At 40.3% G+C, this 123,597-nt stretch overlaps 8 protein-coding genes across 15 annotated transcripts; 4 read left to right on the plus strand and 4 right to left on the minus strand.

The window, feature by feature from the left end:
- The first annotated feature begins 221 nt into the window (after positions 1-221).
- Positions 222-22,466, plus strand: LOC120548923 (arf-GAP with SH3 domain, ANK repeat and PH domain-containing protein 2-like). Its single transcript, XM_039785430.1, has 3 exons — positions 222-832; positions 21,930-22,002; positions 22,375-22,466. Exons 1-3 carry the CDS (start codon positions 707-709, stop codon positions 22,464-22,466), a joined length of 291 nt encoding a protein of 96 aa, XP_039641364.1. The 5' UTR covers positions 222-706.
- Positions 22,467-24,692: 2,226 nt separating this feature from the next.
- Positions 24,693-61,556, plus strand: LOC120548925 (arf-GAP with SH3 domain, ANK repeat and PH domain-containing protein 2-like). Its single transcript, XM_039785431.1, has 28 exons — positions 24,693-24,704; positions 28,799-28,897; positions 29,936-30,010; positions 36,243-36,292; positions 40,357-40,486; positions 40,869-40,954; positions 41,101-41,176; positions 41,294-41,380; positions 42,216-42,224; positions 43,105-43,208; positions 43,812-43,881; positions 44,317-44,404; positions 46,192-46,240; positions 46,603-46,769; positions 50,021-50,154; positions 50,808-50,902; positions 51,492-51,681; positions 51,883-51,968; positions 52,306-52,421; positions 53,376-53,443; positions 53,544-53,651; positions 54,012-54,246; positions 55,174-55,326; positions 56,064-56,166; positions 56,640-56,695; positions 56,856-56,935; positions 58,096-58,215; positions 59,701-61,556. Exons 1-28 carry the CDS (start codon positions 24,693-24,695, stop codon positions 59,773-59,775), a joined length of 2,721 nt encoding a protein of 906 aa, XP_039641365.1. The 3' UTR covers positions 59,776-61,556.
- A 307-nt stretch (positions 61,557-61,863) lies between these two features.
- On the minus strand, positions 61,864-65,947 carry itgb1bp1 (integrin beta 1 binding protein 1). 5 transcript variants are annotated; one of them, XM_039786754.1, is made up of 7 exons: positions 65,869-65,947; positions 64,414-64,529; positions 64,200-64,278; positions 63,991-64,121; positions 63,799-63,891; positions 63,156-63,305; positions 61,864-63,071 (listed from the first exon to the last, which is right to left on the minus strand). In XM_039786754.1, the coding sequence occupies exons 2-7, from the start codon at positions 64,483-64,485 to the stop codon at positions 63,000-63,002; spliced, it is 597 nt and encodes a 198-aa protein (XP_039642688.1). In that variant the 5' UTR covers positions 64,486-64,529; positions 65,869-65,947; the 3' UTR covers positions 61,864-62,999. The 5 variants fall into 5 exon arrangements, with proteins under 5 accessions (XP_039642688.1, XP_039642689.1, XP_039642686.1 ...); XM_039786755.1 differs by lacking the exon at positions 65,869-65,947 and adding an exon at positions 65,677-65,814 and having other exon boundaries at positions 61,864-63,065; XM_039786752.1 differs by lacking the exon at positions 65,869-65,947 and adding an exon at positions 65,620-65,809.
- Positions 65,948-66,003: 56 nt separating this feature from the next.
- Positions 66,004-73,415, plus strand: LOC120549676 (cleavage and polyadenylation specificity factor subunit 3). Its single transcript, XM_039786750.1, has 18 exons — positions 66,004-66,187; positions 66,291-66,354; positions 66,696-66,793; positions 66,987-67,115; positions 67,197-67,374; positions 67,474-67,563; positions 67,653-67,803; positions 68,002-68,177; positions 68,258-68,416; positions 68,571-68,717; positions 68,828-68,980; positions 69,180-69,288; positions 69,659-69,757; positions 69,870-69,964; positions 70,067-70,154; positions 70,361-70,427; positions 72,390-72,486; positions 72,581-73,415. The coding sequence occupies exons 1-18, from the start codon at positions 66,117-66,119 to the stop codon at positions 72,680-72,682; spliced, it is 2,073 nt and encodes a 690-aa protein (XP_039642684.1). The 5' UTR covers positions 66,004-66,116; the 3' UTR covers positions 72,683-73,415.
- A 4,593-nt stretch (positions 73,416-78,008) lies between these two features.
- On the minus strand, positions 78,009-79,037 carry LOC120548926 (dnaJ homolog subfamily C member 30, mitochondrial). The gene is made up of 2 exons (XM_039785432.1): positions 79,029-79,037; positions 78,009-78,584 (listed from the first exon to the last, which is right to left on the minus strand). The coding sequence occupies exons 1-2, from the start codon at positions 79,035-79,037 to the stop codon at positions 78,009-78,011; spliced, it is 585 nt and encodes a 194-aa protein (XP_039641366.1).
- On the plus strand, positions 79,036-82,947 carry iah1 (isoamyl acetate hydrolyzing esterase 1 (putative)). 2 transcript variants are annotated; one of them, XM_039785078.1, is made up of 6 exons: positions 79,036-79,155; positions 79,997-80,049; positions 80,261-80,409; positions 81,451-81,612; positions 81,725-81,846; positions 82,626-82,947. In XM_039785078.1, exons 1-6 carry the CDS (start codon positions 79,036-79,038, stop codon positions 82,791-82,793), a joined length of 774 nt encoding a protein of 257 aa, XP_039641012.1. In that variant the 3' UTR covers positions 82,794-82,947. The 2 variants fall into 2 exon arrangements, with proteins under 2 accessions (XP_039641012.1, XP_039641013.1); XM_039785079.1 differs by lacking the exon at positions 79,036-79,155 and adding an exon at positions 79,731-79,850.
- Positions 82,948-82,965: 18 nt separating this feature from the next.
- Positions 82,966-98,734, minus strand: adam17a (ADAM metallopeptidase domain 17a). Of its 2 annotated transcripts, XM_039785076.1 has the most exons (20): positions 98,507-98,734; positions 98,106-98,238; positions 96,809-96,942; positions 96,346-96,434; positions 94,998-95,184; positions 93,186-93,316; positions 92,831-92,917; positions 91,603-91,728; positions 91,074-91,218; positions 90,696-90,787; positions 90,072-90,224; positions 89,101-89,300; positions 88,856-88,959; positions 88,592-88,726; positions 87,828-87,958; positions 87,546-87,624; positions 87,230-87,318; positions 86,986-87,045; positions 85,785-85,821; positions 82,966-84,760 (listed from the first exon to the last, which is right to left on the minus strand). In XM_039785076.1, exons 1-20 carry the CDS (start codon positions 98,610-98,612, stop codon positions 84,372-84,374), a joined length of 2,607 nt encoding a protein of 868 aa, XP_039641010.1. In that variant the 5' UTR covers positions 98,613-98,734; the 3' UTR covers positions 82,966-84,371. The 2 variants fall into 2 exon arrangements, with proteins under 2 accessions (XP_039641010.1, XP_039641011.1); XM_039785077.1 differs by lacking the exon at positions 85,785-85,821 and having other exon boundaries at positions 98,507-98,733.
- Positions 98,735-102,062: 3,328 nt separating this feature from the next.
- On the minus strand, positions 102,063-111,451 carry LOC120548680 (14-3-3 protein beta/alpha-1-like). Of its 2 annotated transcripts, none has more exons than XM_039785080.1 (6): positions 111,315-111,451; positions 110,313-110,725; positions 105,842-105,965; positions 104,464-104,627; positions 104,279-104,374; positions 102,063-103,139 (listed from the first exon to the last, which is right to left on the minus strand). In XM_039785080.1, exons 2-6 carry the CDS (start codon positions 110,604-110,606, stop codon positions 103,065-103,067), a joined length of 753 nt encoding a protein of 250 aa, XP_039641014.1. In that variant the 5' UTR covers positions 110,607-110,725; positions 111,315-111,451; the 3' UTR covers positions 102,063-103,064. The 2 variants fall into 2 exon arrangements, with proteins under 2 accessions (XP_039641014.1, XP_039641015.1); XM_039785081.1 differs by lacking the exon at positions 111,315-111,451 and adding an exon at positions 110,831-111,122.
- Positions 111,452-123,597: the final 12,146 nt, after the last annotated feature.

A 123,597-nucleotide genomic window follows, 5' to 3' on the forward strand; every position in this document is an offset into this window, starting at 1 on the left:
TGGCCACAAGACCAATACTTTTTTGCATAGCCTGGGTAAACTTTTGATTGTTAAGGCAGTTGAGGGCTTAAATGCCACACATCGCTAAGAGTCCTTCGTTTACGAGGGGCACATAAAGGCAGCAGGAAGGAGTCCACGCCCCCCATGAATCCTGATTGGCTCCCAATTACCAGCTGGTGTCCCTCATTGGCTGTTGCGCGTCCATTGAATCCCCTCCTCTACCTTTGTCAATTTCTTGCGCTCCCGTTGAAACGCCTGGTTGTTGTTTCCCCGGGATAAGAGGAAGAAGTTGTTCAACCCGCGCTGTCGGAGGTTAGGGAACATCGAGAGAGGATAACATACGCTAAGCCGAAGAAGCTTCACTTTCTTCTGTGACCAGAGGACGATCTGTGAAACTGAGAGTATAGAGAGTAGTGGGCTGAAAGCCAGGGGGGGGATATAACCTACCCATCACCTTGTAGCACAGCGCGGTGTGCAACTCCTCGAGCCAGCAGCGTGCAACACCGCTCCTCTGGATTGTGTTGCAAACAAGGGAATGACATAAACATACACCGAGATGGTTTACTACCCGCGGGGACCTTCAGAGACCACAGAGACACTACTGCTGCTGCTATTGCTGTGAACTTGTATGTCCTAAAACCGTACAGACGAAAAGGGGGATTACAAAAAGTGCTTATTCTTCTTATTACCAGCAAAGGGATTAATTATGCCGGACCAAATAACAGTTTCAGAGTTTGTGGCAGAGACGAATGAAGATTATAAATCGCCGACTGCCTCTAACTTCACCACCAGGATGTCCCACTGCAGGAATACGGTGGCTGCTCTGGAGGAGGTGAGTGACTATGGTGGGACTGGGATTGTAGTCCCCATTAATAATAATAATCTGACCAAATAAAAAAATACTTTCTCTTGGGTTATCCGTCAATGATATTTACGTAGCCTAATGTTTGGTTAATAATAAGGATGTATGTCAGCTCAGAGTTGTAGGTCACCTCTATACAATTTGAAAAGGAAAATTGCCCTCCACTGCACCTCTACCCATCCCTCATGCTCCATATTCCTATTCTAACCAGCCCAGCCATTGTTCATCAAGATTTGTATTACTGTACTGGGTCTCTAGTGTGCCATTATAGGCTACAGTAGTTTTATAATTATTTCTGTCCCCTTTAACGAGTACCCAGAAAGAGCAGGTATAGTCAAATCAGTTGCATATAGCTCAAAATCATGAATCACACATTTGCCTCAAAGGGCTTTACAATCTGTCCAACATGTGACCCCCACCCCACTATCTGTAGACCCTCAATTAGGGTAAGGAAACACTCTCTAAAAAGACATTGTTTTAACGGGGAAAAGAGAAGAAACCTCAGGAAGAGCAACAGAGGAGGGATCCCTCTTCCAGGACAGACACACATGCAGTATGTGTCCTTTGCAAAGCGGAGACAAAAACATGAGTAACATTGAGAAACACAATGACATTATAAGATAATAGACCGCAAAACATATAGTGTAAAGTGAGAAAAGTATACAGCACTTTTTACTAGGGATAAATGCAAGTATTTTTGTTAAATATTCATTCCCACAGTGATAGAGGAAGAAATGTTACTCTGTTTCCCCACTTTACAGTCCCATCACACTGTATGTGCACAGAGAACACTTTGTTGCAGGTCATCAGGAAGAAGGACACTTCCGCTTTGTTCCCCGACAGCCCTCAACTGCCTCCCTCCCTCCCTTGTTATAGTTTCCCTACTTTGTGTGCTGTATGGTAGAGCCTCGCCCTGCCTGATGGTAAAAATAGAATTTCCCACATGAGCAGCTCAGTGTGTTCTGTGTGTTAGTGTGTCTCCGCTCTGTTACGTGAGGGCACGCTTGTAGATGTTAGGTATTGTATGAGGAAATGGACTGTTGCTGTGCAAAGTTTTACTTGTCATCTGAATGGAATTGTGACAATGTTGTGTTGCAACATTTTATTGTAAAAACATCCGCATGCATGATTTGTGCAGAGGCCAGATAAGTCGTGGTGTCTGTCAGCTTTACTCCTACTTTATTTTAACCTGTGTTTGTGGAGTGGTGAGCCAGGCAGCCAGACATACACACCTGCTCACGCTGGCAGGTGCTTCACTTGGGCGTCAGACACCTCGCTATCCACCGTTTCGTTCAAACCTCTGCTGCTGCTGCTGCTGTTTTAAAATAGCAATTACTCTGCTATTGGGAAGGATTTGCACTGCTTAGAGTGGAATGTGCTTTTCTGTAGAAGTAAGCAAATACGTGCGTGGATATTTCTTTTTTTAAATAGTAGCTCAGCAGTAATTGCTGGCTGGTGAGGTTGGTGTGAGAATCAAATTCAGCAATTTTGTTCTAGTGATGAGCTGCAGTTGAAGCTGCTGAATTGTTGTTGCAGAGATGAGGTGTAGCATGTTGGTGTTTTACATTGACCTCCGCACTCTAGGGCTGGGCGATATGGAGTAAATCCGATATCACGATATTCTTGACCAAATACCTCGATATCAATATTGTGGTGATATTCTAGGGTTGAAAATTGGTGCTTTAACAAAATATCTTCACACTTAGATTTTAGATAAATAATCATCAGTAATGTGACCATAATGTCTAAGTGGGGGAAATGCAAATAATAGAACAGCTAGAACAGTCTGGTAAGTTCAGAAAAGTACATCCCTTTACTGTAATGCAGCTTTTAAAACTAGTAAAAGACAACACTTATGTCATATCACGATATTACAATATCCAAAATCTAAGACGATATCTAGTGTCATATCACGATATCGATATAATATCGATATATTGCCCAGCCTTACCCCACTCTCGGATTCATGGAACACAAGGCCTTAGTAATGGGACAACAGGACCTCGCTCACGCTGGTCTGTTTGACCAATTAAACACTGCAGTGGATAGGGAACGCTTCCACTTATTGTCTGCCCGCCTTCCTGGCATCTCAAACATACGCACACAAATAAAAGCTCATTTACATATGTACACAGGCGTCCCCAAGTAGCTGGTATTTTTTTTGAAGATTAAAAAACCAACTTTTTTTAATATTCCTGTTAGTGTTTCTTGAAAATTTTGAAGAATCCTCAAGAGGATGACTCTTTCACCCTTGAGTGTAATGATGCAGCCATATACTGTGTATTCATGAAGACTAAATGAAACGCAAATATCAGATTTAGCTGTTTTCAGCATTGTGCTGAGTTTCAAACATTGTGCTGATTCCGACCTTCTCTAGAACAGCAGTTTGTTATACAAGCGCTGCCTTCTTAGCTTTTACCCTTGAACTGACAGTTGAGGACTGGCTGCATGGAGCAGCACAGTGTTCGGTGATGCTACAGGGGGCTGGTGTAAAATTTTAGAAAACGCCTTGTTTTTTTGTGAATTGGTGCCTATGAGTGTTGATGTATGTTTTGTTGCTGACTTCAATATTTTTGCCCACAATCTTCTGTTGCCCTATTGATGTATTTATAAACATTTTAATACTATGTGCATATATTTACTTTACAGTATGCATCTAGCAGCCTATTTTCAAAGTGCAAGCAAGTGAAGTGTATGATTATGCACTGTGTAAAAATAAAGTACTCCACCGAACTACACTCCTATAACTTTGGTAGACTCACAATGGACAGTTTAAATACAAAATGATCAAAAAGAAGCAGACCTATGGGTTGAATCTCAGTTCTCTTAAATTGCATCCACGGTTCCTTGCTTCCATTCCTCGCCTCTTAGTTCGTCCCAAAGAGGAAGCATGGGAGAGACGCGAGGAAATCATGCGAGGAGAGAGGAAACGAGGAAATGTGTTTTTAGAGGGATGAGGTGTCCTTTCCTTTTGAAGCATCGCATGAATTTGTCAGCTGTATGGGCAGAGTTAGCAATGTCTTTTAGCTGCACAGCTTCTGGGAAGGCTGCTCTTGTGTATCCTCACTCACAGCTCCTTGGAGATCCCTCCTAGATCCTTGCTCCTCAAGGCAGGAATAAGAGCTTTGAGAAGACCTTCACGAAGAAGGGCCAGAATAACTTCTGGTTCAAGCGAGGAGCCATCAAATAAGAGACATGAGATTCAGCCCTAGTAGTAAGCTCAGTACTTTCTAAGTCCACACCCCCAGATAGTTTAAATTTTCAAACTTGTAGTCTTCAGCCCAAACTGACAAATTAATCAGACTTTGTGCGGCTCCCTCTGGAGCCACAAAAGGCTTTATACAACCATTTTCACATATGCAATAGCACTGCCCAAGACCAATAAACAGAGTTGAGAGTCCATCAATTGCTCTGTATTTCCAAATCGGCTTGCATTTGTTTAAAATAGCTGATGCACTCACCTTCTTAAAAGACCTTTAAAACTGACCTCTGGTCTGGTTGTTTACAGGAAGCCTTTAAACACATTAACAGGAGAGGAGACTCAAACGCTCAGAGGTTTTACGTTAATGGATGAGTGCACAAATGTTGTGTAATTACTTCTTTCTAAGCTTTAATTGCATCTGACACAACCTTAATTCGGCTAGTAGTTTTCCTGTCTATTAAGAGGCCATTCAAAGAGCTTGTGTGTGTGTGTGTGTGTGTGTGCACACGCGTGTGTATGTTTGCAAGTGTGTGTTGGTAAAACCAAAAACGTCTTTAGCCAGTAAGAGGATGCCGGGCTTTGTGTCATGACCCCCCTCTGTGCTACTGTAAACATGGCTTTTCTTCCTCCACACTTGTGTTGACTATCCTATGGCAAGACCAGAGTCCAGACTTTTCAGAAATAAAAGCTCTAGGATCTTTTGCTTTCTTGGTTTATAAGTGTGACATTGAAATGCGCGACCTAACCAGTTCCATTTGAAGGAGGCATCGGCCCCGAGGGCTGAGCTGACCTCTGTGTTAAGTATTGATCTTGATGAAAATGCCCCTGTGCTTTTTGTCTCGTCTAAGAAAAACTCATGGGGATGTCTGCTGGATGTTTGTCTGAGGCCAGAAACTGGCACACATTGTAGTTGTCTTGTATCTATTTTTTATGCCCCAGTTACCAAATCCTTCCCGGCAGAGAGAGACTCCTAAAATTATGCAATCAATAGAGTTATCTCCTTGAACAAATGTCAAGTGCATTTGTGTGTTGCACTTATGGCTCACTGAGCAGTTGTGGCAGGCGTCAAAAGCTTTAATGGTGTATTAATTCTCTGGCAGAGGGGATCAGTTATTGGGACTGTGTATTACATCAAACTGAACACAATGAGTTGAGTATGAACGGATCTGACTCAAACAGTAGACTGCAGAAGATTGCTGAGTATTAGGGCTTGTGGCTACAAAACAACCATCACTTCTTGACATTCAAGACAAGCTTTTGTGTTGTCAGCAGTGTAGCCCTTTGATCAGTGTGTCAGCTGCATATAGTTGCTCAGACAGAGACATAATATGTTTCGTGACAGTACAGCTGCTTTTGTAATTTACAGTGGCTTGACAGGTAGAGTGCATGCTTGTAATGCGATCTTGGACATCCCTTGTTATTGACGCATGAATAGAAATATCCCCAAGTTGTTTCAGACCCTCCTGGCCCATAAGCAAAGTTCTGCGCTTGATATCCTCAGCATGCCTATCTCTCTAGCCCTGCTTGTATACATTTACGTAATGTGTATTTTTACAGGGACAAGTACATAGCATCAACTAATACCACATACCACAGCAGTCATGAACTAAGCTAGTTTGCAACACTTGTCCCTAGATGGGCCTTGTAAAAATACACACAGCTTAATAGAAAAACATACAAAACGGCACAAAACAAAACAGTAATACAATACAAAGTACACTTAAAATCTTTATGTAAGGCAACTGATTATCGGTGCCTTTTGAGATCCTTTCAAACTGAGAAAGACTGCTCTCTAAATGATGTTGGAGAAATTACTTAATTATTGTAGAAGCTGTGGGGATCCTGTTCCTTGCATGAACCCAAACAACCATCAACAATACTGCAATAATTGTAGGCCTTTATCCATAGAGAGAAAACAGAGCTGCTGCATGGTCTATATCCTCCCTTGTGTAGTGCCAGAAATCCACCATCCACTAGGCCTCTCCCTCCCGTTCCATATCCCTTTGTCAAGTTTATTAATTTTTCGCCCATATAACATTTATTTATAGCCCAGTCAGCTTTTCTTGGGTCATTAGTGGTGTTGAGGGGGGTTGAGAGTGACTCAGTCCTAAAGGCTAGCATCATTAGTCTTCCATCTGGCTATTATTTCATCCAGCAGAGGTTCATCACACTGGTATGCCAGCTATGCACTTGTATGGCATGCTGCCTTGTTGCTTGATTTTGTTGAGAGGTTATTAGGGTGTACCTCTGGGAATGGGGACGGTATTTGCAGCATCCGCAGGCAACTGTTGACACTGGCTGTGCAGGCCATACCAGCCTCCAGTCTGGTTCTCATGGACTGTTTCTGATGTTGGTGAACAACAAGGTAATTGGGCTTGTAAAATAGTAAGTAGATTCTCAATAAACTTGAGTGTTAAAGCAGGTGAGTGCCCGCTGTGAGCATCTTTAGTCTATTATCTCTTTATAGCACCACTAAGCTTAATCTCAGGCTACCGGTTGTTTTGGGTACTTTAACTTGACATGAACCTGTATCTTCTGCTAACACAAGATGATATCTCATTTAATTTCCAACTGCCTCTGTGGATACACTGCTCTGTTTTTGCATTAAAGGTTGTTGCAGAACTAAACACTTTGTCTCTACTACTGCATTGTACTGAAACGTCTCATTTAAAGTGTAACAATTTATGGCTGATGTGTTAACACCCGAAGGCAAGTGTGCTCTCGTAACTCTTCTCCATGTGACAGTCTGACCGCTTGTGTTGATGCTGGAGTAGTTCCCGGGCCAAGGGAAGCCCTAGCCTTTATCTGCCCTGATTCCTTCCCCCATTCCAGGAAAGGTTGGCGGGAAGGGCTGGCCTGGCTGGGGACAACAGCTGCCCCCCTGCAACAGGTGGCCTGGAGGAAAGTTTTAACAAGGCTCCAGACAGTAGGATTATCGATGCAGGGACAATCCACATTTAATAGCTTTAGAGACACACTGATGAATATATAAGCTCTAACGCACACATGGCCTAAATGTGCAGTCTGGCCCAAGTGAGCAGTCCAAACCCCCAGCCACTATGGCCATTTTTCAGGATACCACCTAAGACGCTTAATGCTTCCTATAATTAAAATGGGATTTCTGGCAGGATCACTACAGTTCTGTTTCCTCTCTTCACCCTCACTCTACATCGGCTGTCCCTACTGTCCCTTGACTTTGCCTTACTGTAGTTAGTACACCAGAGTAGGCCAAGTAGATTAAAGCAAAGCCAATGACACCTCCTGAACTGTCGGTTTTTAGGTAAGAATTGTTCACGAGTTTCCTTAATTAGCTGTTCCAGATGCATTTGTGCTCAAGAACGATAGGAAAGTCTTAGTGTCATTGTTTTGGTCTTGGATATAGGTGCACTCAATTTTTATAGTTGGGGTTCAGGCACTGTTAGCATATAATTGAATGCTGTGTTCACAGCAAGAGTTTAGTTTGGTAAATGATCCCAAACGGGTGATGTGGGAGCGCAATCTCTGGCACCTCATTTGTGTTGTTCATACTCATGATGCTAGCTGTATGAGCTGAGCTAACTTTGCTAGCTGGGTTTAGTTAACAGTCAACAACTTAATTTATTGTGCCACCTTTTACTTCTTGGTTGCACTTTTGAATTTATGTTGTGCATATGCCATAAGGTGAACAGTAATTACACTATATTCGATTAATAAGACATATTTTAGTTGTGTACTGAACTACCTATTTAGTGCCGAAAAGTTCAGGAGACAAAGCCCGTAGTCTGGGAATCTAACTTTCAGATTCAGTGGTGGTTCACCCTTACCTTAGTAGCAAAGACCCTTTTTATCCTTGATGGGGGATCTCAGTGATTCCTATTGGATCTTTGTTTGAAACGAGAGGTCTCTCTCCAGCCTTGCCGGGTACAGCAGGGTCTGTGTTATCACCCAGAGACAGGCTCAGACCCGGCCCTCATTATGATGCAGCAGCCCTCCCCACGGATCAACCAGGGGTGAAGGTCACAGTCCTGTCCCAATCAATTCAAAGCCATGATCTCCCTTATCCCCTGATTGGTAGGGGGGGTGGGTTTGACTGTTTTGATGTGATATGATTTTACTCACTCTTGTACACCGTCTATCCTTATTGAGTGTGGATTAGGGCTGAACGATTTTTGAAAATAATCTAATTGCGATTTTTTTTTTTCTCTCCAAATATTGCGATTGCGATTTAATATGCGATTTATTTTTTTAGCTTTTTGTCTTCTGTATTATTCAACCAAGACAAACAATAAATCATTGTATAGTATGAACAACACATGATTAGATAGATTAAACAAACTTATTTCCTGGAGGCCAGGCCTGTATGTGATGATGAAATTAGGTGATGCATGAATTTTATATGAATGACATCTTTTATTTAACTACTTCCATCACAGTAGTATATTGAGCACTGACCAAGCTTGGTGTTAACATTCATATGAAATTTTTATAAATTATTATTTACTATAGTAAACATGTGGATTGAAAGAGAAAAAAAAAAAAAAAAAATATATATATATATATATATATATATATATATATATATATATATATATATATATATATATATATTATATATATATATATATAACGGTGTATTTTTTTACAGCGCAACAGAGGAGCTGCCTCCAGCCCCTCCTCCTCGTGAAGTTGCGTGCCGCAAACGAGCTCCCCGAACGTCATTTATCAGAGTCTGGTTGTTACCCCTCTCAGTGGCAGCTCCTCCACTCCATATATTTATAACGGAGCTAATCGCTAATCGGAGCTAATCGTTGCCAACCGAGCCTTCAGTTCTGCGTGCCTGTATCCATTAACTGCATGTATGGACTCGAGCCTGAATGAAACTCTTCATTTTATTAAAATGGCTGTAACAGTTTTAAACTACAACTCCGAGTTGTTTGAATGACAGAAATCAGCTCAAGGTACGGCGTAGCGTTAAGTTGATGCTTTCTCTCCGGAGTGCAGACTGATTTGCTCTCGCGAGTCATGTGACCAAATTGTAGCCTTTGCGATTAGGAAATTGCTTTGTAACATATCGCGATATTATTGCAAATTCAATTAATCGTTCAGCCCCAGTGCGGATGGTGGGAGTGAATTTATTGTTTGGAGCCCATTGGCCATTGGCAGTCCGGTAGGTCTGCTTGGTTTGGAGGATGGTGAAACTCTCAGTCCAGCATGGTGTAGGGGATTGAGGTGAAAGGCGAGACTGGCTGCTCTCTGTCCTTCACAGAGGTTAGGGGGTTAGACACCAGGGTTACTGTGGGTAAATGGGAATTTAAAGCTCATCTCATCCATCAGAGTGTCCTGGCCCAGATTATCTGAGGCGGCTCCTGTTGATGTCTATTGTTCCCTGACAGGCCCTGCCTCTTCATTAATGAACTCCACCATTGATTTGTAGTCCTGGCCACTTGGCTCTGCTGGGGGCCAGGGTGGGGTGGGAGGGGTGAATCTTCACAGTTGTGTTGTCCTGCTGTCACTTTCACTCAGGGAACAGACCCACACTTTTTCCTCTCTGGTGGGGAAAGGTTTTGAATCTTGGAGGCTCTCAAGAGATCTGAAGTCCAATTGTTTATGACATAGCTGGGACCAAATTTGATGTCTGAAGACATTTTGCTCATTATCATTTTAAATTAGTCCGTGTTTTGCTGTATATGTAATTATTTATTTAAAGATCCAATGTGTAGGAATTTCTCCCATCTAGCGTTGAGATCATATATCGCAATCAACTCTCTCGCGCCACGCAGTTCAAAGTACGTATTACAGCTACGGTAGCCTTCACGCTTCAAAAAGCCGGTCTCTTGCTCTTTTCAATATCCTTTTTCTTTTTCTGGGCGAAGAAGAAGACTCCTGTTCCTGAAATTTGGATTTTGAATACATATGGTCCTCCATGTTTCCTTCTTCAAACTTGCCGGGGCCGGGAAGCTACGATACCCAATTGGCAGCATTAGCAGCACCTGTGAGTTTATCATGTGACAGCAAAAACGCGAAAGGCAGAGCAGTATGTCCTGTATGTCCCTTACCAGCTAACGTGGCGCATGAATATGGAGCGTCTACCCCAGTTCATGTGAATGCAAATGTAACATTTCAAGCCTAAAGGAATACTTGGAATTGATGGTGGTGGTAAATATTCATGAAAAAGGACAGGTTTGTGAACAGGCAACACAGATTTTGATAATGAACAACTAAACACGTTACACACTGGACCTTTAATATTCCAATGGTCCGAAAATCCTGAATTCCTTCTGTCTTTTGCACAGTAGGATACATCTTTATTGTTGCAAGAGTTGTAGAACCTTAAGTACATTTAAAATGAAACCTTTCTCACTGCAAGTTTTATCTGAAGAGACTTTTGGTAAAGTTCTCCTGGAGTCGACCCTTCAGATTGTCTCAGTTTCATTGAAAGGATAGGTTTCCGTCAAGGGAAACTCTCTTCATGTTGTATGTTCCCAGCGGAGTTCAGAAGGACTTATTTGAAACCATTTTTTTTTTTGTGCCACTGAAATGAGCTCTCAAACCTACAATCTTTCTCACTCACTCACTCACACACACACACACACACACACACACACACACACACACACACACACACACACACACACACACACATGCACGCTTTCTGTAGTGTTTTATTACAGCGTTTTCCAGGATAAAGCAGGTCATTAGGCCTGTAACATTTCCAAATTCTGCTGTACAATGAATAACAATAACATTGTCTCTTTTCAGTCAAATTTAAAAATATGTATTTATATATTACTTTTCCAAACTCAAGTTTTCAATGAATTCCAGGATACATCTTTTGGTTATATCACCATTATGTGACCCAGATAATGTAATAACATAGGTACACAGTCTATGAAGTAAACCACACCTCTTTATTATCATTAAACATTGTGTTTCTTTCTTAGATGAACATAAAATTGACAATAGTACAGCATTGTATAGTTTTCCAGACCTTAGCTAATGATAGCAATTAATTGCCATCAAACAAGAAACTGCAATTATGTAAAAAAAACAACAACAATTGCAATTAGACAATTTTCACACTACCTGTGGCCCTTTGCTGCATGTCATTCCCCTTTTCTCTCCCCTTTCATTTCTTCATCTGTCCTGTGAAAATAAAGGCCTAAAAAATAATCTTTAAAAAAAAGAAGTGTGCAGTAACTGTTGGCCACCTTGCCTCTGGCCTCACTGCTTTGACATCATGAGGTTGACAAGTAAGTTTTTGTGAAAAGAGCCAAAGAGAGACTCCAAGGTGAAGTTAGGGGAGTTTTTTTCCTACCTCAAAGCGCAGCACATTTGGTCCTTATTTCCCCGGCCCCTCCTTCCAACGTGGTTTTGATCAGTCTCCTGCTAGTTTACAAACTTCATTAAAGACTCCCCTCAAAGCCAGGGAGACCATTATAACAGGTTTTAAACTTGGCGCCAATAGGTCTCCACTGTGATTTTTTTTTTTTTAAATTTTTTTTTTTATCCATTGTATTTTAGGGCCTGACACATGTGTAACCCTCCTTTTAAAAAAATAAATAAATAAAGGATGTTTGAAGAAATGCAGGCAGTGACAAAATTCTAATCTTCAAATGAGAACAATTCTTGTTAGTAACCGGTTGGGGCTCTGACAAGTCAGATACAAAAAAAGAGACATTGCCACCGTAGTATTATCACCAGCCGTCTGGGAAAACCACGGAAACAAAAGTTCTGCCCTGGTCTCTCACCTTGTAAAAACGCCCTAAACAACGCCTCAGCAGTTAACATGAAAGATTGTTTTCTCAAACACTTTAAGCACTGCAGTTGATGTTGTCATCTCAGTGGGACTTCTGGCAGCGGACGGCCAAGGCTCTGTTCCAACAGTGGTCTTTGTAGTGCTCACTAAGGAGCTGTAAAGTGTCCTGGTGCTAAAATACCAAAAGGCTTGAAGGTAAATGACATGTTTGAATAGTTGCAGCCAGGCTGAAAAACCTGAACAGAAACTGAATCAAAAAAAAATCCTATCCTTCTAGTTTGTCAGTCTTGGAGTTTCAATATCCGTGCATGCGTTTGTGTGTGTTAATGAGCTCGTGTCAGACAGTCTTATGACATAGTAAAAAGCACCCTCCCCCTCCCTTTCTCTCTGATCCACACTTCCACTGAACTTGCATGCTGGAGTTTTCCATCCCCCCCCCTCCCAGGGGGCAGGCTGACTACACACATCTTAGCTGTCTGACAGAACAGAGAAACCCTGCAACCATGGCCTGTTAGCGGTATGCTCGAAGGAACCCACTTCTATCCCAATATTGACTCTACTCACTCAACTTAGAGAAAAGTTGTGAATGAAACACTTTAAAGGGTGTTTTCAGATTTTTTTTTCTTACCGTGGATTTGTAGTGCTGAGTCCATTGAATATACTCAGGCTGAAGTTAAGAGTCGGTCTTACAGTGGTGCTATCTCTAATATGTAACAGAAAAAGTTACAGTGAACAGCCTAGAGAGAGAGAGAGAGAGAGAGAGAGAGAGAGAGAGAGAGAGAGAGAGAGAGAGAGAGAGAGAGAGAGAGAGAGAGAGAGAGAGAGAGAGAGAGAGAGAGAGAGAGAGAGAGAGAGAGAGAGAGAGAGAGAGAGAGAGAGAGAGAGAGAGAGAGAGAGAGAGAGAGAGAGAGAGATCCTGTAATGTAGTGGTTCTCAAAATGGAGACCGGGGACCCCCAGGGGTCCTTGAAGGGATTCCAGGAGGTCCCCAACAAAAAGGGGAATCATTTATTTTCACTATAATTTCATCCATAATTAACATGATGACAGATTGTATGACTATTTTGCATACAGGTTTCATTCACTTTCTGTAATAAAACATCTACAAGCAAAAATCTATCAGGTGGAGGACCCTGGGACAAAGCCTTATCAGATGGGGGTCCGTGGTCTAATTTGTGTCAGTTTAGAGGTCCTTGATGTGAAAATGTTTGAGAACCACTAATGTAGTGGACAAGACTACTAATGATATGGTATTGTATTTCTTTTTCTACGGGGGAAATCTCCATAGATTGCATTCAGGTGACTTAGCATAACTGCTGGCAGCCATAAGGAAAACAGAATTGTGGTGTACTACATCAACATTATGTGTTCTCCCTGTTAACACCCATGGGGATGCTATGTGCCGCTGCTGTGTTGCAAGGAGGAGGAGGCAGGGGGAGGTGGGCAACCATCTTGACGGTAGGGGTGTGAATCACCAGAGGCCCCACAGTCCGATATTCTCACAATACTTGTGTCACGATACGATATTATTAGCGATTTTAAACATATTGCTATATTCTGCGATATATATCGCAATTTATTACCTTTTTTTCAACTTCAAAGTAGGTTCCCAAAGGAAAACTACAACATCTGTTTTAATCTAAAAATATACATTTCTCTGTTTATCTCACTTCAATTTTATTGCTGCAAAATGGGATTGTCAAGCAGTCATAAATGTTGTATGCACCTGACAAACTGAACCGTTTGTATTACAGTCTAGTCCACCTTAATTAAATGAAAACAGGTATGCACTGCAGTACAGTACAGGTATTTTAAACAATGCAACTTGTTCAAAGAAAATTGTATAGGCCCTTCAGCAACTGGGGAATCTGAAATTATATTACTGTTAAATGTAAATAAAATAAAACATGTAGTGAAATAACATACATCTACTTTTAAAGTAAACACAAAGGTTAAAATTAAATTGAATAAAAAGTTAAATTCTCATGTGCAACTCATGTAATGAAAAAAATGTATACTTGGTGTATGGATACAGTATTGCCACGGAAAATATCAAGATACTATGATCAATTTTTCCCCCACCTCTACTTGACAGTCCCACTAATGGACTGCTATATATGGTGGCTGGTAGTCTGACCTATACTTTTACTCAAATGTAATTTGGGTTTTTGTTAAAATATCACAGCTCATCTGTAATTGTGGCTTGATGCTTAATGTCTCGAGGATGAATATTGTGAATGTGCCACCGCCAGTGGCAGTTATTGATTTGAAAATTGTTCTAAGAGGAAAATGGATAAGAACCATATCGCTGAAAGATCCAGTTTCACTTTTTGCTGCTTGTCCAAACATTACCGCTGTGGTGGAATAAATATGATTAACGTAATGTCAAGTCTTGCCCATGATTTTCGCACCAAAACCAGGGCTTTTTATTTATGTTCGGTTATACAAGAGCTAGCCCTTTTAAAACTCTTAGATGTTTCAGTAGTTTTCTTTGAGGAGTGAAGTTTGTTTGGGTTTAAAGTTTTGATGGTTTAACATCTGGCACCTTCATAAAACATGGATTACAACCCAGCACAGCCGTCACAGATATTGTACCCACACGTGCATCAAATAAATTGGATAATTGCATCCCAGACTGCAGCCTTCTTATTGCCTGATTTCCACAGTATATGCGGCAGACTGATTCCTCGCATTACTGTCGGAGGGAGAGGGCTTAAAGGGTTAGGCAAGGTTAGTAGACAAGTTATAAAGAGACACCAGACTGTGGGTGTGTGGGTGTGTGTGTGTGTGCGTGTGGGCGTGATTCATATTTCTCTCTCTCTCTTTTATGTCCTGATTGGTGGAACCTTGACTATTTGTGTCAAATTTTGAGTACGTATCAGTTTTTGGTAGTAGTCAGTTTTCATAGTTGTGTTTCATAAAGGATGTCATATTCTTGCTGCAAAACAAATATACCTACGGGTACAAATAAAGCAACCTGAACCAAGCTTAAAAAATGTGTGTGGTGATGCCAATAGTAATACTACAGACTGGGAGGGTTGCTTGTATTGTGTTTTTGTCATAATTGAACATGTGTGTATGCTGTTTGGGGATGGGGGCCTCTGAGAAAAGCGGGACAGCGTCTTGCCAAGCAGACATGCTGTCATCAGCAGATAGTTAGTCGGCAGGAACAATGGGGCTCACTCTCTGCCGGGTCTGTCAGTCACTCCGGCATGCAATCATCCTGGAATGTCTTTCTTCTTCAGACAGCCGAGTAAAGAGGTGGAGAGCACTACGATAAAACAGGCCTCTTAGCTGGACATACTGTAGTCAGCGGTGTCATGCCCTCTTCCCCCGTGCCTCTGTTTTCACGTGAAGTCAGCTTTTTGTTCACAGGAGTTTACATTAGTGTTGGAATACTTAAAATAGCCTTTTGTCTTTGAGGATGACCGAATTATTTTATTTAAATGATGAAAAAAAATCAATTAAATATAATTCATGCTATAAAGATACTCACTCACTCACTCACTCACTCACTCACACTTCCCTTTATTTCTTCTCTTTATTTATTCCCTTTTTATATCTTTTTCAGTCACACTAGCTGCAATTATATTAGTATAATTATGTACATTGAATATCTTTCCTTTTAGAAGAGTTGTTCAGACAAAACAAGCATTTTGAAGACCACCTCAAATTCTGGGAACTTGTGATGTGCATTTTTCACTATTTTCAGATTTGTCAAAGACCAAACAATTAATTCATTAATAAACTATTTTTCAGCAGAATAATCAATACAATTAATTAAAAAAGAATTGTTAGCTGCAGTACACTTTTTGATGGAAACCAATCGATAATAAATTCCCCCACCTAGTTTGGTATCCAGAATTAGTTTTGCATTCTTCTTGGGTTGTAGCTGTATAAAGGGACTTATATTTCATGTGAACAACTCAGAAAGTGGACAATGGCTGCACTATGTGAAGACTTGGAGACCCTCTTTTTCTAATTTCCCCTTCTTGTTTTGGTTTTGAAGACCTTGACAAATGCTGGGCCAAGCACATTGCATCCATTCGCTCTAGTTTGGGTCCTCGTAGTTGAAGTATGTGCTTACCCAGCTGAGCTTTGCCTTGTGACAGCAGTCAAAAATGCTACTTTATACAGAAATCGGTCACCTATATTGGGGCTCTTGTCTGCTTATGCTGTTTTTTTTTCTTTTCTTCCAATGGTGGTTGTGGTAACTGCAGGGCCAACAGGATGTGGTTGTGAAGCCTGTGAGAGGGAAATCTCCTCAGGATTTGCTCTTTTTTTTTCACACTAGTGCAGTGCCCGTTGAAAATGTGCCTGTTTGGAACGGGCCGATTGCTTGGCCTGTGGTATTGCTGCTTGTAGAATTCTTCAAAATCAAATTGTACCCCAAAATTACTTACAGAAGGACCCCAAACCACTTAATATGCAACTCCACTGTATAGCCTACTACTGACTTACAGTGTAGGTTACTTCTACATCAGAGGAAGACATCGTACTACTATATTTACCTGATAGAGAATGCTGCAGATTCAGAATGTAATCACAGAAGATCACAATGAAAATGTGGAGTAATCAGACATGTCATGGCGTCATGGACTCATGGCAGTGCGCTACCCAACTGGCCCATTTATGAGAGCTAATCAGCACATATCTGTTCTAAAGCGTTCTGCATGTGGCGTCTGCGTGAGACGCCACATGCAGATGTGCAAGTTACCTTCCCCCCCAAACACGGACACACACATATATACAGATACGTCTGGCTTTATAAAATAGATTGCCTGCATCACGCTCTGTCAGCTTGTTGTCTGTAGCTGGTTGTGCTTTGCATATGTGGGATTCTGAAACGTCCTTAAATTCGGGAATTGTCCTTTGTTTATTCAAGGTCAAAGACAGTCCAAAGTAGTGCAACTTTGCACATTTTAGTGGGTCTGAGGTGTATGTCACATTTTAGCTGCCAAAGCTCCGCTGCTCTCGGTCTCTGGTCCACAGCGTGAGAGGGGGAGTGGCCAGCGGCTAGAGCGGCAAAAGCTCATTCAGAATGACCAAACATTACATATTTTCAGGATGGAAACAAACCGCTTACCTCTGAATGTAAATGTATACTGTAATCTATCTGAGCATCCTCAACATTAATTAATTAAGTTTACAGTATCTTCTTTCCCTCTCTCTGTCCATGCACACACATTAGATATTATCTATCTGTACTGTGCTCACAGAGATCTGTAACCTGACACACGTTACTCTACTATTCAGGAAATGCACCACCATAAGTGAATGGATCACCGTGGCGATGACATTCATGACCCATCAGTGTTGTGATAGTCTCTGTAGATTGGCTGGCAGCAGGTGGCGCCTGATTGTAATCACAATGATTATGATGGTGATGATGATGTCATCATGCATTAAATTAATTCAATTCAGTTTGGGGTTCCTCCTCCTTCTGATAGGGCCAAAGTCAGCGGCAGGAAGGGAGAAAAGAGCCACTCTGGTTAGTTACTCTGAGCTGCTATCAGAAGAGGAAAAATGCTGACATCGCAGTAACGTCATGTAAAGTGAGCTTGTGAAGCAGCTCCAGGCTCGGAGGCTCGGTCTATTGTGTGAGGATTCAGCTCTGATCCTGCGCTGTTGAAACGCTACACGGCAGTGGAATTCCCCTCTAGCTGCGAATAGTTCTTTTTTGGGTTAAAAGTTTCTAATTTTAGAGTGCTACAAACGAGGGCTCGCACATAGGGTGGCCCGGTGCTCGGAGAACAGTCACTTTGCCCAACCATGGAGAGCACATTGGAGTGGAAATGTGTGAAAGTGATTAAAGAGTCCTGTGTGTTTTGAGTGTGAACGATTTAGAGCAGTGTGTTGTGTTAAGCTGCGATTGGTTTATTACCCCGCCTGTCTGCCACCCTCTTGTCTCGCCCCTTTCCCCCCTCAGACCACTCTGTGCAGATTGAAAGGGTCTGCTGGAGCGTGATGCTGCCTGATTATGTGTGTGTGTTTGTGTGAGAGCGAGGGAGACCTTGGGTTTATGGGAGCTGTGATGTACATGTCAATGTAAAGCTTTGAGTGGTCAAACGGATTCACAGGCTGATTACTGACGTCATGTGGAGGTCAAACAGGGGCTTATCTACCAATGTGCCAGTAGACCGTCGTAGTTACTATAACAAAGTGTTGATAGCGTTTACTATTTTATACTGACAGGAAATGAGCCAGGTAGTATGTGTACCAGCTGATGTCAGTCGAACTGAAAAGCCCCTGCCAAGTAAACAAAAAGTAACGCTAAATCTATGCTACTGTTTTATTTTCCAAGATCTGCTGGGAGCAGATTCACCACCATCTGCTTTTGTATTTTTTGAAACCATAATAAGCTCCTCTAATTCCTTTGTGCATTGCTTGTGGGACACCCCAAAATCAAGCAGATTTAGTGCATACTGCCTTTTCTGAGTGTACTTAGAATTTTTGTCATTTTCACACTACACACTCCAAACTTGCTTTGAATTGTAGTATGGAATTGGGATACAGCAAAGGTTTTGCTCTTAAAGCTGCAAAAGTTTACAAAAGTCTTATCTGGTGTTGTAATTTGCATATGCAGATAACATTATGACATGCTCTGTTTTAGCACAAGCCTGCTTCATATTAACGGAGTTCAACACACTCTTACTCGGGAGCTTTCCCAGTATAACTTAATTCATCACGATTTTCAAAACGTGTTTGGGAAACATTTGAGGTCAGGAGGCTGCTCATGATTATGATATTATGAGGTCAAATTGAAGTTTCTAATACCAAAGCAATTAACACGACACTATAGCAGAACACATAGCTGCCATCTGACTGTGTTAATGCAGCATATGCACCAAAAGCTTTAGTCACAAAGTGAACAAATTGTTATAAATCTCTTGTCCATTTGGCTTGTCTTACTCTACAAAAACATCAACGCTACTGCCAGGGGGCCCAGCTGAGTTGGTCAGAGTGCTGCGTTTGTATTTGCCTCCTCTTTTGTCATATTTATTATTTTGTGTACATTGTGAAGTTATCTAACTCTGATGACATGCTTAACTACAAGAATATGTGACTTGCATTAATTTTAACCAATATTTAAGCACTGACAGCCATTAACAGAAAGGCACATAATAACATTACAGTTGATGTATTGAATCAAACATGTCTCAACACATTTTTGCATTTCTCTTATGAAATTATGAATGAAACACACACCGACAGTCTGGTGTCTTATTGGTTCTTTGCTCCACTCAGCTGGTAAACACCGTTCCATGCTTTAACTTCATTAGCTCACCCTTGTTTGACCTCACATCCTCCCCACCAAACACATTCACAGCATCAAATAATCAATAAATGACAGTTTTAAAGTCAGGTTTCATAGGCTAATTTTGAAATGCTTCCTGCAATACTGAACAGGAATGAGTGATGCAGTTCTGTGAAAGATATGTCAATTTAGAGATTTAAATATCCATACAGTATGGTCAAACTGAAATTCAAGACCTTCCATGTCTCATGTTAAACCCAGATCCACTGTCCAGCCTTTTACTGTCTAACAAAAGCTCAGCTATTAGCAGAGATGCTTTCAGTGCTCTCAAGGCATTCGCTCTGAGTACTGGAAGTAGATTTAACATAGAGAGCAGAGCCCAAGGTTGTATCAGCTATGCTAAGAAAACACTCCGTGGCTGTCTCCAGTTACCCTTAAAAAGTCGGTGTGGTTGGATTGGTTTGGTGGTGTAGACAGTACTCTGCAGCTGTATTTTCTCAATTTTCTTTCTCTGCGTTTGTTTTGAAAATAACTGTTTTAACAGTATACAGACACACATGGCTGTGTGGGGTCTGAGCTACAGTTGCAGTCAGTCTGTCCGAGCCAGACAGAGCTAATACAATAATGGCATATGTAACAGATGAGTGATTCAACAGTAGTTGAAGGAACTAAAACCACAGCACTGCAAGTCTTGCTTTTACTCAGAGGAACAAGTAGCTTCTGGTCCGCTTCTTTTAATTTACCCATCATACATCAGATTTTATTTTTAGTATGTATAACTTTTTCTAAAAGGAGTTTATTTGTGTAAACACACTTGTTGGGTAAAGGTTGTGATTATTCTTTTTAAATCTAACCTACACTGATTTGTATTTTTTTTATTACACTGATTATTTATTTTGTCATTTGGATTCTTATCATTTTGTTTTAAGGTGTTTGTCTCTTGAGATCTGGTGTGAGTGAGACTGTAACTTATGTAGCAACTCAACAACGCTGTTGAGATCCTTGCTAAAGCCGTGAAAGGTGAAGAAGTAATAAAGCCACATATAGCTGGAAAAATGTATTCAACAGTAAATTCAGGTCTGGTGTTGTCCACCTCTCTAAAAATGTTTCTGAATAATTTTGACACAGCTCGTGGAGCAACATAGATGAGGAAATTGGTTGCAATGACAGCCACTGTGGGCTCTGAAGCCTTTTCACAGCAGATAGTTTGACTTATTATAACAGGAAAAGCACAGGTGTTACTAATAACATTAACGATGACCGTGAGCCAGCATGCACAATACCAGGACCCTGAAACTGAAGCAGCTAAATGGAATTTCATTCAGTCGTTATCAATTACACCTTGTGCTTTTCCCTACTCCGACATGTCTTTGAAAATGGCCGATATGGTAAAATGTGTGTCCAGCTTGTGATTATCTAACTAACTTCAGCCTTGTGTCTGAATTGCAGTGCGGCCTTGAGTTTTTGTTTTTCACACATTAGCACCTGCTTGTGACTGATTAGGCTGTTTGGCTTTACTCTTCCCAACTTGTAAAAACTCAACTCAACTCAACTGCTGAGCCGAATCTGACAGAGTAAATGTTGTTACTAGATGGCTGTTTAACCATTCGCCTCAGCTATTAATGTGTGGCCTTTACTGTGTGATGTAGAGCCACTGCTCCTTTTCCCTGAAGCTTAGCAAGCCTTATTATTTAATAAAAGTGTAATAATAAAAAAGGACACCTCCAAAAATGCTATGGATACGCTTGCAGATGGTGATAAATCTGCCGTGTATCAGAGCTAATTGTCAATCTTCCTCTTTTCTTTAATCTCTGGGTTAATTTTTCATTCTGCCCGTCCCTCTGTGACTATATTTTTGTCATTATCCCTTCAGAGTCACGCTTGTCTTCTCTCGTGTGTGTGTGTGTGTGTGTCCCCACATGGAAAACTAAGTGCTGAGTGATTTTTCCATTTCGCAATAGTAAACAGCTAATACTGCACAGATTTATAGATTTAAAACATGTTGTCATCACATCTAGTGGTGTTGCTGTGCAGTGTGGGTGTGTATAGTATTTTTTGTGTGTTGCAGCTGAATGAGGGCCATTGTGTGTTTTTGTTGTCAAAGGGTCTAGGGGGATCTGATATGTGTCAGTCAGTTGGGGAGCAGGGTAGGGAAAAGTGGCGCCGGACATACTTAATAAAGTCCCTAAAAACTCATTTTCCAAAATCCCCCTCATCCCGAGAGACTCCCTCACTCATCACTGGTACAGTGCTGCATTGTCTCAGCTGGACTCCCAGTGTTTGTTCTGGTTAGTGTGTGCGTCTGGGCTCAATGCATGTGAAAGTGTGTGTGTCACTGTGGTTAGTCATAGGCTTGTGTGTGTGCCCGTGTATACACCTCTCAGGGAAATTGTCCTTCATGTAAGAGAGCTCAGATGCTCACTGCTCTTGCCCTACAAGCTATTATACTAATAACACACACACACACACACACACACACACACACACACACACACACACACACACACACAATAACCGATGATGGAGTTCAGGTCTATTCTTAGCTTTGCCTTGAATAATTCATTACTTGCAGTCAGAGTGGAGATGGCATAGACACACACACACACACAGAAACTGTACCCACCACTTAAAAATGGGATGTCATCCTCATACATGGCTTGCTACCTAGCAACGGTCATGAGAAATAGTGTCAGAAAAATGGCGACAAGCGTGATTTACATTGACTGACTGATTTCTTTTTTTTTTAAACATAATTTACAGAAATAACAACTCAAAAATTGCCGTACTCTAAAAATGACATATTTCTTTAATCAACTTGAAATCTAACTTGAGTGGTGATATCTCAAGGTCTGCTTCTTTGTGTGTCTGTCCAGGCTCTGGATGTGGACCGAAGTGTTCTGTACAAGATGAAGAAGTCTGTGAAGGCCATCTACACGTCTGGTCTGGGTGAGTCCTTCTATCTGACCTTTATGTCAGGATTTTCATTTTCTTATCTTAGCCCTTTCACTTTAGCCAGAAACCTTCAAAGATGTTTTCAAGCTCAATTCTATGACCAACAGCTAGCCCTTTTGGTGTTAAAATGATCAGTCAGTGGTTATTTATTACATATCTTATATCTTTTTCATAATGTATTGGACAGACTAAGCAAGCAATTTCAAGACCTCAAATTGAGCTGTGGCATCTTAAACGTTTGGTGTTTTATTCTTAGTATTTTTTTTTTTACACAGGATAATTAGTTTAATACAAAAATGTGCAATACATTTAAAATAAAAATAAATATTAATTACACCCTAATGCATTTGTTCCACTGCCTTTAAGGCGAAGGTAGGGAGGATAGTTATTTCCATGCTCATTGTGGCTGGTTGTGCCAGTGTTGGGTGTTTCCAGTGTCTTTTGTTTGGCCTGCCTGACAGAACCCCGCTGAGCCAAAGAGAAAGAGAGGGAGCGAAAGAGGGAGAGAGACCTCTGAACAATGTGCTGAGCATGTCTTTTTTTCAGAACAGTATGAGCTCTGTTCTGTTCACACCAGAGGGACAGCTGTCTGAACCAGACCCCCAAAGGAACAGCTGGGGAGGGACGCACAATGTGTTTGTGTGTGGGTACTGAGGCATGGACACACTCCTGTTCTCACCTCACTGTTAAAAATGCATTTACACATACAGACTCAGAACCTCTATTTTGTCATCCCATTACTGTTTGCATAAATTGAAGGACAGACGTAATACATTTAACTGAAATTAAATTTTTATATGATTTCATGTGACAAATAATAAATTGATTGACATGAAAGGCATGTGCGTGCGTTTGGCGTGTGTGCATGTGTTTTAAATATAGAGTCAGCTGTTTCAGCCCATTTACTACAGGTGTTCTATACTTAAAGCTGCACCAGTCAATATTTTTACATTATCAAACAATTGATCAAATAACTGTGTCATGTGAAAAAGAGGTATCTCTTACTGACAAACCCACAGAGAATTATTACCTGATTCTGCAGTTCTCAGCTCTACAGAGCAGTCTTTTGGCTTATTGTTTTGGTTTCATGGCCCGCAACTTCACTGTTTTAGTTTACTCTCAGTGCTGCAGCAGACAGCTGTTTTCAGCGAAAAAGTTTACCCATTGTAAACTATATGCTCAGCACTAAATGCCAGACGGACAGAGTTAGCGACTAGCAGGTGAACATAGCATTTAGCTGCTAAAGAGCCAGATATTTCCCTCAGGAGTTGGTAGAGACCAAAAAAAGAGCTAAAAGAAGAATAAATATTGGACTTAGATACAGGTGGCCAGGAACGCGATTCCAAATGACTGATAATGTTGCTCTGTAACTGCTGGATGTCTGAATCAGCAACTGTTTGCTAAACAGTTTCCCATCCAGGGTTTTTCCTGCATAGAGAATTACGAGGTGTCCGCCTCCATCAAATTTCATGCTGCCTCCAGGTCCCGACAGAACTCTCACAGGTGTCTTCACAGTTTTCTATCAGTGTTGATTTCTGTCATTTGTAACTGCGCTTTCGGCATTGCGCTGATGTGGGGACGCTGTATCGTAATTAGCACAGTGCACCAGGAAAGGCACTGCCAAATAGGAAGAAAAGATATACTTATATACTTTTGGCTGGACTGCAGAAAAGCGAGAGCACCACAGTGTTTCCGCTGGTAGCATCTTTGCCACCACAGCAAAAAAATATAAAACAAATCACAAAAGACAACAAACATTCAGCAATCAATCATATGAAACACGCAAAGCCGATTAGGTCATAATTAGTCTCCTCCCTGCTGTTCAATGTTTTAATATAGTTTTGTATCACTTTATTAATGATCTTCAGAGAGGATGCTGAGATAAAGGCTGAATAATGAGACTCATAACAGGGAGCCTCAACATGACTGCCTCAATACTCTCCTGAATACACTCCTGATATGACTGGCTTTCGAGGCCAAAACACTGGAAGCATATTTTTCGGCAGTGACATGAGGAATAGTAATGATGAGGAGGTGAGGATGGAGAGGGTATGGATGGTGAAAGCTACATATATAGAATAGCGAGAGCCCTGTGTTGCTGCAGGGGCCTGTCAGGTTGTCAGCTTGTGTGTTTTGATGAATAAACCAGCAGCAGCATCTCAAAACCCCTGAAGAACCTGAAGCTGATCGAGCAGAGCTTCTTGGACAGACCTGCCAAAGCTGCTGAACAGATAACGACACGAGGCAGACGAGTGAACATCGTGTTCCAGCTGCTGTAGTATGGGCTGGATGGAGTTGCTGAATAATGCAGCACTATGCCAATGTTGCATTAGGAAATTCGATGGCGTCTGGGCTGGCCATGTCTTTTAAGTCGCTGCTGCACACATACACATACTGTACATTTCTGTCATGGCTGCCATGCAAGCAATGACAATGAGACTTCCACAAGCTTTAATGTAATTAAACTGGATGGATGTCTGAGGAAAAATACCCAATGAGACACTGAAATAAAGGACAAAGTCTCCTTTGTCTTCTGTAAAGTTAGCCACACTCTCTTATCTCAGTGCCGGTGGCCGTAGTGGACATGGAGTCCAGTGTTGTTTTCATAGAGTCTGTAGAGAGATATGGAATTGATCTAAGGTCGGCTGTACATTGTGTTAGTGAGCGTCAGTCCACCAGGCCCGATGGAGCTGAGTGTGAGGGAATGAGTGTGGGAGAGACCGGGAGAGGAAGCAGAGGCCAGTCTGCAGTCTGGTGATTAAAGTTGTGTGTGTGTGTGTGTGTGTGTGTGTGTGTGTGTCTCTTAGGGATGTCAGATAATTCTCAGCAGACTCATGGAAACTAATATATTATGTATTTTTTTCTGTGTGTGTTTGAGAGGGAAGATACAGTAAAGGATGTTGTACACAACTGGGTATTAGCAGGCCGTGTGTGTGTGTGTGTGTGTGTGTGTGTGTGTGTGTGTGTGTGTGTGTGTGTGTGTGTGTGTGTGTGTGTGTGTGTGTGTGTGTGTGTGTGTGTGTGTGTGTGTGTTCAACCACGTCATGGCCTCTGTCCTCCAGTAAACACAAGATCATCGTTTCCTGAGGTCAAGCAACAGGGATCCTTTTTTTCTATCTCTCTCTGACACACACACACACACACACACACACACACACACACACACACACACACACACACACACACACACACACTACCTTTTTTCAAGCATTTCCTTGAAACAGTAATTTGTTTAGCCAAATTGTGTAAAACCAATGCAGTTGAACACCCAGCATTTTTCTTTTAAGTTTATCGTTAATACGAAAAGTCAGAAAGTACCAAAGCAAGGCACTCTGGAAAGACCAACCAAACCAAAAAATTTAAATTGATAAATAACATTTGTAATATAAATTGTCTGTTTTATGCTAATAGAGTTTTCTAGATGTAGTTCAGCAGGTTGTTATAAAAGTTTGTTTTTGTTGTTTGTTTTGTATGAGTAAGCACATTGTGAGCATTGTATAATCCAAAGCAAAATTCCTGGTATGTGTCCTCATACCTGGCAAATAAAGCTGATTCTGATTCTGAAATTCTGAAAACACATTTCTGCTACACAAAATGATGCTTATTCTTGTTTCCTCTAATCTTAACTCTTTTTATTGTACTGATGACCAGGGGTCCCAAGTAGAGGGGTCACAAGCTAAAAAGATCTGGACCCACTGATCTAGGTCATTTCAGCATCAAAATGCTACATTGAACGATGTTCAGTGTAAATAAAAGGACATGTAAAGCGTAACTCTCGCCAAAATGCAACCTAGGGTCTTTTTGTGAATGTACCCAAGTCAAACTTTTGTTTAAAAGCATATTTAGGACGGAAGCGCCGATTTCCCATATTGAATGGGAGTGATAGGGGCACTTATGCTAGCCTCAAAATAGCTATTTTTAAAACACTAAGAAGGCTCGAGACAACATGAAACTTTGCTCGAAGTATCACCAGGGGCTCTACACCTTAACGAAAGCATTGACAACATTGTGTACCCAGAGTTTACTAAAAAAAGGTTTTGACCAACTCACCGTAGCTCTTGTTGTTTCCAGCCGCAGCCATTTTATCAGTCAAAAACAGTTGATTTCCGAATGCAACGTAACAGGGAGGAGAGTAAAGACGGAAAACTCCTAAAGCTTAGTTCCATTCACGGATAATTTATTGTTTTGTCATTGACCTTTGGAATCAACAAGAAATACGGTGAGTTGTCTTTTTAGTAAACTCTGGGTACACAAACAATGTTGTCAATACTTTCGTTAAGGTGTAGAGCCCCTGGTCATACTTCGATTAAAGTTTCATGTTGTCTCGAGCCTTCTTAGTGTTTTAAAAACCGCTATTTTGAGGCTAGCATAAGTGCCCCTATCACTTCCATTCAAAAGACGGAAAAATGAAAATACGGTAAATCTTAAAAGTGGCGCTTCCATCCTAAATATCCTTTTTAAACGAAAGTTTGACTCTGGTACATTCACAAAAAGACCCTAGGTTGCAGTTTGGCGAGAGTTACGCTTTAACATTAACAAAATGTTAACAAAATGTTTCATAAGAGGGTCTACTTTTTAGAGTGACTCTCTTGAAACCATGCAAATCCCATGTTTCTTTAAGAAAGCCCCTGAACACCAGGTTTATGGATTGGAAATGTTTAGGCAACATGTAGAGCGGCACTCAATTAGCAGGTTTTGTATACAGTGTAAACTAAAGAAAAGGCTGCCTCTGCCCTCGTGTCTCACTCACTTCTTTTGTGTCCTTTCTCTGCCATGTTACTCATAAACTAGCTCAGTGTGTGATGTAGTCATTTGAGGTTCAAAGCTGCACTACACAGTAGACTGCATGTGTAATGTGTTAGGTCACGTTACAACCAATACACATGTACTCACTAAGCAGCCCAGGGGGGTTTGGGCGGTCTGGCCTGTTTGTCGGCGCTGAATAGCCGAGCTCTCGTGCCACTTCAAAAACAACAGCGGGCCACCGCCCTGTCAGCTCAGAGCCTGGCAGAGCCACAGCCAAACAGCTGGAGCTGATGTGTAAACAGTAGACTGCGGGTGTGTGGTAAGGCTCGGTGTCTGACACATGATTGAAGTTTATTATATCTCTGTTTCACTGCTTTGAACCAGAAGCTATTTTTAATCATCAATGAGCAAAATAGTTGCAGATTAAGTTGTTGATAATTGTTGAGCGTTTCAGCTCTAGTTTTTACTATACTGAATGAAAAGAGGGTATGTTTTGTGCTATTTCAATTTTGGGTCATAAATGCAAATAAATTAAATGGCTCCATCATTTGGAGAAAAGAAATAAGTCTCTACTGTCAAAACAAATATTGGGTCATAACATCTGTATGAATTGCATTAAATGCTCATGGTAACGTACATTTTTAGATTTGATCTACAAAAAGTTAGTTGGCAGCAAATTTTAATCATTGAATAATTATTTAAGTCATTGCAGTAAAACTTCAAATGTGAGGAGGATTTGTTGTTTCTCTCTGTTTTAGATTATTGTGAATTTTGTTTTTGACTGTTGGTTGGGCTGAATGAGCAATTTGCTGATGTCGCCTTGAGCTTTGTGGTTTTTTCATTTAATGATTAATCAGTTAGTTAAATGCACTTGGTTTGTTTAAAGGTTTACTTTGGGTTCGTTGTCTAGTTGTATTGAGAAAAAAACACTATCTTATGTACTTTGTACTAGCTGTTCAAAACTACCACTTGTGTCTCATGAGCTTTATCATGTAGCTCAGCAGTGGATTAAATTAGATTTGTCTGATGTGAGGAGATCAGCAGGTAGTGACTCAGAGGCTTTCAGCTTTCCCCTTTTTAATAACATGATGGATATCTCTGCAGCAGAGACATGAGCTTATCCAGCTTCATCTATAAACCTGCCTTGTGTGTGTGTGTGTACGTTCATGTGTGTGTTTGTGTGTGTGCGTGCGTGTCAGACGAAAAGCTGAGTCATGATGTGGCAGTATGTGTCTTTTAGTGTGCATCCTCATATTTTTACACACCCCTGTTCTCTTTTTTTTTTTTCCCTCGAGTCCCTCCCTCTCTCTCCTTCACGTCTCCTAGTGAGTGTTCTCATAGCAACAGTCCCCAGTGCTCCATCCCTCGCTCCACCGCTGTCCCAATGGCATTAGCTGTTCATCAGCTGACTAGTCTGTCGTGAAGTGAATTAAGTGGAATCATCTAGGCAGGGATGTGCTCAGATATTTGGAGGGGCTATTGCTTTAACCTGGAAACATGAGAAAACCGCTGTGTTTTATAGTTGAGGCCTTACCTCTGCAATATAATATGCAAACCTTCAGGGAAATCATCTCAAAGCAAAGGCCATGTATGTAATTAGGTGACTGTTTAAAGGTTCATCATAATAATTACATTGACAAGATGATCTGTCTGATTCAGCTCAGCAGGCGGTGCATTGATCGATCACATTGTGTTTTTGCTTTGCACTAATTCAGCAGAGCAGCATGTTGCAATGTAGTGGGAGAAAGTTGGGAAAAGTAGAGACAAATGGCCCAATCAGTGGTGGGCAGCTCATACCACCTGGGAAAACTTTGAACTGTAATGGGTGGATTGACCAACCGGAAAAGTGGATCTTCTTTCACAGATTTTTGATCAGAGAGTAAAAGCCCTTAGTTTTATTCCTACAACCTGTCAAAGCTGACGTGTGTGTGTGTGTGTGTGTGTGTGTGTGTGTGTGTGTGTGTGTGTGTGTGTGTGTGTGTGTGTGTGTGTGTGTGTGTGTGTGTGTGTGTGTGTGTGTGTGTGTCGTGTGTGTGTGTGAGAGTGTTGGAAAAATGATTATACAGATGATCCTGATCTGGGTTCAGCTTTCCTCAAATTCTCCGTCTTCACCAAGGAGCTCACTGCGCTTTTCAAAAATCTGGTGAGTCTACTGTGTGTGTGTGTGTGTGTGTGTGGACAAAGAAAGATTTCCATCCCCTAATTGTCTCTATCCCCTTGAGTCACTGTCTGTGTTCTCTAACACACACACACACACACACACACACACACACACACACACACACACACACACACACACACACACACACACACACACACACACACACACACACACACACATCAAGCACATACTGAAACCAGCTGGAACGTCAAGCCCTCAGGGAGGTAGCTCAAGTTTTTCCATTGAGATGGCCAAAGAGCCACTGCAACACCAAATATCTCCTGGATCTAATTCAACCTGATCTGTTAAAGCCAGCTTTGTATTAAGGCCAAAGCGTTATTAGAAAAATCTGACCCCATCATGTAAGGTATGTCGCTTCCGCCTGGACACTGAATCGACTCACACTGAGACCAGGAGGATTTTTATATTAGTGTTATCGCAACACAGTATATTAAAGAAATATGAGCTGCCGCCTGACCTGGACGTGAAGATGTAATCTCTCAAAGCTTTAGCAAGCTCTTGCTTTCTAGATTACATGTGCAGCATTACACACAGAGGCTCTCAGTAACTTACAGACAGGGGAGTAAATTGGCTCATAATGGATTGTTTTATATTTTTAATGGTGTGAAAATTCAATTTATTAGCGATTTGAAAAATGGTGCAAATGTTGCTGATGTGCCAACGTTGGGACATAAGAGAGACTTGGCAAAGTATAATTAACCCATTGTCCCCCATTGCTTTAGAAATGGGTATTTCCTAGTAATTTTGTGCCTCATTTAGCTCGTTCAGCCTCTTATAATGAGAAGAAAACTTGCATGCACTTTTGCCTGAGAGGCTCCATTTGTCGTTCTGTCCATTTGTCGTTCTGTCGCTCTTTTCGTGTAGCAAACACTCAAACAATACAGTAAAAGGATTATATCTCTGTGGTGTCAGGCGCCCCTGACTTTTAGTCTCCTGCAGGTTTAAATCCTCTGATGCAACCTTTCAACTCTTATCTGTCTTTTCCTCACCCTCCTCCAGTTCCAAAACATGAACAACATCATCACCTTTCCTCTGGACAGCCTGCTGAAAGGAGACCTGAAAGGAGTCAAAGGGGTAAGGCAACAAAACTGCATTGTCTTGTGTTACTCTGCTACCGCACAGGAAGTGTTATACGAGTAGATGAATAGAGCTTAGCCTTGTGCTGAATCATCAGTGACCACAAGAAGTTTTATAAGTTTAATCATGTGTAAAATTGAATCTGCTGGTTTAAAGTGGTTCAAAGCTACCTTGACAATCAGTGCCATCCTTGATGTCATGCTGTCTTGCTAATAAGGTTAATAACAAGCTTCTCTGATATGTCTCAGGCTTCTTTCTGTTTTCATAAAAATATAAAAGTTGAGAAGAGACTAGATACACAGTAGGGCTGCACGATATGAAGAAAATATGCAATATGCGATAATGTTGCTGAATATCGCGATAACGAGATTACTTGCGATAAATACACCGATATTACAGTGTACTCAAGTTGCTTGTTTAATTTAAAACAAACGGAAGGAAATCATTTCCAACATTACTTTTTATTAAACAATTTGAACATTGAATTGAACATAAAAGGCACCATTTAAAAAGAAAAGAATTACAGTTACATTTTAAAGTGCAGTTTTCTACTGATATTTTCTGTCAACTAACACAAAAAATCTGGGAGTGTCTTTCGCGATATGTCGCAGCCTTTGTAAAACTTCACAAACACAAATTGGCCCCTCGCCAGGTACAGAGGTATTCGAGAAACTAAATGAAAACAGATTGTTGAAGTGTTGAACTGATTGTTTGAAGTTGACTAACCAGTTACCCAGTACAAAACCCAAATCTGAATTATCTTAGAAAGACTTGCCCTTCTCATGACTTAGTTTTGTTTGAAATATTTGGATAGTTTTGGTACCAATGCCAAACAAAATATATATTTTTTTTTTTAACAAGAGTCCAGAGTTCTTAAATGTTGTCAGGTAGGTGTACAAAATCTTTGTCTCACAAATGGCCTAAAATTGTATTGTATTATTGGTATTTTATTCCTTCATTAGAGATCTGATTGTAGGAAGATCACAGGAAATGAGGGGAGAGAAAGATGGGGAATGACATGCAACAATTTTCTTACCCAGACTCAAACCGGGGCTTAGCAGTTCATGGTGCCTTTAAACCCATAGGCCACCAAGGTCCCCCTAAAACTGACAACATTTTGATTTAGGCCGTGTTCAGACAGCCTGTGTCAGCCGTCCGACGGTTTGGCAAAAACGCAGGTCTTTCCATTCATTTTGAATAGTGCGTTTAGGCTGCGGCGGGGGTTGCCGCAGGGGGGACACACTATAAGAACTGCAGCGGGCATGTATTGTATATAAAAATACACAAAATAAATTTGAGGTTCAATACGCAGCCCTATGTATACTGACACACAACCCCTTAGTCAGTCAGCCAGTCAGTCGTGTGCGTCCACCAACCGGACCCAACCCAGACAGACTCTCGTTAACAGTGTGCAGCTCTGTAATGCAATCATCACTTGTTACTGTCCGCGGCGGTCTGTGACCTTTCACTCTCCAGTCACATGATTTGCTGCGGTTTTCACCGAGGTATGATGCGATTAAGCCAGCTCTCTAATGAGTCTTGTTGCTGTAGAAACGGCACTTGTCCCCATGACCCTTGGCCGCTTGGCTTTGTCTCGACCTCTGCTGTTCTTTTTTTTCTCTTGCTCTTTTGTGCGTCTCTCAAGTGCAGTGTTTCCTTTTCAGCATCTATCTGCTTTTCTCTTCCATGATTTCCTTTCATCTCTCTCTCTTAACTCCACTCTCTCACTCTCTGTCTCCTTCACTCTGTCCCCGCCGCCCACCCTCTCCCTCAGGCTGTGGCAGCCAGTCACATCTGTAATACTTACCCACTTATTGCTCATTACCCCTATGATGATTCTCATTACCCCAATGACATTGGGGCTAATGAGCTGCTGGTTATTTTATACCTCAGGATACACACTCTTATATAAATGTCACCACTGTTGTAATGTCAGTAAACCTCAGAAAATAAGCCTCAAGTGTCAGAGGAAGGAAAGTAGATGAAATGATTGATTATTTCTCGTCTTTGTTCAAGGCTCCACCCCCCGCCCAACCTGTTGCTCACCTCCACAGCCCCAGGCTGTTCACTTGTCCCTCCCTTCCCCTTCGTCTTCCTCCTCCTCTGTCATTATTCTGCTTCTTTACTCCTGTCCTCTCCCAGGGAAAGTACCTGTTAGGAGAAGTGAAAGCAGGAAGAAGTCCAGACCTGCATGAAAGGCTGTTTAGACTGCAGGGAGAAAAGGAAGGAGAGTAGGATGAAGTAATGGGTTGGTTATGGATGTTATTAGAGATGATGAGGGATGTATTTAAAAGATCAGAGAAGTCTATGGAGAGAAATTTAGTGTTGTGTTTTTCATGATCCACAAATAAAAACAAGATTTGTTTATGACATATAGGACAAAATACGTCTGCATATATATTAACAACTTCAAGTTGATCTAATAACATCGTATAGGGGTAATGAAAGGGGCACAGCCTCTACATGCTTCATGTGACAAAAACAGTATAGTCAGTGAATTTGAAGTTGCCAAAATTGTATATTATATTATATTATATATTTTAGATTCTTCAAAGTAGCCACCTTTTGCTTTTTTATTAATAAGGGAAAAAAATTCACTAATTAACCCTGACAAAGCACACCTGTGAAGTGAAAACCATTTCAGGTGACTACCTCATGAAGCTCATTGAGAGAACACCAAGGGTTTGCAGTGTTATCAAAAAAGGCAAAGGGTGACTACTTTGAAGAATCTAAAATATAAGACATGTTTTCAGTTATTTCACACTTTTTTGTTCAGTACATAATTCCATATGTGTTCATTCATAGTTTTGATGCCTTCAGTGAGAATCTACAATGTAAATAGTCATGAAAATAAAGAAACACATTGAATGAGAAGGTGTGTCCAAACTTTTGGCCTGTACTGTACTTTTAAGGAACAAAACGGCCAGGGAAACAGGAGCATCTCTCTGAAGAAAGTGTATAAATAAAATATCCCTAAAAGATCAATCTGGTATCTTAAAATGCTCCACAATTACTGCAGCTGTGTGGCAGCTATAATAGCCACCAGTCCTTTCATTTGATTTAACTCCGGACTTAATGGCTTCTTGGTGGCCGTTGGTCCCTCGGAGCTTGTTAATATTCTGCCAGTGCTGTCTTGCTGTCTGGCAATGAGTGCGATGAACTAACCCCGAGGGAGACGGCCGCTAATGGCTCTGTGATTAGAGGGCTACCACCTAGCAACCTGTCACTGCTGCTCAAAGATTTTCCACCTCATCTACCTCCATGGCCATTTCACCACAGTGGGCAATTGGCATTTCATAAGCAGGATAACTGTAAAAAGCCTTTGTCAGAAATATTTAACTGAAGTAGTCTTTGTTCAGGATACAGCTCACTTAGTCCAGCACCAACATAAAAGGCTGGGGTGGGTCACCTGGAAGAACCAGTAGTGTTTTTACTGAAGATGAACACACCCCTAACACTCCAGGCAGTGGAAAACGAAAAGTGCTGAGTCCACAAGACCTTTCTGCTAAGAGCGGACTTTCAGAGTGGACGCTGGCATGATGTCATGCCTACAGCCGGCCCTCTCATTGGCCAGTCTGTGTTTCTAACCCACCATGAGTCATGTCATATCAGCTTATCACTATTCAGTTACAGTGTCTGGATAGTTGCTGTAGATCTATTGTGTGTTTATGTAAGTAAGGAGTGTGAGGGGCTCCTGCACCCTTCTCATTGTGGTTCAGTGGGTCGTGAACACCCCAAACACCCACGCATGCTTAGATTTTAGAAAAGAGCGAATACTAAACGAGGCGCATTTCTCATTAGTTTGCACACTCTATCAACTCAAACATCAGCAGCATCAGTAGTTTTTAAAGTTACTGAACAGAGGGTATACAAACAGCAGAAGTAGTGGATTAAAGGGTCAGTTAACAAAAGTACACTTCCCCACTAGCTTCTTTTGCTATATAGTCATGCAGATTTTGGTTTTTATTAGTTTTGAGATATCTGTCTTTAAGTTTTCTGCCTCCACTCCTTATATGGCGGAGGTAGTTTGTACCATGAAAAAGGACATTTACATTTTTTAATGATAACATGCAGAACTTTGCAGAAACAATATAGTGTCCTGGTTGCTTGCTACTTTCTACACAGAAGTACTCCCTGTGGTCTGTAGATTATCCAGAGCAATAGCTAGGAAATATTTAGCCAATTATTATTTTTTTGTTAATTGGCAGAGAGTTGATCTGCAACGATTTTAATAATTGTTAGTCATTTTTCAAACAGAAATGACATAGATTCTTTGGTTCCAGCTTGATTCTGTGGGTATTTGCCGATTTTAGTTTTCTGTGATATTAAATTGAACTTTTTTCTATTTAAACTTGAACTTGTTTGATTTGGACTGTTTGTCAGACAAATCAAGTAATTTAAACATGTCAAATCAAAAACCAAGTAAAACCTAAACTATTAGATACCACCAGAGTTAAGTGAGAGATTTGTTTTTATTATTTGGGTGAACTGACCCTTTTTAAGTGTACACATCCAAAACCACTACAGATCCAAAGTAAAGTCTACCTTCGTTGCTGCTGACCAGGTTGTACATTCATTACTGCAGTGGGAAATCGTGTGAGGAAGTTACTGCTATTCCTGGACATGTGTGGTTGGAGGTAGGAAGAGGTGATACATTTGGGAATAGTGGCCCATGACATTCCTCCTCCATCCTTTGGATTCTGCCAGACAGGGAATCAGGGCACTAAGAGCTCGCTGCTCTCTCAGGGAGTGATTTGCCCCGTGCCTTGGCCTATTCTGCTCAGCCATTCCCTGCCCAGCGATGCCTGATTCTGATATTTTTAGCCATTGTTACCATTTTCTCCTCTCTCTGGCTCTGACATTTCCTTCCGCTCACCCTCTCTTTTCTTTCTGGCTCTCTCTTGACCTATAGTACATTCTTTTGGATATTTCCTCTTTTGCTTTGGCTTTTTTTCTTCACTGGCTCATTCTTTCACTATGGTTTTCTGCTTTTGTATTTTTATAGTCTTTTATGCTCTCTTTCCCTTGGTGGTTTCTGCCCTTAAGCTGATTGACTGAATGGCTGAGTGCTACTTGGCTTGGCTCAGTGAAGCGGACTGTGATCCTGTGGGCTCACAGGTTGAGCCTGCCACTCCTCTGCTGTTGAAGTGGAGGTCAACAGTGGGATCATGCTCCTCTCTGGAGCTCTAACAATGCACTAAAGCCATAAGCTGTCTGTCCAGCCAAACAGAAATATTTGTGCTTTTCACATGTATGAACAGAAATGCACAGTAAGCAGATAAGAGTGCTGCTTCTTCCTGGTGTTCTGGCTCTGGGATCGGGCAACAATTCATTTGATAAATTGTATTTTTTAGGGAATGACCCGGCCGATCGCACCCAGTAATGTCGGCTTTTGTTTGTCATAATCACTGTTTAATAGGCACTGCAGTGTTAGGGATGTTTTAATCAAGAATGTTGCTCAAGCAGCTGTTGAAAGCACACCCATGACAATGACAAATCAGCGATGCCTGTTGTCGTTGTGACCAGAGGGATTGCGTTACGAATGCCAAAAATAATTTCACCATGCTCCTGCCTTCCCCAAAACCCATGCACATTAACAGAAACCTCGCCAAGCTCCCTGCTGAGACAGCTGTGGGCTGCTTTGCATCCGTGAGGAGGATGATTCAGCTTACTGACACACATCGTGATGAAACACACACCTGTGAACCCACTCACACATACAGTAGTTTTGCTCATTAATGGTTGAGAAAGGAAAGTATTTTTCTAAACATGTGACAGTGATCATGATTGCGACATCTTTGTGATTCCTGGTTGCTATAATGGTGTGTGTGTTTAAATTCCAGTGAACAGCCTTATGTTGGAGGTATTCCTATAACCGTTTGGTCTATAAAATGTCAACAAAAATGACAGATTCCTGTCAAAAATTCCCAGAAAACAAAGTGACACCTTAAAATATCCAGGTATTCACTTCACAATAATATAAAACAGAGAAAAGCAGCAAAACATCACATTTTTGAAGCTAGAACAAGCAAATGTTTTTTTTTTTCTTGAAGATTGGAATAGATTGAAAGTTGAAACAACATCACAACAAGGTACATTTAGGAGCCGTTCTAGAGCTTTCTGCCATATCAAAAATGTTCTGTTGATTAACCAATCAATGAACAAATCATTTCAGCACTATATTTCTGACTATTGTTTACAATTTAAACTTTCTGCTTGTTTTTCACAGGATCTCAAAAAGCCTTTTGACAAAGCTTGGAAAGACTACGAAACAAAAGTGTAAGAAACCTAATGTGTATCCTAAACATCTTTTAATTCATTTTCCATAATTTGTTAGTTTAGTGAGTTAGTTATAGTTTGTGAATCTGTTAAAATTTTGCAATCTTCTGACCCAGGGCTTACAATCCTGTGCTTGCGCAGCCATCATAAGTTTGAATTTATCAGCTCAGCAGTTCAAACAAGTCTTAACTTGGCAATTTAAAGCCACCCACGTGTCAGTTAGTATGTTAAAATGAAATGTGCAGTATGTGTCTTGTCTCTGTCTGACTTGTCTTGACTAACCACTCTCCCCCTCTAACCTCCATCCCTCACCATCACCCTTCCACCTCCACACTGAGGCACCATTTCCACTGACACACCATTGTGACTGTGCATGCAAAGAACACATGACTTTTTATAGCACTTTCATATATTTTACAAGCTGCAAAGGACATTCTTTACTGAAAGGGTAATACATCTACTCTCCAAACCATTTCAATCAGACAGTACGGGCTTTGTACTGACGTTGAGAGTTCAGCCCGATGCTATGTGACTGTTCCTGACCGTCCCAACTTATTCTTATGATTTGACTCTATTGATGGTGAACAGAGGCCATTAATAGAGTCCAGTTTTCTGCCTGAATAGAAAACCACACAAACACCTTAACATATCTTGCCGCTCTTCCTTTTCAATTAACCTTTGACCGCCTCTGATCTCTCTGCTGCCTGCTGTTTTTATATTTACAGACACAAAGAGATGCATTATTTGGTCGTAACACACTATTGATTTGTGATTCCCTTATTTGGTTTGCAAGCTCTTTGCATCCGACACCTGAGTTTGCCTTCTGTTTTCAGTCTCCAGGTCGGGAGTCACTTTGAATGCTGTTAATTCAGGAGTGTTTGTAATTACTAAAATTGGACAAATCATGTGTAAATGTGAATGCAGAACATATCTTCTAATACTCCAGTGTCTTCTGTCTTTATTTGCTAAATGGTGAATACTTCCTGAACTGACGGAACTGAAAGTGACTCGATTCTCAGCCCGATCATCAGTTGAACAACTGTTAGTTTGGCTGGCGGCCAAACAGCCTGGCTAACATGTGTCTCTCTATTAGTCGCAGCCCTGATGATGCTGTAATGCTGTCAGGGCTGAAGATTCATGTGCTGACAAAGGCCAGCAGTGTACTCTTAATGAAATTAAATTTGGCTCGTTCGCACTGGCAAAATGGCATGTTTTGCCAGTACAAAGACAAAGCCAGCGCAAAGATTACCTTGGTAAAAACAAAACCTGCTTTATTTTTTTGGAAATGGCATAAAGAGAAACAAAACTGCTAACTGTCTCCTCCCACCACGACTCACAGTTGATGTCATTAAACAAACACACCTCAAATCAAAGTTAGCATTGGTTCACAGCACCATATGACACAGCATTTGTGCACATTTCAAATGAAACTAGATGTTGTGCAACAGCAATATTAGAGTGGTGCAACATCATGAATCTTAATATAAAGAGAGCAGCTGATAAGGAAAGTTAAAGGAATAGTTTGACATTTTGGAAAATAGTCAAGTCAATTTATTTATAGAGCACATTTAAAACCAACCTAGGCTGAACAAAGTGCTGTACAAAGTTATATTATGTTATAAAAACAAAAGAAGACCATAAAAATATAGACACAATGAACATCACACAAACAACACACTTCTATACAAATGTCCCTAAACTAAATCATAGAAAGCCAAAGAATAAAAATGTGCTTTAAGATGAGACTTAAAGATCTCTGCAGTAGAGGAGGACCTAATATGAATTGGAAGTTTGTTCCAGAGTCTCGGGGCCACAACGTAGAAGGCACGATCACCCTTTGTTTTCATCCGAGACTGTGGAATAGCTAAAAGGCACTGATAGACGATCTTAGGTTCCTGGACGAGTGATTATAGGGTAAGGAGATCAGCAATGCATAAAGGGGCCAATCCTTCTAATGCCTTAAAACAAGTAACATTACCTTAAAATCAATCCTATATTTGACCGGTAACCAGTGAAGAGAAGCCAGTATCGGGGAGATATGATCCCACCTTCTGGTACCAGTCAACTATATAGCAGCCGCACTCTGGACAAGCTGCAGGCGTGATAAAGATGATTGGCAAATCCCAGAATACAAGGAATTGCAGCAGTCAATACAAGACAAACTAATTTGTTTGTCAAATTTTAATGCTGGGTCAAAGATGAAACCAAGATTTTTGGCAAAAGGGCGCACACTTGAGGCTAAAGTCCCCAGATTTTTCAAAAGTTCGTCAACTGAATTTGGGGGGCCAAACAACATGACTTCCGTCTTACTCTCATTAAGTTGGAGAAAGTGGTTAGCCAAAATAGTCTTTTTTCGCTTTCTGACTGAAAAGTTAGATAGAGGTAGGTAGGTAGATAGTTACCGCTCGCATTTGTTTGTTAAATATTTAGCTACAGCCAGGAGACGGTTAGCTAAGCTTAGCATAAAGACTGAATTAAGGGGGCAACAGTTAGCCTGGCTCTGTCAAAAGTTAACAAAATCCACCCACCAACAGATCTAAAGCTCACTTATTAACGTGTTATATCTTGTTTGTTTCCTCCATACAAAAAACTAATTTTAAAGACAACAAGTTGTTCTTCTCATCTAACTCTTGGCAAGAAAGCAAATATGTGTATTACCCAAAAACGTCAAAGTATTCCTTTAAGACTAGTTGGTAGGTTTATGTTATAACAATATGTTTTTAAAAGACGGCTCATGCAGCCCCACCACTTTGAGCTTCCCTCTTTAAAGTTGAGTTGTGGAATGGCCTTTTTGTATTTATTTCTTTTTTTCATATATTGTACTGAGCCTAGCTGCAGGTTGAACTGATAACACAGTTGAACACAAGGTAGTGAAGTGTCTGTCTTGATGCACATGAACCAGGCTGAACAGCTCTCAAATGGCTTGTGTATACACCAACACCCTTGTCCTGTCTCTCCGAGAGTGAGCCAAACTGCTGCATCCTTTTTGTAGGGAATATGCTGTCAGAAAAACAGCATATGGAAAAGAATGCCCTGTTGCATGTTCTGGTGCCGTGTGTGTGTGTGTGTGTGTGTGTGTGTGTGTGTGTGTGTGTGTGTGTGTGTGTGTGTGTGTGTGTGTGTGTGTGTGTGTGTGTGTGTGTGTGTGTGTGTGTGTGTGTGTGTGTGTGTGTGTGTGTGTGTGTGTGTGTGTGTGTGTGTGTGTGTGTGTGTGTGTGTACTGTATGCAGAATTTATGGTCTTTGTGAAAAATCAGCCCTGAATACTGACTGTCGGATAACCTGGTGTATGAAAGGTTTTACCAGAAGCAGGAATGCAACAGCGGTCAAACTCTTGAGCTAACAATCCCATTTGCTCATGCCCTCCCTTTTAAAAAAAAAAAAAAAAAAATAATAATAATAATTGGTTCCAATTGTCATCATCAGTGAGAAACAACAAGAAACAAGTGTTTTTTGACACCCTCCAAAAGCACTGATGAGCTTAGTGCAGTTTAACTCCCCTCGACAATTCTGATTTCAGAAGTTCAAACAATGCATATCTTTTTTTTTTTCCCAACTAGTTCAGTGCAATTAGCCAGATGTGAAAATTGTGTTCTCAGTGCGTTACATCTGGAAATGCAATATTATAAAATAGGTGATGACTGTTTGCTCTGGCTTTAGTTCTGTTGTCTGGTAGGGAAAGCAACGGAAAACATTGTGTTTAGCTCGACAGGACGTATTGCACACCTTCATTTTAAAGTTTGAAGACAGCTCACTACCTGGATGGCTTAGATGAACCTACACAGACACACTGACGTTACTGTTGCACCATAAACCCTCCAAATCCCAGTCATTTCTAACCTTATAGCTAAAACTAACCATCTCTAACCCATGATCATTTAATTAGTAGTAACCCATAGTCTTCTCAGGAAGCAAACTTCCCCAACAACGCCACCCTGTTATCTGCCGGACAGCAATAGGGCTGGTTTTATACAATACCACACTTTTTTTTTTTCCCCTACGTTTATGGGGTTGTCATCGATGTGCTGTATGCTCTTTGACCCCTGTGATGTCACTTCTTGCCAGCACCAAGATAGAGAAGGAGAAGAAGGAGCACGCGAGGCAGCACGGGATGATAAGGACTGAAATCAGTGGGGCAGAAATCGCTGAGGAGATGGAGAAGGAGAGGAGATTCTTCCAGTTGCAGATGTGTGAGGTTAGTCCGACTTGATGATTGGGTGTTTGCTATGTTTACTGAACAAGTAATTCATAATGACATGTGCACCATATATTATTAAAAATGACACGCCAGCTTTCAGAAATTGGCAGCACACACTTTAGTGCTTCTGACGCGTAGTTGAGGTTTGGAAAATTGACTTTTTTTTACTGGCTAGGTCTTAGATTACATTTAGTATGTTTGTTTGGTCTGTACCTCCTTTTGATGTTTTTTTTTAATGAAGCTTTACTTAAAAGATGAACACATTTACTTTAAAGTGTCTGGATATGAGATGAAAGGGATGTATATGTTTTAGATGGAGCCCTCTGACTGAACCTGGCCTCACCCTGTCTGACTAAATGTGTATTCAATATGTTTACAGTATCTCCTTAAAGTCAATGAGATCAAAATCAAGAAAGGGGTGGACCTGCTGCAGAACCTCATCAAGTACTTCCACGCACAGTGCAAGTAAGACAAACTAATCCTATATGGGAAATGTGTTCAGGTTGACCTGAACACCTCAGTTTATACATGTAAATGCAGACCCATTTTGTGGCTGTTCTGTGTTGCTAATGTGTCTGTGCTATGTTTGAATTCATGTGCTACCTGTTCAGTTTCTTTCAGGATGGTCTGAAAGCTGTGGACAACCTGAAACCATCCATAGAAAAACTGGCCACAGATCTGCACACGGTGAGAAAACCAGCTGCTTTCTTTCCTTCACTTGACTCTGGCATTTATATCATATATCATCACATGTTTCTTCTTTGTTCTTCCTCTCCTGTTTTCTCAAATTTACCGTTACGACAGATTAAGCAGGTGCAGGATGAGGAGAGGAAACAGCTGACTCAGTTACGAGAGGTCCTCAAGTCGGCGCTACAGGTGGAGCAGAAAGAGGTAACGCACACAGCGCTGAAGTCCTCTATGACTTTTCAATGTCAAAGAACATGTCAAATCAAATACCACATTTTAATCTTCTTAATTCCTATATATCTGCTGTAAAATCAAATGATGTTTGATATGGACAATCCTGAACCTCATAATAGCTTAACCCACACACACACACACACACACACACACACACACACACACACACACACACACTCACACATATACATATATATATATATATATATATATATATATATATATATATATATATATATATATATATATATAGTGTGTATGTATATATATATATGTGTGTGTGTATATATATATGTATGTGTGTGTGTATATATATGTATGTGTGTGTGTGTGTATATATATGTGTAAATTTTATATGTTGGTAATAATGTAGGACTCTGTCAGGGTTGGGGTCCAAACACTACCATGTATAAGCTGATATGAGATTTATTTATAGGGACAGTGCATTTTGATGAACATTTATGTAAATATGCAAGACTATAGTCAGTTGCTAACTTACATCTTTAGTCCATTTTGGCAGGTTGATGTTAAATGAACAAGTTCAAGATTCAAGAGCAAATTTCTAATTAAACTTTTTGTGGAAATTGAATCTGTCTTGGGCTTAGGTTTTGCCCATTTGATTCATACATATATTGTTATTATCTATGCTATTATTTTCTCCTCCACCTGAATGAGTGGACGTACTGTAATTCTTAACTAACTCCAGCCCTGTGCTTAGCGAACCATTAAATATGCTGCAGCTCCTGGTCTCACCTGAAGATTGTTTTCTTCTTTCCTCTGCTGCCTCCGTCTTTTGTGAAACAAGTCTAGGAGAGTAAGTGGATTTTATGAAGAAAAAAAACTAAATTCCTGTGGTTGTTTGCATCCTCTTTTCATTGTGGTGTTGCTTCAGTTGTAGTGTTAGATTAATAGTTTTTTTTATGCCCTTTTACAGCAGCATACAGTATGTTTTTGTTCAAATCTGTCATTGTCCTGTTTCAGTGCTTTGGTTCATTTTAGTTGTGCTTTTTATTTTAAATGACTTTTCAATGAGAAAAGCTTGAGCTGGAGCTTCATTCCTGTTGGCTGTGTGTGTCTGCGGATAACATCACACACCAATAAAGTCATTAAAGCCCCGTCAACGCCTGCCTTCAGGAGTCATCCTCTCTGTTTCCCGTGGTGTTTCCAGACTGGCAATGACATCACTCATACAAATCTCTGGCCTTTGTTTGGTTCTTTTTAACGGTTAGGTGTTAGATTGCAATCAAACCTGAATATCCAAAAGAAAAATCAACTTAAGTTTAGTCTTTATTAAGATTCAATCTGTTAAAACTGCATCCAGGCTTATAATCCAAATGTGATTTGTCTGAATGATCTTTTCAGAATGGCTTATGAGAGTAAAATGGCAGCGTTTTGCCACCTGTCATTGTAGATTCTGATTCATAAGAGGTGTAAAAGCTCCTCTTATTATGTTATCCCCATGTGTACAAAAGCATTCAGGCTCACGGCAGCAATCTTCTATTGTTGTTGATACTTCCAGATTCTCAGAGGAGCAGGAGACTCCGAAGCAGAGTGTAAATCTGAGCCATTTATCGCGTCAGTGATCAGTCACTTGACTGCAATTTGAATGTGCAAATCAAGCCTTTTATTTAGCCTTTTTTCTTATTTGTGTAAAAGCTCTGATTTCTTGTCTCTATTTGTTTGTGTTTTCCCAGGATTCACAGGTGCGGCAGAGCACCACCTACAGCCTGCACCAGCCGCAGGGTAACAAGGAGCACGGCACAGAGCGCAGCGGGTATCTTTACAAGAAAAGTGACGGGTGAGTTTATAAAAATAACTTTAAAAGATCAGTTGTGGTACTGTAGGTGAAGAAAATACTAGTGTGCTGTACATACTAGTTTTAGAAATGAAGATTTGAACCATGTACAATTATTTTCATTACAAACTTACCTGCTCATTACTTTTTCATTTAATCGATTCATTTAAGTCTATAAAATGTCACAAAATGGCTAAAAGTGCTAATCACAATTTTACAGAGCCCAAAATGATGGACTAAAATTTCTTGTTTTAACTGACCAACCATCCAAATCCCAAAGATGTTCAAGTTTACAATGATATAAAAGAGAGAAAAGCAGCAGATCCTCTCATTGGATATGATTGGTAATGATTTTGAAAAATTACTTAAACAATGAATCGACTACCAAAACTGTTGAAGATTCATTTTCTGTGGATCAACTCATCAATTAATCATCTAATTGTTTCAGCTGGAGAACACATGATGCAGCTTTTTGAATGTGCTGATCAGTCTGTGTGTCATAACTAATGCATGTTCTGTATTATAACTTGTGATCATAAATATTATATCATAAGTGTCTGCTCTTTAAGTTCAGAGTTCACAGTGTATGGGTCTTCTGTGTTCCAGGTTGAGAAAAGTGTGGCAGAAGAGAAAGTGCACAGCGAAGAACGGATACCTCACCATCTCACACGGCACAGTAAGTAGATTATGCAGCTTTTTTGACGCACGGACGTGATCTATGTGTTTGTTCTGGTTAAAACATGCGCACACATGTGAACAGACTTCCATAAATGCTTAATTTAGACACACACATTATCTTCACCCATTACCCATGAATATATTAACAGAAAGTAGCTGAGAGCCACAGTTCACAAGTTAACATTCTTCTCACATCGCTGCTTCTGCTGAGCCTCTTTTAACTCTATTTGTTCAATATAAAGATTTAGCTGTGGCCCGGTCAACTCCTCTCACTGATGCGGCTCATCTCACACGTAGCAGCTTATCAGATGTTTCATTTGGCAGCAGCAGTAGTCAGATATGGTTAAACACAACACTCTCACTCATTTATGTTGTTGTCATAACCCTCCCTCCCAACCTCCCTCTCTGTTCCTCGTCTCTCTCTCTCTGGTAGGCTAACCGGCCGCCGGCTAAACTCAACCTGCTCACCTGCCAGGTGAAACACAATCCTGAAGAGAAGAGAAGCTTCGACCTCATATCCCGTAAATTCAGCCCTCTCTCTTTGCCTTTTCATTTTATATGTGGCCTTCCTTACCTTTTTGTCTGTTCGCACCGTTTTCTCTTTTCTTAATCTTTAAACGTTTCATTACATTACATTACATGACATGTCATTTAGCTGACGCTTTTATCCAAAGCGACTTACAATTAAGTGCTTTCAACTGTGAAGGTTCAAACTCCAGACAACAAGTAGTAAGTGCAAGTACATTAGCTTTAAATAAGCAAAGCTACAAAGAGACATGAAAGTGCAGGTTCAAGAATTTTCTATTTAAATTTTTTTTTTTATCCGAGGTGTAGTCGGAAGAGATGTGTTTTTAGCCTTCGGCGGAAGATGTGTAGGCTTTCGGCCATCCTGATGTCGATGGGGAGCTCGTTCCACCATTTGGGAAGCAGGACAGTGAACAGTCGGAATTTTGTAGAGTGATTAGTTCTCCCTCGCTGTGAGGGGGCAGCAAGCAGTTTGGCTGATGCAGAGTGAAGTGAGCGGGTTGGGGTGTATGGTTTGACCATGTCCTGGATGTAAGCTGGGGCTGATCCGTTCGTGGCCCTGTATGTAAGTACTAGTGTCTTGAAGCGGATGTGGGCAGCAACTGGTAACCAGTGAAGAGAGCGGAGGAGCGGTGTGGTGTGAGAGAACTTGGGGAGGTTGAAGACAAGTCGAGCTGCTGCGTTCTGAATGAGCTGCAGGGGTCGGATGGCACATGCAGGCAGGCCAATCAGGAGGGAGCTGCAGTAGTCTAGACGTGGGATGACTAGAGCCTGAACCAGAACCTGAGCCGCCTTCTGCGTTAGAAGGGGACGTATCCTTCTGATGTTGTGCAGTATGTATCTACACGATCGTGTGGCTTCACTCAAATGCCTGATTTTAATTGACTCCATTCATCCAAACAGCAGCAGGCCAACATTTGTTGTACATCAGTGTGGTTTTTAAATTTTTTTTTTTTTCTATTTAGCAAGCTGCAGCAACGATAAGCTGATTTTTTTTTTTTTTCCAAATATACATTAACACATGCAGCACATCTCAATCTAGCATTTGGCCTTAATCTTAGAATGAAATAACGGCGAACAAAATTGACAAAAAATGAATCTGCAAACATTTTGGTTTTCAGTCTCTGAGAAATTATGATAGATATTTTTCCCTGTTGACATTAATCAAGAAAAATGTCTGCAAATTAATCAATCATGAAAATAATCTTTGACATTGTTTGTTTGTTTGTTATAGTCCAAAAATTAGTACATTTTTGTCAAATAAATTAAGTTAACAGCACTTGTGAAGCTGTACAGACTGCAGTTCATTACAGAATTTGTCTTTTCTGTGAGATGTAACCAATAATATTATTAAACAATTGGGCATTTCAGGCCTTTTTTATTACCAAGTTGACAGTAGAGAGATGACAGGAAATGAAGGGGACATAACCTGCAACAAACATTGCATTTCAGGGTCATTTAAGATGAGCCAGTTTTTCCATACAAAAGAGATCCTGGCATTGAGCTGGAGAGGTTAAGCTTCAGCCACTGGAGACACAACATGATTTAAGTTGCTTTGGATACAGTGGTGTAAAAATAGTACTCCCTTGTTATTAGGGAGTGATTCACATCTAAAGACTTGACACCCTCAGTCTGACCTGTCAGTAGGATACTTTAATGTCCTCTGTAGGGAGTCGCTCAGAGCTTTTCCCTCCATCTCCACTGCTCTTTGATTCATGTTCTCCTCTCTTTCCTCTACCATTTCTCTCTTCTGTTGTGTCATCCATTTCTTTTTTTGTTTCAGATGACAGAACGTATCACTTTCAGGCAGAGGATGACCAGGACTGTCAGATGTAAGTGCCTGTACCTTCCTGTTGGGGTGTGTGTGTGTTGTGTGTGTTGTGTGTGTTGAGTCTTGTTCCTAAGTGCATCCTGTTTACCACCTCAGCCACTTCCTACCTCACACCCAGTCAGACGCTTGGCCTTGTCTTTACCTCCTGACTAATAACTGCCTTTTACTCCTGTCTTCTCTCCCCTTTTAAACTCCCTCCTCCTTTTCTTCACATTTCTTTCTGCTTCGGCTGCTCCCATCCCCAACTCTCAACCTACTTTCTCCTCCTCCTCCCTCTATTTCTCCTTCTTCATTTGTCATTATTCTCATTTTCATCTGCCTGACTCACTTCTCCTATCTCCCCTCCTCTCCTCCCTCCTCCAGCTGGATTTCGGTGCTACAGAACAGTAAGGAGGAGGCATTGAATCAGGCCTTCAAAGGGGACCAGCATGTTGGCGAGAACAACATCGTGCAGGAGCTGACCAAGGCAATCCTGGGAGAGGTCAAGAGGATGACGGGAAATGACGTGTGCTGTGACTGCGGAGCACCCAGTGAGTGGCAAAGAGAGATAAATGATTGACAGCACAAAATCAAACCTTTTTAAATGACTGTAGATGATGACAAAAAGGATCAAACCAGTGGTTTTGTGTGTTTAAAGCTTATTAACTACAAGTCGCATATACTTATACATACATTATTACTGACCTTTTCCCAGAGAATGCCATACGTATTAGACTCATTTTCTTCCTTCCAGGCAACATTTAGTTATAATTTTAAACTTGCAACAACTTGCACAGACATGAATGTACCATTTCATTATTGTTTATATTTTATTGCTTTGTTCCTGTTACATGATCACTACATGATAATTCAGTAACGAGCAGAGACTGTTTGGGAAAACTCAAAGAACCCCACATATCCCATATTAACCTTTTTAATGCAACGAAATGGCCAAATGTATATTGTTTCTCATAACAACCATGTTTAACTGTCTATTTTAAAAACAAATTTGATTACTGACAACATAGTACTGTTTTTGGAGACCAATTAAATTGATTGTTATGAATTGAGATCCCTCGATTTCTCGGGATTTGAAATCTGCTCCCGGGAAAAATACCTGCAGGATTTTTAGCATGTGTGCATCTGTGTGTTCACATACTTAAAAGTATGTTCTTCTCCTAAACCTCATTAACACTATCATGGAACTGTTGTAGCTATATTCCAACCTTCAGATGCAGTAAGTATGATAACGCTACTGCCACAATTTGCGTCACTGTAATCTGCGGTTTTGCAGAGATGTCAGTAGTGATGATCTTTTTGTTGCCCACACTGGTTTGTGGTGAGGATTCTGTCCTTTGAGTTAACTGAATACCTGTAGCTATCACACAGCAGCTGGAAGGATATGTGCATTTCCAAATTGAGAGTGGTAACTTCATTGGTTATTTAAATCCCCCGACACCAGGACAGGATCAATGAGGATCTAACGGTAATTAACCACAGTTCTGTGGTTAAAATCAAGTTTCATTTATGGCGAAAAAAACTGGGAAAATAGTGAAATATTCTCTGGAAGTATTGACTTTAAAATAATTGGGAAATCCTTTAACTTTAGTCTTGGCTTCCCTACTTTGTAAGGACATAAAGCCAACAATATGTAGACTGCAATGGATTATTTGAAGCATGAATCTGAAATAAATAAACTAGGGCTGTCAAAATTAACGCGTTAATTTTTGCGTTAGTTTTTTAATATTTAACTCGTTAAAAAAAATTAACGAAATTAACGCAGCTGTGTTTGTTACTTCATGTGGCGGCTGAGAAACGTAATATGTCTCCATAAGAGCAGGCGGCGCTACTCTAGGAGGGATTTACCTGATGGAAGTAGTCCTACGGGCCAGTCAAGAGTTGAAACATGGACCAGTAAGATCCCAAAAGAGAAAAAAGATGATGTGTTAGAATCCAGAAATGAATGAGCACGGGCTATAAACGGGACCGAGTACTAGTTCCGACATGTTGTCTCGTCAGGAGAGATGCTCCACCGGTAAGCTGCTGTTTCTCTACATTGAGCTGCGGTTTAAGTTTGATTTGTCTCGACTGCTGTGCTGCCGATATGTACGTGCGCGATTTGTTTGCTTGATAACTGTTACGTTGGTCACGCTGATAAAACCTTATTTGCAGTCTGATGTTTAACGCTGTCGACTCGATAGTATCCGTGACTATATTCCAGTAAATGTTTGAAATTGGTGCGTCTCACTGTCACACAAGCTACTTCCTGGTTGCGGTGCTGGAAGGGAAATGTAGTCAATCGCTTTACATTGGTAATGGATTGCTGTGCACAGCGTCGCTATCTAAAACTACACTCACTGTTTTCACTTTAGGCCAACATACACCTTTGTGGTTTTGGGTTACTGGTTTAATGTGTAACATTGATATTGATATTGATATTGATGTGCATTTCTGTGTTTAGATATATGTGCTTTGCTTAGTCATTCAGATTAAACACTATGTATATTATAATATTTATGATATTAAGTACTGCCTAGATTGTAATTTATATTCTTCTCTCTCTCTCTCTCTCTCTCTCTCTCTCTCTCTCTCTCTCTATATATATATATAATATATATATATATATATATATATATATATATATATATATATACACACATTTGTATATTATTCAGAATATGGTATATTAGGTATGTGGCTAATATTGGGGGTGGTGACAAATATCTGCTCTCAAGTCGGACAGTTTCTAGCCATTTCAGCCGGCTTCCGCGGACTAAATAAGCCAAATTGTTGCTGCTGTTGTTCTGAAAGATATTAAACATTCTGAACTTAGCAGAACCTTTCCTTGTTTGTTTTCTCTTCATATTTGCAAAGTTAAGTGATTTAGCATTATTTAAATATCCATTACTACAAGCTTCAGTCTCAATTTAAAAACGCGATTAATCGCGATTAACTACAGCAAATTGTGCGATTAATTAGTTAATTTTTTTTAATCGATTGACAGCCCTAAAATAAACAGAAACTACTTGCTGCCTGGAAGGTAGGAAATCAGACTGAAAATGCATGGTATGCTTTGGGAAAGCAGTGATATATATGCATTGTTATGAGCTAATGGACTGGTATTATCTTGGTATGATAAGTCCTTGGCTCAGAAAATGCTGAAAGTCCTGCAGACTGGATATGGAGATGAAGAATAATGGAGAGATGTCAGAGTGAGGGGGCTGCTCCTTGGAGGAGTGCCCCGAGCAATTGGGGGTTTGGTGCCTTGCTCAAGAGCACCTTGGCAGTCCACACTCCGTACCTCCGGTTCCTAACCCAACTCCGCACGGACTGAGCTACTGCCACCCCCTTACTGGAGATATTCTGTCACAGCTTCAAAACGAAATCTCTTTTTCCTCAAATACACAAAGTTCACCTAATCATCCAATCCCATGAAATTTCCTCCTCCAGACATGTATATACTTTCACATACTGTGTATGGTATACACATACATAAGATCCACACATACCCTGAGTATCTAGGCCAGACTTGGTTACAGTACAGCTAGGTCATTTTCTTCTGAAATTGTGTGCTGTGAGATAGTAAAAAGCCCTTCAGGCAGCTATTACATTTCCAGAGCCCACAGCTTTCCACAAGGACACATCAAAGTTGGCTCACATGCTGCAGAAATTACTTTAACTTTAGTGGTTTTTGCCCAAGGACAGCGTGTCACCCATATTCTTTTCTCCCTCTTTTGCCTCATGTGTCGTTTACCTACTCTTCTCTCCATTCTCTTGACAATTTTCCTTTTTTCTTTCTCAGACCCGACGTGGCTGTCCACCAACCTGGGCATCCTCACCTGTATTGAATGTTCTGGGATCCACAGGGAGCTTGGAGTCCACTACTCCAGGATCCAGTCCCTCACTCTGGACGTGCTCAGCACCTCAGAGCTCTTGGTAAATAACTGTTGCCGTCCACCTTCTTGCTGAATCACTTGACATCCCCTGTTTTTGTCGCAATTTGAGTCACTCCATTGTATTGATTTTTCCGTGCGAATCTCTGTGGGGATTTTTAGGCGGGATAAAACTGGAGGAGAGGATGGGTGGGAGTAGATAGAGCGAGGAAGAAGTCGAGACAGGAAGGAAGGAGAGTAGCATCACCCCAGGCTTCATTCTCCTGTCCTCTCTCCTTCCAAGACCTCTGGAAGTCTCCACACTCAGAATAACTGAGATTTTTTATGGCTTTCCTAATCACGGTTTGGTGTAGAGATTTACCGCCTGTGGGACGGTCAGGATTAAATCCTTCCAGTCATGATTGCTTTCCTCAGTGTTAAGACGCCAGTTGTGTTAGCCACAATTGGGCGTTGTGCAGTTTATAGGGCTCCACGCACACAGTACTGCCTCCTGAGGTGTGAGTTGAACAGGCAAAGATGACAGCTTTTAAATTGATGCATGGTGGTGCAGATAATATCTAGAATAACTAGTTTTAATGTGTGTGTGTGTGTGTGTGTGTGTGTGTGTGTGTGTGTGTGTGTGTGTGTGTGTGTGTGTGTGTGTGTGTGTGTGTGTGTGTGTGTGTGTGTGTGTGTGTGTGTGTGTGTGCTCCACAGCTGGCCAAGAATGTGGGGAATGCAGGCTTTAATGAAATCATGGAGGCTTGTTTAAGTGCTGAAAATGTGGTGAAACCCAACCCAGCCAGTGACATGTAAGTCACCCCTCCAACATCTTTCCTCCACACTCTCCCCATCCCCTCCTCTCCCTGTACTCTAGCTCTCTCTCTTCTCACTTGTATCACATTACACTCTGCCACAGCCGATCAACAACTGTTGACACCATCACTGTGACATATTGACACATCTTAACCAGCATTGTACTGTCACCAGGTTTCCTGAATGTGATTAACTAGTGCTTAAAATTATAAATTTTCTCCTGCCTTTAGTAATGATTTATGTTTTAAAATGCATGCCTTTGTTCTCATGACTACAGGGAAATGGCATTTTTTCCTCAAACAAAAGAGTGCATTTAATAGGGAGGTTTAAAGTTGAGTAGTAGCATATGTACAATTGATATTGTCACCAAATTGGTAATATTTTCTCACAATTTGAAACAAAAATCCTGCTTTTCCTTGCACTTTAAACCTAATTATGAAACTTGATCAAGCACTGAAATGTTTTATGAACTAGTTATGACTAGTGGCTTTTGAGTGATTTTAATGCACAATTGCACCCATTCACATAAAGACCATAAATGATACAGCCGTAACTGAGCAGCTGCCGCTTCACATTTTTAACCAGGCAGGCGAGGAAAGACTTCATCACAGCCAAATACACAGAGAAACGTTTCGCTAGGAAGAAGTGTCCTGATGCGACGTCGCGGCTCCACACGTTGTGTGATGCAGTAAAGGCCCGGGACATCTTCTCGCTCATCCAGGTCTATGCCGAGGGAGTTGACCTCATGGAGCCTATACCTCTGGCCAACGGACACGTCAGTACACAAAATATTCAATCTGCGTGTGATGTCTGAAACTTTGAAACTTTACCCCAGTTGTTTTTCCACCATGAGTTTGACTTCTTACTCAACACAATCTGATGCATCCTTCTTGCTTTTTACCTCCATCCTCTACAAACACCTCACATTCCCAGGGGAATATGAAAACATGATGCACGTTTTATCTTTTTATTTCAGGAACAAGGGGAGACAGCCCTTCATCTCGCAGTCAGATTGGTGGATAGAACGTCTCTTCACATCGTCGACTTCCTCACGCAGAACAGGTAAACAAAGACAGAAAACCACAGAGGACAAAACATTTTTTCAATTAATTTCGGTTTGTTACTATATTTGAATGCAATATGCTGGATGGAGTTTTAACTTTCAATCATTACTGTGTAGCAAACATTGAATGCACCATTAAAAGACACCACTTGGCGGATTTATGTCTCTTAACACACCAAATTACAAAAAAACACAACACTCTAGACAGTCTAGTGAATATAGAAAACTATTTTTTGGGGGGGCTGGAAAGGAGAAACCAAGGATTTTATTAAAAAAATGTTATACTCCTGTGTTGGGATTTAAAGTGTTCCTCCCTCTGTCTGTGTCCCTCGTCAGTTTGAATTTGGATAAGCAGACGGCCAAAGGCAGCACAGCGCTGCACTACTGCTGCCTGACCGACAACAGCGAGTGTCTGAAACTGTTGCTGCGGGGGAAGGCCTCCATAGAGATCGGTAAGGAACCACAACAGCGAACAGCACAGCCGCGATGCATTCACTGACTGAGTAAAGAGATTCCTATAAACCATATACATATGAAAAAGGGCATAATGCGTATGTTCAATACTTTAAGTACATTTGGCTTTTAATACTTATGCACTTTTACTTAAGATTTAAAGTGCAGGGCTTTCGGCTCAGTGGTAGGGCGACTGTGGCTCAGTGATAGAGCGGTCGCCTGTCAATTGGTTGCCCCCGATGCTGCGCCATCGGAGTGTAAATGTGTGTGAATGTTTATCTGATGAGCAGGTGGCACCTTGTACGGCAGCCTCGGCCACAGTGTATGAATGTGTGTGAATGGATCCTGTACTATGTAAAAGCGCTTTGAGTAGTTGTTAAGACTAGAAAAGCGCTATATAAAAACAGTCCATTTACATTTTACTTGAAACCAAGCATTTTTACATGGCTGTAGTATTGCTTTTTACTTAGTAAGTACAAAGTTTAAACGATCTGCATACTTCTTTTACCACTGTCTCACACAAATGTTTTCTCTTGCTGCATCATCCTCTCTCTCTCTCTCACACACACACATACATACACACACACACACACACACACACACACACACACACACACACACACACACACACACTGACACACACACCCCTTGGTCCAAGTTTTTCAGGTTTACAGTAGTTCCCAGAGGTGCGGGCTCTGCCAACAGACCATGGCAACTCTTTCTCACAATACTAATCTTTCCACTCCACTGTGACATCAACAAAACAGCCAGATAATAGATACAGAGAGAAGGAGGACAGAGAGAAACCAGATAGTTGTTCAGTGTGGGAAACAGTCTAATTACACATTTCTCATGTCACAGTAAAATGGGAGGAAAGAAAATGGGCTGTGTTTGTGCTCATGCGGCATGTGGATACACTAGTGATTATATGTTGTTGTTGTTTTCCCTGCTAGCTAATGAGGCCGGGGAGACACCGCTGGATATCGCCCGGAGGCTCAAACACCTACAGTGCGAAGAGCTGGTGAGCTTACTATGTTTAGGCCTGGCTTATGCCTGCAAACACATTGCTTCCTAAAACCATGAGCTGTCAGTCATTTGTGTTTGCATGTGTGTGTGTATAGTTGAACCAAGCGCTGGCAGGGAAATTCAACGCCCACGTCCATGTTGAATATGAATGGTGCCTGCAGCATGAAGACTTGGATGAAAGTGACGAAGATCTGGATGAGAAGGTGAGAAACACGTTTGTAAGCAGGAGAAGAGTTAAAGTGCTCCACCTAAGCATAAATATTTTGTCTTCCAAAAATAGATAGTTACTGTAGTGACTGGTAAACAATTTGTTGATTCTTCATTTTAAAAGACCAAATATCACATTTGAAAGTGGGCAAAATTCAAAAACAATATATGAAAACAAGCCTAAGAAGAAAAGACAGAAAATGTCAAAAGTCTGTGTGACTGACATGTCCACTGTACAAAGTAAAAGCATACAGTGAAATGATAGAAATCTTATAAACCACTTCTGACCCATTACATTCTCACATAATGTAACTTTTGGCCCACACTGACCCTCTGACCTCTTGCTGCGCCTCCAGCCCAGCCCTCACCGCAGAGACGAGCGTCCGGTCAGCTGTTACACCCCGAGCAGTAACTCCCACATCCAGGCCAGTCTGGGCTCCGCGGGCCGCGACGCCATCGGCCTCGCCAAGGACAAGCAGCGTGCCTACATGCCCAACCTGGTCAACAACGAGACCTATGGCACCATCCTCAACACCAACTCGTCTCAGTCTGCCACCACCTCTGCTCCGCCCCTGCCCCCGAGAAACCTGGGTAAGCTCAGACACGGCAGCATCAGAACTTTAAGAATGGAAGGCAAATGTAGATGGAAGCATTTGTAGGCAAAATGCAGTATCCTCATTTTATGAATATGTTAAAGTTTACATCAATTTATAGAGGAAAAAGATCCAGCTAAACCTGATAACCTTTCTGACCTGAGTCTGACCTATTTGTCCGCCTCAGGGAAGCGATCTTTATAAAATATACCCTGGAGGAACAACCTGGTTTAGATCTACAGTAAGTGATGGCCTAGTCTCATTCGGCCCTGGTTTCCAAAGCCTTTGTTTTAATTACTATGCAGGTCTTAGTGACTTTTTGACCTGTTTCAACACCACAGATGTGTCTGGGTACTGAAGCAGGGAAAGGTCACGTTGGAGACGGATGGATGGGCAACTTTTGCAGAAAGTTGTTGACCTCTTTGCTATATGAAATTGGCCTTGTGCATTCAAATTATCTTAAATCTAAAGGGCAGGGCTACTGTTTATGTTGGAAATAAGCGTTTTGGGATACCAAATTCAATGTAATAAAAGATAACTTGATGGAAAGAAAATCTAAAACCTTTACTGATGAGAGTCTTTTATGTGTTGCTAAAGAAAAACCTCATCATAGCTTTACAGGCTAACCAACTTGTGACACGTACACCACAGTCGGTCTTTAATAACATTAGTGGCCGTCTGGAGCGCTGCCAACGGAGCGGAGGAGAAACAACCAGCTGTGTTGCCCACCTCGCCCCACCACAGCCCCGAGCCTCGGCATTCTGCACATTCCCTCTCCCCATTAACTGCCGCTTTCAATTACACTCAAATAGGCACAGCTTGACTTTTAAAGTGGACGCTCGTTCTGGCAAAGTGCAGTGCACTCTCTCTGTGTCTCTTTTTTTCATCTTAATAACCCTTCTCTCTCTCCGTCTCTCTGTCTCAGTCCAGTTATCCGGTCTTGCGGGGATTGGTCAGTCTTCAGCGTCCAGCAGCTGGAAGCCTGGTTCTTTAGACCTGGGTGGCCGACAGAGGTCGTCCTCAGACCCCCCCAACATGCACCCTCCTGTTCCCCCCATAAGACTCACTTCAACCGGAGGTATGGACCCCAGCAGATCCGTTCCTCCTTCTTAAACTAGACCATTGCTACAGTGAAGTCATATTAGTTTAAATAGTGTTTTAGATTCAAAGTAGTCTGTTTATGTCTGTGGAGCATAGTTCAGTGTTTACTGAAAACGTTACTGTGAGGAGGCATCCAAATGTTTCATTTTCATATTGGGCTGGGAGAGAAAAAAGCCCATAAGGGCTTATTGATTACATCTGCCTAAATAATATAAAAAAAAACAATATAATAAGTTTGTGTGTTTGTGATGCAAGTACCTGGACAATCTATCCATTTAATCAAAGTATTTGAATAGATTACTTACATTTTTCAGTTGAATAAAAAAAAAAGTAATATCATTTTTAAATCAATATATATGTTTTCGGATATAATCCAGATGATATGATTAAGGTGAAGAAAACAAAACTGAGGGGACTAGCAGCTTCAAAACCAGAGCTGTAACTAATGATTGCTGTCATTATTGATAATTCTATTTGAACTAATTAAAGAGGTGAATTAGTTGTGAATAAGTGATTAATCACAACTTAATTAATCATTGCAACTAGGACTACAGTTGAAAATTAGCCGACTGGCTAACACTGGCGTATTTACAGAAATGTTGATTAATGTGCATTGTCCTAATCAAAAAAAAAAAATAATATATATATATATATATATATAAACACACAGTGTCACTAAAACCTAGTGTGATAATTTCTTTTTTGGATGCCCAGGTCTTGGTCCTCCTGTGGCAAAGATGGAGGCCATGAGCATACAGTCCAAGTCGAGCCAGGGACCACCAGGGTCCAGAGCAGTGCCACCTAAATCCCCTGCAGGGTAAGGAGAAAAGGGAAGTGGTGAGGGGAGGGGGATGGCTAACACAATTTTTCAAGGTGTCTACAACTATAAATATAATGTTAACATGTTTAGCGTGTTTAATTTTGCAGTCAGTGCTCAGTGGTGCTTTTGCAGCTTAGCTACACAGGAAAACAATAGATGCATATCATTTACAACACATACACGGGAACATCGTGCTTTACCCCAGGGTTGTGCATCTTGCTGTTGAATGCTTGTAATGTGGTGTTTTTTTCCTAAGAGGAATGGCCCGACATGGCTGCTGTTTAGCCGCTTCATTAGCTTCCAGGCAATTCGCCCTTTTGTCTTTTTTGTCTTCCACAGGGCTGATCGTGCGGTTATAAATCTGTGACAGAGCTGTTGAGTCTTCGAGAGCTGGACACTTTTTTTTTAATTTGTGTCTTTATATGATTATTTCTTTGTTGATGTGAGTACATTTTTATTTTGTTTTACAGCAACGATAAAAGCTTCAACAGACCTCTAAATCGAACTACATCTATTGAAAGACCCGGTGAGTACACAGATAAGAGAGATAAAATATCAGTTTTGTTAGATCGGTTTCTGTCCAGTGTTCCAGAAAGTCACATTCACCGACCATTATGTCAGGTTCTGTTTCTTTTTGGAAACGTGGAATGTTTTGTTGTCGGTATAATTTCCTCTTCCTGTTCCAGCTAAGGAAGTGCCAGGATGCCCCCAGAACTCCATGGGTCAGTCTCTGCCTCCAGCCCCCACGCCAAGGAAGGCCTACCCAGTGAGTCCCCTATTCTTCCTGCTCATTATTATCCAGATATTGTTTATTTGTAAAGTGCTTAATCATTCATACCGTTGTACAGATCCTCTGGCTGCTGTTTTTCCAAGTCATGGTTTATTCCATTATTAGTGTTGTACAATCCCCTTCAGTGCCCTGCAGGTTGGAACTATTGTCTCAGTGTTTCCAGTCCAATGGAAAGAGCTTCTTCTCAGTTTTTGTAGAGAAGCTTTTTAGGTCCTTTTAGGGTTTTTAAGATGGAAGAATATTTACAGCTTTCTAGCCTGCAATTACAAATAACAATGACTTTTATGTTAGTTTGTCAGTCAATGGAGAATCCTAGGTTAAAGCAACTTTTTCTTTTCATTTTGTGCCTTTGTCTCAGAGCTTGTGCTGCACCAATAACATGTTATCACTGGATGAATCGGTGGTTTTCAAGGTCCTCTGTCCGCTACTTCCAGCTCAACCATTAGTCCATTGTACAATTTCAATCAAATTGAACTTTATTGTGCAAAGAGATTAATTCCTTCTGTCAGAGGTGCAAAAACTACACAGAAGCAGTACAAAATACAAAAAGTAAAACAGTAGAGACGAATCCTTAAGTCCATTTTATTTGTATAGCCCAAACCTACATGTAGCGTTACCTCCACACTCCACAAAAATTGCGGTGTTATTCTCATTATGTTGACTAATGACAGAGGAGGAGCGCACTCAGTGACAAGAAGTCACCTTATTTACAGAAGACCTTTATTAACCCCAAATCACAAATTTGCCTCTAAGGGCTTTACAATCCTTTGTCCTTAGACCCTCAATTCGTAAAAGGAAAAACTCCCCCAAACCTTTTAATGGGTTGGTTAAAAAAGAGGAACAAAACCAGAAGACTCTGTACACTGTCGTCCCAGGGAGCTTTGCCTTGTAATGTAATTGGACACAGTACAGTTCACTGACTTCATCTTCTCTGTGTAACTTGGCCTTAGTTCCCAATAATAATAATAATAATAATAATAATAATAATAATAATAATAAAACATCCCAATAGTTAACACAAACACAAAACATAGGAAAAAAGGACATAATGCACCCACCAAATCTTCTCTACCATTTCTCTCTCCTGTGCACAAACTTGAGCAAACTTGTTTGCGTGCTTTTGTTCTGCCTCTCAGAAGCAGAGGCCGAAGCGAGTGAAAGCCATCTACAACTGTGTAGCCGACAATCCAGACGAGCTGACCTTCTCTGAGGGCGAGGTCATCGTGGTGGATGGAGAGGAGGACCAGGAGTGGTGGGTCAGTATCTCTCATGCTGCAGGCTTGCGTGTTTTTTCTCTTTTTTTTTTTTTTGCATTTTGAATACTTCTCAGATTAAAGCACAAAGCGCTCCCAGTCTAACTCTTGTCCCACTCTGGTCCCAGTTTTACCATATGGATGGCCGTGCACTTAGTAACCATGGTGGCTGAAGCAAAAAGCCATGACCTCATTTAGGCTGATATCCCCCCTCCTCCTTTTTTTCCGCCTGCTGCTGCTTCCTCTGTGGAGCCCCTTGTGTGAGCAGCGACCAGCTGCAACTTGTTTTCCTCTAAGCCACCTCTGCAGATATGACCGTATTTAGTCACTCTCTCTCTCTCTCTTTCTTTCTCTCTCTCTCTCTCTCTCTCTCTCTCTCTCTCTCTCTCTCTCTATCTCTCTCTGTCCCTGCATGGACCCTTAAGTCCCCCGAGGTCCCCACCATGCACCCTCTCTGTCCTGTGTTCAGCAGCGTTATCACTCTGTGTGTCTGAAATATCGAAATGAAAGCACAGTAACGATGGCAGCACAAAGAGGAGATGAAGTCAGCTGTAGTGAGTGTCACTGTGGTGCTTGGTTGGTCTCTTAGCTGGAAAACATTACTGTATTATATGACTCAAGCTACCAAGTTTCATTTTTCATTTCGGAGTATACATTTATGTCATAAGAGAAGTAAAAATAAATGACAGAAGGATGTTTTGTTGTTTGTGACACGTTTTCAGTTCAGACTGTATCAACAAAATTGCTTATTATTCTGTATTTATTTCCTCAATGGAATGTTTCACTTTCAGCCTTGTTTTGTTGGAGCAGAAACATGTCCTAGCTTTTTATTTTCAGGTATAGAAGACGTTTAAAATGACTTAAATGGACATAATAAGTACTGTCTTCTTTATCGGCCAAGGTAATAAATGGTAATGTTGGAATGTCATTTTAAATATTATTTAGATGTTAATTGTGTTTTAGCCTCTCATAGTCCACTATGTGTGCTCCATTAGATGGTGGTTAGTAACGATAGATATTGGCACTGATCTCCTAATGCACTTCAACTTTAAGTTCTCAGATTTATTTTTAAACTATAGATTACAAATTAGATTCAAATATTTATTATTTTTCCCCCACACATACAGCTTTCATATACGTTAATTTCGGACTAACTCAACGGAACCTTTTTCTGTATGTTGTGATAACTTGATTTCCACTACGTAGACATTTTACACAACTGCACCCTTTATTACAAGTAACGAGTCTACACATAATCTTTAGTGCACATATTCACTGAGAAAAGGCAGATCTGTCTTGGGATTTTAACGATCGATATTGAATCTTTCAATGGCGATTTATTGGAAAAACCCAGCCCTAGTGTATAGTGGTGTTTTAGTCTCGTGTATGTGCTCTAGATAATTTGTTTTGTTGACTTAAACCCAACATGGCTACAACTAGCTGCCTTTTATCATCCTCTGACGACGCCTCTGTCTTCCCTCTTCACAGCTGGGCCACATTGAAGGCGAACCGATGAGAAGAGGAGCCTTCCCGGTGACATTTGTACACTTCATTGCTGACTGAAACATTCCTCTCTGGGTCTCAGGAAGTGTCGCGGGATGCAGCGCCCCTCCTTCACCCATCTGTCCAGCCAGCTGGCAAAAACATCCACCATCGTTCCCAGTGTTTGTTGTCGACATCTTCATCATCTGTGAGCTTCTTAAGAGTGTCACTGCTGGATAACCCCCCCCCGGCTGCAACTTAGTATGGCTGTCGTCAGGGCAACCATAGCAGAAAGTCTGGGTGTCACTCCTTTGCGAGGCGTCGTGGGACTGTATGTGGTTTTAATGCTTGCTGTTAATGTTTCTGACAAAGACTCTTTAAGATTTAAAAACAATGATTGTAGTGAATGACCTCTCGCAATAAATGCACTTTGCTTGTCTTTATCCATGTTACAACATAAGACGACATGCAACGTAATGAAGGTTAACATGTACAGTATTCATTTCATCCATTTTCTGTTCAGCTGCATTGTACATATAGTACTGAGAAGACTACAGCAATGTATTTTAACTTACTAATAACTGTAAATGTGAAAATAGTCAACATGCTTACATTCCACCTCTGTGCATGAGCGGTTGTAAATGCCTACCTGCTTATAGGTGCAACCATTCAACTCTGTAGTAAGCCTCCAGTATGGAGGTTTTCTCATGGTGCTAAATTAACCTGGAATATGCTAGAAGCTGCACCTGAGGGATCGCTTCCCTGTCCCCATTTTAAAGACGGACTGGCGTTGAAAGGGTCAAAAATAATTTAAAAATAGCCTCTTACTCATCACACCTGCGAGAAACCACTTTCTCCCAGGTGTGTGGAGTGATGGAGCAGCTTTTCCACACACACTGCCTGCACTGTTTCATCATAGAGGATAATATTCAACAGCAACACTCCAGTTCCTCCTCCTGTACTTTTTTAGGTTGAATGCTGACACTGATGACATGGAGCTGCAGCAGCCAGTAATTACCTTTTATCCCGAGGCTGACACCTCGGGCTGTCTTTGCCTGTCATCTGCCTTATTAGAGGAACAGGAAGGGTTTGTGTGTTTGCGTGTCTCGTCTGCACAGAATAAGCTGAGAATGAAAGAATATTGAAGAGGACATAAAAAAGAGAACATGGGAATGTGATGAAAAGCAGGAGTTGGCTCTCTGACTTTTGTTGCTTCCTCTTGCCTTTGAGAGCACTCAGACTCTGCTGATTTTTAAATAATTTTGTGAGCTGAATTTAGTTTCCATCTTTGACACCATACAGAGAAAGAAATTGCTTAAGCCTCCTATATCTGTACATCTCTGGGGTCCCATAATTTAGAAAGATGAGTTTATCAATAGTGTTATGAAATATAAATAAATGTAGTAATTAACTTCATTTTGGTTGCAGAGCAACTTTCTCTCTGTTCAAATGTTGATATTTAGGCATTTAACCTGAAACCAGAGCCTTCCGTGGATTTGTTAATGATGAGAAGAGAAGTGCATCGTAGCTGATACTCTTTTCTTGTTTAATGAACTCACTAAATACAGGAAGATTTAATAATCTATTCATGTAAATAGATTTGATTTCGTTGATATTTATATGTAAAGAAAAGTTAACCCTGGGCTGTAAATGTCTGTGTGCTGTGGTAATGAGCAGTTACAGATACAACCTCGGCTGGACCTGTGTGTGTGTGCTGAATACACAAATAGACACACACAACTAGGAAAATAAACTCAATTCATTCTCATTAACTGTCTGTGGATCACTGCATCGACTCTTAACTCTATTGTGCAAGTAAATGGGAAAATGAAACTGGAATAATAAAATATGAACAAACACAAGGCTTTGCTCTGTTTCTTAAAGATCCATTTTTGTAAACGATGCCCACTTTTACTAAATTATTGCTGACACCAAATCCTGTTTATTTGGGGATTTTTTTTTAAAGGTTAAAGGTAATGACCTGCATTTAAAAAATATGACACCATTTGACTGGTGTGATTCTTATCAAACTAAGTCAGATGATGTATCAAGAGCTCCCTCTGATGGGGAATATGTCAGCATGTTGCATCCAAGCACATGTAAAAACATACAAAGACACACTCAAAAGTAAAGATGACACTAAAAGAAAAAGGATAAATTACACTTCAAAAACAAAACCAAAGCCTTTATTGTACCATATCAAATTCTTTAATTTCCTTAATGTCGCACATTTTCAACCCAATCTTAACAGGACAGTGCTGAAAAGGAGGACAGAATAAGGAGGAATGGGCTATTATTATGTACACTGTGAAGTCAAGTAAGTACCACGACTGTAAACACGTTTTTTTCTCCAAAATCTTTCATATGCTTCTAACGGCCTAACAGGATTTATGTGGTTTCAGTACGTCTAATGTATTTAATGCATTTTTATCCACTGCATAAAAACAAAGAATTAAAAAAATCTGAAACACATCAAAGCTTTTGGTACCAAGAAACTTGCAGTAGAAAGACCTTTAAAAGAAGATACAATAAAAGTCAAAACTGTCATTAAAAATGAGTCTATCCCACAAGTAAAAAAAAAAAAAAAAAAAGAGTAAGACTTCACTCACACAGATTTTAGCTTTGTGTAATGTACCTTCGAGTCAAAAAAGTGACTGCTATGCCAATACTGTTTGTTTCAGCATACACAACAAAACACACAGAAGGAGATCTAAACTTAAGAGATCTGAGTGGTTTCCACATGAAGAGAAACAAACTGCATGTTGTAAAATGTTTGTACCGGGTATTTTCTCCTCTGAAGAATGTCCCATAATGACACAGCTGGGTGGAGATATTATGTACCATCACTTACATTAAATATCAATCATTTACATTGTTCACTTATTCCAATGCTTTAAAAAAAATGCAACAGTTTGCTTTTTTTCTAAACGTTCCTTTTTTTTTCTCTTGACTTTATGTGAACGGTCAAACACATGAGGTAAAGGAAACAAATTCAAAGGAAATGATTCAGACAAATTCAGAGTCTTGTCTCAACTGGAGATGATAGTCGGGTGATAGTACGTACCACAAACTGAGCTTGACGTGACTTTGCCGTCAATACAAATGCTTAATTTATGTTTTCCTGCAAACTAACGTGGAAAACACACAGGATGTGTCCTCCAGGTGTACCTCTCTTAAAGAAAACAAAGCAAAGTTGGACAAAAGGGAAATTATTAAAAAATTTTGGGAATCTTCTGATTTACTGTTGCTGGTTTTGTCATTTGTTTCATTTCTCATCTAGACAGATCTCAGCTCCCGTCCTGCTCTCAGGACTTGTCTGATGTCAGAGCGCAGTCAAAGGAAGCCGACAGCACCTTGCAGATGGACTGAGCCTGCTCCTGTTCAGAGAGATGATAGATAACACGCGGGGAAATACCTCAAATCCAGAAAACATTTCATTTTATACTTTTTGTCACACTCACCGAGTTGCTGCACTGGTACACCCAGATGCTGCACTCCTCTTGCTTTGCATCGGTGGTTTTGAGAGCCAGGAGGTTCTTCCCTGCACCCAGGCCGTCATCGTAACACAGCATACGCACTATCAGGTACAGAGGGTGCCGGTGCAGCACATCCTGGACCAAAAGGTACAATTAAAAGCACTTTAGCATACATTTCTTCATTTGTATTACCTGGTTAAGAAAGATAACCATCATCAATCAATGTGGCTTCAGAGGTAAGTCTCCATTCATAATGTAAACAAATATTTGAGTCAGCAGCTTTGTGCAGAACCATGTCCAAAATATAAATTGATTCTAAATTCATAACCATGCTGTTTGATGACCTAGCAATACTGCACAGTCTAATCAATAAGCATTCAATCTGAAGTACAGTGTATAAACTTTTTCTTTTCTTTTTTAATTTCATTTATTTTTTTAGCCTTTTGAATAGGACATCAACAGGATCGTAGGAGAGTGAGGGGACGACACGCAGCAAAGGACAACGGGTCGGAATCAAACCCAGGCCGTGGCGGCAAGGACTGAGCCCCAGTACATAGTGCGCCCACCCAACCAGGTGAGCCACCAGGGCGCCCCAGAATATGAACTTTTCTATTGCTTTTCTACTCACACACTGGTCCAGCGACGCCACTTTGACTCCGTACTTTGACACTCCCAGAATCATCTCTTCGTCTCCCGGCACGAAGGGCAGCTTTCCATCTTGCTGTGAAAAGGAGCAGAATATTTATAGCAACTTCATGAATGAATGGTGTGATATTAACTGCTGTAAGCCTACTTGAGGGGTGTCCCTAAAGCATCTTACCTGAGTGGCATCAATGTAGTTGATGAGGTCCAGAGGCTCCTGGAGGGTCTTGCACATGTCAAACTGTAACTTCTCAATGGCTCCCACATACTTTACACGGAACTCAGCACATGTTTCAGATGTGCTGTTACCTATGGAGGGCATCAAAAAATCAATCAGAACAGAAAAAAGTAGTGAAAACTTTTAACTTCCATGACTAGTTGACTGACCTGAGCTCTTGGTTGAATCTGTATCGAGGCTGGCGACGGTACTGGATCTGGAGAGTCCTCCCAAACTGGAGTCGACAGACTACATGGAGTCAGTAACATGAGAGGGTATTGGCTCAACAAGGAGAAAGTGGCTCTGTTAACATTTTGTGTGTGTGTGTGTGTGTGTGTATGTGTATGTGTGTGTGTGTGTGTGTGTGTGTGTGTGTTGCTGTACTTTGCTTTTGGTGCTGATCTCACTGCTTTGCGAGCTGCTGCTGCTGTGGCGCTTTTTGACTTTCCGGAACATCCTTCACCATGACGACTGCATCCAGTCATCCAGCCTCACCGAACCTGAATCATCAACGACTGCATTGTTAACACACTCCACAAGAGGCCTTATCAAGTCTCAATAGAGATGATGAATAATTGAATGTAGTCTAAATTCTGAATAATGGATAAATGAGAGTGTGTACCTTCGGCTACATAATAATAGCTAGCTAGTATTAGTAGCTACCCTTTGCATGGTTCAATTGTTACTGTCACAGCTGCACAGCTATTCACATTGTAGGGGTGTTAAGCTTTAAGTTAGTTAGTTCAGCTTTATTAATTCAGAAAGACTCATTATGATCAAGAGAAAGAGAAACCTGAGAACAAGACAAAATAGTCAACACACACACACACACACACACACACACACACACACAGAAATCCTAATTAAATTAAACACAAAGATGCTTTAATATATCAGCAACGTAGTTGGAAAGGCCCTCAAAAGAAAAATGTGAATCCAATAGCTTTTGTAAGAAGACCATGTATGTACCTCTCCATTCAACAGGAAGGCTGTGTTAAAAGAACATTAGCTGTTAAATACGGTTGCACATCATAACAATAATATGCTAATAAAACACTGTAATACATACTACCTTTGTGGTTAGCTTCTCATGAAGGGACACCAGTTAAATTGCAAACCACTTTATCTGTTACACCTGCTACTGTAACAATATCTCCTTCCTCCATCAGAGCAAAATGTTACTCTAGGGTTTTGTGATGGAGTCGGAGGGTGTATCACTTACTCTATATAGTCTATCTATGGTGCATCCGTACCGGGGTGAGGTGGGGGGGGGGCAGAAAACATTTAGAACAGAGCCCCCCCAAGACTCAAATTATACACCAGACACCAAAATCAACAGGTTACCTCTGTGAGGAACGCATCATTTATCTTGCTAACTAACCTAACGCTACATGCTCAGTAGAAGACATGGCATTGCTCATCATTTGCTATATTATATTGTACATGCGAAAAGAAAATGTCTGGATAAAACTCATACTACTCCACCTTAAATGTCCCCCACCGCATTTATTTTCACACTGAAGATGAAAAGCCTTCACATGGAGTTTTGCTAAACGCCCTAGAAAAAAATCTAGTCAGCCACAAAAGTACCTGTTTCAACAGTCTAAATGTGCCGTTGGGAGTTAAATTTCTTCAAAGAATTGTTACCTTCAGTTTCACTCTTTAGCTTCCCTTCGACTTTCACACAGCCTACACCCAACACCACTTAAAGGGGACGCGACGAACTAGCTACTCCAAAAAAGTATCTCTAAAGTTGAGTATTGAGCCGAGAGGCCTGTGGATAATATATATTGTTAAGCTATAGCCTACAGAAAAGTGTTTTTGTATATGTATGATTACCGTGCTCCTTGTAACATTTTAGTCATTTTTATAATGTAAATCCGTACGGCAAAAACCGGCCCACGGCTGTCTCGGAACTTTGTGTGTCGACGCTTTTGATTTCGCGTCGGCTGTATTTTGGCACACAACCGGAAGTGTGACGTCACAAGAAGGCCGTCGCCCCCTCTTTCATTCAACAAACAGTGCATTTACAGTATGACCAGCTTTATTTGTCCTATTTTTATATTTACCTTCAAAATTTGACACATATGGCGACAAAACGCAAAGTAGAGGTGATTGTCCCCGCAGAGGAGAGTGACCAGCTCCTAATTCGTCCACTGTAAGTTAATTTGTAAATTTTTTTATATATTTATATATATATATTTTGAGTGACTGTAACCAAAATGTAATCTTAAACGCTATTTTTTTTAATGTAACTATAGGGGTGCTGGTCAGGAGGTTGGGAGATCATGTATCATCCTGGAGTTCAAAGGAAGGAAAATTATGGTACACATCTTTATTTTAACTTAAGTATTATTCTGACTGCATGCTGCTGTGTGGCTTAAGACAGACATTTATATGTACATCACTCTAGATTAAAATGTCTCACAATATTCCTTAACCCAATAACACATCTATATTATAGAACAGCAATAACTATGAAGCCTGTAATGCTGAGTTCTTAGTTTGTGCATGCTCTCAGCCTGTTGTTATTATTTTATATGTTTTAATCATTCTATTGTGAGTCATGTGTTCATTTGGTGTATCCAGGACTCCCTGGAAAACAGTATTGCTACCAAGTTCATTATCCGGGGTGAAATAAATACAGTAATATTTGTGTTTTGCAGCTGGACTGTGGTATCCACCCTGGCTTGGAGGGAATGGATGCTCTCCCCTACATAGACTTGATTGACCCAGCCGAGATAGACCTGCTGCTCATCAGCCAGTGAGTTCTCCTTCCTCTCTTTTATGCGTTGAAAGAACTGTCTATTTTTTTTAATAGTAGTAAAGATGCTCAACCATATCTGTATTGGTAATTTCCTAAGTAAGGCATGTTCTGTTTGAATTCTATTTTGATTATATTCTTAAGCATAACTAAGGATATGTCATTTGATGTTAATGTATTATCCTCTCACCAGTTTCCACTTGGATCACTGTGGAGCTCTGCCCTGGTTCCTCCAGAAGACCAGCTTTAAAGGCAGGACTTTCATGACCCATGCCACGAAGGCCATCTACCGCTGGCTACTGTCAGATTACGTCAAAGTCAGGTAGGAGCAGGAGCAGTCGTCATTATGGCATTCTTGCAAGTTAATAATACCTACAATAATTTTGTTGTTGATTTATCGCAGCAACATTTCTGCAGATGACATGCTGTACACAGAGACTGACCTGGAGGAGAGCATGGATAAGATTGAGACCATCAACTTCCACGAGGTCAAGGAGGTGGCTGGAATCAAGTTCTGGTGCTACCACGCTGGGCATGTGCTGGGAGCTGCCATGTTCATGATCGAGATAGCTGGAGTCAAGGTAACTACTCCTGTTTTTTGTTTCAGAGAGTCCTGTTGATGCACAGAAGCCAAGTTCACTTAACAAGACCATTCTCTGTCTGTTTTTTCCCCTCCGAAGCTGCTGTACACAGGAGACTTCTCCCGACAGGAAGACAGGCATCTGATGGCAGCAGAGATCCCCAGTGTCAAACCTGACATCTTAATCATAGTATGCCGCATATTAATTAACATCAAACACTACTTTTAATGAATCTTTAGGTGATCACAACGTGATGAATCATGGTTTACTTTCTGCAGGAGTCCACCTACGGCACCCACATCCATGAGAAGAGGGAGGAGCGTGAGGCTCGGTTCTGTAACACAGTCCATGACATAGTCAACAGAGAAGGCCGCTGCTTAATCCCTGTGTTCGCCTTGGGGAGGGCCCAGGAACTGCTGCTCATCCTGGGTGAGAAGTCAAGTGTGACTGCCTGGTTTGGATTATGCTTCTAAATAGGCAAATGTACAACATTGGTAGCCTCTACGTTATCATTTATGACCCTTTATCATGAGGTGCTCAATATCTGCATTGTATTGTATTTTTTTTAAAGTTAGTTTTGTCTGTTGCATCTGAGTCTGTAAGATTGTGTTTCATGTTATCCTGTAGATGAGTACTGGCAGAACCACCCGGAGCTCCATGACATCCCCATCTACTATGCATCGTCCCTGGCCAAGAAGTGCATGGCTGTGTACCAGACCTACGTCAACGCAATGAACGACAAGATCCGCAAGGCCATCAATATCAACAACCCTTTTGTCTTCAAGCATATCAGCAACCTCAAGGTAGAGAGTTCCACAGATACAGACTGTTACATCTTTTGGCTGCTGCTGCTGAATATCTATAACTGTGGTGTTTTTTTCAGAGCATGGATCATTTTGATGACATCGGTCCCAGTGTGGTGATGGCGTCTCCAGGTATGATGCAGAGCGGGCTCTCCAGAGAGCTCTTTGAGAGCTGGTGCACTGATAAGAGGAACGGGGTCATCATCGCTGGATACTGTGTAGAGGGCACACTGGCTAAGGTAAGACAGGATGGTAGACGTTTTTTCTTGAATAATAGACCGCTTCTTGATGAAAAAGCGCCATCATTTCCATAATTTTTTTGGCCAACTTAACTCAAGTGAGATTTGAATGCTTACAGCAATTAACTGTTGATATGTTGTGTGCTCTCTGCAGCACATCATGTCTGAGCCGGAGGAGATCACCACCATGTCAGGGCAGAAGCTGCAGCTGAAAATGTCAGTGGACTACATCTCTTTTTCTGCCCACACTGACTACCAGCAGACCAGCGAGTTCATCAGGGCCCTCAAACCACCACATGTGGTAGGAGGGGGGGTGGGGGGAACATTGATTGATTTGTTTTGTCTGTACCCTTCAGTTATATCAGTTGTAAAGAAAAACCCTTGACTCTCCTGTCTGCTTGTTATCATCAGATCCTGGTCCACGGGGAGCAGAATGAGATGGCCCGTCTGAAGGCTGCGCTGATCAGGGAGTACGAGGATAATGACCAGGTTCACATCGAAGTCCACAACCCTCGCAACACAGAAGCTGTCACCCTCAACTTCAGGGGAGAGAAACTGGCCAAGGTCAGTAAACTGCCTGTCTGTCTCTGTCCTTTCTTCTCTCTGAGACCTTTTTATTAGATTGTTATGGTCACAAAGGTTCCTTCTGGCTTAAAAATGAAATGCAAAGTCATGATTGTCGCATGTATTACTTGACACTGTGCTGATGTTGTTATAAATGTTAAATTAGAATGAGGTAACTGAACATTGCTCGTCCTCTCAGGTGATGGGCTCTCTGGCTGATAAGAAGAGTGTTCAGGGCCAGAGGGTGTCAGGCATACTGGTGAAAAAGAACTTCAACTACCACATCCTCAATCCATCTGACCTTTCTAGTAAGTCTCTGTTTAGTTCTCCAAAATGATCGTACCTGCAGGCTCCAGGATAGGACCACATGTGCGTTGGTAGTTACAGCCCAAGTAGATTCAGTTCATTGGCTACAATAAATTTGAGAATCTGAGTCGGTTTTCAGTCAGTGACTTTGGGAATCGAGACAAAAAAACTGTAATCATCATCATGTTGGTTCCAGTTTTTTTTAATAAGCTAGGCATGGATTAAAATAATCAAATGAAATAATGAGGAAATGTACAGATCTAAAAGGACATACTGCCTTTTTGTTTTTGCCTCCAGTTGTGCATACTGCTGCCCCATTTAATATTTGACAAGGCATCATGAAGTGACGTAATGTGTGTGATGTGTTTGTAGCATACACAGAGCTGGCCATGAGCACAGTGAAACAGACCCAGGCCATCCCCTTCACTGGACCTTACTCACTGCTCGTCTGCCATCTGAGGAACCTCACCGGTTAGACCGCTGTTTTTGCTAATATTCTTGCTTTTGGTCCATTCTTGCACTTTCACTTATTACGAGTTTGCACCATAATGACTGTGGCAGTCTTTTTTTCCTCCTGTGTCAGGTGACGTGGAAGAGCTGGATGGAACCGAGAAGAACACTTTGAAGATTTTTAAAAATATCACTCTGATCTATGAGGCCGGCATGGTGCTGCTGGAGGTGAGCAGTCAGGCCAGTTCAACTAGGTGTAGTCCTGCTTGGTCTGATGCGGGATAGCAAGACTATCCTCTCTTCTCATTTACCCAATTTCTCCTGTTTCAGTGGCTAGCCAACCCTCTCAATGATATGTATGCCGACGCTGTCACCACTGTAGTGCTGGAAGTCCAGTCAAACCCAAAGGCTCAGAAAGGTCAGTCTGGCAATCAGCTGTGTATGTTGTTTATCTGGATCTTTAGTTTTAAATGCTTTGTGGACTGTAGGAAGCATACAGTATATTGCTCATGTTTTATTTGTCACCTATTTTCCCAACTACAAAAAAAAGCTCGACACCTTTTGTCTTATTGTCAGGAACTTTGTTTTTATGAATTCTTTTTTAATGTGATTCATGATTAACAGCCATGGAGACCCAGAGTGCTGTTATGGACATGGACATCTTCCAAACCCGACTAGGAGTCATGTTGCAGTAAGTGACACACAATCCTCATACTTGTTTATAACTTTGAAATCACTGTGTTTGAAAGGTGTGGTAGAAATTTACCATGGAAGAAACCCCTTGTTCTCTTACGAATCGCAGAGTCACCAGTGTAATGAATCAAATCTTTATCACATGGTGCACGGGGAGAAGACAGAAGTGTTCTTCCCCTCTTCTCCCAAGCATCTCCCTTATATACAAAGTAGGAACTCACAGAAGAGACAAATGGTCCCGGTGTCAGACAGGAGACCCTTCGAGCCATGCATATTACAATTGAGGTATTTCTAGAATCACAAGTCTTAATGTACTTCACACATCCCTTTGTTGTGTAGAGTGCCGTGGCTAGTGCCGTCCTGGTGAGAAAACAAACCCTTTGTTCTTCTGTCTCCACTAAAATCCCTCAGACTAATTTAATCATCTTTAATCTAAAATATTTATTTCTCACATTCCCCCCTTTTGACACAACGTGTCAACACAATAGTTTAGAAAATCACTTAACATTATTTTATAAATAAATAAATAAATTATCATTATTGATTAGCCAACAATAAAATAACATAAAACCAAAACAAAATTAACTACACCACCTTTTCATCTGTTGCTATCCTTACTTGGCTCAAATGGTATTTAAAAAATACAGTAGTGTTGATTTTCCTTAAACTATCCATCTATACACACACAAAATAAGACAAAAATGGTCATACAAGTGAAAAGTAGGTACACATATATGAAATTATACTAAAAGAAAAATAAACAAAACAAAATAAAAATCCATGAATGATCATAGCACATCAAGGACCACTAACTGAGTGATTATCCAACTACTATTATTATTATTAAAACACCTCATCCACATTAGAAACCCAAATGTGTTTATTTATTTATTTTATTGTCTCTTGCTGACCACATGCTGTGTTGTGGTTGTCATGGTGTCATCTTCTTCGGGGGTCTTCTGACCGTGCGTAGGTGACATGCCAATGCCACATCTGCCCTCTGTTTCTTCTTACGCCCTCGACGATTAACAGTTCTTTACCCTTCTTGGTAATTTGAATTTGTGTCAGTGTAAATTACATCAAGTTGTTTCAAGCTTCTGCTTGATGGTCAGGATTTGAATTCAAGAATTCCAACCTGATGGTGAAAAGTTTTGCAGCAGAGTATTCCATTTCCGTTTCCACAGGTCATGTTAGGTTAGGTTATTGCTGAAGGATGCATCACTGGGAAAAACTTTGCACTGGGATGCATGGCTCCATATATTCCTCTCAGCTATCCCGACAGCAGTAGGAGTTGTTAAGTCAGGAAGGGCTGCTTTCACCCTTAGGGAAGATAATCTTCAGAGCATAGTTAAAGGTGCTGTTGGTATGATTTACAGGATTTAGCCAAAGAAAACTTCTCAAATCCCTCCCCCCCCTTTCTGCTGAAGCCCAAACGATCTCTCCCCTAAACCACTCCCCACAAGGGAGAATAAATGCGTGTGCATGAGCAGTGATTGACACGCAGTTACACACCTGGCCCTGATTGGAGTATCTGAACAGGGAGCGTTGGATTTTTGGAAATCGCACTACAGGCTGTAGGTGGTGCCAGAGGAGCTGGATTTTTTTTAAATTACCTGCCTAATGTAGTTCTACTCAAACATAGGGTCAGTTTCAGCAAATATGACAGAAAGTTAGTTTTATAAGTCTTACTTAGTATATGGGGAGAGTCCAGTCGTCTTATGTGGGCGGCCTCTCATGTACATTAATGCAAGAGGTAAAACTTCAAACCAAGACAGTTTTGTTTCAGCCATTAGTTTTGTTAGTTGTTTTTTTCAGTGTTTGGTTAGACCTTTTCACTGCACCTCCGCTAGCTGGGTGATAAGCACAGTGTGTTTTTAGGTTTATCTGAAGACTCTGAAAAGTTGAATGTACTTTACTTTCATTATTATAATATACATTTCTTCTCTCTCTCTGTCTATAGGGACATGTTTGGTGAGGAATGTGTGGATTTCAGTGACAGTAAAAACATCTCTGTGACAATCGATGGGAAGACTGTTCACATCTGCTTGGAAACGAGGGTGAGAAGTTTCGCACCAAGGAACAGGACAATGATGTGGTGTAGGATTGTTGTTGTTTTATATCTCTCTCACTGACTTCCTCTCCCCCGATCAGTCGGTGTGCTACGAGGATGAATGCACCGAGGACGACTCCCTGAGAGAGATGGTGGAGCTGGCAGTGCAGCGCCTCTATGACGCCCTCAACCCGGTCATCTGAGAGCGGAGATGGGACTGCAGATGTGTTCCCAACCAGTTAGACTTAACCTGTAAACTGACAGGGTTTCTTAAGCTAAGTCATCACAGATATATAAAACAAAAATCTACAAGTTCTGTGCTAAAAAGTTAACAAGCGGCTTGTATTTGTGTGGTTAAAAGCTGGGTAGCTTGTTCCCAAGAATCAGAGTACCATGTCTGATGTCAATATTTCTACACTACCAGGATCTATAGTTTTTTAGCTTGTTTTATTCCAACTACATATCACAAAAAACAGCACAATGCTATGATTGATCCATGATTGATCTATCTATAGATCCAAATCATTACGCAGTTGCCCCGTCTGGTGTGGTGTAATTGGAACACCTCAAAAACCAATCCCAGTCCCACCTTGTGTATACAATTTGGAAAGACCAGATTGGCCTTTTACTAATTAACTGGAGATTGTATGACCTGTGAGCTACTATGTAAGAAAAGGGAAATAAACTGTGTAGATAGTATTTTTTTTTTGTAGATTTTAGTGTTGTTTTTTAATTATGCAAGCACTTTCAATGATATTTAATAACTTTACTGTATTTTTGTAGATGCACTGTAGGTTTTGTTTGACCAGAGTTTGTTACTAATGTGCACTGATATGATGGACTTGTTGACTTTTAACTGTGACGTGAACTGTGAATTTCTAAATGCACTAAATGTTTGTGTTCATTATGTCATGTTTAAAACAAACTTTTAAGAAACTTTGTGTTTTGTATAATTGGTTTACTTTGGTTATTTCATCAGTTTGTGTCAGGAATGTTTTTTAAACTAGAAAATACATTCCCTGCAGAAAATGCTTGTGAATGCTGAAAAGCTAAATTGCTAAAGCTAAAGTGGATTGCTGGCATAATGGCGTAAGAAGAAGGTGAAGTAGTGAGAATAGTTGGAAAAGTGGGAATGGTTTTAATTAGCATGAATTACATTGATATACAGAGTAAAGTATGTTGAAAAAAGTGAGAAAAAAAGTCATAGTATAGTATGTCAGAAAAAGTGATAAAAGCGTCATGTAATGTATAGCATGTCGAAAAAGTCCTAGTAGAGTATATCAAAAAAAGTAATTGTATAGTATGTCGAGAAAAACAACAAAAGTCATAGTATAATATGTTGAAAAAAAGTCATAATGTAGTATTTTGAAAAAAGTGATAAAAAGTCATAGTATAGTATGTCAAAAAAGGTACCAAAAAAGTCATAGTATAGTATGTCAAAAAAGTACCAAAAAAGTCATAGTATAGTATGTTGAAAAAAGTGATGAAAAGTCATAATATAGCATGTCGAAAAAAGTAATTGTATTATATGTCGAAAAAAGTGATAAAAAAGTCATAGTATAGTATGTCAAAAAAAGTACTAAAAAAGTCATAGTATATAGTATGTTGAAAAAAGTGATTAAAAGTCATAATATAGCATGTCGAAAAAAGTAATTGTATTATATGTCGAAAAAAGTGATCAAAAGGTCATAGTATAGTATGTTCAATAAAGTGATAAAAAAAGCCATAAAAAAAGTCATCAGCAATCAGAAATCTGAAAATATTTGTATTACCACAATAAGTACACTTATGTGGAATTTGCCTTGGTGAAAGGTGCATACATCAACAAACAAACATTAAAATAGAATAGATCTTTATTGTCCTTGTTTTCAACAACGAAACGCCATTTAGCAGCTCTCAATATGACAGTTAAATCACAGACAAACACAAATATTAAATTTAAATAGTAAAATAGAAAATAACAAAATAGAAAATTTTAATAGTAAAATATAACAATCAAGATAAATAAACACGATGAGGTGGCACATATATACATAATGTTATTGCAGTTTCAATTTTTGGGGTTTGTTGCAGAAGGAGGTGGAGAGGAGAGTTTGTGATTTTGACTGCCTGGGGGAAAAAGCTGTTTGTTGGTTCTGGATCTGATTGTCCTATATCTTTTTCTAGAGGGCAGGGGGGAGAACAGGGGGGTAGGCTAGTGTTGTCCCGATGACACGCTCTGCTGCCTCCATGGTATTGTATTTCGTGACAAAAAAGTCATAGTAAAGTATATCGAAAAACTTAATAGTATGTCGAAAAAAGTGATAAAAAGACATAGTATAATGTCAAAAAAAGTCCTAGTATAGTATGTCGAAAAAAATGATAAAAATATCATAGTATAGTATGTCAAAAAAAGTGATAAAAAGATCATAGTTTAGTATGTCAAAAGAAGTCAAAACAGTATGTCATAAAAAGTCATAGTATGTTGAATAAAGTGATAAAAAGTCATAGTAAAGTATATGGGAAAAAAATGCATTGTAGCCTATATGTCGAAGTCATAGTATAGTATGTCATACTGGGAATCGACCAATGGTGGGAGTCTGCAGTGCCTACTTGCTGGTGCTAGCTGCTGTGCTATCCACTGAGCTACCGTGCCACCAAATAAAGCATGTTGAAAACAGTCGAGGCGACGTCATGCAATACACACATTATAAACGAAGAAAAAGCCTGAAAGAAGCACTAAACTTAAACTTATAAAAATACTAACTTGATGGCAGAATGTGTGGTCCTCCAAGCAAATATCTGTCTTTAATAATGTGCATATCATCAAATGTCAAAGTCTAGAAATACAGCCGTTATGCACTCGCACAATCGTTACACTTAATGTCCTCGTTATCGGTCCGAACTTTAATACTGTTTGTGAGAAAACATGCATGAAGAAAAGTGTGTTTGCCTGTTAGACTTTCGTCTTCCAATTGTATATCGGGTTGGGGAATACCACTAGTTAATGTTGTGATTTTGGCAAGGTGTTAACAATCACATATTGTTGTAAACATATAAATACTGCGGTGACCCCCGTGCGTAATGCTGCAAGGTGGCAAATGCTGGCACTGCGGGAGGAATAAGCCCCAATGGAAGAATCAGGAGAGAAACAGGATTCAGGGACCATGACGATGACTGGCTAATATGCCGATTTAAATTCCCTAAAGCTGTGCTCTTGGATCTATTTACTGAACTGTGTCCGGTAGAGAGGGCAACGCGCCGGAACCGTGCCATCGCGGTCCAAATACAGGTCCTCCACTCTGGGGGCAACCGGCTGTTTCCAGCGGTAAATTTATATAAATATTATATATAATCTTCAACTTTATCAATGAGGCTTGTTTGGATATAATATATAGTTCTCATATCCTGAGATATTATTCTCTAATCATATAGGTCTGGTATATCGAAGCTGTCCCCGAGTGCCGTATGCCTGCCGTTTTGGACGGTATTATTAATAATAGACAGGTAGTTTATAGATCAGGTTTCCCTACACTGTGTGAGAACAGGCCGAAATTAGAATTCAATTTGCAGCAATTCCCGAGCGTCTGAGAAATGTTTTGCTTTTTCTCCGCCGGTCGTCATGATTCGGCGTAACGAAAGAACTGCCAGGGTCATTAACATACTGATCAGCATTCATGAGCTGCTTTGCATTGACTATTTATGGTTAAAAATGGACGTGTAAAGGGCGGGATAAGAGGCTGATTCACGTACGCACACTTGTGGGTAATCTGTGATTTAGGGAACATTGCTTACAGATGTACGTACGCACGGTATTATAAATCAGAATGTTTTTTGGCGTACCTTTTGGGCATATGTACACTTTTAGTAAAGATCATACGCAGAGTTTTTTTTAAATGAGACCCATTTTGATATTTGAATGTTTTTTGTAGCTGAAAGTATGCAGTAGTAGGTGACCAAAAATCGTATGGAAGAAACAGATAACAATTCTGTAAATGCTGCTGAATCAGCATTCACACAATAAGGTTTACAAGTAATCAGTGTTGGTGTTTTTGACTAACAAAAGACTCAAACATTTGTTTCACTGTGCTCTGACAGGCACTGCTCAAGATGTATTTATTAGTTAAATATCTGAACAATGGAACCATCCAAGGCACCTTTTTAATGAGCATAAACCTACAGTTCCTATAATAGCCCCGTTTCATGGGCTCTCAAGATATGTCTGATACACACACACACACATCCCATAATTCCTTTCATTGCCACAAATATTTCATAAATAGCTATACGTGAAATATAATTTAAACTAGCTTAACCATTAAAAATAAAGATATCTGCAAGACAGATGACTTTATAAAAGCCAAAGTTGAACGGTCGTAGGTTGTAAATCAACCAGTGACTTGTGGATTTCAATTCAATTCAATTTTATTTATAGTATCAAATCATAAGAGTTATCTCGAGACACTTTACAGATAGAGTAGGTCTAGACCACACTCTATAAATTCCAAAACCCAAACAATTACAGTAATTCCCTCAAGAGCAAGCATTAGCAGTGGTTTCTTCCCTGTTAGGAAGAAACCTCGGCAGACCCAGACTCTTGGTAGGCGGTGTCTGACGGGCCGGTTGGGGGTGTGATGAACAGTGGCAATAATAGTCACATTAAAGATAATGGAACAGTGACTTCGAAGGTCATCGTGGAAGTTCATGTCATGTCGGATGCGGCGGACGCGGCAGGATGCAGCCGGGAATTGCAGAGAATCACAGAGCATAGCTCTGCGAAGAAGAAACTCCCCAGAGCTAGGTTAGTAACAAGCATTTCTGGGACAGGATGCATACAAAAGGAAACAAGTAGAGATGAGAGAGCAGCTCAGTGTGTCACAGGAAGGAAGGAACTTCCCCGGCAGTCTAGAATTATAATAGCATAACTAAGAGAGGCAGGTTAAAGAGAGATGCCTGGTCGGGCTAGAACTCTCCCCAACCGGATCGGGCTGTACTGGCCTGCCTCCCTCTATTTCATTTGAAGACAGCATTCACGTACTCAAATGTTTCTGTATCATAACGGAAAAGTACATAATGTTGTGATTGCCAGGTAAGATTCATAATCATGTTACTTATTCTTTAATCAGATAATTACTGATTTTGAGGTTATGGCAGACTCAAAACTGTCAGTACTAGTATTCCCTACCGCTGGGAGTCGCATTGACTGTGTGCGTGTGACTGACAAACCGAGTGACAAAAGCTACACTGGGCAAAAACCAGTGAATGCTGTGTTCAGACAGTATGAAAGTATACAGCACTGTGCTGGGATTGCAAACTGAGGAACTGAAACATGCACATTTCGGTTTAGTCTTTGTTTTGCAGCTTTTCAGAGGACAGTGTCATCCTATTTTAATTGCATTTTTTATTTGTTCATGTCGCCCTGCATGGAGAGTTCAGGTGACAGGGTCAAAATAGAGGGCGACATCAGTAAGTTGAACAGTATTTGTGAGTGTGTGTGTGTGTGCGCACACACACAGGTGTTTCTCCATGTCTCCATGTGAATGTCCTTCATCACCGCTTTAAATTGGCCAGTATTCCCACGGCCATAGCTATCAGCACCGCAACTCCCATCTCCATCATCCTTCCCATCTTCTTCTCCTCAATCGTCTCCTGCTTCTTCCTAAGCATCTCCTCTTTTCGGACTCGGATATCTCTTTCCCTCTGCAGCTGCTCGTTGTAGTGGGCCTTGATAAACTTGTCGAAATCAAAGACGTCTCCCCGGCTGTCTGCGCCCACCACAGACCGTCGACTTTCGGTTGTCTGTTTCGCGGAGCTCCCTGTGTCCTTGGCGGAGTGTCTGGTTGTTGACATAAGGTCCGACTGACTCAACATACCCCGGTCGTATTTCTTCCGCAGTGCCTTATTGCCCAGCACGGTGTAGGCCTCGCTGATCTCAGAAAAGCGGACAGTGGCGTGCTCACTGTTGGCGTTTCTATCCGGGTGGTAGACGAAGGACTGCTTGTAGTAGGCTGTTTTTATCTGGACTTGAGTGGCGGTAGGGGACACCTCCAGGATTTCATAGTAGCCTGTTTTGGTTTTGTAAAGGGGCTCAGATCGGGTTCCGTTGCCGCTGTAAGCTCTGATGAACTGTCCATGTCCCCAAAACAAACCGAAAGTCTGCTGTCGAGGAGCGGACCCGGAGGTGCAGAAAGTCCTCCGAAAATTAGTGTTAATCCGGTACCAGAGTAGATTTGTCTCTATATTTTGAACCTTGGACTTATTAGAAAGTGAATACTCTTTGTCGAGTCCAAGAAAATCATAATATTCAGCGACATTTGCGTTTTCCCAAACCTCGTAAACCGTACCATACAGTGGTGTCACGCTTGTGTAATTGTCCTTTGAAACTCCACCGGTCACTTTGTCTGCTGCATTTTCGGCTCCATGCAGTTCTCCATTTTGGATATCACCCAACAGTAAACCAGCCGATAGAGACGAAGCCTGTATTGCACCTTTATCTTGACTTTCAAGGAGTTGTCGGTTGTATATTTTGTGTGCAAAGTTGTACGCTCCTCTTCCAATACATAGCCTGACCTCCGCCATGTTTGAAGGGAGCAAAAGACGAAAGTTGATTTCCGAACTGCTGACGGTGGCTCCTTCTAACTGCAGCGCCCCCCGGTGGGCGAGTTCTCTTTTTTCTTCTTCTTCCAGGATGTTGAAGGCATGTCCCGCCCTACTGAAACTTTGAAACTTATTGAATTTGCTAAATATTTTACCATCTAACAAACAACATATTGGAGACTCTTAGTTACAAGTTCATAAGGTACCCCTATCTAAAACTAATACAGTGTAATACAACAGTTCTGCAATAAATCCTATCTCTAATAAGGTTATAATAATGTTCAGTTTTTGTTGAAAGTGTTTTAGAAACGTCTTGATTCAACTTAATGATCTTTTTGGAGGATATAGTTTGTGGTGCTGTTGAACTGTATTGCATTAAACAGATTGTTATTGATATTAATCCAAATTTTTACTTTAATGAGGCAAACTTATGCGATTGTTGGCCTGATTTTGACTTTCTGAGTCAAAACGATGAGATATTCAGTCCAAATTATAATCGTAACTAAGTCAGTAAATCAACATTTTGATCATAAGTATTTTTTGTACTTTTGTTATTCTTATGATGAAATTGTATTTTATACACGTTTTTGTTTGTATAATTATGTACAAAATGCATTATTTAGCTAAATATCTGTGTTAAAAAGTCATGATGAAGACTTTTATTTTGAAATTGGACCATACGTCACAACAACCCCCTAACCGGAAATTTCGATTTGTGCAGACACTTTCATTATGTCGAACTTCAAAACAGTAATTTGGCCTAAAGTCATTTTATTTGGGGACTCAATCACACAGGTTAGCTAATGCAAAAATAATTTTCAAATACTGTAATATTATGCAAGCCAGCAGTTAATGCTAACCAAGTCACTAACGCAGTAGTTAGCATTAGCTGCTAGCTTTCTAGATACTACTTAATGAAACAGTGCTGTTAATTCTTTCAGTTTTCATTTCAAGCCAATGGCTGGGGTGCAGAAATTGCCAACAAACTAGCAAGGTCAGTAGTTTCCATGTATTGGTTCTTGATTTTTTGTAACCGTAATGGAAGTGCTTATTTAATTTCTCATACATGTTAGTTTCTTGGGAGTTATGAACAGAAATGGCAATGATGTGATTTTTTCTTTTTTAAATACAAGTCATACCTTAGTAACCAGACTAACGTGCCTTCGACTAATATATGAATCTGACGTTATATATTTTCCCATCAGAAAGTGTGATGTTGTAAACAGAGGACTGTCTGGCTACAACTCCAGATGGGCTAAGATAGTTCTTCCTCGCCTCATCAACAGCCCAAACTCAGCAGACAACATAGCTGCTGTCACTGTCTTCTTTGGAGCCAACGACTGTGCACTGGAAGGTACCATTTTACTGACACGACCAATAATGACAATTGAGGAAGTTTAGTAATGATACATATTTGGCTACAAACCTTCTGTATCCGATTTCAGAAGAACATATCTTTATAATTGTTTTCTTGCTTAAAAGTTTACTCACAAGACTTTGCACATGGACACTTTTTTATGAAATACTATGACTTTTTTTATAGCATACTATACTATGATTTTTTTATGACATGCTTAGAAAAACGTACATATTTATCAGGCAGGGAGGTCTAACAAGACACGATGCTGCAGCAAACTGTAGGATCCTGTGTGTTTGGAGCTTGACACATACTTGAGACAACAAGTCAGGATATGTCATCTTCTGCTACTTAAATTATTTATGGGAATGCAATACTTACTTACCGGAGTACCCTTATAAATGTTTTCAGATGTCATTCTCTGCACTTCACTGCTTAGGCTTTTTGTGATTATGACTACTTGAAAACAATGTGTATAGAAACATTGTCACTAATAATTAATTACAGAGATGGCAAAAGTACTCACTTCCCATACTTAAGTAGAAGTACAGATACTTGTGTTAAAAAATACTAGAAGTACTGATTTAACTTCTTTACTCAAGTAAAAGTAACAAAGAACAGGCTTGGAAATTTACTTAAAGCATAAAAGTAAAAGTAGCCTTGCAAATAACAACCATTTTTTTATGCAAAGCTACCTGGACCACACAAGTGCAACGTATATTCCCATCCAATTAGACTGAATTTGGTATTGATGACGGGAAAAATAACGGTAACTCCACTGAAATTATTTGAAACTAAAGTAACGAGCCAATTTTGTAAAATGTAAGGAGTAGAAAGTACCGATCTTTGTGTTAAAAATGTAAGGAGTAAAAGTAAAAAGTCGGCACAAAAATAAATAGTAAAGTAAAAATATCTGGAAAATTTACTTGAGTACAGTAACAAAGTACTTGTACTTTGTTACTTCCCATCTCTGATGAATTATCCTTTCCTAATGTCTCTGTATGAGTTTACCTCCTTTCGTCTGTTGCCGTCATGCAGATAAAAACCCCCAACAGCACGTCCCTCTGCAGGAGTATTCAGAGAACCTAAAGGAGATCACCAGGCTTCTGGCTTCAGCTGGAGTGTCAGCAGACAGAGTTATCTTCATCACCCCTCCACCTGTTCATGAGCCGGCCTGGGAGAAGGAGTGCATTCTGAAAGGTAACCCTCATTCACAATCTCCTCTCTCTTGTTCTTGTATGGTAACATAGGCTATTTTTACGCTCCAGGCCTACAAAGATCCTCAGTCAGCTTCTTCATGTCTTTTTTTCAGGATGTCCACTCAATCGCCACAACTCTGCAGTGGGGCAGTATGCCCAGGCATGTGTCCAGACTGCCAGTCAGTGTGGTACAGACGTCCTGGACCTCTGGACGCTCATGCAGAAAGATGGACAGGTGGGTACTTGTTACTGTAGATGCTGCGTTTCGTTAGAGGCCACTGTAACATGAAATCCTCACACATCGCAGAGGGTAACACTTTGGTTTTACAAGTTTGCTACTTCCAAATAATATCCAAGAATTTTAATGGAAAGAACTATGTATGGGACTTAATATAGGGAAAGTAGTGATAACTTCCAGTACATTAATCCCAATTGTTAATGCTAACCGCTAGTGTAAGAGATTCTTTAAGTCAGTGCACGACAGGTCAGCGGAACATGAAAAAACATGAACATGTCTACAGACAAGCATACAAGTCAACATATACAGATAATACAATTTCCAATAAGAGTAATGCATGAATATTTACTTAATTTAAATTGAGCTTGTCCCCCCCCCCCATAATTAGTACCAGATTACATGTTTATTTGAAGGAATGTTCCAAATCAATTATTAGATAATCATGGAACCATAATATAAAGCATTGCTGAAACAGGCAGTACAGAAACTGTCCATTAGATTCTTCGTTCATCTAAATTCCAGTTTGTTTAATTATCCAATAAATTGAATGGGCAGGAAAAATGTAAGCTTCTTTTGTTTGTTGGACATTTACAATTTTAGATACATGTAGTATATATTGTCCTTAAATGTTTAAAATCTTGCAAATGTCTCATTATGAACTGAAAGCACTAACAATGTGACCAGGCCTAGTGTTGAGATATTTCATTATACCCAATTATCTTCCTTTAAATTAATCATTTAATGAAAGCCTTCCTGTTTTGTCCTCTGCTTCATAGGACTACACAGTCTATCTGTCTGACGGGCTGCATCTCTCACAGAAGGGAAACCAGTTTGTGTCACAGCACCTGTGGGAGCTGCTGGAGAGTCGGGTGGCTGATCTGCCCTTCATCCTGCCTTACTGGGGAGACGTGGACCCCAAGAGTCCCGAGAGCAGCCTCCTCTAACCAGTGAAGGAGAGGACGTTGGCTTTGAAAAATATTTTCAAGATCCTACAGTGCTGCATATTCGGTGAAACACAAAACACTGACCAGCACTCCTTTGTTGCACTTGTTGGAAATGCCCAGGTGAATGAATAAAGCAGCTGTGATTTGCCACTATGTGAAATGTGAGACCACATTTAAAATGCACAAAGATTTTTATTTTGAGGTGTGTGTAGGTAATGCAAGCAAGGAACTTAAAGAGAGAAACATTAAGAATAAACATAATCAGAATATGACACAGGACATCTGCTCATTGTGTAACCGTTCACATCTACCCAGTAGTCACTGTTAGCTACACGGTTTTTTTTCTTGACCTACAGTTAAATACATATTTTACAATTTTAACATGTGACACAGCAGGCAACAGTGGTGAGACAGCATGTAATAACAGTGAGGTGCACAAGTCACATTGGCACAAGGACAGAAAACAAAGCGTATAAATAACATTTGAGCACCTTTGGAATTTTTTTTTTTTATTAATTTCCAGATTGTCCAGATTCATGTTCAACTACTGGAAGTTTTGCACAGAAATCAAAGTTGACTCATAACAGTTAGGCACTAAATCAGAAAAGGCACCATGTTTCATACACACGATATAACCTCTTAAAGTTTCAACAGCTGGACAGACAAATGAAATACTGAGTAGACTACCACTTGTCCCTGCACAGTATTAAAATGTTGCATCATAAGTACAAAGGTGTCAAAAGATTATACAAACCTACAATAAAAAAAGAAACCATTAATGACACAGCACATTAAGAACATGTAAAAAAACAAAAAACAAAACGCATTTCAATGCTCCAGTGACGTGAAAAAATACTTCCAAGTGTAGTTATGACACAGAGATTTAGGACAAAACTCAGTTTAAGTCAACGTTTGTTGCTTAATAGATCACACCAAAATGTTTTCTTTTTATGGTAAAATAACTACACAATTAATAATATATTACATAATTTGACTGTTAAACTGTTGTGCTATGAAGACAGTACTTTGAACGAGCATTTAGGAGAGAAAAGGCCAGGCTGAAGCTGTTAACATTTCTTTTTTCAAGTTATAATCCACAATCATAGTTTAAATTTTTTTTTTTTTTTTTTTTAACAAGACACACTGGCCAAATTGGATAGAGCTTTGGGATCTATGTGTGTCAGTTTTATGTTTTTGTGTGTATGTTTTCATAATGCATATTCAGAAACCATTTATCCACAAAAACATGAATTCACCAGTAACTACTTACTTCTTATAGTGACTTCTCATGTATAATCTGTGTGGTGGTTCAATCCAAGTTGAAGCTGACTGAATAATATCCACATCTCATGTTGTCCTTTGTTCTGTTTAACACCAAATCTGACCTGTAAAACACGTATGCTATTACCTTTGAACAATTGCCGTCTGATTTGGGATTTTACATTTTTTTTTAATGACACTGCATGTTATTTGCATGTTCCCTTAAACACACATCAGGTATGTGTTGCAAGTGTTGTTGCTTTTAAACAAAAAGCACTGGTCATTTCATCTCAGCACTCAGTCTCTTTTGTGTCCGCCTCAAAGCAGTCCTGCCTCTTGAGGCGCCGCCGGTCCCTGGCTGCGGGGTTCTGCTCTGTCAGATCCTCGTAGGAGGATTTCGTAGCCGACGAGCAGGCTCCTGCGGTTGTGAAATCGTCCGACAGGCACTCCTCTCCCAGGTGAGAGTCGCTGCTGGTGTCCTCCTGGATGGTGTCCATCCGCGGCCCCCCTGCGCTGTCCTGGGTGGCGCCGTAGCTCGGGTCGGGGGCCTGGGTACTGGTGCTGGACGCGAGAGAGGCAGCGACCTGGCTCTGCTGCTGAGGGGGCAGGGAGAAGGGCGCGGTCCGGCCGACGGAGGATGAGAGAGGCTGAGGAGGCTTGACGATGCGCACCGCCGCCGACTCGAGGTTGCTCAGCATTTCTTGACTCTGAAGAGCGAGAACTACATGTGAGACTGAAGCACATCAAAGCTGACCATCTCTGACTGAGGAGGGATCCATTCCCTTTTTACTCCATTCTGCTCAAATCTTCACGGTTTAACATCATGAAATAAGTTAATCAAAACCCTGAAGCCGTTTCCATTATGCTATCAGAAATTTAATAATAGCTATCTGCTATCTCCCTCCCATTGCCATCCCCAATACCCCCTTTAAAAATGGGAATGAGTAAACAAAGGTTTCTCACAGTGGACATTTTGTGTTGTCAAACAGAGGTGTAGCTAATAATAATGGCTGCAGTCCATTTAGGAGCATGTGGGCCCTGACATTGTGCATGCTGGCTCACTTGCAGGACTTACTTTCAAACCTAAATGGAATTAAGCCATCACTAATGTTATTAGATGCTCCTCTGCTTTTCCTGCTATCATAAGTCAAAATGTCTGCCATGACAAAGGCCTATAGAGGAATGTACCCTCAGTCTCCATGTGTGTCCAATTAAACCTAAAAACAAAACAAAAAAAACAGTGCGGACAGCCATTACAAAAAGGAAAAAGGTAAATAAAAATAACAACCACCTAAAGGACATTACCCTACTCATGTTGTGGCTTTGAACAACAGCAGATGCAAAATTAAAAACGCTGACAAACACGCATCCGATTTCACAAAAGACAACAAGGTGCAACCCGTTCAGTCCTCTCTCTGTTTGAATACTCCTTAAATGCAATCTTGCTTTCTTGCGGTAATTTCTGATCAGATATGACTGTGTAGACAACTTGTGTGCAGAGGAGCACACTTAGTTATAAAGTCACATTAATCAGCTTTAGTTTAAGCCTCACTCATTTTATCTCTCCAGATGAAAGACGCAGGTGAGTGTGAGGGCTGGAAATGTGCAACTAGATCAGTGATTACATCAAGGAGTAAGTGACCGCAGGAGTATCCCAAACGTGGGCTACTGACCATGCATCTTCATGGACTCAATGGCAACGCAACACCAAGCCATGGCACACGCACTCACCTATGGCGGGAGCTCTACTACAAACTTCCACCATCTGCTGCAGTTCCAATGAGAATGGAAAGGGCCAAGGCAAAGAGTGATGGACAGGTCATTTGGAGCTCGACGCTGGCAGTGACAGTGAAACCCTTACTGGCAGATTCTGAATCCATTTGTGTCCTGCGTTCACCCTTTTTTTTCAAAACTGCAAGCCAATTTAGCACCAGATTTCTCAGGACTGTCTTGGGGATGCTGTTACACATTTTTATTAGGTTTAAGAGTATACATGTTTTTTAGTAGCGCATACTGAATGTCAAAAGGGACAATAAACACTTTGTCAAATTACAAAGTAAGGCATAAAGCTCTTGTGATGCCACAAACAGCATTTCTTTAACAGATAACTTGGTTTCAAATCTTGCATATATCTCAATAACATTAAATATGTATGACTAAACTAAGCAACAATCAAAGTTACAGTTTTGAAATGGACACTATCAAGTGTTTCAAACTCAAACGCTCAGCTGAGGTTTGATCACATTTAATTGCCCGCAGCACAAGCACACAACTGTTGTCAGATTTTAATTCAAATATTGCCAAAACCCGATTGGTGCACAAAAAGTGCGTTTTTCCAGTTAAGCTTAGGCACTTTAAAGCAGTGAAAAGAGAACAGACACAAACCCAAATACAGAGATTTCTCATGGGAACTGTTTTAACTTCAGCACACTATGTTGGGTTCATGTAATACTGCTCCTCTCAGAGTAAAACGCTGATTGAGACAGAATATGTTTTAAGGCCTTTCTAAATAAATAAAAAAATACATAAACAATTTTTTTAGATTTTTAGCAAATATTCTTACATTTCTAAGCCTTTTTTTTTTTAAACCACTGTCAAACAGCAGAGATACATTTGGTGGTAAATATGCAAAAAGGAAATTATTATTGTATTGTTGGTAATTTAAGCGTATTTTCCTCTCAGCAGGACTTTTGCTGAGCGTGTGTTGTAGCACCCAGTGTAATGGTGACAGATCATGCAGGGATCCAGACACAGACTCAGAAAAAAGGCAAATATCTTAACATGAACAATCAACCTTCATTCTCTCCTCTCCATCTCTTGTTAAAGAGGTCAGTGTGTTTAAAAAACAATGTGGGATTGTATTAGTTTGGTCAGTGTGGCAGCAAGGCTAGTGCACAATCATATATGGGCATTTGAGAGATGAAAAACTTACGCTTGGAGGGTAATAGAAGGACTTTGTGTTCTCCTCATACTGCTGGTCAAGTCGTTTGTCCTGCAGAAGTATGCACAAAAAAGGTCAGGACTGTCAGCATTTGACAAAGTAAAATAAGTAAAGTCATTACTGTAAAGAAAAGATCTGCCTTCAACCAAAGTGCTACAGAATCCAAAAAGGAGCAGTTATTGGCAGACTAAAGACACTGGGAACTAGTGTAAAATGGTGTGCAACAGATTCTTACCACACAGTGAACCAGGATACTGAGAGGAATCCAGAAGACAAGTGAAAACACCACGACAGAGCCCACTATGTTATCAGCCAGAAACTTCCCTGATGGAGAGGGGACGTTGGTCATAGATGGTGGTAGAGACAACAGAACAGACAGACAAGGTAAGGTAAGGAGAGTAGCAAGACCTTGACTCAGCCCTTACAGTCAACAATATACTGTAAAACAAAAGACAGACTTCTCAAATACTAATTTGTCTGCTTCGGGAACCTTTTTACACATGAACATAGGGTGGATTATATTTCAGAGTGGCCTGTTGTAACCAACTTACCAAATGTGTTAATATCCAGCTTGTCGATAAAATCCCACAACCTCTCGATCACGTCCTGCACCTGTTTCATGCACTTGCCCTGTTTTAACAAGAGAAAGTTGACACTCTCCAAATAGCCAAATAAAGCTAAATCAATAAACTCATTGTAACATTCATACAATTTTGTAAGAGCTTTCAGAGCTGGACTGTTATAGGAACTAAAAACTAAACATGATGGAAACATGGTAGGATCGGCTGGAAGCCTGTCTGTACATCGGAAAGATAAAAGATTTAGTGACTCACGTTCCCGTCACAGAAGCCCACAGTGCAGGGTTTTCCTTTGCGAAGGAAAAGAAAACTGCCATTGGTCTGGATGAAGGGAGAGCAGGCGCCACCTTTTCCCCTGCAGCACACTTTACAGGAGTTCTCCGTCTCTGCAAACAGAAGAGGGGATCAACGGTTTTATACGTTAGCGAAATTGTAACAACTATACCCTCCATGAACACTTTCAGTGCACACATTCACTTTATTTTGCAGAGCAGAAATTAAAAGATTCCTTCAGACCTTTGAACCATCTCTTAAAATCGATTTTAATAAGCCACTGCCATCTGAAAACATCCTGTTGTGTTTGTGACAATTTTGAGTTTGTTATATACAATATTTAAATGTTTGAGTTTGTTTAACCGTTTTAAATGGTTTCATAAGCCTGGGGCTTGTAGACTTTTCACATCAACTCAATAATCCTTTAAATGACCTTGAATGAAGTTCAAATATAAAAACATATCTAGTGTCTTCCTGAGAGTTTATCTTAGTGTAACAACTGTAAACTATTCCTGAATACATCAATGAAAGGTTACTTTTTTAATTATCTCAACGAAACATTTTTCCAGGTGTGATTTCAATTTCTATCATTCAAATGTCTTGATTTTGCCTTTTCCCCCCCCTTTTTCCCCCTCTCTTTTTTCCCTGTTTTTTTTTTTTTTTTTCCAGACTGGCAGGATACACAATATTAGACAACAATCCACTTAAAACTGTTGTGATCTTGTGACAAATTAACTGTTCTTTACCATTGCAAGCACAGGACTTAAGTTTCTGCATGGCCTCGCAGAAAGGGTTGCATTCTCCATTGAGACACCGGCCGTTGTCCACACACACTGTGTCGTCAGCAGCGTTTTCAGGGGGTGGACACTGACTGCTGTTGCCTATCATGAAGGAAAGGTAGATACAAATTTTTAGTTTATCAATTCAAAAAAAAAGGTACCGAACACCACAGCAAACAGCATTCCAGTGATCGCTGCAGTTCTCGTGTTCGACCAGCAGGAGGCCCTCACCTGTGCAGGAGGATATGCCTTTACAGGTAGCATTAATGGGTTCCTGGCACCTCGTTCTTGCGAGCTCAAACTTGCAATTCCTACAACAAGGGCTGTTTCGGTCGCTGTGGAGAGAACAGAGACGTGAATGTGTGTGCTCCACAACAATATTCTGCCATTTTAGGTCCAATTTATCCAATGTTTGAGTGCGTTTCAGACCTGACAATAGCGTTTTGTTCAATTAATCCGTCTTTTGGATCTCATACCTGCACTGTGCACCGCCTTTGAATTTGCAGTCGGCTGAGCAGCAGGGGTCTTCGTTGAGGTGGAGTAGCCCGGGGTCGCACTCCTCCCCATCCTCCACTCTGGAGTTCCCACACACCTTACTGTTCCTCTCCTTGAAACACACGGGAGCCTTGAAACGTAACGTCTTTCCTACGGAGATCTTGCTGCAGTTGGAGAAGCGCTTTAGGGGGGAAGGCAAGGTAGACAAGGTTAGATATTAACTACGAGTGGATGCTTTATGCTCAACTGTGAAAGGAGGTGTGACAAAAGACTGCTATGAAGCTAAATATTAGAATAATAACCAATGTAAATGTATTTTTAATGCAAAAAGAAATATCAACAGCTATTTACTCAAATAAATGGTTGCATAGATTAAATGTATACAAAGTCAGTGAAACGATGGTGATTCTTTTTGACAAAACTAAGCATGAATTTATATTCTGATGCAATTCAAGATTTCTCCAAGAGGGTCTGGCTTCAAGTTTAGAACAAGTCACAACAGATAAACAGTAGCACTTTGTACATTAAAGTCATATGCATATTAGCTGTTAAGGCCAATGGCGGAGGAGGTACAGTACTTTTACTCCCTGTCATTATATTTCACTGGAACAACTGTGACTCACATTTATCCAACACTCTGTAGATTAAGAAACTAATTCACACTGCATATCACACTTTGCGGCATGACCGCAGCGTATCCCAATACGTGTCAAGTTATATTCCTAGCAGTTTCTTGATGGTCTTGATTTTAAGTATAATGGTTCCTCTGTTGTTTACTGATTGTGTTTGATTTGGTTGTAGCATCATTCCCACCAATATTGATAGACTTTTTTTCCTGTCTTGTTTTGTAAATTTAGCTTGTGCTAAATAAGAAAATAAATGATTCTGCTGTACCTACTGTATGTCGGAGTTCGAATACCACTTTTTACTTGTTCACTATTTCAGAAGGTACCTTGTTGTTGATATGGTCTCCGCTCACAGCTATAGGGTACATGACAAACTTCCCGCCCTGGTCGTCACTGGGAGCACAGTAAGCGATGTTGTCAGGATCGTGCTCTGCTCCAAAGTTATGGCCCAGCTCGTGAGTGGTTACCAAATCTGCCTCCTGATGGGACACAAACACACCAGAGTGATTCATTTAAAACATATAGTTTACTACTTTATCAATCAAGAACAAATCACACAAAAACTAAAAATTCTACCAAGCAACAAATGCAGTACTGACACTATGTGCATCTCCTACTCCTAACACTGATTTCACGGACAAAAAAAACATGCATAATATCATAGAGGCTACAGATGCAAACCCCAAACTTCATCTCAGCTCACATTAATGCTTTGAGACTTAACTGTACACTGTGCTGAGGAGCAGCAATATACTGATTACCAAGGTGTCAAAATGCAACTGTGTTAACATCATCACTCATAACACCCACACAAAAAAAGGTGTGTCTGCTCTACTTAAGAGCCTACACTTGGCAGGATGACATGTTGCATAATTTCCTGGCTAAAACCAGAGTACACCTAGTAATTAGATTTGTCAAAGAAGAGGATTGATAGACGAGGTAAAACAGACCTTTGTTAGGATGGTTTTGCCATAGTTCTTGGTGCTGGTCAGGCCTGTGTTGAGGTAACTGGGCTTCTTTACAGAGTGAGATGGGTAGTATGCTACAAAAGGACAAAATCAACATGTCAGTATCCGTTTTGCTTTACAAAAGCCCAGGGCTCGACTAAACCGTTAATCCACACTTCTGTGTCCTTTTTTGGCATTTCTCTGATCTGTATTCATGACAGTCTGTCCAACTTCTATTAGCAGATTCACACATTTTCATTAATACTGCAATATCTATCTATCTATCTATCTATCTATCTATCTATCTATCTATCTATCTATCTATCTATCCATATATATATACACATATATATACACACACACACACATACACACATTTACGTTTTGGGCAGAGGCCACCCAGTGCCTGAGGTTTGGAGGGGGCCACGTACGCTAGCCCTAGCGTGCCCTCGTCGAAATCCTGGTAGGTGAACAGGTGGGCCAGACATACAGTGGAGGCGTTATCAGCTATGTCTGAGCTGAATTGCTGAGGGATAAAAGGAGAACCATTATCTGCCAACATTTGTATATGACAAAGTCAGTTTTACTTCCTGTTTCTACTAAACTCTTGACACCACGAGGATAAACCGCAGCGTTAGCAAAATATTTTTTATTACTTTTTTTAAACCAAGATTTGTACTGAGCGGGACATTTCACATAAACTTTGTCAACCTATTTTCCAAATGATATTCTTTGATATTCTTACACTGGCATTTCATGTTACTTATCGGCCAACATACCCGATATATCTGTGATAAGCTTCTATAGGTCCAGCTTGATAGTACACTTTAACGAACGAAAAATGACCCACTGTATTTCACAAACCTCCCCTCTCTTCATATACATCTTTCTCTCCGTCTTTTTTTCCTACCTCCAGAAGTCTCTTTACGTCCCAGACCGCCTTTCCACTCACAGGGCTGTTTTCCATGTTATAGTGGACCCAGCCGGTGCCAGCTTGGCCAGGGGGAGGCTTTGTAGGCTCCTTGTTTATGATAATCTGAGAAAGGTAACCAAAGACTCAATTTATGAACAATTCATCAAATTGTATTCAAAGCATTCAAAAAATCTTAGTGTACTGGTTCATTATTAATGTTATGTGAAACAATTCATAGTTCAGATTTTAAGACTGACATTCAATTTATTTTGCCCCTCAAATCACAGATGAATTAGAAATGATTTTACATTGAACTGCAACATAGCGTGTCAGGAGTGCCCCTGAACCTGTAATAGCAAAGCTGTAATGCATAGGGGGAGGGGACCATGTGACTCTTAAGCTTGATTTATGGTTGTGCGGAGGCTCCACGCAGAGCTTTCGCTGTAGCCTACGTAAGTGGCCTGAAGTTTATACTTGTGCGTTGGTGTGTGCGTTGATATCAACAGCAGGGCCGGCATGTTCGTGTGGGGTAGAGCGTGGCGGCGATTAGCTTCGGAGCGAGTAGCAACTCTAAAACAAAGTGTTTCAGATCGGTCGGAAATCTGTAGCAGGAAAAGTTAACCCTCTCAATGATTTAATGTTGTTTATGGAGAAGGAGAACCAGGAAATGAGTCGGGGGAAATGCAACGCTACCAAGCCACGGCCGAGAGGTGCACGTCAGGCTACGGCGTAGGTCTGTGTCTCCACGTACCTACGTGCGTAGCCACGGCGTAGATTTTATGCAGACACATAAATCTCGCTTTATAATCAGTCAGTATCATGTTTTGGGGTTTAAAGCCATAAACATTTTCTTAAAAAAGAAATAAAATAAATAAAAAGGCGCATTACAAGTTTTTTTGGACATGTATGGTAAAGAAAATTGGAACATAACTCTGGGCAGCTAAATAAGTGCATATCTTTTCAGTGAGAAAACCCGTGACTCACAAAATGACAAACAGTGTATCCATTCATTCCCAAAGCCTGTGGAACAAATTAAATTACCCCACAGGGCACACACAAAAAGCTTTCAGTTCCTCCTTAGAATGCTGTCCTCAAACACACTGAGGGACAGTGATATTCTCAGCTTCACTTCCGGGAGTGACACAATGTAAAACAAAGCTATCATGCTGCAAGTCAGACTGAACCATATTACAATGAAGTTCAACACACAGCCAGCCACACACACCTGATGGATCTGGACCCCATAGCCTTTGAATTCATCATCCCAGGTTGTGTTCCTATAAATGTCATCAACTCGATCAATCAGCTCAATCTGGAGAGAGAGAAGGAGGCAAGAATTATCAACATACAGAAATATATAACAATATTAAAACAACAAAAAATATGGTTATATTAGACATATTGATAGATTATAGATTTGTCAATTTAATGACGTAAAACTAAAATGTGGAAATCAAAAAAAACGAAAATAAAGCTATACATTCTCCTCTAGTTCTGTTCAACTTAATGCCCTATGTTTAACACTTTAGATGGTGAAATCTCTCTGCACTACTTTTGAACATAGCGTCGTAAAGACAGACCAGGTAGTTGAGAGTGACGCTCTCTTGTCCGCGGCCCATGTGTTTGAAGAAGCGGTAATCTGCAACTAGCAACAAGGGGCAGGTATTCTTCTTGTGATCGTGAGCCTGTCTCTTCTCTCTGTGGTGGGACCCTACAAGGGAGAAGTAGCAGGAGCAGTAAGAGAGACAGGAAGGGGTAGAGAAAGAACAATGGTCACAGGCAGACAAAAGAAATAATAATGATCAGTTTTTTTAAGCACTGCCATATTCAAAAAGTCGACTAATCTTGCATAAAGATAGATACATCAACAAGTTAAACGAGGCCATGCTCCAGTATTGCATTGTTAATTGCCCTCATTTTCACATTTAGCAGCATGTCTTTTTTTTGTTTGCCAGTGAACTGATTCTGCTTCTGTTCTTCAAGCCAGAATAAAATAGCATTTTATATTTATAGTAGAGTGCATTAAAGGAAGTATTAAGGGGTCTACTGTACACACGTACACACACACACCACACCACAATACACACACACACACACACACACACACACACACACACACACACACACACACACACACACACACACACACACACACACACACACACACACACACACACACACACACACACAATTACCCAGCTAGAGCAGAGGTATTTGGGGTACACTCAAGTTTTTTTTTTCACTTCTATACAGACAATTGTGTTGAATCTGTTACCACATAACTTGACTTTTCCAAATAAATTAAGTGATGCTTATTAAGTATCTGCAATACAAAGTTTAACTTTGTAAAGGTAATGCTTAGGGCTGCAACCAACAAGAATTCTCATAGGCAATAAATTGTTGCCTATATTAATAGTTTTTTCTTCTTCAAAAAATCCAATAATCATTTAGTCTATAACAGTGGTTCTCAAAACTATTAATAAAATGAGCCAAGTTCAATTTCACTGACATAATATAATGTGAAATGTTTATCCACGCATGTTTCTCAAGAGTTATATTTGTTTGAACATTGTAAGTTTAACTTTGACACAAATTATACCAATATATTAAATTTCAAATCCTCACATTTTAGAAGCTGGAAGTAAAGATCAGTTTTATCTCACAGTCACAGAAAATCTCAAAAATCTGAAGAGACGCCTCATAACTTCATACGACCTAAACTCTTCAAACAATGAGTAGTTGAAGAATAACAGAAAAGGACAACAGGAAGACGTCCCATTTGAGCATTACATCATACACTTGGCTGTACACTGTTCAGAAGTGTGAGTGTGCACTGCCCTGGCTTCCACAACAAGAAGTGGGAGACCAGTGACGACTCCGAGTCATCTCATTGGGCAGCAGAGCATCCATGAATTTTAATGCCTCCTCCATAAGAACCTTCACCTTAACTCATATCCCCAATGAGTGCTTTCAACCAGCAGCCAGTGAGAGGTGTGTTAGATATCTCTGGCACATTATCACTGTTACATGCTTTACATTTCCAAAGCTGCACAAAAGAATCAAAAAGCATTTGGTTGTTACATAATAGCCACTTGTCAGCAGTGTATATGTGAATAACTTAGGCTAGGTTTTATAGATAAAAAGGCTTTTATTAAAAGTGACTGTTACAGAATCTAACACCCACATCCTTTGTCTAACTACTACAGCCTCCTCCTTCCTTCCCCGTTGTTATCCTCCTACTCTTATCTACTCTTTACAATGCACAAACAAGAGCACAGAGACTAGGCTTCACCAGATTTGTGATCTTCAACCCTCCTACACATTTCCACTACAAATATGACCACATACACACACATTTGCAAGACTTTCCACCCCTAGTGAGCTCAGCTCACCCTTTTCTTGGTCCACCTCCTCCTGCCCATCCAAATCCCTGGCAGTCTCTGGCAGCAGCTCTTCAGCCTCTGCGTGGATGTAACCACACACTTTTGGAGAGACGATGCGGCTCAGATTCCTGATGTCATCTGAGCGATAAACCAGCAACCTGCCATCAGCTGGGGAATCTGTAAACCTCCACAGGGGCTGGATGGCCAGAGAAAGACAGGTGGAGTTAGAGAACAAAACAGAGGAGTCAGAGAGGTCACAAGGAGATGACAGGGTTGGGAGAAAAAAAAACATTTAATCAAAAGCAGAAAAAAAAATATATAGGCAAGGAATGACAACAAGAAAAAGGACAGATACTGTATTAATGAAGTGGCGTATGGCCCCCTTACAAAAAACGTGTAGTAGAACAATAATAGAGCTACAACTCATACACTGTTTAACCATTTTTGGATGTAAAAAATAATAAAATCTGAATTGAGCTCAGGAATTTACCCTCACTGTAATTGTTTCACTTTAAAACCAATTTTCTGGAGAGCATTAACCTAGAAATCTAGGCGCACCCTAGCGGCAGCAAATTTATTTTGCAGCCAGGGGGGTCTAGTGAAGCTGGAAAAACCAAACACTGGTCAGGCCAATCACATTGTGTATAGAGTCGGTGGGCGGGCTTATGGCTGCTGCTGCTGGGAACAGCGGTCTTCTGGAAGACTTGGAGTTAAGCTTTTCTTTGAGAAAAGAACAAAGAACGGCACAGAAATCATTCTTAAAAAAGGAATACGTGTTCGGAGTTTTGCCAACCGGATATGGCCAAAGTTTAATCAACTACCTTCGCTACCTTATTCGTTGCTCTGCCTGGTTGTAGAGTTATCCTATTACGTGCAGAGAGAATTTGAAAGACAACCGTTTATCCCGCCCTAAGGATTGAGCCCTGTCAATGGTGAGTTCCCAGACCCAACATCTCGATGTGGGTCTGGCTTGTCAGGCTAGGAGAGCATATATGTCACTTTCAAATCTTTACAACATGCTGCATACTGTTCTTTGACATACCTACACTATAGATGTGGTACATTAGAACAGTTAAATTCTCATGAGATAAACTGGGCTACAAGACATAAAACTGCCTACCTCTCCTACTCTACAATCTTTTACATCAGCTACTACTATATCAAATTAATATTGTTGGGAGCATTCAGTGTACAATTGGCTTTTTCTTGATTTCTTTGTGGCTTTAGTAATGCTGATAATACCATCACAGTATAACTGTCAAAGTCAAATTCCTTGGATGAAATGGCTTAAGTGTCTTACACTTACCCTCTCTATTTAGATTCTACAGACATGATGATTTTCCACCTAGCTTCTTACCTCTACGTTGTACTCTGCTGCATCAGTTAGAATGTGAGCAGAAAACTCATCTCCTTCTATGTGTGCCTGCACACGTGAATTCTCCTCTCCTGCAAACACAACACAAATCAGGTTAGTTTTATTAAAATATTGACATATGCAGACTAAATCCAGTAATCTATCAAGTAAAAGTTGCAATGGTAAAGTAACATACTATTGTATCAGTCAGTATCATCTTAATATAGCAGTATCTGCATAAGCCCAACATTTCAGTTATCACTCATATTTGGCAAATAGTGGCAATTATTTGATCAGAATTTCTCAGATTAAGGTCTTAAAAACAATAATTTTGTCTGTTAAGCTTTACTTGTTTTGCACATGCAAACAAAGACTCCTGGGAAATGTGGGATCAGGGAAAAAAAATAAATCTCATTTCCAAAAAAACATATTGGTGAATCCCTAAACCTAGAAGTTACTCACTCACCTACAACATGTCCAGTGAAATAGTTCTGAAGATGAACATCGTAGTTTTCCTCGCTTCCATGTTTATCAACAAACACCGCTTTAAAGTTGTCAGTGAAAAGGTCTGTGTTGGTGGTCAAGTAAAGCTTGAAATTTCTGAAAAAGAAAAAACAAAGCACAATATCTACATTAACCTAAACATGTTGGCATGCCGTCAATACTGTGAGGAGTCACATTGAATTTAGTGTTTTACTGCCATTAAAAAGAAAAAAGGAAAAAATACTTTGGGGATAATGTCTCTTTATTTGATGCAATAATCAATAAGACATCGACATTGGTCGCTGTAAATGTAATTCTACGTCCTGTCCATAATGGCTGTGAAGCGATCCTTTCTCAGCCTGACTTCAATATAGGTGATGGGGAGGGGTATAAAAATCCACATTCCTTGTTCTGTGCAAAAAGGCAAATATCCGCTGAGGCCTATATGACTCTTTAGCAATTTATCAAGAGGGTATCTTCCAAAGTCATTTAAGTAAAAAAAGAAATTCCATCTTTTTGTTTCTGTTGACAGTGTTTTCTTTCTGAGTTGCAATGGACAGAGAGGGAATTTCCTACTCAAAAGACTAATTTTGGAAAATACCTACTTCAGACAGTGAGCTGGACCTTACATTGGAGATCCGCTAACTCGTGATCTGCAGTATGGACAACAGGAATGATTACAGCAACCCAGTGTTTTATTACTCGAGATCGGTCTTAAGACCGGTTTCAAGACCACTTTTTTAAGGTCTCGGTCTTGGCCACATTTTAACTCGGTCTTGTCTCGGTCCCGGATAAAAAGGTCTCTGGATTTTATTTCAAGACCACAACTGCAGGGATATCACTAAGCTGCCTCTGCATTGTCTAATTGTATGTGTTAACATACATTACTGTGATTGGATGTAAAACTGTCTGCTTCAAATGCAACCAATAACTTCACTCATTTCTAATTTGAAATGTGTAACTGTTAAACCCCTCTCCTCGTCCCCTTAACACGCACTCCCAATAAAGTGAATGCAGGAGACAGGACAAGCTCCGGCTGTCTGGCACTGGTCTGGTCTTGGTCTCAACCGCTCAAAGTCTTGGTCTTGACTTTGTCTCGATACACTCTGGTCTTGGTGATGACTTGGTCTCGGTTTAGGTGGTCTCTCGACTACAACACTGCAGCAACCAATAACTTTTTCGATATGTGCATGGGCGTGTGAGTTTTATTTTAATGGTCTTGGAAAGATGTCCATTACTCGAAAGATCAAAACAACTGTACTTCGAGGGAGGCTCTGTACCTGTGCAGGGCCCTGAAGCTCACCAGGCGCTCCAGGTGAGACTGGGTGTGGACGTCCCTTTTCCTTACAGAGTGCAGCTGGAGGCCTGACAATGGGAGCACCTCAAAATCTGACAGGATGGAGTTCAGAGCATCTGGAACACATGGTGAGACGATAATGGTCACACACGACACGACCAAGCAAAAACTGCGTTTGTTCATTTGACGTTAAATCACCACATTAACACTGTCAAATACTTTAATCCGCTTTCTAGCCTGAATTATGTGGTTTTATTTGGCAATGTTTTATAAAACATACGGGGACCAATGTCAGTGTTGATAATTACAGGAAATAAACATAGCACAAATAGCATTAAATTAGCAGTAACATTAAAGCTAACGTTAGCTTGCTAAGTTGCTTACCGAACTCGGGGTTTTCTTCGTGATCCTCTTCCGTATTAACTCTTGATTTAATTGCACTGTTGACCCAACAAGGAACCAGCAAGGCAATTAAAACTATGCTCCTCATTTTCAGCCAGCTCAGTCAACTATGCTAGTGCTGTCATTGTCACAAGGTAATTCAGTTTGTCGTCTGGACAGCTAGCTAGTTAGCTTAGATACCCGGAAGTAAGGGCAGCGAGTGGAAAACATCCGCTTTTAGCATACTTGGGAATACGTGACGCTGTACACACAAGTAGTTAATTTATGACATTAGAGGTTTGGTAATCAAAGTGTCAACGATCGATCCATATAGTGATTTATTCCTTAGAGGAGTTGACATTACAAAGAATAAATGCTCAAATAAATACATCAATTATAAACAACAAGCTGTAACTCTGCCTCAGGAAGATTATTTTGGGCCTCGCTTCAATGAGAAATTAAATGGCAGGACATTTGGGTAACTTAGTTGGAGACTAGCTGTTAAGACTATTGTCTTAATAACACAGATAAAATGTTTCCCTCGAAAAATTGGAAATGACATATAACCAGCAAAAATATTAGAGATTTATACTTGGTATTGAATATTCTTGCACTTTCTGTGAACTAGAAGAAGAAACAATCTTTAATTTATTTTATCACTGCATGTAATAACTTACCAGAATATTTTGGGTTGATGTTCAACATTTTGTAAGAAGTAAAACTGGCAAAAAATTTAATTTCAGGATAAAAACATTCTTATATGTTTTAAAGGTAATAAGATGGAGAAAAAAAATGTGTTTTTTTGTACAGTATTTTATTATTGGGAAACTTCCACTTTTTTAAGAAGAAATGGGCAGACGCCAAACTTTGGACATTTCTATCAAGAACTGCATCAATATGGCTACACTATAAGAGAACTTCAAAATAAGAAGGCAATTAAGACTTTTGTTTTTGATAAATTTATCATAGACTGATTATACACTAATTTAAATTGGTATCACGTTTTTTATTTATATATTATACTGTATATATACATATATTTGCATATGCCTCTAGTATGGACAGTATACAAACTGTTAATGTACTTGTAATAAAAAATAAATAAAAAATAACTCCATACTGCATTCCAGTAGGGTACTGGAATTTATTTTTTATTTTTAAGTTGTAATTGGTGGTTGTTACCAAGTGTATCAATACCTTATATACTGTTGGGCAGTTTAATCTGTAATAATGCATCACATTTTACAATCTGATGATGTTATTTTTATGTAAAATCTTCAACCGTGAAGTGACCAGTATCTGTAGGTGTTAAATAGACAAAAACAATTACATTATTTTCCTCTAAAATGTAGTAGAGTAATAGAAGTATTAAGTAGCATAAACTAGAAATACTAAAGTAAAGACACTTAAAACTGTACAGTAATTAAATAAATGTACAGTACAGGCCAAAAGTTTGGACACACCTTCTCATTCAATGCGTTTCCTTTATTTTCATGACTATTTACATTGTAGATTATCACTGAAGGCATCAAAACTATGAATGAACACGTGGAATTATGTAACAAAAAAGTGTGAAATAACTGAAAACATGTCTTATATTCTAGTTTCTTCAAAGTAGCCACCCTTGGCTCTGATTACTGCTTTGCACACTCTTGGCATTCTCTTGAGCTTCAAGAGGTAGTCACCTGAAATGGTTTTCCAACAGTCTTGAAGGAGTTCCCAGAGATGCTTAGCACTTGTTGGCCCTTCTGCCTTCACTCTGCGGTCCAGCTCACTCCAAACCATCTCGATTGGGTTCAGGTCCGGTGACTGTGGAGGCCAGGTCATCTGGCGCAGCACTCCATCACTCTCCTTCTTGGTCAAATAGCCCTTACACAGCCTGGAGGTGTGTTTGGGATCATTGTCCTGTTGAAAAATAAATGATGGTCCAACTAAACGCAAACCGGATGGGATGGCATGTCGCTGCAGGATGCTGTGGTAGCCATGCTGGTTCAGTATGCCTTCAATTTTGAATAAATCCCCAACAGTGTCACCAGCAAAGCACCCCCACACCATCACACCTCCTCCTCCATGCTTCACGGTGGGAACCAGGCATGTAGAATCCATCCGTTCACCTTTTCTGCGTCGCACAAAGACACGGCGGTTGGAACCATAGATCTAAAATTTGGACTCATCAGACCAAAGCACAGATTTCCACTGGTCTAATGTCCATTCCTTGTGTTTCTTGGCCCAAACAAATCTCTTCTGCTTGTTGCCTCTCCTTAGCAGTGGTTTCCTAGCAGCTACTTGACCATGAAGGCCTGATTCGCGCAGTCTCCGCTTAACAGTTGTTCTAGAGATGTGTCTGCTGCTAGAACTCTGTGTGGCATTCATCTGGTCTCTAATCTGAGCTGCTGTTAACTTGCGATTTCTGAGGCTGGTGACTCGGATGAACTTCTCCTCAGCAGGAGAGGTGACTCTTGGTCTTCCTTTCCTTGGTCCTCATGTGAGCCAGTTTCGTTGTAGCACTTGATGGTTCTGACGACTGCACTTGGGGACACATTCACAGTTTTCGCAATTTTCCGGACTGACTGACCTTCATTTGTTAAAGTAATGATGGCCACTCGTTTCTCTTTACTTAGCTGATTAGTTCTTGCCATAATATGAATTCTAACAGTTGTCCAATAGGGCTGTCGGCTGTGTATCAACCTGACTTCTGCACAACACAACTGATGGTCCCAACCCCATTAATAAAGGGAAAAAATTCCACTAATTAACCCTGACAAGGCACACCTGTGAAGTGAAAACCATTTCAGGTGACTACCTCATGAAGCTCATTGAGAGAACACCAAGGGTTTGCAGCGCTATCAAAAAAGCAAAGGGTGGCTACTTTGAGGAATCTAAAATATAAGACGTTTTCAGTTATTTCACAATTTTTTGTTAAGTACATAATTCCATGTGTGTTAATTTATAGTTTTGATGCCTTCAGTGAGAATTTACAATGTAAATAGTCATGAAAATAAAGAACGCATTGAATGAGGTGTGTCCAAACTTTTGGCCTGTACTGTACTTTAGCACATTTCACCACTACGAAGGATAAATTAATATGGCCCACTGATTCTTAATTTCTTTGATTTTGGATCTGGAAAATGGCCACTACAGGTAGTTTAATCTTGTGTAATACATTTTACTTAGTCATCATAAATTGTAAAATATTTTTAGTCTACTAAGTGCCATTTGTATAACTATAACACAAAGATAATGACTCAACACATCAGATTTCCCTTATTATAGCCATTTCTTCTTTACTGCATATAAGTGGATGCTCCCATCACTGAGCTTGCTCAACTGTCAACTTGCAATTTTTCAGGTTAGCCAGTGGTAAATTAAGTAAATGTTAAATTTCCCCTCAGAAACCTAAAAGAAAAACCCTAAAATTGTAATAAACATTAGCAGAACGACATGGTCGAAATTGTTAAATTAAGTTGAATTCCCTTACAATAATAGTATAATACAATATGTATTTTAACATTCAAGTACATTATGAAGCAAGTAAAATAAAGAGAAAGACCAACTTGGATTTGGTTTATAAAATGTTTTAATCATGTTAACATAGCTGATACATAGGGATTTAAACAGTTCCACAAGGCTTTTGGGGACTACAATTGAATGAATAGCAAAACAATAGTGGTCCAAATCTCTAATGACAATCACTGGACAGACTAACAAATCACCCACTTGTAGGATGTGTACAAACCTGCATTGAAAATTACTAAACTTGACACTTTGACTTGTGTTTTACAGCATTTGTTCCCATTCCAGTGTAATATCTCAAGAGACATGCATGACAGAATTGTCTTCTTCCCATTAAAAAGGTCCCTGCGATTGTTCAGACAAGCCCCACCATCCCCACCACCCCCACCACCCCAAACAACAGGCATGCTTCAGTGAAAGAGTGGCATCATAACCAGGGCAGAAAGTGAGGATTTAACCAATTGGCACTACTTGGCTGTATTATATTGTGTTGCCAGCATGTAAAGTGCACTAGCTTTCCCTGCAGTAAGAAAAATTTAACTGTTTGATGTTGGACTTCAGCTGCTGTAACCGTACCACATAACTGTGTAGAGACAGACACACTTATAAGAGCTATAGGGAAACTAGTTTTTTTTTTCTTTCTACATTTCTTATTGGAAAAAAAAATCCAAACGTTCTCAATTGGTGGGATTTAAGCTTCCAGTTATTCAACAATGGGACTTATTTTTCTGCCTCTTAATTAAACTAGGAGTCTGATACCATGTCAAGCTATCAATCACTTTTCTATAGCTGAAACTGCACAAATGGGAAGGCCAGGACAAACACAAACCAAAGGAATGGAGGGTTTCTCTTTTCACCAGTTGTCCAAATCTACATTGTGAAAAGAATAATTTTTTTTTATAATTTCCTTACATGACTCTTTTCAGCAATGGGTTTCATTGGTAGAATGTTTGAGTGGAGCAATAAGGAATGAAGGATGTGTAAAAAGTTGTTTTTTTTTCCTTTTGTTGTTTTTGGAGGTGTCCCCAACTTCGAGGGCTTGTGTTCTTTAGTTCTCATTCTCGCCACCCTCTCCTCCTTCTCCACCATCGCCCTCCTCAGCAGCGGTGTCTGATGTCCATAACTGAAGACAGAAACATACATTTGTTAAAAACACAGTGGAATACAGTCAAATATCCAGAATACTTCACTATTTCTGAATTCTGAAGAGTTATAGAATTTACTCAACTTTGACTCTCCGTCTATGCACAATCCTATAACTGTAAAAACTTGATCAGCAATTTGTGCAAATGTATTAAGAAAAAACAAAACAATCTGAGCTCTCATTTACACGTTTTTCAAAAGCTTTAAGCTCTACTTTCAAGATGCACTCGCTGTAATTGTCAGTGATTACACATTAGACAAGTCTCTGATTGATTAACACAACAATGAAGAAAAGTGCAAATACTAAACCTCTATTTTTAAATAAATCCTGCCTACGTTTGGTTACTGGACAGTGAATGAATGCTGAGGTAACTATTCTTCAAAATAAGTGCTGGTCATGTTGTTGAACAGCATTTGAAACCGCGGAATTGGCGGGGATGAGGGGGGGTGACTTTACGCAACAGGCAATCTGACAATCGTAGTAGTTTAGGATATGAGCTTCTCTTTCTGGCAAGACCATGAATCAGGTTCCAGGACTTTAACCCTGTTTTCATGTGCAATCATTCTGTGTATACATGCAACATTTGTATAATATTGGGTGTCAAAATTAACTACAAGAATTCCAAAGTACATTTGTATACACAGCAGGACTGGGTAATCATTCAATCATCTCCTTTACCGACCAGTGGACGGTGTTTAGCACACAGCCTCCTCAATGAAAGGGTCTGCGTCTGCGCAGCAGCAATGACGCAGCAACTAGTACACCTCACCCAGTAAATTCTTTGCCCACACCTTCAGGATGTGTCCTGGACGTTTTCCAAAACCTTTTGGGATTTCAGGTACACGCCTATTCCAGGTTGTTCATTACCATATTAACCCTAATGCATGCCTTCTGGGGAGAGACTGTCTGGAAGTGTGCGCCGTTATACCCATTTGTACGGTTCATCGCTTCTCACCCCTTACTATGACAGCTAGTATTTGTCCTTACCTTTAAGTGAGGCCATTTCAACAAATTAGTTTGTTTGAAGCACACTGAGAACATAAGTCATATTGAGGCAAACATAACAACTGTCACACAGTGGAGATCATTTTTGTGCCATGTGAGAGCAGAACACTCACTGTCAGGTTATCTCTGAGAAGCTGCATGATAAGAGTGCTGTCTTTGTAAGACTCCTCATTTAGCTGGTCAAGCTCTGCAATGGCTTCATCGAATGCCTGTAAGCAAAAAGGAACATGTTACCTCCTCATTGTACAACTGCGAACACGGGAAAGTGACAACATTTTTTGTAAGACAGTTTGCAGACCGTTTTAGCCAATTCACAGGCTTTTTGTGGAGAGTTGAGGATCTCATAGTAGAAGACGGAGAAGTTAAGTGCCAAGCCCAAGCGGATGGGATGTGTGGAGTCCATCTCAGTCTTGCTGATGTTAAACGCTTCCTGGTATGCTTGCTGTGAGTTTTCAATGGTCTCTGGAGACAGAGGAAGGAATCAAACAGAATAGAAGAGTCAAAACGTATGTATGGATTTAGGTCCACTCAAAGCAACGCAATTTTTTGAAGTTTGATTTTACCAAAATTTGTCCAAACATTTCTCCAAAAAGTTTTTGAAAATTATACAAGTTTCAAGTCAAAGCTACAAAAATTAAACATTAACTCATTGGATCGAACATGACTAGCTATAGTTCTACTGTACAAAAACGCAAGCGTAAAAATTATAAATCTGTGGTTTTGTGGGCAGTTATGGGCTAGACCATTCACCGAGACTTGAGGAGGTTACTGCTCCTGGCCAAGAAATAGCACATAACTGCCAGTAAGACGTTTTTACATTATGGTTTTTTGTACATATTAAACAGAGAGATATAATGTGTTAACTAATGAGCTTTAGGGGTGCTGATAGATCAATATTGTTACCTTTGGACAGTCCGTTTCCAGTCTTTGTGCTTAGCTAAGCTATTATTCTAATGCATTTTATTTGTTTTTAAAGATTTGCATCAGGAACCAATGGGCTGGGGGCTGAGAGCTACAGACGGGGTGGGGACATCAGAAAGTAGTGATGGACGAACTAATGCAGTGCCAGTTTTTGTCTTTTTATAAGATTTGACACAAAATTCTTAGAAAAATATAAAAACACACTAGCCTTTAGCCTTATGTTTTACACATTACGAATATGTTTTATCCAAGCTCAAAGCTATTTATAAAAAAAGGGACATTAAAGTGGAATATTGGAAATCAATGTGGCACAAAGATAACCGGTTGACACAGACAGTGATAATTTGATGTTCATTCATGTTAAAATTCGATCTGAAATACACAATGCTAATAAGAGAACAGTGAGGTGGGGAAGAAATTCTGTCAGTACACATTTTTCCATGTAGGAAAGCTGGAGGCCAATTAGCTGCCATCCACTCCCGTTATACCCTCCAATGAGATGGGGCCCTGTGGTTACACGGCCATGACGCATTGCCCTACTTGACGTCATTTCCAACTTTTAGCTCGAAGACACATTCCTATATGGAGTGTAAACAGGCACAGATTTATATTTATAAAAAAAAATAGAGGGGGGCATCTCAAAGACTCCCCACTACAACATACAGTACATACAAAGAAACGTAAAGCACTGAAACTTTCTTCCAGGATGAAATGCCTTTCTAAATAAAAGAAATGCAGTATAACTGTGAACTCACTTGATCTCTCATCTCCAGAGGCAACTTCAGCAAGGTATCTATAGTAGTCCCCCTTCATCTTTAGATAGAAGACTTTGCTCTCGGCATTTGTGGAGTTTTGAATTAAATGATTATCCAGCAGTTTCTGTGAAGACAGAAAATGTCAGATCATTTGAATTGGATGCACTGAGCAAATATTGAACAGTTAAAAAAAGTAAGACACACTACATTTAGAGTATAGTAACCAACAGCCAAATTAGGCACACATTAAGGCGTGAGAAAAAACGACAAAAAATAAAATGTTACAACACTAAAAGTAGGTGGGGCTCACTCATTGTAAGTGTCCCATTAGCCTCCATCCACCATATTCCACTACTCCCTTTGCCCTTCATAGCTGCTCAGCTCAATGATTGAGTGTTCGGCTCCATCAGGAGTCAAGTGCATGTGCTCACCCAGTGTCATTTAGAGGTAAACATTTCTCTGAGTCCGTTTCAGCTAAAGTCTCTCCAAATGAGTCTACAACCCGGCCAGGCCTCTATTGTGTCCCCAACTGTCTTCTGCCCCAGCTTCCACAAATACTCTCCTCCAGTCAGCACTGTATAGCAATGTTTGGTGTCTTATCGCTGACACCTGCATTACTGCTGACTTTAAAAGACTAAGTGTAACTATTTTAATTCCCTACTGAAAGTCTAGGGTAAGATACAAGCGCTGCCTTCGTTGCGTCATCCTTACAATTTTTACTTGCATGTACGCTCACCGGCCACTTTATTATTGAGTAGACATGTTCAACTGCTCGTTAACGCATATATCTAATCAGCCACTCACTTGGCAGCAACTCAAATGCATTAAGGCATGTAGACATTGTCAAGACAATCTGCTGAAGTTCAAACCGAGCATCAGAATGGGGACCAAAGGTGATTTAAGGGACTTTGAACGAGGCATGGTTGTTGGTGCCAGATGTGCTGGTTTGAGCATTTCAGAAACTGCTGATCTACTGGGATTTTCACGCACAACCATCTCTAGGGTTAAGAGAGAATGGTCCGAGAAAAGAGAATATATCCAGTGAGGGGCTGTTCTCTGCTGAAAATGCCCTGTTGATGGCAGAGGAGAATGGCCACACTGGTTGGAGCTGACAGAAAGGCAACACTAACTAAAATAACCGCTCGTTACAACAAAGGTACGCAGAAGAGCATCTCTGAACGCACAACACGTCAAACCTGAAGCGCATGGGCTACCGCAGCAGAAGACCACACTGGGTACCTCCTGTCAGCTAACAACAGAAAACTGAGGCTACAATTGGCACGGGCTCTCCAAAATTGGACAATAAAAAGATTAGGAAAGTGTTTCCTTGTCTGATGAGTCTCGATTTCTGCTGCGACATTCAGATGGTAGGGTAAGAATTTAGCATTAACAACAATAAAGTATGGATCTATGCTGCCTTAAATCAACAGTTCAGGCAGGTGGGGGTCTAATGATGTGGCAGATATTTGTCTTTGCACACTTTGGGCCCCTTAGTACCAATTGAGTGAAGTATTGTTGCAGACCAAATCCATCCCTTTATGACCATATTGTACCCATCTTTTAATAGCTACTTCCAGCAGGATAACGAGCCATGTCACAAAGCTCAAATCCTCTTCATAGCCTCCACAGTCACCAGATCTCAATCCAATAGAGCACCTTTGGGATGTGGGAGAATCACGTCACGGATTTGCAGTCGACAAATCTGCAGCAACTGCGTGATGCTATCCTATTATCAAAATCTTGTGTTTCCAACACCTTGTTGAATTTATGCTGCAAAAGAATGAAGACAGTTCTGAAGGTAAAAATGGGTCTAACCCCAATACTAGCAAAGTGTACCTAATGTGACAGGTGAATGTAAAAAACAAAAGGCAACTCCCATCTCTGGCCGGCAACCAGGATCGGCTTCCATCTAGTCTATATAGTGCAGAAATAAAATAAAACGGCTCAAAGATGTTCAATGATGAGTTTACTACTGAAACTGCCTACTCCTTTTCTATTAGATCACCCACACATTTTGAATATAATTACACAATATACAGCAGAACAGTGAAATTAAATAATTTTCAGAATCTTTAAATTAATTTAATCTGTGCTTTCCCACTGAAAAGGCATAGTTGCTTAAAACAGCAACAGGATTTAAACATAGTTATCGTAGTAAAATATGTGGTAATATAGCTAAAATAAAACAAGTGTTAGAAATCACATCCTCTGATTAAACTCTAGGCTAACTCAGCCGTTTTTGAATTGGACATGGGAAGATTACCGGGGCTAATCTGTGTCAGTGAAACTGTGGTTTATGCTCAAATTAAAGGGTTTAGAGAGCAGATTAACCGATCACTCGGAATGAAAATGCTTGCCAATAACCAAGAATGACGGTCCTGACTGAGAAGCAATATGATGTTTAGGATGGATCTAAACTTCCTCTTTAACTTAAATATATTAAATGTAACTTTCCCTTCCAAACCCTGGGAGAAAGAAGCTGCCCTTGTCTGAGCCAACCCTACCCCAGCCGCCACTCCCCAGTCATTTACTGACAAAGATTGGCTCAGCCGAAACACGTGCATGTCTCAAGTGCTAAGCATTCCTCTTTCACTGCATGCTCTGCACAATAGACAAGAAGAGGGGTAGCCTCGCCTTCAGTGCTTTCACACAAAGCTCTGATTTCAGTCACCAGTACTGACAAGAAAGCACAAACAGTCTTGCTGGATTAAAGCCTGACTGGCTATGTGTGCGAGTGCCTTTACATGACAGGAATTTATATTTTTTTTTCAAGCATGGACTAATCCCTCATTATCGATTCAATTAGCAACACTTCAATTAGCAGTTAGGTGGTTCTTTTGTTTTTTTTAACTCAGCAAATAATAGTGATAATCAGACATAACTGAAAAAGAAAAGCATGTGGCAGTCTCTATGACAACTCTGACACAAGTTAGATTTTTAAATGTCACACCACTAGAATACCAGCAGAGCCTATGCTGGAAATCCAGTTGGAGGAACCGGATTACCATTTTTGTAGCATTTTATTTGTTCTGAAGCTTCGGATGTCAAGGTATTGTCTACAGTGTCATGTTCTGAAGAAGAGTGAATAGCCTGAATTTGCTCAGTTGTCTGGTCTACAAGCCCTACTTTCACATCCTGTGTGGAAACTGGAGCTCAAACATCCACAAGCCCCTGCTGCCTCCCAACTTCTTTTCAATATTGAAGATTCATTATTTTATTGCTATAAAACTTAGTTTTTCTCAGCTTAGCTTAGATGCAAGTCCATCTGGTTTCACAGTCTGGTTTGCAGGAAATCAAGGGGTGGAGGGGCCCACAAGCAGCTTACTTGTCTAATGCGGTCTCTGCGCTTCTGCCTTTGTGGGTGCATTACTAACCTGTCAGGCTTCTGCAGACAAGTAAATGCATGAGGACTGACACACCCTCCTCTGCTGACAAACCCCCAGTCAACACTCACTAGCAGAGATACTGAAAGCTGAGTCACAGCTGTGCAAGTGCATATTCTCCAGAACACTATGGAAAGCTGGTTGAAAATGAATGGCCCCTGCAGCTTTGCAGTGCATTTTAAAAGAAGAAGAAGCTCAGGGAAATTATCTCAATCTTACGGCTAAGCTTTCACCCAGAGCTCCTCTAATCCATTATCAAGGCAGGCTAGAAATAATGCAAAGCACCAATCTGTGATGTTGCACTAGATTTAACAAGAGGTAACACACACACACACACACACACACACACACACACACACACACACACACACACACACACACACACACACACACACACACACACACACACACACACACACACACACACACACACACACACACACACACACACACACACACACACACCTGGTCAGCAGGAGGGTGTCATGTATGATGATCTGTGCAAACTGGGCTTGAGGGAGTGTATGAGTCGTTTAGATATGTAAATTCTTGCACTTGGCTAACCACATTAGGCTTCTATCTGCCAGATGGGACTACATGGATACTTTAACATAGCACAGCTTTACAGAACACAGATTATACTGGCATATTTCCTGTGTATGTGCTGAGTTCTCTCTGCACCCATTCAGACACACCTTGCTGGTGTAGTAACTATGACCTTTTGTCAGTTCACGCCCTCAAGCCCATTGTTCTAAATCCAGATTCCCAAAAGGCAACAGTGGGAGGACTACATAATACTTCCTTGTCCTCTCCAGCCATATTAATATAACATAGGAGCTCACAGGAAACAGGGCTGATGCCATTTGACACACATTATTGGACTAAAATAATCATGTGTCACTTTAAATTTTGTGACTACAGATGTGTCATGTCATGAAGACAGACAGCTGTGAAAGACTCAATGCGGACACGTTAACCTTCAAGATGAGAACATATAGTTTATTCCACCAATTTCTAAGTGTATCCCTAAATAGCTAAGCCAAACCAGGTTGAATTATAATGATGCAGTGGTATATGGGATATTTTACCAGAACGTTGTTGCAGATCTCTTGCAGCTCCTTCTCCACCGTCTCCCGATACTCCTTGACCATCTTTTGCTTCTTCTCACACCCCTCGGTCTTCAGTCCGATACTGGACATCACCCTCCATGCGGAGCGCCTCGCCCCAACCACGTTTTTGTAGGCGACGGACAGCAGGTTCCTCTCCTCGTTTGACAGCTCGTCTCCCTTCTCTGTAACCGCCTTCATGGACTCAGCCATGTCGTCGTAACGCTCAGCCTGCTCCGCCAGCTTGGCCTTCTGAATAAGATCCGTTCTCTCCATAGTTAATATATTTTGGGGACTGATAAATTGGAAATCCGGTTGTATGTGACAATCGGTTGAGTTGAAGATTGGGTGTAGCAAGTGATCGACGATGTTATTCCCCACAGTAACGTTACAAGCTGCAAAAAGGAGTAGAAAACATTAGTAGGTGTCGATAAAATTGTAACGTTATGCAACTTGAGTGCACAATGGCCCGACGACCGTTATGACATAAAGGAACATACATCCGCCTGGTATGAGCTGGAAAGTGGCACCATCTAGGTAACGGCAGTTACTAATAAACGCTCAGAGCGGAAAAAAAACGTTTCCAGAAACAATTACCTTCAATTACAAAATGACCAGACAGTTTTCACCACCATTAATGTACATAATAATCTGATAAATTGCAGTGTAAAACAACGAACAAATCCTGTCTTTAAACGGGTTCTAAACTAAACTGAGGTTGGCTACGAGCATCGGAAGTGCATCGGATCTGCTGGCAAGCCCGTTTCGCACGGCAACCCGCCACAAAGCTGTCTGGTGCAGCTAGCTAGCAAGTTAGCAAAAGCTAGTTGGCGTTAGCTACATCGGCCACTCCTTTCAGTAAAAAAAAATGTCACGTTAGCGTTACAGATACAAAACACCAAACGAACCACAACCAGTTTGGCGATCAAACAGCGATCATATACTTAAAGGAAAGGGGAAAGAAAAGTACTCATCGTTTCTGACCTACGGAGGTCCAAATTTGCTCCTCAAATTGATCCGATATGAGAGGTTGGTCAGAAAGGCAAAGAACTGCAATAGCAGCGAAAATACAGCTGAACGTGCTGAAATAGGGCGGTTCATGTGAATGTTGACTTTCCAATCATAAATCGTAATCTCACTTGATCGACAGCAAGGTTGAGCGGTGTAAACCAGTAGTTGTTTAGCGCGGGGAAAAGAGGCGGTCCTTCAGGGATAGTTTGACAGACCGGAACGCTGCAGCGGCTGGGGCCACGGGGTTTCCTCCAATTAGAGCAAGGGATGAAGACGTCATCCCATTGCCATGGTGATGCTCATCCAATCACTCCCTGCTTTCACACGCTGTAGGCACTGTAGGCGGGTGTGGCCCTGGCACTCACTAGACATTTTATCTTTCTTAAATCTTTATTCAAGGATTATCTGGTCATATTTTTCATATTGTCAACCAATTCCAACACCAAACACCAACATCAACAATGAACTTAACTCTCTCACAAGTAGCCTATTGTCTGCATAGTCAAAGCCTGGTGTAGGCTAGCTTATTTGTCTGTGCCATAGACCTCCATTGTTTAAAAAAAAAAACTACTTAAAAACATAGACACATCAATGAGCTACACTGTTGCACTGGATGACATGTTCCTTCACTACCAGGAGCATGGGCACTGTAGTTTATTTCAAGTCAATTTGTTTTTTTGTACAAAGATAGCCTAAGTATATTCAATGGCTGTATGTCTCTTTAGTAGGAACCACGGGTATGGAGAAGTCAAAAAGTTTTTAGTGATGGATTAACAGTGATTATGGTCTTTCCATGAGATGTGTTGACAGTAGCTAATTAAACTGTAGAATAACTCCAGCTTAATTGATAGAGACAGGACTTGTACACACACTGCCATATCCTACTTTAACCCTTGCCTCTGTAGGCCTACATTCTGAGAAGGATCAGTTTCCACTCTGGAATCCCCCCCCCCCCCCCCCGGACAAATGAAATTCTACCTGAAACCTTTTGGCAATAAATGAGCAGACAAGGATTGACTCACACATGCTGGTATGCCAGTCCCTTTTGCTGTTTAGGGATAAGGATGCCATTATTCTGTATTATTCTGTATGTAGAGTAAAAACAGCACTGTTTATTTGTCTTTCATTACTTCCCAACTTCCCTACCCTGTCTGTGACTCTCATCCCCAAATCCCCATTGTTCCTACTGCAGAACTAAATCTTGACTCGCAAATATATCAGTCATTTTCTAAAACAGCAGGTCCCTGTAGTTTCTAGCACATTTGATTCAAACAGAAGGAAATAGTGCATTTGTTGGGGACTATTTTCAGCGGGGAATTTGGTGCTCTGGTGAATATTTATGGCAGCAGTAAAATTTCAATACCGACAATACAGAAAAGTCACAAAATGGACCTTGAGATTGTTATGTCAACTGCTGTTTCCTGGGTCAAAAAATTATTTTGAAACTCAACTTCAAAGCCATCATGGACTAAAACTCCCTCAAGTGCTCAGAAAAAAAACTGAGAACTTTAACATCATGACAATCTGTTGATGAAGATATGATATTATTGAAAGCGCCAGATGAGCTACTAAATGGATCTTGAGATGATGCTCATTGTAATAAAGCAAGGATAAAAGAGCTCTATGGGACAGAGGAAAAAAGCTACATCAGGCATGGGAGGTTTCATGCTGAATATTACCAGACATAACCTTTCATTTGTGTTGCTGCAAATACAGCTGCATCTTGTATGTGCATTAAAGGAATACCTATTGTTATTAAACAATCCAATCATGATTGTTGGTTCGTATCCTATCATGTGCTGGCTTGACCTTTGCGAGTTGACTCTGAAAGCAGTTACGAGATCTCGGAGAAAAAAGTGACACAAAGCAGGGTTCAGTTCAACAATGTTCTAAAGGTTTAATAAGACACACAAGAATATATACATTTGGTAACAGTCGCTCCATTCACTTTGTAAGAGTAGATAGATAAGAACTGGGCACCAGAGGAAAGGGGGATTGGTTCAAGATAGGTGCACACAGATAAATCTTCAGGGAGGAAAACTGTGTAACAATTTATGATACCAATTAAAACAGACGATATAGGCTATGTTCAATCACAAAATGGAATGTGTCATATTCAACACCTATACATTATATGACAGGCCTTCTTGTGTATGGCACTTCTCTCTAATAATTGACTCATTCAGTAAACAGCTTACAGTGGCTCAAACAGGTACCATGTGTCTCTGGGAAAATATAATGGGCAGTCTCTATTCAAATCTTGTTTGCCATCAGCCACCCTCTTCAAGGTCTTCTCTAAGCCGATGTCTTCTCTTACACAATTCACACCTTCTGACTCTGACCTTTGTGCTTGCTTTACCTTCCAGTCACAGAGAAAGGCAGAGTGACAAGCTGCTGAGGCCATGAAAAGGCAAGGGCTTACGTAATGTTTGAATGGGGGTAGTTGGTTTCAGCTGAAACCTTTCTACCTGGCAAGAACTCTCATTCAGTTGCTTTGGTCTAAATAATGACTGGTAAACCAAACCAATAATATGAATGATATGGAAAATGTAAAACCTATTTCAGATAAACTAATGGATATGTTCCTGGAGTTGACATGCAGTACAATGCTGTAATAAAATACAGCCTTAGTTTTAATACTGTTAGCTGCTTGTATCACTTTGTGCTCAGTCATACATCCCCAAGGTAACCACAGATGTATTATTTACCATTGCTGACAGAAAACAGTCAAGGTAATGAGAGTTTAATCAAACTCGCAGCTGGAAGAAAGACAGACAGACAGACAGACAGACAGATAGACAGGATTACATCTTGATAAAACAAGCTGCCTTGTATCTTTCTTCCTTCTTCTTTGTTTTTAATGGTTGGATTGCAAATTTTCACAGGATCACAATAGTCACTCCCAGACTACAGACTAATAGTGAATGATTGTAATGGAGAAAATGTTTTTTAAAAAAGCTTGTTACTCTATTTAGTTGTTTACTTTTTGACTCATTTCCTCTTCATGGTTGACTGCAGGCCTGCTCTTGCACTGACTCCCCAATGGTGAAGCCAGCTGTCTGATGCTGTCTGGTGACTTGTTGGCAGTGAGGAGTCACAAGCGATTTAAAGAAAATTCAAACTAAATCAGTGTAATCTGGCTCACTTTTACAATTCATCCTTTAGAGACTATAATACAGGTAAGAGATTACCATATTTAGGTAAGAAATATATGTAGAGAGAGCCATCACATGTTATACTTTATCTCTCTGTTTCTATGCTCAGCTGCACAATATTGCAGGTGCATTTTTCTCTGTCCACAGAGTTTTGGCACTGTAAAGGAGCAACTTTTGATGCTCTTATGCAAATCATGGAAACATATTTTACAAGTTTTTAAAAAACAATTTTTTTCAATTATTTTGAGAGTGTAATAAGGGTTAAATTCTTCTTTTGCATACTTTTAATTGATTAAAAAAAGATTAAAAAAAGTAAAATCAAATCAAAAATAATTTCAAAAATAAATCCAAAATACAGATTTAAATTACTTAAAAGGACACAGCCATTTACATTACTCTTCAGTTAATTAGTACTCATCTCAGTTGTTTTGGATCTCACCACTCTACAGTTTAATCACACAAAACTCTTCAGAGCTAGAATAAACTGTTCAAACCTGCCTGCTGGGTGGGAATGTGCCCTACAGTAAGTGAAGAGTTGAGGCAACCTTATAATTGGCAATACAATTCCCATTATGGTATTCATCCATTCACTCCATTACATTTTAATTAGTGGTTTAAAATGGGCATGACAGAAAGTACAATTCTGCAAAATATCTCTGGAATCTCCCAATAGACGATCTAAAGTCTAGTGTAGCGCGTATATTATTAATATATCATTTTGCATGGGTATAAATGGTTTCCTCATATGCAGTAAGCCTTGTTATCAAGGATCTGTTATCATAATTTTGCACCAAATGGTGGGGGTGCAACAACACTATTTGATGTCAACACTGTTTAATATCTTAATAGATCTTTGTGTTTATTGTGTTTTTCTTGCAAAAGATGAAGCCAATGTTAAATGTTTTCTTCAGAAGAGTCATTTTACAGCAAGCCGTGCAAGTGGTTTCTGAAAAGAGCTAATCAAGAATTAGATTCAGCACCATGTGCTGTACCAACGCTGACAACAGACAACAAACAGTGCACGAGGAGCCTCTTTTACAGCCAGCACTGCAGGTCAGGATACATTACGACGCTATTTCTACTCTCAATAGGAAAAAACATTAAGGTTAACATCCTGTTAATGGTCAAACCTAATCACACAAGCTTTTTCTCACCTTTATAGACGCATTAACAGTAGTTTCCTTTTGTATTTTAAGAGCACCTGCATCAAAGGGGAAAAAAACAATCTAAAACTAGATGTGATGTAATATGCATTCTGAACAAAGTATCTTCAATTTCAATATCTTTACTGAGTAATGCATTTTGACTTTCCAACGCAATCAGGTCCTCTTCCTCGACTTTAAAGCCTACATTTGAATTACCACTTACACTCCATGGGCTAAAAACTAAGACATTTATTTCTGTCATTAGACATGGTGCTCTTAGATGAAGAGTCTCTTGTCCGCAGTAGGCCAGCTGGCTATAAATAGTAATGGTTAATAGGTTGGGAAATCCCACGGCACCAGCTCTAGTTTTGAGCTGCTTGTACGAATATTAGCCAGCAGCATTGCAGCTTCTATAGCTCAGGTTCACATTTCCCATTGTTCCATCTGATATGTGGAGCAGCCAAAATATCAGGTTTGAAAAAATTGTGCTCAAATGGACAATGCTTCCATGGGTGCATTTGGGCATTGTGGGTAATGTTGCAAATCAGTGAGCAGAACTTCTTCATGGGAGTATTGGATTTTTGTATATTTTACATTAATGTGTGATGTAGCTTTATTTGCCATTTACTGTATTATTGTCATATTTAAGTCACAAGATAAGACGAAAAACAGATATTGATGCACTACCACCCACCCCTAATTTGATGCTTAGATGTAACTTTTTATATTACAGTAATAGCAGTCTCCTAAAGTACAATTGCTAGTGTTACATTACATTACATGTCACTTAGCTGACGCTTTTATCCATAGCGACTTACAATTGCTATATATGTCAGAGGTTGCACGCCTCTGGAGCAACTAGGGGTTAAGTGTCTTGCTCAGGGACACATTATCGCAATGGGAATTGAACGCCATCACCACCTATTATAGTGTTGTGAAAGAACAGTAAAGGGCTACTTTTTAGGCCTAGATGGAGACAACATATTGGCTGATTATAAGTCTGAGTTATTGTTCTAAATTTAAAAAGAATTGTAAATGTAATATATTTTAGGTTTTCCAGGTCTGCCACATTCAGTACTGTACGTATTGAGATGGAAAGGAAAATGAATGGCTTATACAGGTTTGCTGCTTGATTAAAAGGACATGCATAGCCTTCTCATTCACTGAGATAAAGAAGCATTAATTTGAGAGATATCAAATTATATTTATATATCTACTTCAGAATATCATTCAAATTGCATGCAGTGCATGCGTACACACAACCACTGCTGTGCTCACACAAACATGGAGCACTTAAATACTTTCTCTCATTTTTTGATGTGCTACTGCAATTGGACAAATGAAGATTGTGTGTGTGTGTGTGTGTGTGTGTGTGTGTGTGTGTGTGTGTGTGTGTGTGTGTGTGTGTGTGTGTGTGTGTGTAGAGCTGCTCATGGCAAGAGGTTGAATAATACATACGAGATGAAGCTATTTTCTGAACCATTAAATTATTTCTGTGTTTAAGAGGCATCTTTAATAATCTGTTTTTAACAATACTTTGCAAATTTTTTTTCTGTAATGCAGAAACTGATTGGAATATGAAGTTTGGATGAATTCAGTGACAAATGTAGGTGTGATTGAAAACCTCATTGTGTTAATGTAGTGGTTTGTGACTGCCAAATGACTGTAAGAGTAGAAGGTGGTCTTCACTCCACACCATGCTGTGGTGGGAGGTCGACTCAGCCCATCGCTCCGCTCTAATTAGAGGTAATTAAAACACTTTCTTTTACTCTCCCTCACAAGCAGACACATACATGCACAGATGCAAGCACACACCAGGCGTTCAGTAGGTTCTAGGCTCTAATTAAATGCAACAAAGAATGCCACTGAATGATCAAGTAGGATTTAAACTCTCCTCCAGCATTTTAGTAAAGTCAATGTGCTTTTTTCGTGTAGCTTGTGCAGATTTCACTGGTGCTGATGTGCTGAGCTTCCTCTCCACTTATCTGTCTTTACACTGGCAATCAGCTTCTGCACATTTGCATCCACTGCTCTTTAAACAGAAGTGATGTGCTAAGGAAGGCCTATGTGGAAAATTAACTGCATAAACTGCTGTGTGTGTGTGTGTGTGTGTGTGTGTGTGTGTGTGTGTGTGTGTGTATGTGTGTGTGTGTGTGTGTGTGTGCATTAGATAGCTTGGTATGCAGGTTGCATTCACTCTCTTATTCTTTGACTGCTGAATACATGAATAATACATCACCTATGCTCACTAAAGTGCACATTGCTGTAGAGATTCACAACACCAAAGCTTTATATATATATATATATATGTATGTATGTATATAAATTTATGTGGGTGGGTGCTCATATGCATGTTGGCCTTTCTGTCAAATAGCGTAGGATAAGCTTACTGCAGCCATCACTGTACACTATACAAGTCAGCTAAATTATATTTACTAGCCTTCTCCACTCCTCTCCTCTTTAAATAAAATATTTAGGAAAGCAAATGCAGTTTTATATTGTGGCACCCTGAGACGGATGAGCAATCATTCTTGGATGCCCAAAGGGTAGGGAGGACCTTCATATTTTTCAGCATCATAAGTGAAAGTTTTACTTGACACCAATATTTGTGCATGTTACATTTCATTCTGCTGTCCTGTTGACAAAGAATATCCGGAGTAAACACACACATTTCTAGGCAGTAAACACAAATTACCTCTACAGTTTATATTTAGATCTAAGGAGGAGTTATGAGCTTGTGATGACGACTGACAGATTTTTCACCATGGTCACTTGTTGACAATAGCAGGAAGTCTTTTGTACTTTGACACATGCTATGCTCACTGATTGACATAATAATGGTATTTCTTTGGAAAGTAATTGAATAAAAGTACCCAAAAATACAAATGATGAACGACAGCTTTATGTCAAATGATGGGCTTACAGTACCTGTGCATTCTTCTACATAGCAATCACTATTCAAACAATGACATGAATATTTGGAAACATTTGTAGAAAGCAAAGACTTTTGCAGTATATATAATGATCCAATGGCTAAATGCAGTACACAAATAAATCATGTCCATAGAAAAAAAATGTTTAAATTCTTTCAATGCATTTTATATATGGTCGTGACTCCACCTTGCATACAGATTGGTACAACCATCATGACTCATATAAGACTGCATCTGAAATCATATTTTCGATATTTGATGTAAATATTGTTAAAAGAAATTTATTGATTTTTAATCCTGAATACTGTGCTTTTGAGGAAATGAAATATATTGAAAATAATCAAGATGCAGTAACCTTCAGACAGTGTCCTCTGTAGTGTTCCCACCTCCTCTGCTTTCATAATGTATGGAGTCTGCTCAGTGCCAGTTCTCCCTCCCATCTCTCGCTATGTTTCTCTTGACTGACTCAGCCTTTCCGTGGATGCTCGACATTCAAACATGTTCAGACACACATGCGCTGTCTCATCACTGGCAGAAAATCACACTGCTTGTTCAGAGGTGTGCCCATTTTCCCTCTCCATGTTTTGTTCTTTTAACAAGCGTGGATGAAGCACCTAAATTAACGTGTCTCTCTCCCCCAGCACTCACCCACCCACACACACACACACACACACACACACACACACACACACACACACACACATATACATGCACACACGCACACACACACACACACACACACACACACACACACACACACACACACACACACACACACACACACACACACAACCACACACACACACACACACACACACACACACACACACACACACACACACACACACACACACACACACACACGTACAACGTGCCAAGCATCAATCCACCTTGGTGTGGAGTGGAAAGGCAGTTGGCTAGAGGGAAGTGAAAGAGAGAAAGTGAAAGACAGATAAAAGATGTAGGATGTAATATGATGGTTATGGTTATGGTTATGGATGGAAGGTTATCATTAAAACTAATGCATTCCTGCGGCTATAGATTTCTGTGGGTTTAATCAGTCTGGCTAAGTCAGCTGTGGTGTTATTGGCCTGGTCCAATACAGTAAGAGAAGAGAGTGAAGTTACAATTAGATGCTGATGTAGAGGCTGTTTTATCACTGTGGTTGCACATGCAGCCAATCTCCAACTCAGCACTATAGAGAACTATTGTCGAGGTCAACGAAGAGCAGATCAGAACAAAAAAAATCAATGAGGCTCCTCAGAAAGCATGATTGCTCTTTAGCAATATGGCAGTGTAAGTCATTGCCCCACATGAACGTTATGTTTGGTCTTAGATTAAGACATAAAATACATTAAAAAGGTGTTATTGAGAAAAATGCCATAATAATATAATAGTATTATGAAAATAGGAAACATTTTATGAAAATGAGTTGAGTTTTAATAATTTCTTTACAAAACCAGGTACTGTATATATTTTTTTGGCTATTGATAGATTTATTCTCTTTTTTTACACTATCCAGAAATCTTAAACTCAAAAAAAACAAACATACAAAAGTGTGTAAGCATACAAAAAAACATTATTCCAATGTACATAACAAGATGAAAGTATGGCCAAAAATATGTTGCAGCACTACAGCTTTTCTCAGAAACAAGTCTTTTGAGATTACAGACTTCAATTATGGCTGTGAAACACTTGTCGTTGCAGTGCCAGATGAGTCATGCGTTTTACTGTAATGCTGGGCAGCCGGTTTCCCCATGGAAATACATATTTAAATCACTTCTTTGAGTTATGAATAATCTGTGTTTACTAATTGCAGTTGATCTATCAGTTCAACTGATTGATGGAGGACAGTTGTGATTCTCTGACTGACTGAACTGTGTTCATTTTTTTATATTAATTAATAGTATTGATAAGGGGGAAGTGGGGAGACGGGGGAACAAAAAAACAGCATTCTTTTTTTAACATCCCACACTGGAAGATAAAAGCTGTTGTGATTCAACCTTGTTGTAGCACAGTTTGGCAATAGTGTGGAGGAGGGAAAAAAGGTGTTACACAACAAGTGGGTTTCCAATACTCCCACCTATGCTACAGTACCAGAGACTCAGCCAAATGAAACAGTGATAGGAGTAGGTTGAAGTGCTCCTACCTCTCTTTTATTTGCCATCTGTCTCTATCGCATTGTTTCATTTCATCTCTCTTTTCCCTCAATATATTTTTGCTGTGTGCTGCTAGCTTACGTGCAACATAGCCCCATGCAATATCACCATGGGAAAGAACATCCATTTATCTGTGTAGTAAGCATTGTTGCTTTATGCATGTACACACCCAAATGCCATCCCTTACTCAGTGTGCATGTTGTCAGGGAGATGAGACAGGATGGCTGATGGGCCCCTGTGTGGACATGCAGAGATGAGATGCAGCCAACTCTGCAAAGGAATGCAGCCAAGAATAAAGTTAAAAAGAGAGGGAATGCTTTCTCCCAGGAAGTGCAAATTATAAGGACATGTGTCTCCTGAGGCGAGTACTGTCGCTGTGCTAGTGGGAGTGCATTTTGTAATAGTGGTAGAAAGCAGAGCTGTGCATAAAAGCATTTTATGTACACATTATGTTTAATCCCTGGAGTGATCTGGTTCTGCATTTTCTTAGATTAACTTAATTCTTAAATGAGTGTTTGTTTGCAGCACATTTACTACAAATTACCTGTATTTTACATTTACTATTTGGCAAACTCTGCTGCTATGTTTTAATAATTTGGATGCTTTCATCTGCAGTTCCAGGCATCTATTGGTTTCCATTAATTTCTGCACAATATAAAAATCTATAAACAGATTCTTGAAACTTGCGTTGAAATTATTACGTGACAACCAACCCCATCGCGGGGTTGGTTGTCACAAGGTATGGGGTTGGTTTTCCCTATTGTTATGAATGAGGTTTAAGTAATAAAATGTTTTATAGGAACACCCAAAAAGTTTTGAAAAGGATACCCCATCTATAATAGTACTTATCAATGCCCCTTGTGTTTAAACCATACATTTGAACCAGAGGAATTCTTTGTTTCAATTATTCTCTGTAATGAGAAGTAAAATAAAGGAATTTACAGTGCTGAAAAAATCTAGCCTTTAAAGCCATTGTTTCATAACAATTCTTAATGAATATAAGTTAAATAAAGCAGTGAGAGATAGATTAATCTCCACATAGGTGACAACCAACCCCCAGAGCAGTGAGACAACCATCCCCAACCGACATCTTGACAAACATTTTAAGCTAGCTACCACATTGCTATAGCTGGCTAGCTTGAAGTTGACTCAAATCAAAGCTATAAACTTCAACTTTTTAATACATTTTTAAGTTCTAAATGACTAATAACCAACAAGCTTTTAATACAAAAACAACACCAACATGAGTGCCCTAATTCAGCTGTAATGAGCAGTGTGACAACTAACCCGTGTGACAACCAACCCCGGTCTCCCCTAAACATCACGTCTGGATTCATTTTGTACATTATTGTTCCATAATAATGTAGTTGATGCTCAGATTGAAACAAAAAGTCTGCACTGTGTTGCCTTACAACAGTATGGTAACTTTGACAAAAATGCTAATGCAGACTTGAATGTTCACTGTGATAGATTACATGAAACATGTAAATGTGCAGCATGTTTTGAGCATGATTAATAATTACAAAAACACTGGTATGGTCCTTCCAATTGGTATTATTAAGGAGGTGTATGTGATTATGTTCAGACAATAAAACTACCCATTGCTCAATAATAGAGTCTGGCTATCACACAAGCCTCTCCCTTCCTCCTCTGTATGTGGTGAACCGAACTGTAATGGAAAGTTACCAAAGCTGGTTTTTATGGTACATCGGCCACTCCCAGTGGTATACTCATAGGTGAGGTGAGTGGTGTGCTGCAGTATCCCTCACAGTCATGCTCTGTAATGTGTGACCGGGTGTGTCCCTTGTGTGACTGTGTCGCAGATTAGCAGTTAAGACTAATAAATGCAGGATGCATGCATTTGCTTGTGACAAACAAAATAGCAATAGTTTGACCAAGAAATGGGCATAATTGCAAAGTGCACAAGCCTGTACGGATGTGTTTTTTTTTGTTGTCTTTAGTGTTTTATGAGTCATCAGAGGGCAGGGCTCAACCACTGGGCCAGTAGGCAAATAGACACTGCCCTAACTGTGCTTAAACATGCCCAAAGAGAAAGTGCCTGCAGCTAAATCAAAGATGAGTCATGGAAATGGGATTTTATAGTTACATGACAGGACTATGAAGCTTTTAGAAACCAATGAATAGATGATCATAATAGATAATTTCGCACAATTAATAAGAACACATCTAAAAACAATACATATGAAATGAAACCTTATAAAAAAAATGTCAAAAACGTTATGGGCACAAGATACCTTCTAAATTAAACCAGTCCTAAACCAGTCACTGACTGCTAAAAACATCAAACATAGGAGAACCTTTAAACTATTATGTTTTGAGTTTGTGGTTCTTTCCTCCAAAATTGTCACTACTGAATTAGGAATCAAACCTGGTGAAAACCAAGTGAATTTTGTATCAATTACCACCCCCCAAACAGTTCCAACCTCGATGATGACTTAAAAGACGTTGTTATGTAATAAGCAGTGACATGTTGCATAATCATAAAAAAAAAAAATCAAAGGTAAAGAAAAAAAACGAGCAACACCCTGCTGCAGTGCAGTATTACCTCTAAGGCCTCAGCCAAAAGTCCCCTATCTGTGAGCCACTGCATCATATCCTGCTCTCAGCTGCAGCCAATGCAGCACACCACCAGCATCTCCCCGTCCTGGCCAGAGGGGCTTTTCCAGTGCGGCAGGGCATTTGGCTCCAGACCCAGAGTGATGATGTCAGCTCACTGCACTGAGGTCACGGACTCAATTATTCACAAGGATGTCTTACTTTGGATCAATATATTGACTATTTGGAGTATATTCCGGTGCACCAGTTAAAACAGTATAGTGCATTTGCTGTGCTGTTCTGGGCCG

This window comes from Perca fluviatilis, chromosome 20 (assembly GCF_010015445.1).
Source record: "Perca fluviatilis chromosome 20, GENO_Pfluv_1.0, whole genome shotgun sequence".
NCBI lineage: Eukaryota > Metazoa > Chordata > Actinopteri > Perciformes > Percidae > Perca > Perca fluviatilis.

What these genes read in the sequence shown, in the direction of transcription:
- LOC120548923 (XM_039785430.1), top strand. Translation starts at nt 707, where the DNA reads ATGCCGGACCAAATAACAGTTTCAGAGTTTGTGGCAGAGACGAATGAA. An exon ending in CGGTGGCTGCTCTGGAGGAG is followed by an intron (nt 833 to 21,929) that starts GTGAGTGACTAT and finishes GTGTCTGTCCAG; the next exon opens with GCTCTGGATGTGGACCGAAG. An exon ending in CATCTACACGTCTGGTCTGG is followed by an intron (nt 22,003 to 22,374) that starts GTGAGTCCTTCT and finishes ACTGCCTTTAAG; the next exon opens with GCGAAGGTAGGGAGGATAGT.
- LOC120548925 (XM_039785431.1), top strand. An exon ending in CTGCGCTTTTCAAAAATCTG is followed by an intron (nt 28,898 to 29,935) that starts GTGAGTCTACTG and finishes ACCCTCCTCCAG; the next exon opens with TTCCAAAACATGAACAACAT. An exon ending in CTTTACAAGAAAAGTGACGG is followed by an intron (nt 43,209 to 43,811) that starts GTGAGTTTATAA and finishes TCTGTGTTCCAG; the next exon opens with GTTGAGAAAAGTGTGGCAGA.
- itgb1bp1 (XM_039786754.1), bottom strand. Translation starts at nt 64,485, where the DNA reads ATGTTCCGGAAAGTCAAAAAGCGCCACAGCAGCAGCAGCTCGCAAAGC. An exon ending in ACTACATTGATGCCACTCAG is followed by an intron (nt 63,892 to 63,990) that starts GTAAGATGCTTT and finishes TCCTTTTCACAG; the next exon opens with CAAGATGGAAAGCTGCCCTT. An exon ending in TGTACCAGTGCAGCAACTCG is followed by an intron (nt 63,072 to 63,155) that starts GTGAGTGTGACA and finishes CTCTCTGAACAG; the next exon opens with GAGCAGGCTCAGTCCATCTG.
- LOC120549676 (XM_039786750.1), top strand. Translation starts at nt 66,117, where the DNA reads ATGGCGACAAAACGCAAAGTAGAGGTGATTGTCCCCGCAGAGGAGAGT. An exon ending in GACCTGCTGCTCATCAGCCA is followed by an intron (nt 66,794 to 66,986) that starts GTGAGTTCTCCT and finishes TCCTCTCACCAG; the next exon opens with TTTCCACTTGGATCACTGTG. An exon ending in CAATCCATCTGACCTTTCTA is followed by an intron (nt 69,289 to 69,658) that starts GTAAGTCTCTGT and finishes ATGTGTTTGTAG; the next exon opens with CATACACAGAGCTGGCCATG.
- iah1 (XM_039785078.1), top strand. Translation starts at nt 79,036, where the DNA reads ATGTTTGAAGGGAGCAAAAGACGAAAGTTGATTTCCGAACTGCTGACG. An exon ending in CAACGACTGTGCACTGGAAG is followed by an intron (nt 80,410 to 81,450) that starts GTACCATTTTAC and finishes GCCGTCATGCAG; the next exon opens with ATAAAAACCCCCAACAGCAC. An exon ending in GAAGGAGTGCATTCTGAAAG is followed by an intron (nt 81,613 to 81,724) that starts GTAACCCTCATT and finishes TCTTTTTTTCAG; the next exon opens with GATGTCCACTCAATCGCCAC.
- adam17a (XM_039785076.1), bottom strand. Translation starts at nt 98,612, where the DNA reads ATGAGGAGCATAGTTTTAATTGCCTTGCTGGTTCCTTGTTGGGTCAAC. An exon ending in GGGTGGCCTCTGCCCAAAAC is followed by an intron (nt 90,788 to 91,073) that starts GTAAATGTGTGT and finishes GTCCTTTTGTAG; the next exon opens with CATACTACCCATCTCACTCT. An exon ending in TGGGCTTCTGTGACGGGAAC is followed by an intron (nt 87,625 to 87,827) that starts GTGAGTCACTAA and finishes TTGTTAAAACAG; the next exon opens with GGCAAGTGCATGAAACAGGT.
- LOC120548680 (XM_039785080.1), bottom strand. Translation starts at nt 110,606, where the DNA reads ATGGAGAGAACGGATCTTATTCAGAAGGCCAAGCTGGCGGAGCAGGCT. An exon ending in AGATCTGCAACAACGTTCTG is followed by an intron (nt 105,966 to 110,312) that starts GTAAAATATCCC and finishes CTGTCTTCACAG; the next exon opens with AAACTGCTGGATAATCATTT. An exon ending in CCTGTGAATTGGCTAAAACG is followed by an intron (nt 104,375 to 104,463) that starts GTCTGCAAACTG and finishes TTTTGCTTACAG; the next exon opens with GCATTCGATGAAGCCATTGC.